At 38.7% G+C, this 140,524-nt stretch overlaps 16 protein-coding genes and 1 long non-coding RNA gene across 30 annotated transcripts; 13 read left to right on the forward strand and 4 right to left on the reverse strand.

The window, feature by feature from the left end:
* Positions 1–265: 265 nt before the first annotated feature.
* Positions 266–3,828, forward strand: pou3f2a (POU class 3 homeobox 2a). The gene has a single exon (XM_044106281.1). It carries the CDS (start codon positions 2,052–2,054, stop codon positions 3,219–3,221), a length of 1,170 nt encoding a protein of 389 aa, XP_043962216.1. The 5' UTR covers positions 266–2,051; the 3' UTR covers positions 3,222–3,828.
* A 5,588-nt stretch (positions 3,829–9,416) lies between these two features.
* faxca (failed axon connections homolog, metaxin like GST domain containing a) lies at positions 9,417–20,182 on the reverse strand. The gene is made up of 6 exons (XM_044106282.1): positions 19,259–20,182; positions 15,315–15,450; positions 14,938–15,134; positions 14,483–14,700; positions 14,008–14,124; positions 9,417–13,016 (listed from the first exon to the last, which is right to left on the reverse strand). The coding sequence occupies exons 1-6, from the start codon at positions 19,498–19,500 to the stop codon at positions 12,676–12,678; spliced, it is 1,251 nt and encodes a 416-aa protein (XP_043962217.1). The 5' UTR covers positions 19,501–20,182; the 3' UTR covers positions 9,417–12,675.
* A 1,060-nt stretch (positions 20,183–21,242) lies between these two features.
* Positions 21,243–27,889, reverse strand: ccnc (cyclin C). Its single transcript, XM_044106284.1, has 12 exons — positions 27,721–27,889; positions 27,327–27,433; positions 27,076–27,160; positions 26,347–26,416; positions 26,106–26,157; positions 25,967–26,022; positions 23,705–23,740; positions 23,122–23,213; positions 22,964–23,031; positions 22,777–22,856; positions 22,438–22,556; positions 21,243–22,311 (listed from the first exon to the last, which is right to left on the reverse strand). Exons 1-12 carry the CDS (start codon positions 27,750–27,752, stop codon positions 22,257–22,259), a joined length of 852 nt encoding a protein of 283 aa, XP_043962219.1. The 5' UTR covers positions 27,753–27,889; the 3' UTR covers positions 21,243–22,256.
* A 709-nt stretch (positions 27,890–28,598) lies between these two features.
* On the forward strand, positions 28,599–32,152 carry ngs (notochord granular surface). The gene is made up of 11 exons (XM_044106287.1): positions 28,599–28,789; positions 29,017–29,182; positions 29,315–29,464; positions 29,592–29,711; positions 29,815–29,910; positions 30,394–30,528; positions 30,641–30,751; positions 31,122–31,232; positions 31,439–31,563; positions 31,669–31,926; positions 32,013–32,152. Exons 1-11 carry the CDS (start codon positions 28,599–28,601, stop codon positions 32,104–32,106), a joined length of 1,557 nt encoding a protein of 518 aa, XP_043962222.1. The 3' UTR covers positions 32,107–32,152.
* Positions 32,153–32,383: 231 nt separating this feature from the next.
* pgm3 (phosphoglucomutase 3) lies at positions 32,384–37,548 on the reverse strand. 2 transcript variants are annotated; one of them, XM_044106285.1, is made up of 13 exons: positions 37,446–37,548; positions 36,723–36,939; positions 36,454–36,638; positions 36,304–36,371; positions 36,086–36,219; positions 35,808–36,003; positions 35,210–35,367; positions 35,034–35,117; positions 34,856–34,954; positions 34,220–34,339; positions 34,011–34,133; positions 32,953–33,126; positions 32,384–32,851 (listed from the first exon to the last, which is right to left on the reverse strand). In XM_044106285.1, exons 2-13 carry the CDS (start codon positions 36,927–36,929, stop codon positions 32,762–32,764), a joined length of 1,638 nt encoding a protein of 545 aa, XP_043962220.1. In that variant the 5' UTR covers positions 36,930–36,939; positions 37,446–37,548; the 3' UTR covers positions 32,384–32,761. The 2 variants fall into 2 exon arrangements, with proteins under 2 accessions (XP_043962220.1, XP_043962221.1); XM_044106286.1 differs by having other exon boundaries at positions 37,450–37,536.
* A 699-nt stretch (positions 37,549–38,247) lies between these two features.
* Positions 38,248–67,272, forward strand: snap91b (synaptosome associated protein 91b). 12 transcript variants are annotated; one of them, XM_044106288.1, is made up of 23 exons: positions 38,249–38,715; positions 38,834–39,118; positions 46,241–46,383; positions 46,992–47,067; positions 48,818–48,920; positions 49,397–49,490; positions 49,564–49,675; positions 49,757–49,863; positions 49,950–49,991; positions 50,490–50,563; positions 50,909–50,914; positions 51,655–51,667; positions 51,767–51,891; positions 52,606–52,679; positions 52,934–52,948; positions 53,491–53,661; positions 55,928–56,026; positions 59,752–59,832; positions 62,024–62,110; positions 64,246–64,307; positions 65,076–65,147; positions 65,225–65,335; positions 65,816–67,272. In XM_044106288.1, exons 2-22 carry the CDS (start codon positions 38,989–38,991, stop codon positions 65,309–65,311), a joined length of 1,773 nt encoding a protein of 590 aa, XP_043962223.1. In that variant the 5' UTR covers positions 38,249–38,715; positions 38,834–38,988; the 3' UTR covers positions 65,312–65,335; positions 65,816–67,272. The 12 variants fall into 12 exon arrangements, 10 of the variants coding, with proteins under 10 accessions (XP_043962224.1, XP_043962223.1, XP_043962225.1 ...); XM_044106290.1 differs by having other exon boundaries at positions 62,039–62,110; XM_044106291.1 differs by having other exon boundaries at positions 38,250–38,715; positions 64,246–64,277.
* On the forward strand, positions 56,043–59,741 carry LOC122825151 (clathrin coat assembly protein AP180). The gene is made up of 3 exons (XM_044106299.1): positions 56,043–57,640; positions 58,807–58,881; positions 59,229–59,741. Exons 1-3 carry the CDS (start codon positions 57,472–57,474, stop codon positions 59,318–59,320), a joined length of 336 nt encoding a protein of 111 aa, XP_043962234.1. The 5' UTR covers positions 56,043–57,471; the 3' UTR covers positions 59,321–59,741.
* A 406-nt stretch (positions 67,273–67,678) lies between the features above and the next one.
* LOC122825156 (C3a anaphylatoxin chemotactic receptor-like) lies at positions 67,679–68,876 on the forward strand. The gene has a single exon (XM_044106307.1). The coding sequence runs from the start codon at positions 67,977–67,979 to the stop codon at positions 68,874–68,876; it is 900 nt and encodes a 299-aa protein (XP_043962242.1). The 5' UTR covers positions 67,679–67,976.
* Positions 68,877–71,167: 2,291 nt separating this feature from the next.
* Positions 71,168–72,538, forward strand: LOC122825154 (C-X-C chemokine receptor type 4-like). Its single transcript, XM_044106305.1, has one exon. The coding sequence runs from the start codon at positions 71,183–71,185 to the stop codon at positions 72,131–72,133; it is 951 nt and encodes a 316-aa protein (XP_043962240.1). The 5' UTR covers positions 71,168–71,182; the 3' UTR covers positions 72,134–72,538.
* A 1,281-nt stretch (positions 72,539–73,819) lies between these two features.
* On the forward strand, positions 73,820–78,849 carry LOC122825157 (leukotriene B4 receptor 1-like). The gene is made up of 2 exons (XM_044106308.1): positions 73,820–74,600; positions 78,745–78,849. Exons 1-2 carry the CDS (start codon positions 73,911–73,913, stop codon positions 78,766–78,768), a joined length of 714 nt encoding a protein of 237 aa, XP_043962243.1. The 5' UTR covers positions 73,820–73,910; the 3' UTR covers positions 78,769–78,849.
* Positions 76,771–77,851, forward strand: LOC122825153 (leukotriene B4 receptor 1-like). Its single transcript, XM_044106304.1, has one exon. The coding sequence runs from the start codon at positions 76,790–76,792 to the stop codon at positions 77,744–77,746; it is 957 nt and encodes a 318-aa protein (XP_043962239.1). The 5' UTR covers positions 76,771–76,789; the 3' UTR covers positions 77,747–77,851.
* LOC122825155 (leukotriene B4 receptor 1-like) lies at positions 78,444–80,150 on the forward strand. Its single transcript, XM_044106306.1, has one exon. It carries the CDS (start codon positions 78,636–78,638, stop codon positions 79,563–79,565), a length of 930 nt encoding a protein of 309 aa, XP_043962241.1. The 5' UTR covers positions 78,444–78,635; the 3' UTR covers positions 79,566–80,150.
* Positions 80,151–81,533: 1,383 nt separating this feature from the next.
* On the forward strand, positions 81,534–88,821 carry LOC122825152 (leukotriene B4 receptor 1-like). 2 transcript variants are annotated; one of them, XM_044106301.1, is made up of 2 exons: positions 81,534–81,620; positions 87,233–88,821. In XM_044106301.1, the coding sequence occupies exon 2, from the start codon at positions 87,286–87,288 to the stop codon at positions 88,144–88,146; it is 861 nt and encodes a 286-aa protein (XP_043962236.1). In that variant the 5' UTR covers positions 81,534–81,620; positions 87,233–87,285; the 3' UTR covers positions 88,147–88,821. The 2 variants fall into 2 exon arrangements, with proteins under 2 accessions (XP_043962236.1, XP_043962235.1); XM_044106300.1 differs by lacking the exon at positions 81,534–81,620 and having other exon boundaries at positions 87,184–88,821.
* Positions 88,822–89,415: 594 nt separating this feature from the next.
* On the reverse strand, positions 89,416–92,716 carry LOC122825158 (serine protease 23-like). Its single transcript, XM_044106309.1, has 2 exons — positions 92,578–92,716; positions 89,416–91,908 (listed from the first exon to the last, which is right to left on the reverse strand). The coding sequence occupies exons 1-2, from the start codon at positions 92,598–92,600 to the stop codon at positions 90,492–90,494; spliced, it is 1,440 nt and encodes a 479-aa protein (XP_043962244.1). The 5' UTR covers positions 92,601–92,716; the 3' UTR covers positions 89,416–90,491.
* Positions 92,717–94,278: 1,562 nt separating this feature from the next.
* Positions 94,279–95,843, forward strand: LOC122825159 (C-C chemokine receptor type 8-like). Its single transcript, XM_044106311.1, has 2 exons — positions 94,279–95,271; positions 95,429–95,843. The coding sequence occupies exon 1, from the start codon at positions 94,303–94,305 to the stop codon at positions 95,260–95,262; it is 960 nt and encodes a 319-aa protein (XP_043962246.1). The 5' UTR covers positions 94,279–94,302; the 3' UTR covers positions 95,263–95,271; positions 95,429–95,843.
* Positions 95,844–114,234: 18,391 nt separating this feature from the next.
* LOC122825160 (terminal nucleotidyltransferase 5A-like) lies at positions 114,235–120,285 on the forward strand. Its single transcript, XM_044106312.1, has 2 exons — positions 114,235–115,303; positions 116,634–120,285. Exons 1-2 carry the CDS (start codon positions 114,878–114,880, stop codon positions 117,447–117,449), a joined length of 1,242 nt encoding a protein of 413 aa, XP_043962247.1. The 5' UTR covers positions 114,235–114,877; the 3' UTR covers positions 117,450–120,285.
* A 9,219-nt stretch (positions 120,286–129,504) lies between these two features.
* LOC122825161 lies at positions 129,505–133,119 on the forward strand. The gene is made up of 5 exons (XR_006369591.1): positions 129,505–129,649; positions 130,438–130,521; positions 130,611–130,659; positions 132,746–132,850; positions 133,095–133,119. It is a non-coding gene; the product is annotated as an uncharacterized LOC122825161 (long non-coding RNA).
* The last annotated feature ends 7,405 nt before the right edge of the window (positions 133,120–140,524 follow it).

Here is a 140,524-nt window from a genome sequence, read left to right on the forward strand (position 1 = left end):
AGACACACCCTGGGGGCTTTGGGTGGATTTCAGGGGGACTCAGCAGAATAAGATTTTTTGTAATTTTTTTTTTTAATATCACTCATCTAACTTACAGATGGGATGTAAGTCGCAAAATATCTTACAGAAACATCTTTAGTTGACTTAATATAGAATGATGTAAGCTCCACATATGTAGAACAGAGAATGTCAACATTTTGAATTCTTCAAAATATACAACATTCTGTACCTATTGATGTTATTAATACTAAACATGGGGGGAAAATCAAATGAAGAAGACATGATTCAAGATTATTTTATTATAGAACGTGTCATTGGCTTTGGCTGTTTATTAGAACATATTATTTATCAAAGCTTTGGGCAAATTATGGCTATTTGCTCTTGACAGACTGGACATATTTCAATCATTTTCAATACTTCTGCTGCAGCTTGGAGCTGTTTTTAAGATAGATCATTTAAAATCTGAAACACACTCATTACACGCGGCTGGTATGACAATGCGTTGCTCTTATTTATGCAATACAAAAGGAAACTCTATGAGTGAGTTTCAAAAACTAGAAGTAAAGTGTCGCAATTCCCCTCATCAACTGGACTGGACATACACTGAGGTAAATCTTGTTGTTCATGTACAAGACTTGCATAGTCATTTGTCAGATTTACTCGCAAAGCTGGCCTTGCTGACCTTGAAGAATTTTGTCCCCAATCTTTATGTTTTTTTTTGTTTTTTTTAAATTATGGTCACTGTGTTTCAAAGAAAAATGTCATTAAACTGACTCTTTGTCTATCAAGAATACATCACATCACCAACATCATTTGATGAGAAGAGGTTAAAAGTATGTCACTCCAACTGTAAGAAAAACATTGCGACAAATAAAGGAAGCAGAAAAGTCAATTTTTGTGTAAAATAAAGTTGTTGTTTTTTCTTCTTTCTAAAATCGACAGTCCAGCACAGAATGCTACTAAACTAAGAACATGCAGAATAAGTCAGTTTCTCGAAACATGCTTCACTAATTTCAAAAAGATCTGGGGTATTTAGTTCATTTGCTCGGTCAATTCAAGCCCCTCCGAATTTTTTGGGAGGAAAAGAAACCTTCCCTCCTCCCCATCCCCCCTCCGCGCCCTCCTCGTGCTACTGTGGGCGCATCCATCTCCAAAGTTTACCCAACAAGCAGGTGGAAGGGGGCACGGCGCACTGAGGGATCCATTCTTGCAGCCTTCTCTCTGTTTGGCCCCTCAGCTGCCCTCTCTGCTCGCCCCCTCCCCTGGATTATTTGTCCCCGACGGGCCGGGCGAAGGGCGCAAAAGAAGCTGCGAATTGCAGCTGTGACGTGGGCGTCGTTGTTCCATTCACCGCGTTCGCCATGGCAACGGGGCAGAAGCTGGAAGCACGCGGTCCCTCTCACACACTTTCTCTCTCCCTCTCTCGCTCTCTCTCGCTCTCCTTGGACGGCGTCCTGAGGGCAGAGAGGCAGCTGGGAGTTCCTCCAAATGATCTCTGCAATATATCTAAGAAGAATTTGGTTTCCACTCCCTTCCTGTTTTGGTTTTGAACAAATATGTGCATAATTGGAAGGTTTACAACTTTTACGCGTCATTTTTGCGCGTGAAACCAATACATGTGACCTACTGACCCAGATCAAGAGACATTAAAAGTAACAAGACGTTTTCTTTTTTTTTTTCTTTTCTTAAGTCTGAACATGTTCTGTATTTTCCGTGTTTGAACTCGGCTGCCACATCTCTCCTTCCACTTTGTTCACCAACATGCTGCAGGACTGCTCGCATTGTTGGCCAGACTGATTGGGGTTTCAGCACAATCTCCCGTGACCAATGAGCGGGGTGCTGTCAGGGGTAACCACATCTGTCAGGCGTTCTCGGCCAATAAAGAGCGGAGCGAGGCGGACCACAGGTGCGCGCCTCTGCGTCCCCTTGGCACAGCGCCCGGGAGATGCTGGAGAGAGACGCCTATAGCTGCCCCGTGGCGCAAAGAGAGTTCCTGTCAGAGGCAGCCTCCCTCTTTAACTCCGGCTACCACTCTGGCTCCGAGAGAGTTTATGGCGACCGCAGCGTCAAACCACTACAGCGTCCTCAGCACCCCCAGCAGCGCGCCGCCGCCGCCGCCGCACTCGGAGTCCGGGAGCATGCAGCAGGCGGCAGCGTACAGGGACGCGCACACCCTGCTCCAGAACGACTACGGCACGCTACCGGGCGGTGGGCATCCGCTCAGCCACGCGCACCAGTGGATAACGGCGCTCTCTCACGGTGACAGCGGGGCGCCGTGGCCGTCCAGTCCCCTCCGAGAACAGGACGTGAAGCCCATACTGCATGACAGTGACCGAGAGGAGCTGCAGAACTCCAGCAGCCTGCAACAGCAGCAGCAGCAGCAGCAACAGCGACACCCTCACCTAGCGCACCAGCAGGCGCATCACGACGCCAGAGCATGGCGAACCAGCACGGCCACGACGCACATCACCGGCATGGCGACATCTGAGGGACAGAGCCTGGTGTACTCCCAATCCGGCTTCGCTCTGATGCCAGGGGGAGAGCAGGGGGGGATGCACCACCACCCTCTGCGGGACGAGGACCACCACAGCCACAGCCCGCACCTCAGTGAGCACGGGGGCGGCCCCGGGGCCCACCACCACCAGCACCAGCAGCACGGGGGCCACCAGGACCAGTCGGACGAGGACACGCCGACCTCGGATGAGCTGGAGCAGTTCGCCAAGCAGTTCAAGCAGCGGCGGATCAAGCTGGGCTTCACGCAGGCGGACGTTGGGCTGGCCCTGGGGACGCTCTACGGGAACGTGTTCTCTCAGACCACCATCTGCAGGTTCGAGGCGCTGCAGCTCAGCTTCAAGAACATGTGCAAACTCAAGCCGCTGCTGAACAAGTGGCTGGAGGAGGCGGACTCCACGTCGGGGAGTCCCACCAGCCTAGATAAGATCGCGGCGCAGGGGAGGAAAAGGAAAAAGCGGACCTCCATCGAGGTGGGCGTCAAGGGCGCTCTGGAGAGCCATTTTCTGAAATGCCCCAAGCCGGGAGCGGCGGAGATCAACTCCCTGGCGGACAGCCTGCAGCTGGAGAAGGAGGTGGTGAGGGTCTGGTTCTGTAACCGGCGGCAGAAGGAGAAGAGGATGACCCCCGCTGGGGGACAGATATCAGGAGGGGAGGACATGTACGGGGACACCCCTCCTCACCACGGAGGACAGACTCCTGTGCAGTGACCCCTGTCCAGTATCTCTTTTTTTATTTTTTTTTTTTTTTTACTATTATTATTATTATTTTCGGGGGAAAAACACGAACCCCTGCAGGAGGAAGCTTCTTATTTGTTGAAATTCTCAATGCTGGAACTGGACCTCAGCCAGTTTTAAGTGTTGGACGGACGCAGGGATGCAGAGTGGCACCCCGGTGCTAAAAAAAAACACTCAGAGCAGAGATGTGTAGAATGGCTTCATGCCAGGCACATTGAGCTGGGGTGTGCTAACCAAAATAGGGAAGAAGAGAGGAAGAAAAAAAAAAGATGGGGGCAGAAAGCAGCGACATTTTCTGCATCAGTCTTAAAGAAAGGCAGGAGGAGGAAAACTATAGGAGCCGGCTGCAGTCGGTGTGGGTAAATAAACGCCATCTTTCCATCATAACAAAAGCGACAGGGATCCTGCAGCTTGTGGTAAAAGACAGGGCTGAAATGGCAGACAAATGCTGTAGCCCACAATACCAGCCAACCGTTTATTATTATTATTATTATTATTATTATTATTATTATTATTATTATTATTATTATTATTATTATTATTATTATTTATGTTCTTAATTACAATGTCTCGTTAAAATAATATGCCAATTTATAAATGTTGAAAATGTGGAAAAAATATTGTTAATAATAATAATAATAATAATAATAATAATAATAATAATAATAATAATAATAATATGTGTATTGGTTGACTCGTGATTTCCTTTCTGTGCGTCCGTTTACACTGTGTTTTTGCTGTTGGTTATTTCTGTACTTTTCCCCAAAACGCTGTGACGAAACAGACCGAGACTGTCCGACTGGAGCCTTCAGAGGGATCCGGTTTATTTTGGCCTTGCTTCCTTTAAGTAAAATGAACGGGGGACATATTTAAAGTGACCCTGATCCCGTTATTATCCGTTCTGGACTCAGTCAGATGAGAAGACTGTGGTTTTTTATTATTATTATTATAAAAAAAAGGACATATGTATGGCTTTACTTTAATGTTAACTGTATTTTTGTTTTGGGTTTGTTTTCCATGTCGAACTGTGCCAAAGCACAAACACAGACACGTGTTCTTGTGCCACCTTAATCCTGTGATTATGATCTGATATGTAAGATGTTTCTGTGGGGAAATCCTCCAGAAGTCGGAGATCAAATCTCTGGCATATTTTGATTCAAATATTGAACATCAGAAACTCAAATACAATGAAGGAACGTTGATGAGCTGCAGAGAAATTATTATTTGGTTATCATAAATAATTGTAATGTCAATTTTTAAGTCATTTATTTTTCTTGTCAGTCAAAGGGAAAAATAGCAATATCTGAAATATTAATCTGCAATACGCACAGATTTTTTTTTCATATATATATTTTGATTATTGTCAAACAAACAATAACAGACTTTTTTTTCTTTAGATAACAGTTATAATCCTTCAGATGAGTTTGAGTTTCTGGTGTAAAAGAGAGGGGGGGAGGAGAAAAAAAATCAATAAAACCAAAATAAAAATTTATCGACCTGAAATCTGTGATCCAGCAAAGAGGGAAATGAAATCAGCAATTGCACAATTTCTATCTGCTTTTTTGTCATTAAATCGTACTGGTTTTCTACAACCCTGCAGTCTTGCTCCATATTTATTGAGCTCCAAGGCAGGAAAAAGAGGGGGAAACACTTCCAAAACGCTGCTTTTTTTTTTCCTTTTTCTTTTTTCTTTTTTTTTTTTTTTTTTATCTATTCTGGCCTTTGCATTTTAATTACGGACTTTATCGCTTCGTCTCGGTTGCTTGGAAGTGTCCTTCAGCTGCTTTGCAGATGTGGGCACTGATACTGCTGTGCGGAGAGATAGCCACACTCAATCACCTGCATCTGAAATATACACCAATGGTCAGAATAATTGGAAAATTATTCGATAGTGACGGCAAGATGATTTTTACAGTTTCTGGGAGTAAAATGTTTTTATTAGTAATTTATAATAATGCTTAGACCGGGAAGTCCAAAAATATCCAATCATTAAGATGGTCACATGTGAGCAGTTGGAGCATAAAAAAGCATGCAAAGTATATTTATTTGTTTATTTAATCTTAACAATTAAATCTCCCTTTATTGGCAGTCTTCCATCCTAAAGTAAGCTGCACGTTTTGTCCTGCTGATGCACGTAAATGGGAGATGAAAACACAAAACAGTTGTAAACTTGTTTTACGATGACGCAATATATTGTTGAAATATCCCGAAAAATGTTTATTATTATTATTATTATTATTATTATTATTATTATTATTATTATTATTATTATTATTATTATTATTATTATTATTATTATTATTATTATTATTACATCTTGGGTTATACTGTGCGTCTTATCTGGCTTCCGCATTTTTGGAGCGTTCAAAACTAAATGAATAATTAGAATAATGAAAATACAGCTGACTGTGATTTACATTTGGGTTTAATTTAGATCTCGTCTTTTATGGTTTTTAGTTCCGTTTTGTCAACCTAACGGAGTGTTTCATAACGTGGCTGGGCAATGACTGACTTTATTGCAGCTCGCTGCTGTCACCTAGTGGTCAAACACAGCTAAGACTCTATCAATCATCATGAACGAGATACAGTCTCTCAGAGTTCAATGCAAGGTTAATGGCTGCTTGGATTTTATTTATTTATTAGTCAAAAGGAGAAAGAAAAGAGAACACATATTAATGTTGGATAAATATTCCAGATAAAGACCCTTGTCTTCCTCACCACAACTCAGTGAGATCAGTGGTGAGGTTTTCAAAACTCCCAAAGATTTCTTACTGGAGAAGTGCAGCAAAGGCAGAAATTTCAGGGTCATCAAGCTTCCATGACAATTTCAAGGTTTACATAAATGAAGCAGCATAGTACACATGCTTCTCCTTAAGGTAATATATAATCAAAGGGTTAATTTATTTTTCTAAGTCAATTAAAGGTTATTTCTTTTTTCTTTATTACGACTCATTGCTGATTTAAATCCAAAACTGCGTTACTCAGAAAACTATATTATGTAAGGCAATTAGAAATACTAAGTAACGCAGAAATGCAGGCACAATATAAAGTAAGCAGGCATGTACTTCATACTTGGTTGCAGCGTCTTTGGAAGAAAAAACTGGATCCCTTGATCAGCCCGTGGTTCTGTTAAGGTGTTCAGGAAGCACTGGTTTCTTATCAGCTTATCTGCACTGCTTGGTCTGGTGTTTCTCATCTGACTCTTCATAATGTCCGATATATTCTCTATGGGGTTTAGATGAGACAAGTGTGATGGCCAATCAAGCACAATGACACCAAGGTCACTGAGGTAGGCGGTGGTACTTTTTCAGAGTGGACGGGTGTCAAGTCCTGCTGGGAAATGAAATCAGCATCTCCATAAAGCTTGTCAGGAGAGGGAAGGATAGAGTGCTCTGAAATTCCCTGCTAGATGACATCAGTGACTTTGGACTTGATAAAACACAGTTGTCCAACAGCAGCCGATAACATGGCTTCTAAAATCATCATCTGCTGAACTTCAAGCTTCTTAGTTTTTATTCCTTTCCTCTCTTCCTCCAGACTCTGAGACCTTCATTTTCAAATGAGATAATACATTTATCTTCTGAAACAAGGACTTTGGCTCACTGAGAAACAGTCCAGTACATTTTCTCTAGCCACAGGTGTGGCTTTATCTGTTTCTCTCTGTTTCACCCAGATTTGTCTGCTTTTGCAGATCCTATGGGATTCCTTCATATTTTTTTCTAAAATTACCTCAGGGATGGTACAAACCAGACCTATACTCAAATTGTTTGGCATTCGTTGATTGGCCCAAGGAATCCGCAACGAGGCTGCGGTAGTTGGGGAGATGGAGATGTTGTCCAAACCTTTGTATCAATTGCGCCCGACCAGTCCGTGTTGCGTTAACCGGAGATTGCAGTCCTTAACCAACAAACATCCAGAGAGATTTTGAAGAAACTGGCTGCCCAAGGGTGCACACGCAGTAAAATCATCTCTGTGTTGTGTCATTAGAATGAGACTTGACTTGAGAAGGAGCTTTTACTGCTCACAGGGATTCCAAAGTTGTGGCTTAACACATGAGAATATACAACAGTTGTATCCAATGTCCTGAGTACATCTGTCTGGAGGGTCTGGCCTCAGCTGCACTCCACACCTCGTGAATCTCTTAGAAAACCAGAATTGGATTTTCTTCACAATCCTTTCAATGCTGTGGTTGTTTCTGCTGCTTGTGCATATTGTTCTATCCCACGTTTCCTTCCACTCAACTTTCCATTAATATGTTGGACGCAGGACATCCACCTTCCGTAGCTCTGATTTGTCAGTGAGAGTCTGCTGGAGGACTGTCAGCAGTCTATCTTATCATTACTACACATTTATGTACTAAAAGTTTTATTTATTGGACTTCTGTAACATTAAATTGTTCTGAGAAACTGAATTTTAGGTTTTCATGCCTGAACTGGTACACTGTCATGCATCCACATAAGTTTATGTTTTAAAATTACATTTGTGTAAAACTGAACCTGTTTTAGTAAATTGTTTACTATAGTACCTAAAGAGAACCCTGAAATACATTGTTAGTTACTTAACAAAGTTGCATATACTGGTTCCATTAAACTAAAGGTTTTTTAATGTAATAACATAGTGCCACCAGTCAGTTATCATAAATTAACTGTATTGCTTCATGTTCTCAGATTATGTTCTGATTTAGTGAAGTTTGCAGTTCAAATAATACTTTGGTCATTTTATTTTACTCAGTTTAAACTAATAAGAAGGTTGAAATCTAAAACTGTGTTCATTTAGCTGCCCTTCTCCAAAAATCCAGTTTTCTCAGCTAGAAAATGAATGCTAAGCCTTTCATTAAAAAGTCTGATCAATACATGGCAAAAGAAAGTACATTTCAGGAAGAAAAAAGGAAAGACGTGAATACTTGTGGGGTTGTGTTTGGTGTTTCTCTGTGTGAGGGTGTGTGTATATTCCGAGGCAGGTCTGAATCCAGCTCTCTGGAGGACCCCGCTGCCTGAATCCTGCCTTATCATCCGACGGCCATCTGCCCTCCTCCCAGCCCTCACGCTCCTACAGGCATCTCCTGCATTATTCATACTGCATACACACACACACACACACACACACAGCTGCCACCTCTCACACTGTGAATTCCGTCTGAACGGAGATTCTTCAGTATTGTTGTCAGTCCTCGTTTGTTTTCTCCTGCCTCTGTAAAGCAGACTTTGCTGGGATTCTTTTTATATATTTTCTTTTTCTTTTTGCACAATACCTGCATGATGGGCCAGAGCCATCAAACATCGCTCATTTGCTTGCTGCCGTTTCTCTCTTGCTCCTCACTGTGCCTCCTCAACTTGCTTTTTTCACATTCTGTGCTCCTTTTTGTCAGTTTCTCTGGAGCTCCTGGACAAAGATAAGGGCAAAGAGTTAATCCGTCAGCAACATTGGACAGGCTCAGCACCGTCACAGGGCAAACACAGTGGGGCGAGATTAACGGACAGAAGTATAAGGTGACATAAAAAAAAAAAGTGTTTGTCCTCTTTTAGGTTTATTCAGTTTTTTGTCACATCTAAATGTTTCAGATCTTCCAAAAAAGTTTATGTTAGAAATTGACAACCAGAGTAAATGTGAAGTTTAATTTATAGAGGATATACAGTATGTATCCACAACAATCTGGCACCGTGTGAAAAATAATCAACCCCTACACCTGATAACTGCTGGTGTCAAATGTCATAAAACATCTGTGAAAACTGGCAATAGAGGAATATTGGCCGACTGCAAGATCACTTGAGTATCTGTTCAGTGTCGCACCACAGCATTTTAATAAGACTGAAGTTTAGCCTTTAACTTTAACTAGGCCACTCTAAAATCTTGCAATTTCTTATTTTTTTTTAGCCATTCAGAGGGGGGAGTTGCTGGTTTGCTTTGGATCATCATCCTGCTGCATAACCAAAACGCATAGGAGACAATTCACAAATACGATATGAAATATTTTCAACACAAAGCAGAAACAAACCCAGAAATTTCTTTCAGGGTGTAAATAGTGTTTTCATTTCACCTCAAAACCTTGGCTGCAGTGATGCACATATTCCTTTTTTTTTTTCTTACTGCAGGTGACGCTTCTCTGGAATATTAATCAACACCAAGTCAGTAAATAACAAGGACACACCAAAGGCGAAAAAAAAAAAAAATCACAGCTATTTTTAATGAAATATTGAAATGAATCAATTTTCATACAGCCGTTTATCTCTAGTTGTGGTACATTCTGAAAATCTTACACAGCATTTCCTCGTAGGCCATGTTGGCGTTTTAATTAGATTTTATTTTATTTTTTTTACTATCTCTTATTTACAGCCAGATGATATTTCACAAGTTTGTTGCACAAACACGGAGAGACAAAGTGAGGCAGCGCCTAGAGTCTACAAGCCGAAAATGTCCAGGGATGGCGGGGGGAGCGACTATACGCGAGAGTTAAGCCGGTGTTTCTGCAGTTTGGTCGTGTGGCGAGGGAAACCTCCCGTCATCCTGAAAGGAAGGAGGAGAAAGTTTGAACTTCATGCAGCACTTACGGAGAATCACCCGAAAACTGGGTCGATCATGCAAAAAGCGGGAAGCATGAAAATGTTTGCCCAGTTTTTTTTTATGTCTGCAGATCAAAGGAGAATGTACATTATTGCACAGATACACAGCTCAACATATTGTTCTGAGAGCAACATGTAAACATAAGAAACACTGTCAAAATATGAGCACATAAAGACAAGAACAAAACAATTACATTAAATCAACCAGCATTGGTAAAATAATCTAAATATAGTCAACATATATAAAAAGAACTAATACGAAAAATATTTAAAGCATATACTGGCACTCTTGTAAACAATAGAGCAAACCTGAACTTTGTAGAGCCAAAAGGCAATATCATGCAGGAGAAAAATATTAAGATGAAACATTAAAAAAAAAAAAGGTTTGCATTTTTCAGTACTTAATCACATCACTAAACTTCTACTTCAAGGTCTCTCCCATACAGTAACTTGTGAAGGAATTCTTCTTCCTTGATATTAGTCCAGAAATTCTGTAGTTTTTTTCTTGTCTTGCAAAATGCAGCAAGAGCTTTTTCCCATTTTATCATGTTTGTCTCCAGCAGTGCATGCTGTTGGGATTTAAGTGACGAAACAACAAAAAGTAGTGCATATTTTCCTAAACTTTAACAAGTCATTATCTGCAATGTGTGGTGTGGATACCCATGAAAAAAAAAAACCCAAAAAAAACCCAGTGCATCTAACAGCAGAAGTCTTTGCGTGTCATTTAACCAAATCCAGCTGTTCTACAAAGGCCTCAGAGGTTTTTGTCAGAGAGCATTAGTGAACAAACGGCACGATGAAGACCAAGGAACACAGCAAGGCAAGTCATGGAGGAAGTCGCGGAGTCGTCTAAAGCGGGGTAAGGTTAGAAAACAGTATCCCGAGCTCCCAACATCTCACAGAATGAAAACATCATCAAATCCACCAAGACAAGTAGCCAAGAGAGATAACTCTGGAGGAGGTTCAGATTTTCAAAGCTCGGGTGGGAGAATATGTAGATACAATTACCCATGCAATAAGACCTTGAGCTATTTTGCAAAGAACAATGGTCAGAAATCTCTAATCTTCAGATGTGAAAGACTGGCAGCTTTGATGGCAGAAAAAAACTGTTTCTGCAAAGTTTTTTTCTTTTTTTTTTTGCCACAGGGACAATGAATAAAGTTCAGATCTGCTGAAGCTGAAGCAACGTATCACTATTCAAACGCACACGGCAACAAAAACAAAGTGAACCCAAGATTGGATAGAAAGGTGAATATTTTCCATCTCAAGCAGCTTTCCAGACGCCCCGGCTGGTGCACTGTGAGCATTTGTTGACTGACAAACACACATAAGCCCTACACCTTCATGCTGCAGATCCAAAACAACACCACGAACCAGCTGGGGCTTTATCTCTTCTGTAGCTAAAAAATAAGAAATTAACACAACATCAGACTTAACCAGGCAACCTATGATTAAATGAACAGAAGCCTAAAGGCATAGTTTTGTGGGCACGTACCAGCCATGCGCTTTAATTCAACATGTGAGAATTTAGTCTTTTTTTTTTTTTTTACACGCTCTTAATGCTTGAATGCATCTTAAATGTTTCTTTTAGCCAAAGCTGTAGCCAAAGTAAAAACATGATGTGTAAAAGTATAAAACCATTCATCACTTTGCTAATGATTTGTCAGCAATAAAGAGCCAGACTTTTTTCAGTCATCTTTAAACGTGGTCTTTTAAAAATTGCTCTAGACTTATGCAGCTTTTCTCTGATTTTCAAAGATTTGGGTGAGAAAATCGGAACAAACTGTATGTTGTTTTTGTTGTTGTTGTTTTCAGGATTTTCTTTGGCACTAGAGGCCTTTATTGACAGTCAGCAGACAACAAGTGGGCAGAGAGAGAAAGGCAAAGACATGCAGCAAAAGTCCTAAAATAAGTAAAAATAAGTTTAATAAATTTTTAGCCTGTGTGTAAATCCTGAACATTGTTTGTTTTATGCCATAATGAAGCATAGCACAAAGTTAAGTGGCTTAGCAAACTTTGAAAGGAAACTGATTTGTCAGCCATTGATCGAAACCACTTTGAAAAATAATAAGTCAGTCTGGCTCTTTGGAAACAAGGTGTACAGAAGTGATAGATGGCATGTGCACAAATTTTAAATTCCTATGTGGGATACATTCTACTCTTCTAGATGTGACTGCAGGTATTACTTCGATCCGTGTAGCGAAAGCAGATGGGACACAGGACAGAAGTTTTCAGGGGTCTTCTTGCTGATCGAGGACCACCATAAACTGGACTTTAAAGGAGAAACACTAACAATATTTACATTATATAACAAAGGAAATAAGTTTCAGTTTTCAGATTATCTACACACTTTATATGCATAATATAATTCCGTATCCTATCCATTAATTTACTTTGATTCCTAGAAATATTTACACTGAACGGCTTGGATTCAGTCTGGCGTAGCTGCAGGTGTTGACGTAACTTCACCGCGAGGCGTTCAAGGACCAGTCAATGGAAAACACGCACGCGGCTGAATGGTGGCGCACGTTGCTACGAGGAAACACTGCGGGCGCGCGCACAAGTAGCTGCCATCATCACCAAGATGCCAAGTGTGTAAAAGTGTTTTGCCTGCCGACGACGTGGAGAACCAGGAGGAATCTATCAGCAGCAGCCGCCTCATTTTCTCCTTTTAACTTTGCAACCTGTTGCTTTTTTTGTTGGCTGCTTTCTTCCTCCACTGGAGATTTGCAGAGACACCTCTTCCTGCTCTGTAGATCTGTACCAACACAAGGAATCTCCAGCTATTAAATGTTCAAAGAGGTAGGTGAGCTCTAGCTCCCCCCCCGCTGGGTGTGTGTACCTATGAGTGTGTGCGCCGTGTTTTGTCAACACTTGAGCTGTTCTATTTCAGAGCACTCGGTGTCCATGTCGGAGTCATAGAGCGAGTGGCCCGTGGGGTCACTGACGGGCGACGGGGGCTCCTGTGGGGTGGGAGTGTGCGAAAGGTGAGAGAGGTGGGAGAGATGGGAAAGCGGAGAAGTGTGCGAGTAAATCGTCTCCTGGGAGGTGTCTGTGCGAGAGTAGAGGCCCAGGTCTGGGAGCTTGGATGGAATGTCGCTGAGCTCGGTGGCCAGGTCGTAGCGGAAGTCCTCCAGGTCCACGAACCACTCGGGCCAGAAGCGCCGGCGGATGCGCTCACAGTACATGGCCAGGTTGATGAGCTCGCCTGTGAGGGACAAAGAGCTCAGTGAGACGGGAAAAATCACCCATTGATTCACAGCTTTTCCTCTGGAACAGCTTGAAGGAAAACTGTGTTTGTTTGACAAGCCTTACAAGCGTTATGAGGCTTTCAAGAGCATAACGCAGAGAAATTATTTTAAGACATTTTTATCTTTTTAAGGCAAATCATAGTGAAACAAATCCATCACACAGCTACCACAGTGTTTCACTCTGCTCAAGTTTGATTTAATCAGACCGTAACAGATTCTACTACCAAGTTTGAAGAGATTTTAGATTTTACCCTGCATGCTCTCTTCAGAGGAAAAAACTTCAGTTTCGCAATCTAAGCGCTCTGTCTGTTGAGTGCAGAATTTAAAAGGCTGCTGTGACGTGTAGAAGACAAACAGCAGTTTGACATAAGTACCTGCTGCACCTCCGGCTTTGCTGTCAACAGTTTCTGTCTTGTCTTTTCATTTCAGAGGAAATTACTCCAGTAACTAGATTATTTCGCCACTTCTATTTACATTTTTGCCCTGCATTACATTGGATTTTGCTGTTGGCGATACACGCAGATGCAGCAGCTGGTAACTCTGATACGATGTTTGTTGAGGACGCGCTGTTTGCTCTCTCGATGGTGCAGTTAGAGGACAAGAACCAGAACAAACACACTCATAACCACACTCATAACATTCTTCTTCTTCTATTGGCCATCAAACCACTGAACAGTAACGCAAATGCACAAGCAACTTCTTACTGAAGCACTTTATGCCACTTTATTACCACTTATTGCGCTCTTTAAGGAGCATTTATTTATTATCACTGCTTATACGGTTTTAAGATCTGAAATGTGCCGTTTCTCTATTCAATGTTGTGACTTGCACTTCTAGTTTTCTTGTGCAAATGTGTTTAGTCACATTTATTCATTAGTTTACTCAAGAGAAGATTTTTTTTTTGTATTTAGTAAGAAACATACACATTTCTTCTTCTTGCAACCTCACCTTTGATGAGCTGCTCCGGTCGGGATCCTGGTAGAGTCCACATGGCCGGAGCCAGGTGGCCAAACACTGTAGCATCTATTGCTGAAAGCTGGGAGCCCATGATGTACTTCTTATCGCCTAAGTGGGGCAAAGAGAAGGAAATATGTCACCACCAAGTTAACAATAAAATGCAGAGAGGCTTTAGATCATTGCCATTTCGGTTTATGTATGAAGCAGCAGCTGTGGTGACGCTCAGCAGATGTTATATCTGACAGGGACTCCGGATGACATCCAAAAAAACACACTGATTGAACATCAGACCACAAACAAAACAAACAAACAAAAAAAGAAAATACCACCAGAGGTCAGTGTTGAGCTGTTTGAGTTACCGTCTCAATTACTTTGTTGCACAACGAACCGAATGCTTTTAAAGTAAGTTAGATCTGAAATGTAAAGTCTGTTAACAATAGAAACCATCTGATAATCAAAATGTTACCTAGCAAGGTGGCCAAGGTTCGCATGTCCTTCTCCATGAGGCTGTAGACCTCCTCCTTAGAGAACCGTCCAATCCCGTGGCCGTACATTTCCCTCTTAACGATCCCGCCCGTCAGGTGACTCAGGATCCACTTGAGCAGGTCGCTCAATGGTCCGCTCACCGACAGCATCTTCTGAGTCTCCTCCAGGTTGTCCACCCACTGGCAGTAAGCCATAGTCCTGGGACACAAACAGGCGCCTTCGTTCAGCAACGAGAAAACATTTAAGGTCATTCTGTCTTTGGGGCAAAGACTAAAGGAGCATCTAGTTCTTTGGACATTTTACCACTTTGTGACCAGAAATGTCGTTGCGTTTCTTTAAGACTTCATGTGCCAAGCAAATGTAAAACACGCCCCTTGGAGTATTTTGCAAGGCGACAAAATATAAACACTTCTAATGGAATGACTACATTCTCACCAGTAAAAGTGTTCTTCCACCATTTTGGTGATGGCGCGAGACAAGGCCCTCTCCTGCGGCGTCAGGCTCTTGTTCAGGCTCACGCCCAGCCTCTCCTCCAGAAACTCGACGATGAACTCGGTGCCGTAGACCTGCTCCTGGTTGTACTCGATCCACGGCATCTTTCCCTGCGGCGACAGCCTCCCGTCAAAGTAGTTCTGGGGGAGATCCGACACGATTCAGGGAGATCAGAAAGTCGACAGAGCAGACAAGGGTGGAGGGTAGTGGAGGGTAACAGTCAAAGCAGAAATAGTTAGCTCTAGTTCAAGAAGGAGAGCTCTGATTTTTTTTTTTTAACATCGTTCGTGTTTTATGATTATTATTTTTACTGATCACACCTGGTAGGGCAGGTCGGCCATACGGAGGTAGGTCTCCAGTTTAAGGCAGGAGGGGGAGAGGGAAGGGGCCCCAGATTTGGGCCGGGAGAACTGGTGGAGGATGATGGCATCTTTAGAGTCCAGCTCCTCTTCTTTTCTATGTGGAGCAAACAGGGACAGAGCTGAATGTCACAGTGTGAGCTGAGGGGATAAATTGCATCCTCTCAATATGCATCAGCAAACTCTAAAGTTTAATCTCAGGATTTGTAAGGCTGGACTTTAAACGAGTAAAGTTAAACCTAAGGACTAGGTAGCTAACTAGTAGGAAATGTCCAGTACTTTGCGAAGGTGTTTAACCACCATGAGAAGAAAGTGTGCATAGGGACCAAAGTATCTAAAGATCAAAAAGTCAGGTTTTCTGTTACGTGTCAGTAGAAATCAGGGCTATCTGTTTACAAACTAAATAAAACCAAATATTTCTGAAATAAGTCCAGTATTGTTGGAAATAATTAAACAAGTCTCTAAAGGATAAAAAGTTAAAAGCACAGTGAAAATGACAAAAATAGCTACTTTATGTACAAAATATAAAAGTAGAATTTCTTCTTATTTCACAACACTAATATATTGTAGAACTAGGAATGGGTCAGTTACTGTATTGTTTGTTGTCAAGTAACAAAACAAAAAAAACAACAACATTTTAATAAGTATAATGATTTATTCTGATAGGAATAAATTGCTGATAGTTGCACCTCAAAGTTAAATCGATTGACATTTATACATGCTCTAATAAAAAGGACTGTGACATTGTTTTCTTGTTTTGTTTTTTTCCAGTGTCATTTTTATGAGCGCAATAGTAAATATCGATGTATTTGAAACTAATTAATTCCAATTCCAGTGAGTCATTCAGCAGTACAATGTTACTGCTTCTATTGAAGTAGCTTATTTGATAATGGAGTCATATTTGTGTTTGTGGGGGCCGTAGTATATGCTGTGACACACAGTCAAATACAAACAGTCCATTTCCATATTCAGCAATTTTTAAATATTTTAGTTTACACCTTTAACTACATGGTACTGGCACAGAATCAACCCCCACTTATTAAGGAGCCTTCAGGTTTCAGCTCTGCTGCATTTAATCAGGAGTTGAAGGAAAGATTGTTGTAACTGATTTGATTTCTGCTCTCTCTGCAACTGAGAGATCTTTGTTAGTTTATGTTAGAAATGTGCGATGCCTTCCACTGTATTAATACTCGCTGAACTTTTTTACATGTTGTCATGTTGAAAACAAACATCACAGCTCTTTATTGAGCAGGTTTGCATTATAGTGAACAGCGAAAACCGACACGCAACAGTTGTCAAGTTCTGCCACAGATTGTTGGTTTGATTAGGACCATACTTTGACTATGCTTTGATCTGAACCATTTGGTTACTGTATGTTTAGTCTCACTCTGTCCTGCAGGCAGGGGAAAGTTTGCTCCAGTCTCAAGTTTCTTTGCGGTCTCTAACAGCTTTTCTTCTAGGATCGCTCTCTAATTATCTCCTTCCATCTTCCTTTATACTCTGACCAGGATTCCCTTTCAAGCATCCCCACGGCAGAATGATGCCATCACCATGTTATATCACAGGGATGGGCTTTCCTTAGCTACGCTTTCCTTCCACTTCCTGGTTTACGAATAACCTAAATAAAAACACTCAAGTTTGCAATTATATGAAGATAAATATACTTTTGAAACACTTTTGGGATAAACTGTTGATTGTATGTGGACAAGACATAATTTGTACTTTTTTTTTTTTTTTTTTTTACTTATTTTAATTTGCATTTCCTGACAGGCTTATATATTCAGATCAAATATTAATCCATTAGAAATGTTGAAATATACAACAAACACAAGAGTAATGATGATGCAATCCAATCCAGCCCACAGCAATCTATGAACGCTCTGTGAAGATAATTAGATAATGAGCACTATTACTACATCTATTTGGCGTTAATAAACAGTAACTAAACAGAGCTGAATTGAATAAACTGTGCTAAGATTTAATTGTAGAAGGAGACGGGAAGGCAAGAAAATTTGGTCAATCTCTAATGAAGACAAAAGATTAAGACTAAATAATAATTTATTTTTAGTTTCTGCACCAACTGAACACTGTCTACACAAAACACTCTAAAATGGACAGTAAATTGGCACATTATGCCTCAGTTAAATGTCTTTCACAAAAGTGCAAATTCAAAGACAGGATATCCAACGTCTTTATCGGTTCACTCGAGCACTGAACATTTGAACCAGTACACTAAAAACTGACCATCACAGAAAATAGAGCCGGAAAGTCCAACAGTAAGTCAACGCAGCCCTCTGGGCAAAAGATGTTGCATGTCAGTGAAGCATGATGCTGTGAAGTCACTGTTGCACAAAGCCAAAAAAAAAAAGTGTAAATGTGAGTCACGTGGGGGGACGGAGGTCATCGTGGTGCAGCTGAATAAACAGACAGCTGAGTGGCTGCCAGCCTACAACCACTGAGTCAGAATAACAAAGTATTTTCCACTGTCAGAGATAATCTATGGGTCATCCTGTTGATATGAAGCCACTTATAGGACAGAAACACGCCTACAAATGGTCATGCTGCAGGGAGCTGTCCACTAAGTTCAGGTGCTGAAATGTTTTAAGACACCAAGCAGTATCTGAGGAGCTGTCTGATTCCGTGTGGGGCTGAAAAGGTTCTCCCACCCAAACAAACCAGATTCTTTTTTTCTAACAAAATCAAAGACATTAGCTTTTGTTATCGGATACAAATATCTGTGAGCTGGTAATACGATACAGAGCACACGGAGGTATTTACTGTAACAGGCGAACGAACAGCTTGATCTTATCCTGCTAACCAACCCCTCAACCTGACCGTCTTGGGTTACAAATACGCAATAAATCTTTTAATCTAAATAGTAAAATTCTTGATTCTCCACTGACTTTAAGATAAATAGTAATTATTTTGTACGGTAAGCCAGTGGAGAAGGGGGGTTTACTTGTAAAATGGAGTGGAAATAAAGTACCCAGGTTTTAATTTTAGAACCAGAAATCTGAAAAAAATGTGGCTGGCATAAATGCATTCATCCCTGTTTAGTCAATACTTTGTAGCATCACCTTCCACTGCAAATATAGATGGACTAAACAATAACTTGTTTTTGTGTGAACCATTCCCCCACAGCCCTCGCTGTATTCTTGTAGCTGTAGCTTTAAACAGGATGTTCTTTTTGCCAATTTTCTACAAATGGTTGCACTATATTTTATTCAGTGGTTTCAGTGTGGAAAGGGCTGAATACAAATCGAGGTTAGTGCATTTCAGATTTGAAAAAATATGTACATTTTTGCTTCTGCTTCTCAGCTTTGGTGTGTGTTGGTATCTCGTGTAAAATACCAATAAAACACATTACAATGGATGCAAAAAAAATAGCAGAATGTGAAAAAGCAAAAGTGGGTTGGATACTTTTAGATCACACTAGATTAAATAAATCGCAAATGTCTGAAATTGGCTGTCATTTCGAATGTTGTGTAAAAGTGGGAGGAAGCTGAAATTTATTTAACTTTATTACATCATAAGTGAGGCGTTTTGTCATTGAGATGCGGACAAGTCCTACTGCTGCTCTTCTTTAAGTGAATTGATGCCATAGTGGAGCCAGTCGACTATATGCATTGGTGTGTTTGTGTTTGTGAGGATGGAGCTGGAGGAGGTGGGGGTTCCGTTACGTCATAACCCACTCCTCACGATTCCTTATTTTCTGCCCGTCTGCGTCCTCACCTCGCCCAATCAGACCAGATTAAGTAACATCAAACCCTAAAGGGAGGATGCAGCAGAAATCAGATATCTAAGACGATCACAATTCACACAGTGCTTGCTTTTATCCAGCCGAGGCCTGCGGAGGGTTCAGGAGGAGCGCTTCTCCTCTGACTGTCTCCGTGTTGTTTTTCTACCTGATGGTCAGCAGTTCGTGCAGCAGATAGGCAGCGGCAGCCAGCAGAGCGCCTCCGGTCACATACAGAGTCTTCCTCCACCACGAGTCCGAGCCCAGCGCCGACATCATCCCGCCGTGGTCCTGCAGAGGGTGGGCGACGATGTACCCGTAAAGCGACAGCTGCTCATCGAAGCTCCGGTTCCGGCCGAGAGCAACCACACACGACCCCGTCCAGGCGAAGCCGACGACGCGCCAGTACATGCTCGGTGTCCCCCGCAGCTTTCCGCCTCGCTTTGGCAGGTCGGGTCTGCATCGGCGGAGGCTTCATGCGTCCCGACCGAGGCGGGGGCAGAACAGCGGGAAGAGCCGGGGGGACACAAGCATCCCGTCCGGGGTTTATCCTCCAGCTACCGGGGAGGACATACTCTGAAACCCGTCCTGAGCTTTCGGATTTGACCCCCCCCACCCCCCGTCTTCTTCTTTACATTCTGTCAAGGATGACCAGCTGACAGGCAATTTCCGGTTATATTTTTCAAAGTAAAAGTAGTTTTTTGTTTGTTTTTTTATCTCATGAGAGTTCTATATAACCTTGCAATTTTCCTGACGCATGTTTTCACCTTTTCCAAAGTCATACTCATAAAGAAGTGCCAGCATCATGCTGTGACTCCCCTTTATTTAGCAGGGATGGGGTAACTGTTAAACAGAAGACAAATGGGCCTGATAGTGAAGTAAACCTGAAATGTTGTAAAACATTTTCAGAGAAGACTGCCTTTTTGCCCCACATGCAAAATTACCTAGTGTGGAAAAGGACTTGCACCATATATTACCATACACACATCTTCCCTGCAATAAAATATAGTGGCAAAAGAACTATGCAAAAGTTGGAATGACTTGATGGGAAGATAGAAGAAAGAACAAACTTAGTAATCCTGGAAGAAAACTCTAGAGGCTGCAAAAGGTTTGAGACTGAGATTAAGACTGGTCTTCCAGCAGAAGAACAACTCTGAGCATACAAGCTGAGCAGCAATAGAAAAATAAAATGTTCTATTATTATGATTTAATTCATAGTAATTGTAATAGAGGAGGACCAAATTTTCCATAATGACACTGCGGCAAATAAAATAAAATAAAACCTAATGCGGCAGCTAAAACAGCAGTGAACTACTTTCACCAGTAAAAACGGAGACAAAACATCTGCTCATGAAAATGTGGATTCTGTTACAACAAAACAAATACTGAATTTAAAAAAGCACAAAAGAAAAGGAGAACAAGTAAAAAACTGAACAGTGACGCTCTCTCTTCTGTGAAAACTATTCACTTTATTTTTACATCTTCCTCTGATTTGTTTCAATTCGCTCAATTTATTTTTTCAAGAACACACTTGTATAAGATCCAAACAACCTTTGGAGTCTTTGTGTCAAGTATTGCAAAATCCTAAGAACGAGTTTTAACTCTAATTTTGAAGGACACATGATATACTTTGTGCTACTACTTCCGCTATCTTCTGCAGGCTTTGGGCTCCAAGTTATGTCACTAGAATCGACTGTATCAAAAGGTCAAGTAATACATGACAATAAGAACCACGTTTATACGGAAATAATTACACTTTTAACTTCAAACTTAACGCAAGACGGTAATAACTTTGCTCGCATTTTTAAAAAAATTTGTGTTACGCATCCCCCAGTTTCACCACGAGGGGTTGACATTGAAGTTAAATAAACGGACTCCTTGTACCACTTTCATTGACGAGGTTCTGGAAAATTCTTTCATTTTATTATCTTGTGGAGAACGTAAAAAGTTATAAAAAGTATATTTTTAATCCTTTGAGGAAAAAAAGTTCGGGTACCTCAGATTTAATCTATTGAGGGGCACAAGTATTATTAAAAAAATATAAATATTTAATTTCACTGTTTAAAATAGCAGTGGGCATTGTCTCCAATAAAATAACATTTATACCATCAGAATTACATTTTCCAATATTGCCAGAGAAAGCAAAACAAAGATGAAAGCCAGTAATTTATTAATACTATAGACATATTTCACATGTTACCTGAATGTGTGTGCTTTTAATAATGCCCAATCAAACACACTTTTCACTGAATCACATTGACAGACATCTGCAGGTAATTGCACAGACATGTCAGAGCAGTTTGGTGTTTCATAGGCCGGCAGAGGGCAGATAGAAAGTAAATGACTGATAGAGCTAGTTTAGGTTAGCATTTACTCCAGACTGTTATCAAGAAATTATTTTAAAGTTTCTGAACAGAAGCCAAACACCAATGAAAATTCCAAAAGATATATCCTATAAAACAGCTGAATTTTAGCACAAGAATGAAGCTAAGAAAAGTCAGAACGACCTTTAAGAAAGCAAAAAAAATCTAAATTATAAAGCTATTCACAAAAGAGAAGGGATCGGGACACAGTAAAACAGTAACTTGCTTTCACAGAACTAATTTCCACTTTAAAGGTGAGCCTTTCACTTTCAGTACAGTTTGATCAGGCTGAAGACTTTTCATAAATTAAGAGTCTCACGTCTCCAGAGCGGAATACCTCAATATAAATGCATTCAGAGAGCAGAGGTCCCTGAGGAATGAAACCCCACCCATCCTGCTATCCACACAGATAAACCACGGCACTTGTGATCAAGATTTACTGCAATCCCACGAAGCTCCGAGTGGAATGACTCCTCAGGGTGGTTCAAGGATGTCAGGATCATCACAGTGACGAGTTTTTACCGAGCGATCACATCTGTTCCCCTGGTCAGCTTCCTGCGCCACTGTTCAGCCTTATTCATATCGGAGGGGTTGGCCTAATGGAGAAGGTTGGCTGCTCACTGGAGATTTCTTAATCACTGCCTGTTCAGTCCATGAATCCATAATAATCAGAGAAGGAGAGGCTGAGACACACCTCCATTTATGATGATCAGTCTCTATATGATTGTGCAGTGTTTGTTTGGAAACGTTCAACCCCTCCCAAAGTTTAACATCACGGATTCACATGGAAACGCAGACAGGACGCTAAGACTGGCTGTAAGAGTTGCTTTGGTTCCCATTGGAGCTCTGATCACTCTCACTGCACAAAGGAGACAGTAAGAAACAGCCAATTAAAATATTGTTTACATGGTATTTATTTATTTAATCTAAAAATCATAGAAAAACGATGCATTTTATCCGACAATCAAAACAAATCCAGTCATACCTGTTTGGAGGTGGTTTGGGTTTGGGCATCTTGTTTAGAACGGCAGCTATCTCTTTCCGATCATCAAAATTTTTCCACTGTTCATAGAGCTTCAGGATGACACGGATGATCTCCAGAATCTTTAAAAAACAAAAACAAAAACACAAATTAACTTAATTTAAAAAAAATAATAATAAAAAAGTGGCACTATTTTACCAATCATTCCATATCCTCGATTGAAAGATCGTTTCAATCGAGTTTAGATTTCTTGCTAAATCTAAACTAAATCTGTATTTCATTTGAGGCACACATTACAACATTTACAACATAACTGCCCACTCCCACTAATATCAGTCTTACTTTGTCCATGTCCACTGAGAGCTCAGCAAACCACTGCCTGGCATCTTTTTGCTGCACAACGCAGGCAACATGAAGACAGGCTGCAGGGGGAAAAAACTGATTAAGTCAGATCCCATAAAACTTATTTCAAGTCTGTAACCAGATTATGGAGGTGGAGTAAGAAAAGGCGAAAGGGAACGATTGTTACCCAGGGCGATCATGAAGGGAGGGTAGAGCAGGCACAGATCTGTCCTGTAAGTATCATTCACTATTCGCCTGGGAAAGACACGACAGAGAAGACATGGAGTGACGACGCCCAAAGCAACTTGATTTAAGAGGTGTAGGAGAAACGGCACAGAATCATACCAGGCCAGAGGCAGCAGCATGTCCTCCTGTCCCATGTCCTGCACGTACTGCAGCAAAGGTCTGTAGGGGTGGTACACAATCAGGCAGCAGTCCTGAAACACAGCAACATTCAGATGATCATTTAAAGTGCCCTGCAAAACCATTCATACCCCCTAAACCTTTACATTTTTGTCACGCTACAATCACTAATTTAATAGTACTATGCACTTTTTTGTAACATTTTGGTTGCATTTAGCAACCCAATGTCAATTAACACACCGCATGTCATGTAGGGAACAATAAGGAAAATATGGAAGCAGCTGATTTACTCAAAAAAGTAAATTTTCTGAACTGCGGTCTCTGAACGTGCAAAGCTGGTTGAGACGTGTTATTTTGATGGTAGTAATGTGATACTACAGTCACAGTAGTATCACACATTACGGTATCATATGTGTACCGTATGGTACCGTATTCTAAGTGATAGAAAGTGACACTTTCTATCACTTTCTATCTTGTGATAGAAAGTGTTACTTTCTTGTGATAGAAAGTGTTTAAGGACTCATTGTAATCTCATCAAGAAGAGACAGATAAATAATTTACTAACCATCAACTCCAAAAGGTAGAACTCACACTCCAATATCTGGAAAGACACAAACCAGGTTTAAATGGTTTAAAGGGATCACATTCAACATGTCCAGGGCTACAAATAACAAATCTTACCGACTATAAATTGTCCCTGTAACAATTATGATAGATGTTAATATTGTTGTTTTGAGACCATTTTCAAACGGTCTATTGGTAATGGCATAATAAATTGAGTTCGCCCTGTGAAAGACATTTTACATTTTACATTTTAATTTTGTAACGAGCTCTTAGAATTGAAATTGGAAGATTTTTCAAATGTCCAAAACAAAACATAACCAGAAACAATGAATAAAACTGAAATAAAAGAACACACACATCTTATACCATAAATGAAATGGATTCTGATGTCTCTCTAAACAATATTGTCCTTCAAAAAATATCAGAATGGAAATTTGCTTATTTTAATTTATTATGCAATTAATCTATAAATTGGTTATTACCAAAGGCTAACATATGTCTGAAAAATTCGGACCAAAATTAGCTACAAACCTTTCAGATATACACCGTGTTCCAAATTATTAGGCAGATTTTCTTAAATGACCAATGCAAATGATGGTCAGTATAATTTTCAAGTCGTGAACTATTACAGTATAAATCAAATTTTATACTGAACAAAGCTCCCCATTAGAGCAGTATTTTTTTCACAAATAAACTCAAAATGCACTGTTACAAATTATTATGCACAGCAGATTTTCTAAACATTTTATAGATTATAAAGAACTGCAAACGGTCATTGTTTGAATGTGCAGCATTAAGTGGTCACATGTACTAAAATCAAAAGCTGTTTTAATCAAAAACATATTAAGAGACTGAGTTACATGTTAACATAGGAACCTTCTTTGATATCACAGCACAATTCTTGCATCCATTGAACTTGTGAGTTTGTGGAAAGTTTCTGCTTGAATTTCTCTGCAGGATGTCAGAATACCTTCACAGAGCTGCTATTTTGATATGAACTGCTTTCCACCCTCAGATCTTCTGCTTAAGGAAACTCCAAAGGTTCTCAATAGGGTTGACGTCAGAGGAGGATGGTGACCACACCATGAGTTTCTCCCCTTTCATGCCCACAGCAGCCAATGACAAACCCATCTTTGTTCTGAATCAGCCACAAATCTCTTCACAGTACAATAACGCTTAGTTTTTGTTAAATATCTAATGTTTTCATACCTTGCGATACGGAACTACACTCTGATGATTTTTGACAGCAGAGATCATTTCTCTTTCCCATATTGCTTGAAACCTGTGGCCTGCTTAATAATGTGGAACATCCTGCTAAAGTAGATTTCCTTTAATTGACCTCACCAGACAAACTAAACAACCCAGCTCTCTGAAATTAATTAGAGATTCACAGAGGCCTGACACACAATACCATCTATAAATTTAATAGCACAACAAAAATTGTAATCTTTATGACACTTAAATCCAATTCGCATAATAATTTGGAACACGTGTATCTGTAGCTTTGTTTGGACTCTGTATATGTTGCATTAAAGTTCAGTACTTTGATGTGCTTTTACAGATTTTAGTATTCTCATCTTCTTTAAGAATTTCATTACATTATTTCCAGGGACGGTGACATTGTAGACACAAGGACTGTTGGTCATAACTTCCAAACAAGCCCTAGACACCATCAATCTCTTTTACTATGTCTGCAACGTAGACAAGAAAAAATGTTTACAAGTCATAGGTCTTTGTTAACTCATTTTGCGTTGTGTGAACCACTCCCTCTTTTTGTTGCTTCACCGTGACCTGCTGTAATTTATAGCTGAGGCAGCAGTTTGTCAAAACGGTGCCGATGACGTTCTGGTAGCTTAATGCTGGCTAAAGAGAGGCGAGTGGACCTATGCACGAGCAGTAAACCTAATGAGTTTTTATCACAAGAGTGCCAACATTAGTTTTGGAATCTCACATACTGACGGACAATACTGTAGCGACAGCGTGATACAGTGTAAGGGATTCCTGGTAAGCTGAAAAGGCAGAACATAAATAACTGCACAGGAAGCAGGAATATGAATAGTTTGGGTCATCGCCTGGTAAGTTACGGGGTTAATTTTGGAGATTTTGGTTATGACTATGTTACCAGAAGAAAACGTTGTTTATGTCTACTTTCAATCTTTAGGTAGAAATGCAATTATGAGCTTAAAAACACTTATCAGCTACCATTTACTCTCAATACCTCAAAGTTGTAATATCAAATTAAAAAAGTAAAAAATTTACTTACATGATTCATTCTGTAGGGAAACTCCTTTGGAAAGGCGTAGGAAAATCTCGTTTTCACTGTTTAAGGAAAAGTGAATATTAACATAAAGGAGAACACTGTGAAACTGTTCTCTCAATTTTCATTGAACGTGTTCACGTACACACAGACGTCGCAGCAGAAATCAGCCTGGTGTTGGACACAACTCCAAATTCCTGGAGGAAGGTAAATCTGAATGTTAGGTTCAGGAAAATACACGACATAACATAAATTGCAACAAGAAAGAAGAAGAAGGCAAACAAAACAATGCATAAAACAAACAAAAAACAAAATCAGAAGTTTTATCCAACAACCTGAGGTGGTAAAATTAGGGTGCAAACACTTTTGCCTTGAAATGTTCTTACTTCAACTTTAGAGGCCAGGAAAACACAGGTGGGAGCCATGAGCACAGGATCTATACTTTTAAGAGAATACCTGGAAAAACAACAGCAGCAGGTAAAACATGTTTCTGACACATAGCAAAGAGATAGAGAACACATGAAGCAAAGACGGAGCTTAGACTAGAGCTGAAATATAAAATACAATAGAGAGCATAAAAGTTTTGCAAAATTAAGTACAGTTTTCATCCTTATATGGTGCACTTGCAATTGATTACATCATGTTGTTTTATCTAAATAAATATGTTATTTTACTTAAGGCTACAGTGATCGTCATCTAGCCCATGGGTGCCCAAAGTCGGTCCTCGAGGGCCGGCATCCTGCATGTTTTAGTTCTCTCCCTGGAGGTAGTAGCAACCATTTCAGCATGTCAATCTTCTTCTTTGGATTCTAATGAGCCGTCATTTGATCCAGCTGTGTTAAACCAGGGAGAGAACTAAAACACACAAGATGCTGCACAGATCACGAGGGCAAAACATACGACAGCAGCAAAACATCTTAATTTATGATGCGCAAAATAAAAATAATGAATTAGGGGAAAAGAAGTCAAGTCTCGTTGTCCCATCACAACATTTTCAAATGAACTTAAAGAGTCTTTCTTGAATGTCTTCTAAACTAACTTTCTTTCCCAAGATCAGAAGTTAGCAGAAATAAAATCTTACCGGACTCTACAGCAGTAAACTATAAGCAGCTTACCTGGCATAGAAACGTTTAAAGTACACTGTGGCAGTAGCAATGACCTGCTGTCTTAGCTTCAGGTGCTCACCCAGAGCCTGGATCACTGAAACACGCAGGGTACAAAATGTACTTCAAACAGAAACAAACAAGCCTCGTCTACAGCTAAACATGATTATCTGAACTGTTAAAACCTGGAAAAAATATCAACCATAGCATTTGGTGCTACTATTGCCACATGTAAGGCTACAATTTAATTTAGTTCAAAATACCGTTTGCGAAAAAGATCTGCAGCTTCCAATACTCCTCTTCGGAGAGGAACTTCAGGTCCTTCTGGCGCTCTTTCATCAGGTCCTGTTTATCCAGAACCCACTGCAGACTTTTGATGGGAGAAAAAAAATAATATTTTAATAAACGCACACAAACCAAGCTCACACACTGCACAATAAAAGTGCAAACTTCAATAATAAAAAAGAGATTTCCGTTTCATTTGAAGCTTGAATTTCTTCTCTTTGTGTTTTTACTTAAAGAAGATATTTTTCAGTGAGTATAATCAGTTTTAAGAAACTAGCCCCTAGATTAGCCGCGAAGACAGCTAGGCCTCACAACAAAGCCACACAAAAACAAAATAAAGAAGTAACATGTCGAAAATTTCTGAAAACTTACTAATGAGAACTCTGCCAGAAGTTTCCCGCCATGTCCAAGACGTTTATGTAAAGGGAAATATTTTTTTATCGATAATATTCCCCCACAAAGGAACGCATACAGCAATGAAAGTAGTTCTGCTAGCTACAACGGGAGTAACATCAAATACCTTCCGGGTACCGCTTAATATTATCTGGTTCCGTCTCTTTCAAAGTAACTTTAAACTTCTTAACCTCAAGTGTGTTTCATTGTTTAAATTGATTAAATATGAGGAATAAAACTCACATTGACAAATAAATATGCATACATTTGCAATAAATTAAGTTTGTGTGTGTATGTGTGTTATACAGTCATGATAAAAATAAAGAAAATAAACTCCTTTTTTAATTATTGGGTTATTTAAAAGCAAGTAAGATATGTTGTGAAACTATTTAAAAGTAACCTCATTGTGTAGAAACACACAACATGTGTCTTAGTCTCCCTGTGAATTCTTGAAGTCAAATTCAAATAAGCTATGCCTGTCTTTAACAAGTCATATATAAAAGCTTATATAAAAGCTAAAATTTGATGTTTTATCCTTTACCTTAAATTTAATACAGAAGACATCTTCTTTATTCAAATTTCAGCATAAAATACTTTAACTTTTACAGGGCGGTCAGCAGGATAATGCATCCTCCTGACAGTTCTTTTCTGTCAACAGGCTATAGGCTGTATGAATTATTTGACGTGAACTTGATAGATATTTGTAAGAAGATTCAATAGTGTGTTGGGAGGGGTTCAACATTCTTCTATAGCGGTGAAGTAAGAACCATGAAGAGTATAAAAAGCCCTTCACTTCAGGCTCAGAGGAGGAGTGTGTGACCATTTTTCAGTCTTCAGTTAAAGTTCCATCCATCACCATGAGCCACAGCCCAGAGAGGATGTCCTCGTACCGTCGTTGCTTTGAGAGCACATCTGAAAGCCAAATTCGGGTGTCCACCCCGTCTCCCACCCGAAAGGAGACCCGCCACAGGTCAGCCAGCTTCAACAGGAATGTAGGGTGGAAGGGACCAGGCTGCAGAGTCCTCACCAACAAGCCTCGTCTGACCAGGTGGGTCATCCCTTATAATTTGTTGCCACTTTTAAGGCATGCATACCCCATATACAAAGAAAATATTAACATCAGATTCGGTTAAAGTAGGCAGACAGATGAAGAGAAACTCTCCCGACGAATGGTCACATGAGAAACACATACAGTGAAGCAGTTTGTTAGACATATACATAGTAAATCAAGTTCCTGGGCAGGAACTCTAACCCATTTAGCCTTTCCACTTGCAGTAGTGCTAGCATGGGCACTCTGAGCTTGGATGTGACTAGTGGCCATGGAGCGAATTTGGATCTGGATGCGACTGCAGCACAGAACCAGGCATTCAAGCTGACTCGCACCAATGAGAGGCAGGAGATGGTGGTGCTCAATGACCGCCTGGCATCTTACATTGAAAAGGCAAGAGGAATCCATCCATACTGAGAAAAATTGCATTCACATGTTCTCTTGCTTTGTATCACATGTCTTAGTTATGCATTTTGATTTAACTGAGAAAAATATTTCTAAGTAGGTGTTTATCTTCTGTTTTAGGTCAGAACACTGGAGTCCAAGAACAAACTGCTGGAAGCTGAAATTGAAGCCTTGAAAAGTGCCTTTGAGAGAACAGCTGGTCTCAGGCAGCTATATGCATCACAGCTAAAGGAACTGAACAGAGAAGCTGAACAATTGAAGGAGAAGAGGGTAAGAAAAAGGCTGCATCTAAACTTCTTACGATATTTTTACATCCCAGCTTTGTTTTCATTGCTTTAATTCATCTGCTTGTCGCAAATTTAGCTTAAACAATAATTTCACAAACAAACCTTTCCAGGATTTGTCTTTGACATCGAAAGAGGCAATGTCCTGCCAGCTGGAAGTGCTGAAGTTTAAATATGATGAGGCTCTGGAAGCCAGGAAGCACACAGAGAGTCACATCGAGACTCTGCGTCCGGTAATAAACAAAGAAAAGATTATTAACAGTTTAATTATGTTCTTAGAAAAGAAATATGCTTAGTTTCACCCAACCTTCCAAACTTCATGTCTGTTCATCCCAGAATGTGGACAAAGCTACTTCAGCTAGAATTAAACTGGAAAAGCAGCTGGAGAACCTGGAGGCTGAGCTGACCTTCCTGCAGAGAGTTCAGAAGGAGGTAACAAACACTGCATGTAGGAGTGAGAAGCGTTTAGCATACCATTTATATTGTTATCCATGGTGTAATGGGTCGCTGAAGATGATGGGTATACATAAATTAAGACTTTTTTGATTGATAAAGTGAGTATGGCTATAAACACAGCCATTAACTTTGATTATAATTAAGTTTGATACATATTCTGCAATGGTACATAACATTTTAACAAGTTTTTTTTTGTCAACTTGTTGGCAAAAAAAAAATCTTCACCAAATTAATTTTTCCTTACAAGTATTATATTCATTCTATGTGGAAATTTTATGCACATTTTGCATGTAAACACTTATGAAAAGCTGCTGAAGACACAATTTTGTTGTTATTTCTACATTTTGCATCATTGTTCAAGTCTTCAGTTTTTAGGAGAAGACCCGTTAACTAAACCATTGTTATGAAAAGAATCTGGATTAAACTGTGATTTATTTTGTGTTTCTGATCGATTGAAAGGAAGCCGATGAGCTGATGCAGCAGATCTATTCAGCGGCCTCAAAGATGGACTTAAACTTCGACCTCCCAGATCTTTCCTCTGCTCTCACACAAATTCAGTCTGAATATGACAGCATTGCTGCTAAAAATCTGCAGGTAGTATGAAACAGCAAAATCCTTTTTGTGTGCCTTACAGTTGTTAATATACATGTGTATGGACAAAAACAACAATGCAAGTTTAATCTAAGCACTGGTTGTTTTCAACCAGGAAATGGATGCTTGGTATAGATCAATGTTTCAGGACATGAGTGACGCGTCATCCAAGCACGCTCAAAGCGTTCGGAGTCTGAGAGAGGAAATTGCTGCTTACAGGAGAGATGTGAGTATGATTACTTTGTTTATCTTACATTGCTCATAAACACCTCGAATTTGATCTTTCACAAACAAGAACAGCTTTTTCTCCAAGTTCGTATGCACGGCTCTTTCCAGAACGTCAGATTTGTCAAATTGACCTCTTATTCCGACAGGTGGCATCAGGAAATCTCAAAAACACGGGGAATGTGCAAGCTATTTGTTATTGTTGTACCCTCTGTTTATATCAAAGGTGCTGAAAAATTATCATGACTTGTAACTTTAAAAATAATCCTTGACAGTGTCAGGCCTTGAATTCTTGTAATGATTTTGAAGTGACTGATTTGTAAACATTGGGTGAACTTAAATGCTGCATGCTCTTCTCTGTGCATGTTAAGATTCTGAGCAAGGAGCGAGACTTGGGGTCACTAAGGGCAAGGAATGAGTATTTGGAGACGCATATCAGTGACACCAAGGAGAACAAGAAGAAGCTAGAGCAAGAGTTGGAGGTAAAGGACTAATGAAGTGTTGGAACTCAAATGCAACCGCACAACTGATTAGAAATTAAACCATTTCTGACTTTTAATTAAATTATTACTGCACAAAATATATTATTAAATAACAAAAACTTGTCAGACATTGAAGATGAGATGTTTGGGGTAAAATATCACGTTCATATGGAGGCACCAGTCCAGCTCTCTCTCTATGTCAACAGGAGCGCATTGAGGCAGTTAAGCAGGGTCTGAAGCTCTCCAAGCAGAAGACTGCGCTGCTGATGAGGGACTATCAGGACCTTCTAAATGCCAAAATGACAATGGAGATTGAGATCGCCACCTACAGGTGAACAAAGATTTAACAAACAGCTCAGTCTCAGAAGGGAACACTGCATAAACTGGACAGTAGTGCATCCCTATTCCTAACAGGATTGCACTGTTTGTTTAACAGAAAGCTGATTGAGGGAGAAGACAACCGTCTGAGCACCATTACTGGGATGCTGCCTCTGACTGATCACCTGCATCTCACAAACAGCAGCACCTCTGACCGTTTATCATCACTCACCCCCGCTATGGGGTCTTTGAAACTTGAAGGCCCCAAATGCACAGTTAACACAGAAACACCTCCAGCTGCTGTTGCTATAGACAACCTGGGTGATGGGAACCCGCAGGCAACTGAGAAGTCTGAGAGGAAAACTCTCCTCATCAGGTAGACTGTGACTTTGGCCCTCAGTGAGTATAGACTAATTAATAGAAAAAAAAAAAGTCTCACTCACATTTCTACTTTTTACCCAGAACAGTTAAAACAGACGAGGACGCCTATGTGAGCGACACACAGCAGTGCACCATCTCTATTTCTGGAGCTGCCCAGGACACAGATGAAGAATAAACATCTTGATGTGTGATGTGTCCTGATCACAAGCTGCAAAATTATGTTCCCCACGCTTTTATTACACTTTGAAAATCCTGGAAATCTCTGCTCTCCTTCACAAGAGGGAGGAAACCATACTTTTGTATGAAATCGAACCTTTTTAATAACATACTGACTCCAGCTGCTTTAATGTCTGCTTAGAACTATGCCTCACTTCTATGCTTATTTAGTCTTCTAATGATTTGTCAACCTGTCTTTGAAGATAACAAAATAAACAGCAAACAAAGGCATTTTCTTATTATTTCTAATTTATTATGGAAAATTGTGTAATTTCAAGTGAAATGTAAACTTTCTATTTGTTTTGACACCTGATTCAAACGTGTTTAAGCCTTAGAAATAAGTTGAAACAATAGATTGGTTTACCATGCTTTTCATATTTACAATGTAGTGCAACCTTGATATCACACAGAAATCTACCTCAGTACATGATACTTTCCATTTTCTGTGCATATTTTTTTTTAACAGTTATGAAGAAAGAATAGAAAGTGCAGTTAAACATTTTGACATAATAGCACCACCCTGGGAAAGAGATATATTTATCTGATTTAGAAAATGATAATCAACGGGGATTTCCTTCAAAATATTGATTTGGCGACAGTGTGTGAGTTTGCATCTAATGCAAAGGTTTGGGTTCATCGCCGACTCCCCCTGCCAGGCCATACACTGCAAGGCTGACTTCATGAGCCAGAGCATCTGCGCTCTCCTAAAGCAGAAGAACATCACCAGATTATTCAGAATGCTCCAGTTCTCCACAATGTCCCAGAGAGAAAAAAAAAAAAACATACATAAGAGGACGTTTCTAACCTGGGTGTCTGCCTCTGCATAGACTCTCACCACATCCTCGGTGCCAGAGGGCCTCACAAAGGAGCGGGCCTTTTGATACTTCTTCACCAAGTCGTCGATGGCCTCCTGCAGCCCTGCTGGGGTCACGGCCCGCCTCTCTGCATCGGTGGTGTCTATCACTCTGCGGTCGGAGACCTTACAGAAAAAAAAAAGGAAAAAAAAAAAAAAAGAATAAAACACAAGACGACTGAAAGTGCGGAAAGTTATAAGTGAGAGAAAGTGATCAACAATGCTCAATGGAGTATTTGCTATTCAGAGCATGACTTAAACAGATCACAGATCAGAGCAGTTTACCTGCAGAACTTTGCTTAAGAAAAGAAGAGCAAGACACCAAGACTCTGATTTTGTTGAAAAAGTATTTGCCTTTTTCCATGTTTCTTTATTTTTCTTTGTCACAAATGCTTCAAACGTATATCTTAATGTCAGATAAAGGTAACCTGAGGATGGACTGCCTTTTCAAGCTTGGAATCAGAACCGAATTTAAGTCTGGACTTTAAAGAGGCGAATCCGAAAAAATACATTTAGTTTTCTTATCAGAGCTGTGAGCATAAGTGGAAGGTCGAAATCTTATTAACAAACATTTTGCTTCAGTACTTTCTGGCAGAGAGCAGAACTCATGGTTCCATCCAGGTTCACACCATCACACTCTTCTGCGACCTTCTGGAGTAAAGCTTTTGTAGGTCTGTTCCATGTTTTCTCCATTTGTGGATAACGACTCTTGCTGTGATTTATTGTAGTCCAAAATCAATAGAAATAACTTCGCAGCCATTTTCAGACAGATGAGTCAGCCTACTTCATGATGAAAAATTACTTTTTTTGTTTTTACGCAAGTTATATTTAATGATTAAACTTTTTTTAAGATGTATGAAAGATTCATGTGGTACTTTACGCTGATCTACCATAATAGACCCACATGAAATACATTGCAGGCTGCCATACTTGCGAGTCAAACTGAAAATGTTTGAGGAGCATAATTAAGGCACTCTGTAATAACAGTATATGATGCTCTGTTTATGTACCTGAACTTTAAGCTGCCTGTTCGGCAGGTCACTGTAGATGGCGTCCCACTGCTGAACAGTCATCCCTTTAATGGCCAGTATGGCTTCGATCAGCAGCATGTCAGAAATGGCATCTCCAACAGTCTAAAGAAAACACTCGCATTACAAATGACGTCCTCTGTCTTTGCTATACTTTTTGATCACAGTTGAGTATAGTGGTGTATGTGTACCTGGTTGATGATGTCGATGGTATTCTGCAGCAGGAAAGCAGCTTTCTTCCTCTCATCATTGATGTTGGGGTCATTGGCGAGTTGCTGGATTTTCTCTTCAGCTCCAACACTGAATAACACCTGATGGCAATAGAAACACATTTCAGGTCCAAACACAAAAGAAAATATGTTTTAAAGTTATGCGAGAAAAGATGTCAAATGTCAATGTCAAATGTATTTATATAGCACTTTTAAAAACAGGTTTTAAACTGCTGCAAAGTGCTGCACAAAAACAATAATACAATAAGTTGATGAAAAGAAAAAGAGAAAAAATAAATCTGTATATATATTGTTAAAATAATATGAGTAATAATAAGAGTATTAATAGGTTTTAAAAAAAAGTAAATGATATTTTCATTCAAAAGTGTCAGGGTGTATTTAAAAATACATTTAAAAAAAGCATCCATCCAAAACCAACACGATAGCAGCTGCCTTGCCAATCTTAACCAGGACATTTGTTTAATACACAAGATACCAACTACTTAAAAAAATTAAATCCTAACAACATAAAATGAATTCATAAATGACAAATTCTTTCTAACTAGATTGTGACTGCAGAGTCATAAGAAAAAAACAATTTAACCTTCGACTACTTACTGTCCCATGACCGTTTGCCTCAAAGTAGACACCAATATCAAATTCTTGAGCAGCGTGATGTAGATGCTTCACTCCAGTCTTAGTACACTTTACGATTACCTAAATGATATTAAAAAAATCTAATAACATTTTCTGGGTGAATTCTTTGAATACTTTGTGAATAATGTCATTTTGTCACCTTCATTGTGTTCTCCAGGTAGTGAGTTGAGCTGCCATTTGCATAAGCAGTTTGCACCACTGCTATCTTCAGACCAAGACCAGCCTGTGTGTGCGAAGAGGTATTTAGAAAGAGTTTGACTTTCATGTTTTGTTGTTTTTTAATTTTTTTCCACACAAACAATTTTGAGAACAAACCTCATTAAGGAGCTCTTTCAGAAAGGTGCTGATGAGAGTAGCTATCTTGTCTCCATCAAGGAGGTGGAAGTCACCCTGACAGTCGGTGTAATAATAAACTATACGGTCAGCATCGCCATCGAAGGAACAGCAGCGATCTCCAGGGTTGATCTTGATGCCTAAAAAACAAAACAACAAGTAGTTGTTTTGTCCAATAGTGCCCAACTATTGGTTACCCTATTTATAGAAACTAATCTACACTGTGCTTACTAACTTCTGAAGTCAAACAATGGATCTTACATGCTTTTTTTTTACATTGATTAATCTGTTGGCTACAAACAGATTGATCTTTGGGGATAATGAAGTTCATCACAATTTGAGCTGGTTGCATACAATTTTATTTAGTGGCATCAAAGTAATGAGGGATGGCTACACTTTTATCTTAAAAAGTTTTGAGAATCCTTAATGGTTTACATTTCACTACACAATTATGTGTTCATCTTTGTAGGTCTATAATCTAGAAAAAAATTCATTGAAGTTAATGGTTGCTGATGATAAAATGTACAAATGTTCAGGCAAGAGGTTTAATATGCGTGCAGAGAGCAACCCGAGGCTGTACCTGTTGGAAGTTTCTGCTGCACTTTGACAAAGTCGGCTCCGCATTGGTGGTTCAGCTTTCCTCTGCTGCCGTCATTAAAGACGGAAAGCTGCATGTGTTTTTTCAAGTGACTCTCCATCTCCCGTACCTTTATGGCTCCAATGCCATTAGCCCCATCAACACTAAGGTGCTTCTGGTCATCCGTACGATTAGACGCCTGGCAGAAAATGAAAATAAAAATGTTTTACAAACAACATTGGAGGTAGGAAACACACCCAGAACAAGCCTAAAGTCCTTACGTTCTTGGCGAGTTGAGAGAAAGCTTGGCTGAGTTTGCGGTAGTATCCCTCCACTGTTGCCTCTCCGTATTTCCCCTGCGTGTTCTGACAGCAAACCATATAATGCAGCTGCGGGGTGGTCACCAAACCGTAATCTGACAGGACAGACATACAGCGCGAGAAGGCAAATAAACAGAAAGTAGATGTGAAAAGAGCAGAAACAGATATCTGACCGATACCTTTGCTGTGACCACCAAGGGCTTTGACTCCATCCAGCACAGCCTGTGAAAGGCTAACACTGCTGCTCCTACAGTCAGAGAAACATTCACATAGACATGAATGTGCTGGATTGATTACATTTTTTTCATCTATAGCCTTTTTGATCATACCTGGTATCTTTTCCTACAAATACGTTGGCCTCCTGGCTCATATCGACGGCCTCCTTCTCTACGATATCCTTCAGAGTCGTGAGTAACTCGTCCTGCTCTGTGTTGGCCAGCTGGGTGGCATAGTCTTCCCATGACGACGTCAACATCTCTCCCATCGGGTCAATAAGCTTCACACCATTGTCCTCCTACAAACACAATGCAACTGTAAAGGTAGTGTAAAGAAGAACATTAGGAGCTCTTGTATCAGCATTTCTGATTCAATGGCGGACCTCTGGGTTGTGCGACGCCGTCACCATGACTCCAATGGTGGCTTGGGTCTTCTTGGAGCGGAGTGTGGCCAGCAAACCCATCCTGAACATGATGTGGTCCAACTTATTGGCACTGGTTCTAAAGCCAGCTGTGCCATACTGCAAAACCAACCCTGCTGGTTTAGGGTGCAGATCAGACTGCTTGCTGACTTCTTCAAAATGGGCCATTTCTTAAAAGCTGTAAACAAACAGATTAAAGAAGTTAGTTTAGTAACTTACAGAGAAAACAATTTAATTTGGATGCGTCTAATGAAACTACAACCAATTTATCTTACCACTTACAGGTTGGAAATTATTTTTAAAGTGAATAATGAATAAAATATTAATTCACAATAAAAAAACAAACAAAAAAAACCCACTCGTGTTTTCTGCTGGGTTTAATTCAATCAAATGTATTTGAGATGAAAATGGAATCTAACAAATTAAATACTGTAAGTAAAGATTTGAAGTGGGAATGTAGCATACTGAGAGGGAAAAAAATGACTTAAAACAGCCCCTGAAAGCAGCAGAGTAACTTCTCCCCTCAAGCTATATGGCAGGGCAAAGTATATACACACCCAGATACTGCACTAGGAGCTTCTCGCTAGTAATGTTTTTAGATAAACTCTTAACGTAAGTTTAAAAAAAATACAGTTCCCAGACGGGATAAAAATTTCCGCAGTAAGTTGTTATTTGTTCACTTACTCACTGCCTGTGGTCTTCAGAGCTGCATTAGAACCGTGTAGTAGTCAATGGAAAACTTCCTGGTTCCTCTGGTTCCGCCTTCTCAGCGTGACAACGTGGCCGCAGTTCACGGTTCATCTCCGGAAATCCCGCCTTCAGCGCGTCCGCTCTGAAGGCTGCCATATTGGTCAGGTCAAGTGGAATGATAGAGAGACGAACAGATGGACAGATAGACAGACCGTTAGTTTGTAAACAGTTTTTTTACAAACAGTTTTTACTACCAATTTCCAATGAATTAACTGTTTTTGTTTAATTCCAATTAGTTTACTTCTGTTTACTTCTAACAAAGATAAAGACATAGAACAAACAAACGTTACTATTTATGTTTTTCTACATTAATTCTAATTTTGTTCTCAATAAAATAAAATAAAGAAAAGAAAAAAAATCTTGCCAAAAGAAATGGACAAACCTAACACGTGTAACTATAATAGATAAAACATATTCACACTATGCTATGACTAATAAAATAGAAGCTTCACTAAAATGTCACCATTTTTAAAGAGGCTTTACAAAACTTTAACTGGGATATTCATTCATTAGAATTTTTGTAGCGAGATTTGTACTTCAGTTATGTGAAGAACTTGTGTGATGCAAAACGTATCACGGTTTTAAAGCAGAACTGATGTGTAAACCCCTTTAAAATATCTACGTGAGATGCGACGTGTGCCGCAAAACCGCATCAAGGATCTCGCTGAGGGAGGAGCAACTTGATGGAGAGGTAGACTGGCCGATTAAATAAACAAACGAGACAAGGGAGGGAGGGGAAAAGAGGAAATTCCTCTTCGCCCTTATCCTGTTCGTGGCATCTTTCTCTGTGCAGCGTTAGCGACACCACCGGGAGCTGTGCGCATATTTTCTATCCGTGTAAGGAGCACCGGAGGCTGAGGTTTCTGAACAGATCGACAGGCAGAGCGGGCTTCTCCGTCTAATATGAAAGCGTTTTTATCCTGATGCACCGATGCGGGAGGAACTGCGACTCATGGGGTGCTGATTTGCGTTTTGCATTTTTACTAACTCAGATGCGTTTTTGCACGATCCGAGAGGCCTCGCTTACACGATATCTTTCTGCAGCTCTATTTTTTTTTTTTAAATAACTGCTGCAGGCTGAGAAACGAGCTTTCAGTTCCCGCTGAGTGTTACATAACCGAGTGGCTTTAGCTGTCCAAGGTGCTGAACTGAGCGGTCGAGCCTCAAAACGGGGGGACGAGCTGTGGGGAATACACAACCTTGTGTGAGTCTAATGTCATAGCGCACGTTTTTATCGACGCGACCTTCTGATTTTTAGCGCAAAGATATAGTTCATCTGCTGTTTTATTTGTGTGTGTGTGCTTTTTTTTCCGCCCACACAGAAGGTCAAAGGCCTGGAAAGCACTGGATCCCACCTCGGAGAACACAAGTGGAAAACTGGTGAAGATTGGTTATATTGCTCACATTTTTTTTTACTCCACGCCATCCCTCGGGGAGAAATTAGTTTCTGCGGTGGTTGATTGAGCGGAGAGGGAAAATGTCGGGGCAGACGCTCACGGATCGCATTGCCGCTGCGCAGTACCAGCTAACGGGATCGGATATGGCCCGGGCTGTCTGCAAAGCCACCACTCACGAAGTGATGGCGCCCAAGAAGAAGCACCTGGAATGTAAGTGCAGTCCTTTTTTTTTTCTCTCAAGCCCCCTTTTCTATTTCTCACATTTCCTTTCAGCCAATAGGCTCCACGCCGCCTTTCACACAGTCCCAGAACACATGCCATCACCGCCATTATGAACAGTTATTTTCTGGTTCCTTCATCTTAATTGGGTGTGGTGCCATAAGAAAATTATGTAGTCATGGTAATGACACCCCTTTGGTAGCCCCTGTGCATGTCTGAAGAATGATGGACATCCAAGATCTAATGTGGTGGGAGCAGGTTCTATTCTAAGATAGTCTGAGAAGATCAATGAAATTGACTGTTTTTTGGGGTGCAATAATTCAAAGCACTTCACACTTTAAAAACAGACTTATAGAACGCAGTTTCATAATACTTAGAGAAGAAATCAGGATTTCCTCTTTCTTGTTCCATGAATTAACAGGTTTTTTTTTTTAGTTTTTTTTTTTTTTTTTTTTAAACAAAAAGAAAAAGTAACAATTATCCATAGGCCTATTGCTAAAATAAGAGAAAGAGAAGAGGAACAAATTTCAAGAGTCCCAGTATAAACTGAATCAGACGACAGTGAAGCAGGAACAAGTGTTGGTAGACGCTCATGCTGTGCTCCATTTACCTCTGAAGTTAGAACTTGGATCTGGGAATGACACTCGACCCAGTTTAACCATGTCCCAGATCTGAGATAAAAACACAGAGGGTTTTTGTTATCGATAGTGACCTAAGGTTTGTTGGCAATACCAGCAAATATCAATGCTTTTCTACATGTTGTGTTCTTTCAAACACTATTGCAATATGTTCTTTAAATACATCTTTCTGTGTGAGTGAATGATCTCATGAACTAAAAGCAATCTGAAGAGCAGATACACTATTTTCTTTTTTCTACTGTGGCTAGCATACTAAGTGAGGCATATTGTGTTTTGAGGATGGGTGTTGGAGGAAAACCTCCATCTTCCCCATCTTTAACGTTTTTTTAACTACAACTTTTAAAATTTTAGCTTATGGAAACAGAACCTATCAAGAAACAGCAACTTTCAATAAAGCTTTCCTAATGAATTTTTTTTTTTTTTTTTCTTTTATACTATGATGATCGAGGTATATCAGCTGGCCAAACCTTCAGTGGGTTGAGCAACTGACATACTGCTTCTAGCTTGTCAACTTTAGTTCATCTCAATCAAAGTTATTGGTGGTGCGCCTTTTGCTTCTACATTATGGCTTTCTCAACCTTTTTCCAAATAGCCAAATGTATATTTGTCTGGGTAAAGTGTACTAGCAGCATCATTTAGTCAGCTGACTAGGGCAGGGGAATGCTGTATGATCGATGTGACACACAACAGAGGAAACTTGGATTTTAGCTGTTTAGAAACCAACAGTTAAAAGCCTGATCTGCCATAATACCAGCAATCAGTCACTGCTGGTTAGAGGCTGTCCAAACAATTCACCTGTTAGCTTCTCAGTTAGTTTGGTCAAAATAGAAATATAGTTGATAATACATTTTTAAAAATCACAGTCACGGTTTTATTGACACATATAGGTTTGAGAACAAGGACCATCTTAGGACAAGTCATCATTAGTCACCATCGTGACTCGAACTAAAGCCGTGGTGTGGCACTAAGAACAGATGACTTATGATCTTCTTATCTTCGTGTCTCTCTAAGTTTTTCTCAGTACCTTGTGAACGCCAGACATCCCCTGGTTTTTCGCCTCATTCTGGGGCCTTACATCTTCTGATCCGCTCTCCTGCTGAATAATTTAATAATGAGCCAATGACTGCTCTGCATTATTTACAGAGCCAAAGGTGGCGAGGCCAAAGCCAGAAGGCACCAGAGACCAGCGCTTCCTCCTTCCTTGTTCTGTCACTGTGTGTGCTTTTACATTTTCTTTTCCCTCCATAGCTCTTCTCCAGTGCAGACTTTTGTCATTTCAGCAGTTTACTGATCTGTCTGTGTTACACATCTGTTTTACTCTCCATCTCTTGCATATGATGTCTGATTTAACTCCATCCCAAGCACAAATGTTATGTTTTTTGTTGTATTTTCAAGCATTTGGTTGATTTTAAATTTATTTTAGTGCATCTGAGCGATCTTGAATGTAGGTCACTGTTCTCTTCATTGCAATTTTTGGCCAGGGTAACACAGAACAGAATAAAAAAGGGTCCCATGGGAACAACAGGGCGCTTCAAAGAAGCAGAAAACTGCACTGACATAACTCAGACAGACTCAAACCACTTTAGCTGACCCTCATTCATTGTACTCTATTTCCAGTGCAGAATGAAGTCAAATGACGTTATTGCTTTCTGATATGCTCTTCAGCCCTTGGAGTGGACATGCTAGAGACTGTGGTTACCATGGCAACTGATTGAGAGTTTCAGGGTGTGTCATGATGATGACAAAAGCAGAACTCTCTCACAGATGGTATTGGGCTTTGATCCAAACACACACACACACACGCACACACACACACACACATACAAATCTGCTTTAATGCAAGTATTACTGAATATTCAGATTTGTAGCACAGAAAACAAGTGATTTAAACATCACAAAAATATAATAATCAAAGTAGTAATGTAGAGTAATTAAGGAGTTTCACATTGGACAGGTACATTCAGATTTGTGGTTTAAAGATATCAAAGGAGCAGAAGAGCTATAAGGTTTTGTAGAAAGAAAATCAAATCTCTTTGCCATGTTTTAAACAATGACTTCATTACAAAGCTATAATAAAATGTGAGACACTGCACTTAATTACACAAATCATCTATTTTGTCACACCAAGGTATTGGGGATTTGCAAAGGGAAGGTTTATATTTCTTAGAAATTACAGAAACGATGTCTCCACAAACAAGACTAAAAACATAAAACTCATCATTCAGCACTAATGTCAACAAATCTGACTTCTTCCAAAGTCGTGGTGCACACTTAATAGTCTAAATTGACCAGTATGACACAATGCATTAAATTTCAGCCCACTTGCTTTGTTGACAGTTTAAATGCTAAATGGAAATCAATGTAAAGGAATAACGTAACATGACAGTTAGCTTGTTGAAAGTTTGTCCAGAGGCGAGTGTTTTCCTGCGATTAGCTGTGGCCCAAAGACAAAATAAATTCTTGTGAAAACATTTATTTCAAACCCCCAGCTGTCATGTTAGACTCAGTTGACTTTTTATTTACAATTTTATATGTTTGCTAAACTTGCCTTTAAATCTGTTGAAGAAACCAAAAAAATGACTTGTTTTCATTCGGCAACAATAATTATGTAATTATTGAAATTTTAACATGCTGAACATGTGACACATTAGTGAGATTTAACTTATTTTTTCTTAAATACCAGAATGGTTACAATATCAGATTTTTATGTAGAAACGTACATCTTACGTGTATTTCCTACATAGATTCACAAGCTAGTTATAACTGATGAAATCTTTTTTAATTCATAATCTCATTTGAAGAGATTGTTTATATTTGTGAAGCTACTAATGTAACTCAAAAGTTAATGTTTTTTAATGTATTTTTTTTTTCAGTAAGGCTGTAAGCAGTTAGAATCTTACCAGAATCTTACCTGCAATGGCTCGTTCTCCTGGCATTTTCATTTGGAATGAAAATAAATTAGCTTGTCCTGTAGGCTAAACTTAACAGCTCTTGTCCAACAGATGACAAAACTTTCACTGAATGTGTGGAAGATTCTGTTACCACGACTCAACTAATCGTAGTATTAGCTACACCATTATTTGCATTAACCAACTGTACAAGCAAATGTTGATTTGATCAAATTTGCTTCATAAAATGTACAAGTTAATAGTACATTTGGTTATAAATGTCAAACTGCTTATATATTCTTTAGTGAGTCCTTGCAAGAATACTGTTGAAGACTTACAGAGCTAATAGGTTTATGATGACTGGGTTTAAGGTGAAATTGTTGAACACATTTTCAATTTGAATTGATTTCTATTTGTCTCTTTCAAAATATTACCTAGATAATTTCATTTTCAGATAGTGTTTAGTTGTTAGCCCTCTTGTCCACAGTTTAGTGTGGAACTTAGGTGGACAATTTTGAATATCAAGGATGAAAAGTTTTGTTTTGCGTAGCTACAAAATTAACCTGATACCTTATTATCACACCTAAAGAATTTACATTTGTAAACAATTTTTTCACAGTCCTGGTGCTCTTGCCTCCGCCTGATGGTTTGAGGAAGCTAAGCAGCTGCAGTTTGCTTATGCTTTGGACCAGCTCAGCATCAACATTAGGCGTTATTTACTTTCTGGAACTTTCTGGCTACAACTGGAATGATTTGTTGTGTAACATACTGCACAATTATCACAGCTAGTCTCAGACACAGACACACACTTTCCCAGCATGAGGCCTCACAGTTCATTCTTAGAACCCTTCTGTGGGCTGTGGATTACCGTAAGAGCCTTTATATAGCCCTGCCAATCCTCATTATGCATGTGTACACACACACACACACCAGTTTTGTGCCAGTGTGTGTTTGCTGCAGGTGATGACACCACAACAGCAAGCATGGATTAGTGTGTGTGATATTGCCCATCAGGCAACACGTTTCTCACCTGTTAGCGGATATGAAAGCAGATTCATCGTTACAGTGAGGAGGAGTTGCATATCACATAAAATGGCTGTGTGATGCTGGATCCACAGTGCTTGTAGAGATACCAGACTTTAAGTGACAATGTAATGTTACATAACATTTCACCAATGTAGACCATGTCTGAGAGTCTATATTAGAAAAAAAGCTACAAAACTGGTAAGTGGAAAAAATGGGAATTACTAAAGAATGCAACAGTGTTGGTAGAGAAACCTTGCAAAAAAATAAAAAAAAAGATCTAACATTGCTGCTGTCTGCATCGCAACATGAAACATCATGCTTGATTAGGAGTATTGCCATCTGGTCAAAATGTTCAGAGGTATTGGAGTCTAATTAGTTCCCCAAAGATCAGAAGAAGATCAGTGAGCATCAAAATAAAGCCAGATCAAATATTCACATTCCTTTTGATTTTGATCGTTTCTTCTTGTATTGTTTGGTCCATTTCATGCTGAAATGATTGTCATGCTGAACATGTGCTGGTGCAGATTATGGTTTTAGTTTTCACCCTTACCCATCAAAGTTAGTGGAGGGGGCTAACACTATAGCTAACATAGGCTAATATCTGTATAGCTGATCTGAAGTGGTCTTAAGAGTAAGATTTCACAGTTTTATTATTTCATGATGCCCAGAAACCATGAAATTTTAAATGAATACCTAAATGAATGTATATGATTTAAAAATAAAATGACTTCAAATTTAACATGGATGATAGATGACTCCAACCTGTGCTGTCAAAGTAGGCCTGCTGCAACATGCACTTTGACTGCTCCATTCTCTTTGTAAATTCTGAACCACAGTAAGAAGTTTGTGCCTAAATGTTGGAAAGCGATGAAGCAAACAGCGATTACAAAGTCCCAAAACATCCCCGGTGGCAGTCCTTTATGCATTGTTTGAAGCTGTGCTTTGTTATTACAGTATGCATGAGTCTCTGGTGGAAAAAATAACATGTTCTCTGTAGTTTGACAATTCAGTTAGAGCGGTTTTTGCCATTAAGATCCCCAAGAACAATGAGGAAAGAGTTTAGGGGTGGTTTCTCACGTCTGTTATCACCTGAATAAGCTATTTTTCAGGTTCTGATGTGCAGACTTGTAGTGGGATATAAACACAGATCAGAAAAAGCAAGGACATTAATAGATTTGCAGTCCACAAATAATTACCTCAGGTAATGTCATCTGTGACATCTGTACACAAGTTGCATTTAAAAGCAAGTTTTTCCACCTCTATTTTTCAAGACAGCTGAAAGTCCCGCATCTGATTCTGTAGTATGCAGCCTGAGGTGCAGACACTGCACCAAGTTTTGAAAGTCCAAGTTCTTAGAGTTAAGAAAGAAGCAGAACTCATTCTACTTGTCAGGCAGGGAGCAGCCAGGTATATTGAAGGAAAGGGTGTTTGGGAGAACCCTTTTGCTGAAGCTTTACAATGAGGCCATCTGTTTACCTCGTCTGCATCTCCGGTAAATCCCCCTTGAGAGCCACTGAGCTGCTGACCAAGACCTCAGTGAAGCTGAAGTAGATGATGAATGGAGAAATAATGAAGAGAGACGACTGTCTGATGTTTGGCAGTATCTCTATGGTAAAAGCGACCACAGAATGGTGGCAGAGAACAGCATGAACACTCATAAATAATCTAAGGCAGGTGATGTTAATAATACTTTATTTTTGTTTTGCCAAATGTTATGGCGAGGTTTCAGATTATATATAGTAGACAGTTTCATTCAGAGAAAAAAAAATCAGACAAATGAAAGCAGAAGCTTCTCTGAAATAATACATTTTAGATAAGCAAGATATTGTTAATGTACTTCTTCTTGTATTGATCTCTAAAAAGGCAAGTTAACACTACACATACTCAGACAGAGAGCAAATCTGCAGATATTGACAGACGTCACCACTAATGGAAGGAGAGGAAGGTTGTTTCACTTATTAGGTCTGAAATACTTGAACACTCTGCACTCAAAGGTATGCCAGAATAAGAATACTCCAAGTTATAAGTGAAGGACAACAGGACTAATATGGCAGAGAAAAGAAAAAAATAGCTAGGCAACAAATGTGAGAAATGGTCTAAGAGAAGTTACATATCTACACTTTATGTTGCTCCTCGACATTTTGTATGTGATCAAGTATTCATTCAGTGATCCAGTCCCTTCACTTTGGCTACTTCTCCATTTGATCTAGAGTCTGATGTGACAACCAGAGGCAAAGCACATGACACAGCATTTATTTTTTTTCCTCTTCAGTGTCATTGTGTTTGCTTCTGTATGAATGTGAGAATCTGGCCACATGCTACCTCTTTGCTCATCAGGTCTTCCTCCAGGCTTAAAACTCTCTTGAATGTCCAGAGAGAAGAACACTAATTAAAGTTTAAATAAACCACTTTAACCACAGAATAAGTTGTGTAGACATTTGTTCTACACAACGTAGCTGAGGCTAAAAGGCCGAAAATGGGAATTTTGTATTTGTCTTTTTTATTATGTTTTTTAAGAAAAAGAAACACCTCATCTTTTTATCCTTGCGGTTGTGTTGCAGACCTAGTGTCGGCCACCAACACCACCAATGTAAACATCCCTCAGATGGCCGACACGCTGTTTGAGCGATCCACCAACGCCAGCTGGGTGGTCGTCTTCAAGGCTCTAGCCACCACTCATCACATATGCGTCCATGGCAACGAGGTTAGTGGGTGACATTTCGAGCACATCTGGAGCTGTGGATGTGGGCTACTTATATCTCATAAGAAGGTGTAACATTACAGTCAGATAATGAGATGAGATGATACAGAACATAAACAGCAGAAGGTGTTAGCGATATTTTGAGAAAACAATGGATTTAAAAAAATTCAAATTGTAGTTTGACTATCAGATAATGAATAGCAGGCCAGACTGTTTTAGCACCAATAGGAAGCTTTGAAGCAGATGCTAACTTTAGCAACAGTAGAGGTCAATAACTCACCAGTTGGCATTATCTTCAAAATGCTTACAAATCTGTATCCCACTCACCATTTCTCTTAGCTTGCAAAACTACTTCCCGATAAAGAAATTAACTGTTTCCTTTTTAACTTCAAAATAAGAGTCTCCAATGTAGATACAACATGGTGTTGAGCTTAAAGCTTCCAGGCCTACACTACTTTCACATTTGATACTTAGAACAACAGGAGAAATCAAACTGTGACAATAATAAAATGGACCTTTATGATACAAATTTCACAAGAAATATTGTGACATTTTATGGATGCTCGATTGTAATGTGACATGTATTTTGCTGCTGTCTATGTCTTTTTCAGAGGTTCATTCAGTATTTGGCTTCCAGGACCTCCTTGTTCAACCTCAGTAATTTCATTGACAAAACTGGTTCTCATGGTAAGACCAATTAGCTTCAAAACCACAAAGCATACATAAACCGTATTCTAAAAAATGCTGAGTACTTTTTCAGTTTTCCCTTATGAAGATTTTTGTTCAGATTAGCGGAAAGGGGGCATCTGAAATAAGGCTGAAACATTTAAATAGAAGCGTGCAACTGAGATTGTTATTCATTTGGGATGTCCAAGACATTTTCTCGACAATGCCAATTTGGGTCATTTAAGACGAAACGCTTGCTGATATCAAGGCTCAGGGCCAAAATCCTTCAAAGGTTTGTCCTAATTGGAGTTTCTGCCAAAACAGTCCACAATATTGTTCTACAAGAAGAGGTTAAGCAGGTTTAAAAAGTTACTTTAATTTTTTGATAAGGCATCAAAATCCATATAGCTGTTTTTTGTTTTTGTATTTTCTTTAAGAAGATCTGTCTCCACATATGCAGCTACTATCTTCAGGAATTCTGCAAACATCTTTCCCTGTTGACAATGTTTTCATAAGAATCATTTTATTGGAGGGCACGTCCCATTTGCTTTCCATGTAATTTAATTTCTAAATACATTTAATAATAACTTAGCATTTGCTCTAAGTGTTGTAAAATACTGTAATTAGTATTTCAACTCCCACCCACACAGATAGCTTCGTGAGCACAGTTCACATGACACAGAAGAAGGGAGGCAGCCAAAACATTCTTTTTTCCATTGTGAAATCACAGAAATGGTTGGAAATCATGCAGATTGAGAGAACAACCTCAGATTTGTTATAATAACAAAATAATAAAATAGGCCCTTTGTCATAATTTGTGGTAGTGGTGGTGTGGAACTAAAGGCAAAGAGGTGAGGCAGCAACTGAGTTTGATGATTTAATGAATATCTCAAGTGAGTACAAATGTCCAGGCAGCACAGGTGAGCAAAAGGCTAGGAGCTCAAACACTGATAGCAACCGGAAAACCTTACAAGACAAAATCACGACATATGACAGCTAAGATAAAGATCCGACGGGAACAGAGGCACAGGTGACTATAAACACAAGCGTTAATCAGGGGCCCACTCCTTACCTGTTGGTGGCGGTAATGCTCACCTAACCTTTCTAGCCAATCGCCAATAAATTTCAAGAAGAAGAAAAGCAATAAGGGGAACGAGACACAGCTGGGAATAATGAAAAGCAAGACACACAGAAATCCACATCTTCACAGCTTATTTGTTTTGCAAACCATTGACACAAAAATATGCATGGCATGCATCTCCAGAAAAATTACATCTTTCAGTTGTATAAGGATGGTAAGATATCTCAACCGGTAGTTAAACCTGAACTTCATTCAGTGCTAACAGGAAGCTCAAGATATGAAAAAACACAGGGATGCTATATTAAGTATCACATTGATAAGAGAGCTAGTTGTTTCTGTTGTTTTTCAGACTGACAGATTTTTTTTACGATGTATGCAAATCATCAATCTGATCACTTAAAAAAAAAGTCAAATTGAAAACACATTTGTGTCATTATAAAATATTACCTCCTTTTAATCAAAATGGTAAAATTTTTTCAAGATTATTTTCTAAGCCTTATGATTTTTATGTTTAGATTTTTTAAAACTTAGAAATAGCTAGATCCTATTTAAGATGGATTCTTTTGGGATGAGGCATGTGTATTTGTTTAGGAGAAAAGTTAATGACGGGGAATTTTTTTTTTTTTTTTTTTTTTTTACAAAGAATCGAAAAACACTTTTCTGTTCTTTCTCATTTGGATATCTGTGTAGGTTATGACATGTCTACATTCATCAGGCGGTATGCACGATACCTGAATGAGAAAGCCTTCGCCTACCGCCAAATGGCTTTTGACTTCACCAGGGTGAAGAAAGGGTATGTTGTAGCAAAACCTCCAACTGGGGGATGTCATCTCCACAACAGATGACATCCCCCAGTTCTGTAATCATTTCAGTTAAAACAAAACTGGTACAGCTTAGCATCTAGTACTGAGGTTCTACTTTATTGTCTAGGCTGTTGCTCAACATAGAGCAGCCATATTGGATTTTGAGGTAGGTGCTAGGGATAGACCTCTCTCACTTGGAATTCTGACTTTGGGGTACTTGCTGTGTATTTGCTCAGCTTGGAACTTGGGAATTGAGATTCTAAGTGAGAGTTAAGTAATAAAAACATGTTTTTTTCTGTTATATGCCTTTACAAAGAAATAGAAAGTTGCACTTATTACTTGTTTGGCACTTCTTTGAGTACAGTGGTACTCAGAAAGTTTTTTATTTACTGCAGTGGTGCTTATTATTAAAAGATTCCAGCACAACTCTGCTTTATGTGAAATAATGTTTGCTGTATCTTCTCAGTGCCGAGGGAGTGATGAGAACCATGACGACCGAGAAGCTGCTGAAAGGCATGCCTGTTCTGCAGACTCAGATCGACACACTCTTGGAGTTTGACGTGTGTATTTATATTTTGATAGTCAAACCTGCTGTGACTTTCATTTTATTGATCTGGACTTGCCTCGTTTCAGGTTCATCCGAAGGAGCTGAACAATGGGATCATCAATGCTGCCTTCATGCTTCTCTTCAAAGATCTGGTGAAGCTGTTTGCGTCCTATAACGATGGAATCATCAACCTGTTAGGTCAGTATTGAATGAATAATGAAGACATTGTTTAGCAAGAACATTTCTAAATGAATTTGTGACACTCGCCTTTGGTTCCAGAAAAGTTCTTCAAGATGAAAAAAAGTGATTGTAAGGAGGCCTTGGAGATTTATAAGAGGTTCCTGACCAGGGTGACGAAAATTGGGGAGTTCATGAAGTTGGCTGAGGTGAGTTCAAACTATTCTCTACATCGTCACTTTCATACTGACATTAATTTGGGCTTTTGGATCTTATTATGTCTTTGCTTTCACAGACAGTCGGAGTGGACAAAAATGACATTCCTGACATCAACTATGTGAGTTATTGTTTATAAAAAGTCATGCTTTTTGGGTAATTTATTGCTTTACTGCTTGGAAGGATGATGATCAAGAACCTTATGCACATGAACGCCCTCATTCCTGATTTACACCCTCACACAAACACAACCAGACGCCTGTGCCTCACCCCAATATCTCCCCACTCAGTGTCTCCACCCAGGGGTGGTGGTGGATCTAGCTGATTCAGATGACGAAGACTGCCCCTTTACACCCCTTGAGGACCCGGTAACCACAGAAACAAAAGGGTGCCCTGGCTGAGTGCCTGTTTAACTACAGGATGAAGTGTCAGCATGTCGATCCTAATTTGATTTGACTTCACAAATGTTTAACACGTTCATATAAATGCATGTATTGCCGTGAGACTCTGCGGGAACGCTGCCGCTTTCTTTGTGTTTCATACACTAGTGGATACTCTTCAGTATTTAGGTTATAAAGGGGCGCCCATCAGTAACTCCAGTTTTGATTTCTTTTGTCAGGCTCCCAGCAGTATCCTGGAGTCTCTGGAAACACACATGAACGGTCTGGAGGACGTCAAAGGTGGAAAGAAAGGGTAAGGCATTGCTAAACAAACACCTTGATCGCAAGAACTTATCGAGCGCAAAATCCAAAGATATTGGGGTTCATGTCTTTGAAACTTCCCCCTACTTTTTGTTTCTTAGCCATAACTGGACTCCCTTTTTTTCAAATACTGACTAAAGCAGATAAACATTGAAAACCCAGAAGGAACAGTGAGATTTGGATATAATTTAGCAGTAAGACCAGTGATTGGGAATGTTAGTTGATTGAAGATGGAAGAAGCTTGAATTTACACCAGTGTAATAAAAGGACCATTTATTTTGCTTCTTTTAACTTCTGTTCTTTTTTGTTCTCTTTTGTGTTGATTTGGGAACATCAGTGAAGGGTGAGCACATGTTGTTTTGTCTGAAGCTTAACAGTACATGTATTTACTGTTTTCAACCCACCAAAGAGGTATATGTTCACATGTGAATTATGTTGCTGTACAATGTCTTATTAGTCTATGCTGCACCTTAAGCTTTTTTTTAACTTCTTTAACCAGGAAACCCCAAGTGTTAACAAAGACAAAAATCAGTAATATACAGAAAAAGCATAAGCTGTGTTCTATCAAGTCTTTTTTGTTTGTTTTTAGTGTTTGAAAAGCTTTTTAGAAAATTCTCTGACATTAGATAGATTGTTTTGTTTTACTTTTAAGTTTTTAATTTTAACAGGTAAATTCCCACAACTTACTTCACATGTGGAAATGTGTGTCCTGGTGCTGTGACTATATGTGCGATCTTTGAGGAAAGATCACATATTTTTAAATAAGACATGTGTCTTGAGGAAGACACATGTTTAAATAAGTTGTATAATTTGTAATCCACCTGTACTTCCATATGAAATGTGACTCAATGTGTGAAGAGCATGTTTTTCCAAAGTGAATTTGGCTAAAAGGGAAACATAAATAACACTTTGACCATGTTTGTTAACGTTGCATTCAAGACGCAGCTCTTCACTTTGGAAATAAACTCTTCATAGGATCACATTTTGGGTATTATTATTGATGTCCCTCTCTCTGTCTGTTTTAAGTAGAACTTTTTTGTTTGAACAAACTTCTCACAATTGCTCTTTCTGTCTCACTTCCAGGTCTCCAACAAAGGTGAGAAATTCATTTAAATCCATCCTTCATATTTTTTGTTTTGCTCTTTCAATCAGATGCACCAACTTGAAGGTTTTTTTCCCCGTACATATTATTCAGGGGTCTCCAACAAACAACGTGTCTCCAACATCGACTCCAGCCAAATCTTCAAATGCAGTTCCCACGCTGCAGCCGCCTCCTGGGGACGGAGCCGCCGCCGCCGCTGCTCCTGAGCCAGCTGAAGAGTAAGTTCACGGCTATTCTCATTTGCTCTCCTGTAGTTAAATTTTATTTGACATCAGCTGATGTTATTCCTAATTATGATTAGGACAGACAACCTAGACGGCTTACTGCAGTTATTAAAAAGGTAATGAACAAAATGGCATGCCTCATAGTTGAATGATTTTATGGATGCTCCAGGAGAAGGGCAGCTGACATCATTGTCAATCTGATTTTTAGAAGGACAGAATGGTTGTTCTAGGAGATGTGGTGCCTGAAATCATGTTGTCCTTTGTCAGCCATGGTTACCATCATCACTGTGCATTAAAAAGGCTTCACGGGAGGAATATTGCCGATACCAAGGCCAAACTCAAATCAGTCATTTACCAAATGATCGAGAACTCATTCAGTCGCTGAGAAGACAGCTAGAGAGCACTTAGGAAGTTCATCTAATGCCAGGACGTTCACTTGAAGGGAATTCAAGGAAAGAATGTGGGTGACTGAAAATGCAGAGCTTACTCAGAGACGGCAGCAGGCAGGTCTGATTGTTGACATGTGAACAGCGAAACGAAACATTTCATGATGTTATCTTCTTACAGGTTTTCCTAAAAACCCTCTCATTACTGTGCGTGGCATTTTTATTCCAGGTTTAAATGAAGGTCACATAATGTTGTCTTAATAAAGAATACAAATAAGATCAAATATAAACCAATGATCCTGATGTTTGTGCTGTTCTTTAGTTCTTTGTTGGACTTGGATCCTCTGTCCTCCACTGGTCCCTCAGCACCATCAGCTGCACCGACATCTTGGGGAGGTAAGAAGCTCCATTTGGTCAAATCGCCCCGTACAACTGGGATGAATGTGCTACTACTTGGACACATCACACATATATTGAAACAAGTAATCTGTGTGTTTCGGTAAAACTTTAAAATGGTCAGCTTCTCAGCAGTCGCCGATAAAGAAATGTATGAAAGCTTCAAGAAATAATCTTGGAATCTAAATTAGGAACCTTTCACAATAAATTTAGTCTAATAAAATGTATGTTTTTTCCTATGATGCGCTCCATAGACCTGCTTGGATCAGGTGAGTGTCATGTCTCTCTGTGTTTACCTCCAATATCTTATCCAGGATAGTGTAGTAGTAGACTATCTTGATGTTACCAACTTTTATTCCTTGCAAGCACTAATATAGAGTCAAAGTGACATTGACTCAATAATAGTGATTGAGTTTAAAATTAATGTTAAACTAGACTTTAGTTGAGTGCTAATGTCACATGGTTAGCTCCCTGTTTGTCTCCTGTTCTCTTTAGTCTGAGTACTCTCTTTGTTTCTCTTTGCCTCTTCTCTCTTCTCCCTCCACATACTCCATTGTCTGTTTTTGGTTTAAAATGGGGGCTACTTTTATTATTTGGCTTTTTTTTTTTTTTTTTACTTATGTATTGAATCTAAATTATATAAAATGTTTTAATTTAATTGGAACTTTGCTTTAACTGTTTTTTTTTTCTTTCTTTCTTTCTTCTGTCACTCTGGTGACTCCTCTGGTCATTTTGGTTGCTCCCTCTGGGTTTTTTTTACTGCCGTTTTTTGGGGGTGGGGGGATTTGAAACACACCTACCCCACTGGCAGAAATGGGCGATTCCTTGCTATCTGAATCCCCACTCGCCGCAGAGGCCGCCCCCTCCCCTGCAGCAGCAGCGCCCACTCCTGCAGCGGCAGAACCTGGCGTCTCTCTAGCTCCTCCCACTAGCACAGCAGCCGCCACTTCCCCTGGTGCCGCCAATATGGATCTGTTGGGAGGTCAGTGGGCTTCCAGAACATTCTCTGCAAAGGAATACCTCTGGGAAGCTCAACCCTGAAACCCATCTCACAGCACAAAAACACACAAACACAGATGCATTCTCAATCACATTAAGCATGCACAGTGAAAGTATTTGTCCTCTTTCAGATTTCTTAAGTTTGTTTTTCTTTTACTTTTTTTTTTTGTTCAGCTTAAATGTTTACAAAACTCAAATTAATTTTAATATTAAACAAAAAAAATTATCTGATGAAACTTTGATTGTAGTTCTAAAATTATGATTTCATTTATTAGGGGAAAAAGCGATCTAGTTATTCTGGCTTTGTGCTAAACTGGTTGTCATCAAGCAGCAGGTGGAAGCTGTCAGTCAGTATGATGAGGTTTTCTTTCTTTCTTTTTTTAAATGTTGTCTTAGTTTTAAGACATTCGGCTTAAATGAATGTCCTGAAAAATCCTGAGCTGTGATCCTAGTTGTAGTGCATTAGATGTTGCTCTGGGTTCCTGTGTGACCTCCTGAATATCTTGGAGTCATTTTGATAAGTCTGGCCTCCCTGAAAATGATCACTTCTGATCAATGCTCTCTGCCTTTTGTGACAGTGGCTGTAGTTCACTGGAGTCCCAAAGACTTTGAAATATCTTTGCAACATCTTGCAGACTGATCACACCCTGATCTTCAACTTGTTTTGATCAGGGTGTGATGCGCTGCTTTATTAAATATTTCATCTTACTTCTTGTTTTCAGACAGGGTCTATTTAACAAATTCTTAATGTTATAAGTGTAGCAATATTCAATCTTGGGTGTAGCCAGTGGCATTTAATGCAAAAAAATTGGATTTCTCATAGAATATATGATTTAACATTTTCCTTTATAAATTCTCATATTTTGAAACCTTCATCTAGTGATTGTTGTTGTTATTATTATTATTGATCTGAACCATTTAAATGTAACAAAAAAAATCTTTAAGGGGATAAATACTTTTTTCACAGCACTGTAGATTGAGAAAAAATATTTGCACAATATAAACAAACCATCCAAAGCACTGAAACACGTTCCTTCACTATAAGTACCATTTGAGTGGTTTTCTTATGTTTCACCTTATTTATTTTAGCTGCTTCTGAAAATGGTAATAAAAAAAGAAAGACAACAGAAAGAGAGAGTTAAGAAAAGAGACACAATTAAAGACAGAGAAATCAAGGAAGGAAAAAAGAAACTTTACTGAATCAAGAAGAGATGAGATGGATCTGCATCGTTATAGTTGAGAAATGATGCGGCTCGCCTGGTCACACAGAAACATGAAACTGGCATTTTGAATTGTATCCAATCTGGCACTCGGTTTCAGAAATGATCAGTTCTTATCTCCCAATCCGTGTGGATGCTCGGCATAAATGACAAAAAATCTTTTATGGATAGGCTTATACTTAAAATTGTCGGAGGCATGTGAAAATCGAAGATCAATGAAAGTGTGATACCTGGTTTTTAATGTATTTAAAATCAGTGCAGAATTAAAGCAACAATGTAAAATTTTGATTCAGAAGCCTGTAAGCCTAAAGCAGGTTAAATGTATCCTTAAGTAATCTGTCTTAGTTAAATTTAGCGTAGAATAAATCCAGTATCAAAAGGTCATTCATTAATTTCTTCTATAATTCAGAGGCTCTACATTTAGATATTTTTTATTAAATATTAATTTGTTGCCCAAATGTAAGTGGAAAAAGTTGAACAAAATAATACAGTTTTGTTTCTTTTTATTATTACCTTGCACCAATCTGCCTTCAGAAACACTTTACACACCTACAGCTGGCTTTCTTCTGAACATCCCTCCAAATTCATTGTCACATGCATCTTGTTTGATGAGCTGGCATGCTTTTCTTTTATTTCATTGGAAAGCAATGCCGTCAAACCCTCCGATGTGGATGGACACAGCTATAAATGGCACCCGCAGCATTGCGTAGATGGCTTATTCTGCTCTTTGTGCAGTAGATTAATCTCTGTGTACTGCCTCCTGTCTGTGTATCCATTTATCCATTCACTTGTCGGTCACTGATGTTTTGTGCTTCTGCTTTTAGAAAAACAATTTTTTTTTACTGTTTTTGCCCAATTTTTACAGTGAAAAACCAGGATGTAATTTACCTTCTCATGCAAATGCTCTGTGTTATCTTTGTTTTCTAAATACTTTCTTTACCTCTTAGGATCTATTGACTTTTCCCCTTTTCTTCTTTCATCTCTACCTCCGTCATCTTGCCACCTGTTGGCGTTTCTGCCCTTCGTCAGACGACTTTGCTACAGGTGCTCCTTCCTCTGAGGCCCCTGCTGCAGCAGCAGAGGGTGGGGCTGCTGCTTCGTCCACCCCAGCCACTAACTCTGGAGCTGGTGGGTGACTGTAAATCTGAGCGTGTCTGGTCTGCACGTGTTGTGAATGAGTTGAAGTTGGTGTAAATACAGATAATCCAAACGCTGTTTCTGAATCATAAGTTATATTTCATTTTTTTATTTTATTTTTTTATAATACTGACATTTTTTATTATCTCCCTGTAGACGAAGACTTAATGCTTTATGGTTCTTGCCTAAAAGCTTCTTGCCATGTCATATCTGAATAATTTTGAACCTGTCCATAGCAATGTTTCTGAATGCAGTTGGATGAAATGAGTGATGTTGCAGCTGACATCAGCGCACGAAAGGTGGTAGTGGGATATGTTTGTCGCAAAACCTTTATTCTAAAGCTACTGTGCATAACTTAGCTAAAGCCTGCCCAGTAGTGCCATCCTTCAGCCAGTATTGCTATTGGCTTTACTAGAGACTGAACATAGGCAGCTTGGAGAGAGATTGCAGAATGTCCCACTGTTTGGGTGTCAAGAGATATGTGGTTTTTGGTCTCCTGCATCTGGAGGACAACATTACTTTATCTATATTATCTGGACAACAATAGATAGCATTTAATTTTCTGCATAAGTTGTATGTATCGGAGCTGTCATACAGAAACCTAACATCTTTCAAGGAAGCAAGAACATCTTGCTTCTAAGTATGTTCACGCAGTTTGGTAAACTTTGCCTTTTTTTTTTCTACCTCTCATCGTAAATGTGTAAACCTCCAGACAGATGTGAAAGGTAATCAGCAAAGTTTATTTTCACAAAATGACAGAAAAGAAAAATGGAGAGACAAGGTTTTGGCTTGACGGCAACAATGTTTGACAGGGTTATGTATTTCTTAATCAAAGACACTTGATTATGACAAGGCGGATTGACAAGATAAAGCACGTCAGTTGTCTTTTCATAGAAGGTGTGCGGCACTATTTGTGTGATGCACAAAATCACACTTACCTGGTTTTACATTTTTGCTGTCGTTTGTCTTATAAGAGGTTTATGTGCTGCGAAAGCAGTTACTGCCTGCTCCAGTTGTTTGCATTTTTTTCCATCAGAGAATCTATTTTTAGCTGTTAATATTCCCACTGACATCTGGAGTGTGTTTTTATATCTACATGTTTTGTTTTCTTTTCATTCCTCACATACTTCCTTCTATCCTATGCATTGTTGGAAACTGTACTATTTTATTCCCATTATATGAGACATGCAGATCAGTGCAAAGAATGTGACAGTTCTACAAAATAAAAGCACAACTGGTTATATATTAAGAAAAATCATGAATTACCCTAAAGTTTTAATCAGTGTCATCATCCTTATTTGATCTGCTTTGTATTAAATCCATTGTCTAACATTCCCTCTCCCTCTCCATATGTTAAATTCCTTAACCCCAAAGACCCTTTTGCGCCGTCGGATGGCAAAACCAACACTGCATCTTCAGGTCTAGATCTTTTTGGGATGATGACAGTGGAGAACAATAGCTCACTGGACGTCTGTTTTAGCTCTATGGAGACTCAGCCCTCCCCTTCCCCATCCCCCTCACCGCTCTTCACCTCCACATCCATCACCACCACTGCAACCATTTCAGGCTCCGACATCAACAGCACAGCGACGGACCTTTTTGGTGGTAAACATGAGGCATACAAGTGAATTTGTGTTTTACATGTTCCTGCTCTGACTGGTCTGATGCTGCTCGGTTAACTCTGCCCTATACTGTCTCGTTTTCCCTTATGTTTTAGGGGTTTTTTCTGCATTCAGAACCTATGAAAAGTTTACAAATACTCAATAGGAGCATGAGTAAATATAAATGTTTTTTGATATTCAAGACAGCCTTTAAACTGTTGTTTTAGGGTGGAAGGTTCATACAACTCCAATTGAATTCAACACGTGGGATTTAAACTGTGTTGACTTTATCTAATTCACAAATGATCAAAGTCACACATGGCAACACAAATCTTTGCATAAACCTTCTATAGTTTATGTTCAATGGCAAGTTGCAAAGTAACAACATACTTTCTGTTGCCGATTACAAATTTCTGGCATAATTCTAGCTGAATGGGTTAGGAGTTAGGGTTAACAATAAGTACAGTTTTCTCAGTTTTTAAAGGCTTGCATGGACTGCTCCTTGTATTCTTCAGTCATTGTGGCCAAATAGTTCAATCTTTTTCACATAAGACTTTTCCTCAGACATGGCAAAGCTGATACAAATTTTGGTCAAGCTGTTGTTCCTCATTCCTGGACCATGATGATGTTAGAGTTGCTTCGCTGTGGACAGTGAAATGTTATTCAAGCAGTTTCCAGTCATGGCAGGTTTGAGCCTTGGTGTTTGCTAGCTTGGCCTTGAACATCTTAATCAAATTTTTTTTTCTCCTATATAGAGGCTTAATCTAACCCAAACTATAAGGAAAGCTTGTTTACGGCTTGTCTACAATATTACCAAGAAGAGTAGTTAAATAGGTAGCCAGAATTAGAGAAGAATCGTAATGGTGACAAAAAAATGTGAAGTCAAGGTGCAATAAAGAAAACATTCTGTGTGGATCAGTGAAAACTACCATAACTTCAAACTTGAGCACCCAATTCTTGTTGTTGAAACATATTAATCTGTGTTGTTTGATCATTCCACTATGAAAAAAAACGATAGAAATTGATGACCATCAAGCCCATTACGAGTGTCTTTGAACTGTTCAGTGCTTCTGTATGTCTCTCCTCTGTTTGAGCGTCTCATCAGCAGGTTAAGGAATTATTTTTAAATTGTCTTTTCTCTGTTTTGTTTTGGTGCGCATGCCTTCATAGATATGTTTGACTCCATGCCAGACTCGAGCTTCTCCAAAACGGACCCATTACCCAGCACTGACTTGTTTTCAGCAGGTATCCTTCTGCAACCCGGTTTGCAACTTTGCGTGCACCTTCCTATTCTCCAGAAATCTCGTGCTCTCTTTGCTTCCAGTTTGTCCTTGGCTTTAACGGGCAATAGAAGAAAAAAATAAAAATAAAAAACGCATGATATTGCTCTCTTACAGGTTAGCTACAGGCTACTCAGCTGTTTGAAGCATTTACTTTTGTTTCTTACCTTTTTTTCCCCCCAATTCCAGCATGTACTGCGCGCACTGCAACTTCAACTGATAGTGCATTATAATAAATGAGTGATTGCTCAAAGTGCATTTGTGCGACTGCGTGTTGGGGTCTAAATATCATCTCCACCTTGCCTTCTCCAGCCGATTTGTTCAGCTCCTCTGCACCCATCCTCTCTGCACCACCACCCAAAATTGACACAGGAGGCATCATGAGCTTGTTTGGTGGTGGGTAACATGAATGACTGTCTGCCCTCAATCTGTCTCCACGGCTCTTGAAAACACCATCAAAGAAGAGAAGGGTGTAATCTGGAAGTTTCCCTTCTGTGGTTATAGCTGCAGAATTTCCATCTGTGGCCTATGTTTATCTGCCTCACATTTCTACCTCTTCCAGCGTCACATGCTCAACTTAGTTGAAAGAGGTTACAGAACATTTTGGTTCTATTTAAATGAAACAGACGTTGAGATGTTTTAAATTGGGTGAGTGTGTGTTTTGACTTGCACTGCGGCACCATTTTTAACTTTAACTGTTTTGTCTGAAACTAGCGGCGTTGACGCAGAAGGCTGACTATTACCCTTGTTTGCCCTCATGCTGCGCTGGAAATGGCTGGACGTGTTTCGGCCTGGCTTGGCATGATGTGGTCATGTTTGGGATGACCCGTGACAGAGCCTACAGGAGGGGATGCCCCAGCTGCTGCTGCTCCTGCTGCAACTGCTGCTGCGGCTCCAGGTTCTGAGCTCATGTCAGGTAAATCGTCATGTGTTATTCACCAACCTGAATAACACATGTTGCAAAGATATTACACACATTTTTATCCACACAGTAAAATACATTTCTAATTCAATGTGCGATTTTACCAATGGCCTTGTCTTTACCATAGAGTTAAAGGATTTTTTAAAAATGTGTCTCAGAGCTGTTTGGGGTTGTTTGTGTGTGTGTTATTTCCCTTTTTACCTGCAAGCATTTGTCTCATCTTTGCATGATGCTTTGTCATTTTGAATCTAATATCCTCACATCACCCCAGAGCATTGTTCTGATGCCATCCTTTCTGGAAGCTATGCCGTGGCGTTTAACCTGTCAAATCTGATGCTTCACAGTATTTTTTCACTGTTTCTATTAATTTTGGTAACTGTTAAAGAAATAGTCCACCGTAATACAATTTATCCCTTTGTGTTTTTGGTGAAGATTCCATTTAGTTTTTAAAGTGTGTTTGTATTTAATGATGATTTTCATACACATATGGTGCCTTGTAAAAGCCATGATTGGACTTTTTTCACATTTTGTCATGTCGCAAGCATAAACTGTAGAGTACACTGACGGGATTGTGGGGTGAAAATTCACATACCAGCAGTGAAATGATGATAAATTTACAGCCAGACATACAGTGGAATGATTTAGATCAAAACTTATTCAAGTGCTGTAATGACCTAGTCAAAGTCCAGACAAAGTTTCCAAATTCTGTGGCAAGATATTCACGGACACATCAGATATTTTCTATAAACATTAGAGTTGGCTTTGTTGTTTTACACCAAACAACCTGGTCTAAAAAATGGTCTAAGCTTCAACTAAACATAAAACAATTGTAAGGTTCTTCAAAATATCTGCAAACTAAAACTGTTAGAAACATACATCGGCACTCAAAGACTTGATTTCAATTGGTATTATATACAAATGTGTCATTCTTTCTGTTATATAGTGGTAATAATATCCTTGTGTGGATAATATGCTACACTTTTTTAAAAAAAGAAAAGAGTAATGATAAATATCAAGATGTTTACATTCTCACACTGTATTGGAAATATCCCTTTTGAATCAAAATTGTCAATCAATCTGTACAAGTTGTACAGAGACAACTTCCTTGATATCATCAGAGATTAAACAAGAATCATAACATCCAGATAGAACAGCTTTGTGAGAAAGTTGTCCTCAGCTCACAGAAGACACAGCAGACAGAATGTCACAGATGCTATGGAATAAACTTTTGAAGGAATATCAATAAATGATTAAATGTTGGTGACTGTGTGTTACTTTTGCAAGGCACCATATTTGTACACTACTGATTTTGTTGTTTCTGTCTAAAAGTGGTAAGTTCCTTTAATGTAATCACTCAAAACCTCCTCGAACCCTGATCCATGCTCATCTTACTCTGTGCCATTTACCTAATGTCTGCTGTACTGCTGCTTTATGGCTTAACTCTTTCTCTTTTCCTCTTTCTATACAAAAATCTCTACTGAACTCTTTATCACGCACTATTTATAAAGCTCAATATTTCTTTCTCACTTTGGCATCTCTGCTTGTTTTTTGCTATCCTCTCTTTTTCCCCTTGCGCCTCCCCTGCTCTTTTTCTCCATCTGGCTCATTTCTTGCTTCCTGCAATTTGATTGGGTGAGTTGGCTTGCTCTTTAACACGCTAAATTCCCACAGTGCACTGCATTGCAGTGGCGCAGCTCCACTGCACTGTCCCCTCCACCACCAGATTCTGGATGCTGACAAAGACTGTCTGCGTAAAATGAAAGCAATATGTATAGTGTTAAAATGTAACCTGACTTAATTCAAGCTACAATGCTAGAATAAAGTCAGCTGAAACCCATTTGCTTGCATGTATCTCTGTCTACAGTTTTTATTTTTTACTTTTAAAGAAAACTTAAAAATAGGTTTCTATGTATTCATGTGTCTTGCTGGGTTTTATTTTTTTTCACGCACACTATTTGGAAATTCTTTGTCATCATCTGAATTCACTATGATCTCTGTGTTTATCGATCATCCCAACTGCTCTGTTGTCATAGAGACTCCTTTTCGTTGTCATAGTAATCACCAGTTATAAGGAGATGTGCTACAGAGTTGTGGTAGAGTGTGAGGATAGCTCACACAGGATGCTAATGTCTGCCTTCATCTCCCATCCTGCCCCTTCCTTTCTTCTGCCCCCTCCCTGCTGTAGTATTTGATGGGCTAGGCGACATAATGAAGCCCACTGTGACCCCTCAAGCGGGTGATGTTGACACCTCCATGGCTAACATGGCAAATAGTAAGTAGTCATTTAGGATAAGTTCAGACTCAAAGATGATGCAAAGTAATGAAAAAATGTGTATATTTAGAGAATGCAGCTGCTATTCCCCTGTGGGGTTAAACATGTGCAGCACAATAAAAAATGAAATTACAGATTATTATGCACAGTGCTTTACAGGCTTTATACTTGCACTTTTTCAGGACTGTTAGACAAGCATTGCTTGAAGAGAAACTAGTTTTGCGCCGGGCATCTGTTATATTTCAGCCTCAACAATTGAGGCTGAAAGTAAAATAACCACAGTCTCTTGCATTTTATTTGATGATGAAAAAATGAGGGAAATACGTCATTTAAAGAACAGAAATTGGACAATGGATCAAAATAAATTGACTTCACATTCTTAGTGAGAAGTCACTATCTATCTATGTCTCACTAAGCTCAGCATAAAGCTGACCCCATAGCAAGATTGAAGATATTGTCGTAGTTTTTGCAGCAGTTATGAATCCCAATGTCTATTCCAAACTAATCACAATCCAGTTGGATAAATTTGAGCCTTAATCAATTTAAACCCCCATTTGTAATCAACATATTGCCATTTTGTTGTTGATGATTTCCGTTTCATAAGCAAGCCATTTCATTTCCATGTTCTTAAACCATTGTGTATTAGTTTATTTCTGTAGCTACCATTTTTATTTGATGAATTATAAACGGTCATAAAATCGATCAAATGTGTAGCTAAACTTGATTTAATTGTATATTATTTACTGAAGATTTTGCATTACACCTTATTTCTAGTGAATGTGGTTGTCACCCCAATTTGGAACAACTCTTTTGAATAATAGTAATGCGAGTTACGTCCTGTGGGTAGATAGTAATTAGAGTGGTAAGGTCACATTTTGTAATGGCAAATATTTAGGAGATGATCAAATGATTATCATTATTTCAGATGATGAAATGTAACATTAGATATGAAACATCTGCTACGGTAAGAAGCCTCTAGCCTCTTTTTGAACAGTCAAAGTTTGGCTAACGACTGGAACTGTGAAAGCATGAAATAGTGAGGTGAAAATGAGCAGCTCCCTCCTGTTTTAAAGAAAAGGATGTTCAAAAAAAGAACAGCAAACATTCATTTAAGTTTCTTCCTATTTTGATCAAAGAGCCAGATTTTATTGCTATCTTGTTAACCCAATCTCAGTCAATGTTTACTCAAGCATTTGTGTGACCTTTCAAAGTTGTTCAGTATTGCTTAGCCATATTTAAGTCTATGTCCCTAGCGACTTCTTTACAAATTTCTTGGACGTTTTTTGCACTTGTCTATGAGACTGTGGCTTTTGCACCAACAAAATGCAAAGGGAATATATCTCTATAAGAGATAAATATAAGCTAAATTTTGATTCTTTCAGAAAAAAACAATACCCAGAACATTGCTAATATATTGTCATTTAATTCATATGTAACTGTAACTAAAGTTTTTTAGCTATGGGTTGTAGCTGGGAACCATCTTGTTGGTAGTATACTACTATTTTGTATGTCTTTGAACTGCAGTATCTTTGCTGCTTTTATAGATTCTGCTAATAAAATACTTCTAGTGCTTTAGTAACACTTCCTTTCCTTTCTTATTTCTTGAAATATGTTTCACGTTTCAACCAAAAGGCTTTTTCAGTTCTGGAACAACGGCCTGTTGATGACATTAGGAGCCTTAGTAGTAAAAGTAAACTTAACTTTCCTAGTGACCTTAACAGTCCTATCAGTGTGATTGTCTGGAATACAATCCATACTCATAGCCCATGTTTAGAACTAAAAAGGCCTATTAGATGATACAAGAGGTATTTAAGAAATAAGAAAACAAGTCTAATTGCTTTCTGTTGAAACCCTTTTGATTATGATGACCTGTTTGAGACAGAAGTGGCACCAAAGCCAATAAAATAGCTGTCTTTGTTATACATAAAACACACCAACATTAAGAAACTCTATGTGCTTGAATTAAATAGTTAAAAAAAAAAGTCCTCTCAGCCTTAAAGGACAATAGAAAAGTCTGATAAATTGGCAACAAGACCAGAAGACATTCACTCTAGGTTGTTTGATTTCTCCAGAAGTGCAAATGAAAGCAGTGATTTTGCAGAACCTTTCTCTTTCTGTCTCTCTCCTTCTCTAAGACCTCACATTGGGAACTGCAGCGGCTCCTCAGGTAGCTCCCCCTTGTTGGGGTGCACCCATGGTAAATGTTGTCTGCGTCTAATAGCATGGAGTGGACCCGCATGGCAGACACCTGTAGCAGCAATCTCAGAGAATTGCCTTCATTTTGTTCTCCAGTATCCAGGCGTTGCTCAGAGGGCGGGTAACGCCTGGGGGATGCTGGAGAGTAATGAAGAGACAAATGATATGACAAAATTAGGAAGCTGTTTCTTGGAAACAACGTCTCATGTTCTAAAATGAAAACTTCTACTTAAAGCTTGATTGAGTCACTAAATTCACTTTGTGTAGCTCAACTCTTTATTGACACACTTGCTTTTTTGGCAAACAGATTCCCTCCATGACACACGTGTCAGTAAAGAGTCGCAGTAAGGGTTTTGTGTTGCGGGCTTGTCTTCGTTTCTTGTTTGCTGTGCTGTTTTGTCTGTCTTAAGCCTCACTTTTGTGTGCCTCCGGGAAGCATCAAAACATTCTGTAGCCATTTTTGTTATGTGGTGGTTTTGCGGCGTCTCTCATTTATGTTATATGGAGTATAGTAACATCCAAACCCTCCATCTCCGTCCTATTCCCTCCACACCTTTAGACCATTCCCAGGGGTCCTGCTCCTTATTTGGGGACTTACCCCAGCTTCACCATGGTAAGATAGCCCTTCCAGTCCAGTCCAGTAATGCTCCATCTGGACATTACTGGCTACTGATGGACAATCAGCCACATAGGTGTCCCTCCCTCCGCCATCAGATGGCAAACATTCTGTCTAATTGTTTGTTTATCCCTCCATTTTTCCATATCTAAGGCACCAGTTGGCGGAGCACCAATGATGCCCAGGCCAGGCTTCCCTGCCACAGGAGTAACCCCGGGGGCACCGGTAATATGGTCCTAATAGAGTTACTAATTATAAACCTCCAAAGCAAGAGTGAATGCTAAAATCAGATGTGTTTACAGATGTCTCCTGGAATGGCCCAAAGCCCCAGAAAGCCCCCACCACCTAGGAACGCTCTGGATGACCTGAATATCAAGGACTTCATGTAGACTGCCTGATCCATTATCCCCAAGGTAGGTGTGCTCAGCATTTGTATATCAGCTCTTCATAAATGTGTGTGCATCTTTGCGTGTGTAAATAATATTATCTGCAATGCACTAGTGTAACACTCTCCGTTATTTACCACATAATAGATCATGTTTCATGCAGCAGATGAGGCCAGCACTCAGGGTAATTTGGGGTTAGTGGAATAGTTTTGTATGAAATCATGACAACCTAAATCAGCTACTTTGGAGTGAGTTTACTAACCCGACTTACTAATATATATATTTTTAGAAAATATCTATCTGTTTAGAGATAGATGAGATGGAAGTTAAAGTTCTAAATATAAAGGTATAAAATTTTAATTCTAGATCAGTTCCAAGGCCAAAGCAATTAAAGATGAGTAATCAGGAGTCATCAGGATAAGTCTTGAATTTACCATACAGAAACTTGAGTAAATCCAGTTCTCTTATGTTACAGTCCTAATCTCCCTTTTTCTACCCCCACTGTAGGTTTGTCATTGTGTCTGGAGATCTGTGGATATGGATGTCTGCAACCCCCTCACCCCTCCAGTCCCTTCTTCAGCCAGCCAGCCATCATCTCTTTGGTCTTTTCCTTCTAACCCCCCCACCAGCCTTGACTCTTGTAACAAACTCTCCCTTCCTATCTAATGTTGTAGCACAACTGTGAATATGAACCCTAGATACAGCAAACCAGAGTTATGTTTCAATGTGTGTGAGTGTGTGTGTATTTCAGTGTTAACCTTTACTTAATATACAATGGAAAAATAAATGACCAAAAAAAAAAAATCAAAAAAAATAAATAAATGTGTATTTAGAATCATTCAGCATATCAGCTGACTTGGAATGGTGGAAATATGTTGGTTTCTTTTTGCATCAACCAGACAAGGACTGTGTTTAAAGTTAAATGTGGACTGTGTTCAGTGTAGCTTCACTCGCCAACCCCTAAGTCACTCTCCTCTGCCCCTGATGTCCAAACCAGTACTGAGCGATGTTTTATGTCATTATTAACTTGCTTGTACCCATATTAGCTTGGGATTCATCCTCCCACCTGTCAACCTCACAACACAAAAGCACCATAACTGAACTTGCACTGTTCATCCGGACTTATAATTGAGCACATTTACGTTCTGTTTTACATTCAGTTTCCTTCATTTTGACATTGTGTGAAACATGCAAAAACAAAACAAACAAAAAAAAAAACTATTGTGAACTGTTCTAATTGACATATGCATTTTAGACTACTTTAAAAGACAGATTTTACATATTTTCAGTAATCTTTATTGTTAAAAAAGTATAAATATATTTATTTTTAGTTACTTTAAATTAAAGAAAAACGGCAAGTTCGCATAAATTTCCGGATTTTCTTTGTTCTTACTTCTCTGTCAAAAAGAGATGGTATTGAATGGAATGTGTTCTGTGGCGCCCCTTGCTGGTGTGAAGTGATACTGCATTAAAGCATGCAACAGGCCGATCTGGGATGCATTTTGATAATCTCAGTGAGCTAATTTTTTATTTTTTTGTCTTGGTCTTGACACAAGTAGAAGGTACGGTGAAGGACACAGTTTGTGTGATTGCAATGGGGTTTTAGCTTTCATTGGGTCATTTCTGATGCAGCAGCAGTCGGTACATTTGCTCATGTTGCAGCTTCTGGGTCCTACAGGTTTACTGTAAAACACACAAGTGTTCACTGGATGTTTCTCTGTGTTACTTATTTTAAAAGGTGACTGTATTTTAATCCATTGTGGCATTAAGTGGTATTAACTGTTGAAAGAAAAATAAAAGACAAGTATGACCGTAAAAAGATTGTGGATAAGTAATGTTTGTTTGGTATATGAAGGCTGTTTGCTCATTCTTTTTGGTTTTTGTTATAATGAATGGTATCGTCCACTCTCCCCGCCTGCATGTGAGTCCGAATTAGATGCAATAAAAGACAAATAACACATCCATATACGCTTTGTTGTAAGTCACTTCTTGCTTGTTTTTTTTTTTTTTTTTACCAAATGGTGTCATTTTCCAAAAAGAAATATATATACTAATCAATGCGCAAATAGTCCAAAAGTTCAGAAAGACATGATACAAAAATCCCCAGAAGAAAACAATCATATTTTTTTTTGCTAAAAGAAGCAAAAAAAACTTCTTTTTTTTTACTGTAGATTGGACTAATGCTGTTTTATATAGAATTAATTAGTTAAATCAGTCTCACATATTTCACTGTTGCATTAAGACAAGACACTTACCCTAAATCTAACTATTACCAGTACATACCAAACCCCAAGGCTAACTCAATTCATGCCATAGTCCTAAACCTGAGCCCTTGTCCTAAAAAAACACTTGTTCTTATGAGGCTTTTGGCCTGGTAGCAATTAGTCCCCATGTAGTATTTGATAGGAAAATGTTTGTATCAAATACAAGGCCAAACACACACACACACACACACTGAATCTAACACCGGTAAATGACTTCATTGCAATAGCTTCAGATATGTGCATGCAGAAAGTTTCGGTTCATGAAGCAATAATGTAGCTTGTTTGTGTTTGCTTCCATATATGGTTTGTTTCTAACTTCCAGATTGACCACCCACTTTGTTTCATTAACAGCATATTTTTAAACCATCAATTGCTGAGAGCACAGCTTACCAGCAAGAGACACCATGGAGCAACTCAATGCCACTGTGGTTAGCACTAACTTTTCTTCTAGAGAACTTCCAACATTCCCCTCCTGGAAAGCAGGTAGTCTGGTTTCTGTGGTCATATGCATCTTCTGCTTTTTACTGGGAGTTCCTGGAAACATCGCAGTGATTCTTCTCAAGCCTAACTGGAAAAATCTGTCCAGTCTGAGCCGGACTTTGATGCTAAATCTGTCTGTGTCTGACCTGCTGTGTCTGGTGACTCTTCCAATTTGGGCATACAGTATTCTCTATGGATGGATATTCCAGCTAGCAGCCTGTAAGCTTCTAGCTTATCTTGTGTACTGCAGCATTCATGGCAGCCTGCTGACTGTAACTGCGTTAAGCGTCCACCGATACCTGACTGTGGTCCGCCAGCAGAGGTGCAGTCAAGTGCAGAAAAGAGTGCTGCTGGTTCTTCTCTGGCTGGTTGCTCTCATCCTTTCCATTCCTGCTTTGGTGGTCCGACAGCTGAAAACATATCAGCAGTCAGCACATTGCCAATCTCAATTCACCTCTGAGACACAGTGGGTGGTCTTGTTGCTACTGGAGAGCCTGTTTGGATTTGTTTGTTTTTCTTTAATGTGCTGTACATATATTCGCTTGCAAAGGAAGGTTAACCAGACAGCTCTTTTCAACCACCCACAGACAACCCGACTGGTGATCAGCATCATCGTGAGCTTCTTTGTCCTGTGGCTTCCCTATCATATAATAAACCTGCTGGGTGTAGCAGCTGTAAGTCTAAAACATGTGGACTTGTTAAAATTTTGCATGGACCAACAGGAACTTGTTATTTCGCTTTCATTTCTGCACAGTTGCCTGAATCCACTCCTGTATGCCTTTCATTCTCCTAAAATAGTGTGCAAGCAAACTGCACCAAACTAAGGAATTTGTCAAGACACGGCAACAACAGCAGAACCTCGATGATAACAGCTAACAATGTCCTGCAGATAGGGGTGGTACTTTAATAGATTTCATATTTTGATTGCAAATCTGCTTCTGATACAATTTGTCTTACAAGTGACAATTATTTGCTTTATGGTATTTTTGGTTTCGTCCTCATAACCACAAATTCCCACTGTAATTGTTTTGATTTTTTTTCGTGACTGAAACTGATACTGATCTTTAATCTTTAGTCAAATTCAATGAAATTAAGTAGGCATTTGGATGCAAGTCATTTGTGAGATTAAAATAACCTTTTGTAAATTACCAACTTTAAGAAAGTACTAAACATATTTGTGATTAAGCTGACATGTTTGTACTAATGTTTCTGAAAAAACATTTTTAAAAAACTCAACTGATGTAAAAATCAAAGTTTAATTGTTGTGTTTCAGTTGCTGCATGAGGAAAATCATAATTAACAGAAGAGAGTAGTTGATATGTGCTTGACTTTGTAATTCAATTACTAAAATGAATGAGTCCTTCAACAATGTTCACATTTATTAATTAGATTATATTTTGTGTGCAAGTTTAAAAAATATGACATTTTTAAACTAATTATGCAGCATTTGCCTTAACATAAACAAATGGCTATCATATATTTTCCTTCTTCAAGCTTTTCGCTCAACTGAGCCATTCACCACATGAACTGTATTTACGGGGCCTTGTGTAAAGGGGGCCTTTACACAAGGCCCCCTTTACATCCAGAGCACACCATCCTGAGGTGCTCTGGATGGTGTGCTGTCTCAGGATTGAAGTCTGCATCTGAAGTGGTTAAATGTCTTGGATCCAAACATGTTTAGAAATTTTTATGGTTAATCTTGCATTTATTCACCTGGGTTTTTATTACCTTTTTCTGTCTCAAGTGGCTTCAAAGAAGCTTTCTTTCCCTTTTCCTGGTGCTGCAGTTTGTTATCCATGCTGTGTGGCATTTCCATGTTTAAAGTGGTGTTTTAATCCGTTAATCCGTTCCTGAAAGGAACGGATTTTGGATGGGAGTGAAAACTCAATCAGAAATGTTTGGCCAGTTTTTATTTTTGCAGGTGGCTTATTGTCATTTACAATAGAAGGCCACAATGGCCACTTCCTGCCCATCAGATCACATCTCCATGTTTTATACCCATTTCACAAACCCAGAGACATAACTTGCATTGACGTCTGATATCTTTAAGTTTTGACAAATGTCTAAACCGTCTAAAGGAAAGTCGTGAGGAAATGAGAAAAAAAAGTTCAACTCAACGGTGCTTTCGATCCTCTACTGAAATTCAGCACAACTTTTTAAGATGCCAAATAACAAAGAATTAGAAAGAACACCCTGGACCAATGGCTCTGCTTCAGTAACTTAAATTTAAAAAATTTTAATTTAAAGTAATAAAAAAAACAAAAAACAATGCACACAGCTGCAAACATAAAAAATTTACACTGCTTCAAACTGGAGCGAAGTCAAGATGTTGCACAAACCCGCAGAACGATGCACGAACAACTGGACTACTAATTTTATAAAGTGCAGGTTTTGGCTCATCTGAGATCTGATAGTAGAATAAAACCTTTTTGAAAAATAATGCAAAAAAGATGGCTGTTTTCCAATGAAGGGCTGAGCTTTTTTTTTGCAACTTTTATGTAAATTAAATTTCATGGAAACTTCTAGAGAAGGAACAGGTTAGTTTATTTGCACATCAAAACTTATTCAATAAAAAAGTAGAGGGTTTTAGAGAAAAGTAATCCAATAAAAAATATATTAAAAGTTAAGCTTTTAATGTGTAAGCAAGGCTTTAAAACAGCAATGCTTTAAAGAATTACATCAAAACCAATCATACAAAGAGAAAGAAGTGAAATGCAAATTTAAAAGTTATAATTAGCCAAAACAGATAAACATAGCTTGCAAGCTTCTAAGACAAGTTTTGAAAGGAAAACTTAAGTGAACATTATTTTCCAATTTGTTTCTCATAATTATTTTATCTTTTTTTTTTTTTGCAATTTGGACAAAGTTTGCAAGTTAAAACATTGCATCCAATCTCAAAAAGCCACCATTTGTCAGTTCATTTCATAGTTTGACAAATCATTTCCATAGGATGGAAATGATTTGTCAAATATGTGCATGCAAAATGATGCAGCCAAAACTACAAAAGCTATGTTAAGAAATGTTGTCACTTAATTTGCATTGGCATAGAAGTTCCTCTTTGAGTTCTCTCTTTGTTACTGTGACTTTAGGACAGTGAGAGAAGAAGCTGTGGCTCACAGCACAACTCAAGATGGATGATTCCAACTTCACTGGCATCAGTTCTAACATCTCTTCCCCTGGATTACCTCAGCCCTCTTGGAATCAACGCGGTCTGATCCCTGCAGTGGTGTTATCTTTCTGCTTTCTACTTGGAGTTCCTGGGAACATTGCTGTGATTATACTCAAGCCTAACTGGGAGCATCTGTCCAGTCTGAGCCAGAGTTTGATGCTGAATCTGACCATTTCTGATCTGATCTGTCTGCTTACCCTTCCACTGTGGATTTACAACTTAGTCCTTGGGTGGACATTCGGCCTTGTAGCCTGCAAAGCTCTAACATACTTTGTGTACTGTACAATTTATAGCAGCCAGTTGACTGTGACTGCGTTGAGCATTCAGCGCTACCTTGTTGTTGTGCGTGGATGGCAGTGCCATGTACAAAAAGGTACGCTGTTGGTTCTGCTTTGGCTGGCAGCTGTTACTTTGTGCATCCATGCTGTGGTGACTCAACAACTAAAGAAAGATGGCCAGTGGATCCGTTGCCAACCTCATTATTCTTCTGAGACAGAGTGGGTGGCTGTGCTGGTAATAGAGAACCTGTATGGACTTGTTACATTTTCACTTGTCGCATTTTCATATGTATGCCTCCACAAGAAGGTTAACCGGGCAGCCTTTTTCAACAATCCACAGACAACCAGGCTGGTTGTTAGTATCATTGCAAGCAATTTTATTCTGTTTGCTCCAGTTCATGTGGTCAATGTACTGGGCGTGTTGGCGATAAGTCTTAAAAACAAGAAGCTACTGAAGTTTTGTGCAGACAGCTGGAGTGTAGCCAAGTCCTTTACATTTTTAAATAGTTCCCTAAATCCACTCTTGTACGCTTTTGTTTCTACTAAATTCTGTCGTCTTTGCCCAAAGGACTTGCCCCGTCCAGATGAGGGAACTCCCCAAACACCTGACATTGCTGCGATTGCAGAACTTTGACTATAGTGATACATGTCACTCCCCCCCCCAAAAAAAATACAGAAATAAGTTTGTTTCTTTTCATTTAAACTGATACCATATCATCTACTATTTCTGTCTATTTTATTTTTCTCCGATTGCTTGAACCAAGGAAGTTGATTTCGTCCCTTTGACCTTGGTTTATGTAAAATTGATCAAATTACATTTTTTATCACTGTATCACTGTATTTTGTTTACCAACAACATTTTTACTCACTGACCTTTGCAAACAGTATTTTAATTTATTTGCTTATATGCTACTTGTTTGCCACATAACATATTCATAAACTGCTTTCATATTTGTTTTCTTCTTACTCTCAATCACAATAAATTTGTATTGAACTCTGTCTAGAAAATATGGTGAAAATGTGAAATAAATCTTGTGCTGACATATTTCTTCCTTTCAGAGAAAGAATTAATTAACAGATTTGTATTGATTTGGTTTATTTATTGCCCCAACTCAAATCAAATGCTTGTTATAAAACAGTACAAGTTCTACTTTAGGATACCAAAGGTTTGCTACATATACCCAACCAAAAGCATCAGATCCAGAACTTTGCAGCAATATCTCATGCCTAGTGTGGAAATGAAAACTCCTTTTTGACAAGAAGACACCTTCAACTGTGTCAGTGTACAACTAGATGTACACTGACACTAAATTAGGCTCTGCAAAGACAGAGTAAGCAAGCAAAAACCATAGAGGTCAAATATATTTTAAACTTCATAGGTGTGATTTCCTTCTACCATTTTGGTGTCACAACACTACTTCATTTCCTGGCACAACTGAGAAAGGAAAAGCAAGATGTTTCTCAATAAAGCACCCAAAATTTCAACCAGTTATATTGCCTTATTTTTCTGTAGTTTGAGAAGTACCTACACAGACATAGGTATAACCACAGGTTATAACCGTGGTAACAGGCTACATAGGCTATATAGACAACCAGGCTGGTTATTAGTATCATTGCAAGCAATTTTATTCTGTTGGTAACAGGCTATATAGCTTGTTACCATGGTTATAGCATCAGCTTTAAGTAAATGTGCTGATAAGTAAAAAGCACGATCACATTCAATAAATTAAAATTTCTGCTGTGATGTTTCTCGTTTGTTAGATCAAAAGTACCTTATGAAATTAACAACCTTTAAGCAGGTATTTAAAACATCCTTTTCTTTTAACCCATATAATGATTGTTTTTAAATCAGTCTCATATAATCTATTTTTAAATGAATTTTGATCACATGTAAGTACAAAATCCCAAATAACAGAATTCAAGACTTGAAAACTGTCTGTGTAAATAATCTGTGTGTAATTCATGTTAGAGTGTGACTCACTTGGTGAATTAAGTTGATAAAATAAATGCCTTTTGACAACAATATGACTGTAGTATCCATCCATCCTATTCTGTCTATGTAATCAAGAAACATTTTTGTTTCTTTTACTTTTTTAACAGCATTGAAAATCGACTCAAAATTCTGTTTGCCAATGATAGCATATAAAAGCTACACCCATTGATCAAATATGTGGTTTTAGTATCTTGCTTGGCCTATCTCCAAAGTACTTATTTCTGACTCTGACAAAAAATAGGCATGGTTTCTTCATAATCTACAATGACATTATTCACACTCATGCAGCTATTAATACGACAGCTAACATATCAGCATCACATTTGCACAAGTCCTCTTTGACTACCCACTTTACTTGGACTAGACATTTGCAAGCATCTGCTGTTAAGAGCGTAGGATTGGACGGAGACAAAAAAAAATGGATCAACTTAATTTTACGGTGGCCACTTTTAACTCGTCTTTTCCAGGACATCTACCACATTCCTTCTGGTACTACAATGGTCTCATCCCTGCGGTGGTGCTCTCCTTCTGCTTTGTCCTGGGAGTACCTGGAAACCTTGGCGTGATTCTTCTCAAGTCTAAGTGGAAGAAGATCTCTAGTCTGAGCCAGAGTTTAATGCTGAATCTGGCCATTTCTGATCTGCTCGGTTTGCTGATCCTACCACCAAAGATATACGCTTCGTTATTTGACTGGAAATTTGGCTTGGTGGCCTGTAAGATTCTGAATTATCTTCTGTACACCAGCATTTATGGCAGCCAGTTGACTGTGACTGTGTTAGGCATTCAGCGTTACCTACAAGTGGTCCATCAGGAGAAGTGGCATGAGGGACAACAGCGAGTGCGGCTGGTTCTGCTCTGGATGGTTGCCTTCATCCTGTCCATCCCTGTTCTGGTGGTTCGCGAGGTGATAACAAACCAGCAGTGGACTGTCTGCCAACCACAGTACTCTTCTGAGGCACAATGGGTGGTTGTCTTGCTAACAGAGACGCTGTTTGGATTGTTTTCTGTGTTGCTTGTGGTGATTTCATACATTCGTCTGAACAGGAAAATTAAACATGCCGTGTTTTTCAACAATCCAAAAACAACTCGGCTGATTACCAGCATCATTGTGAGTAATTTTGTTCTCTGGGCTCCATTTATTATCATAAATGTACTCGGTGTGGTAGCTATTTGTGCCAAACACGAAGGCTTGTTAAACTTTTGCTCAAACACATGGGTCCTTGTCAAAGCACTTACAGTTATAATTAGGTGCTTAAATCCTCTCTTGTATGCCTATAACTCGAGAAAAATTATGACAGCATCTTAGAGTGCCCCAAACAATGTGTTCTTTTGTTTGTGTTTTAATAGAAAAGGACCATACTATGTGACCTGTCTGTTAATTATTTCAAATCTGGAATGCATTAAATAATTCACATTTGACGCAAGTGGGAATATATTTGTTTTCTTACATAATCCTGCCTAACAATATATAGTAACCAATATAGATCTATATCTATATTTATGTGTGTACTTTAATTCCAATGTTCACTCGTGGAATGTAAATTGATGCAACAAAATGTTTACAAATTCTATCTGTAGTATATATATTCCTAAAAATGACCTTTTTCTTTAAAAATACAGAATAAAAATACTTAATTTCTCTCTTTATTATTAGAATTTTCGGCTACTGCTAATGTTAAGATTAGGATACTATGTCACACCAATAAAAAGATTTTTTTTCATCCCCTCCAGGGGGTCTTTTTGTGGGCTCTAGTGTCCCTTATATGACAGTAGGCTGACAGGAAAGAGGGCAAGACATGCGGCAAATGTCAGCCCGGGAATCGAACCCGCGACGGCTGCGTTGAGGACTCAAGGCCTCCAAATGTTGGGTCGCACTATCCCCTACGCCACCACAGCACGCCCAATACAGAGATTTTTCCTTGATGTAAAGGATGTTGAATATCTGTTTAAAGATTGATATTTTCAAGAGCCACAACAAAAGGCGAATTTTTCTGAAATAGCATGAATATCAACCTGACTAAGAGAAGGCAGCATTTTCATTTGGCTATTTTCTGAGTTAAGTTGTCTCTTTTAGAAAAGTAATTGGCACAAAAAAAAAAGAAGAAAAAAAAACAACTTCATCATTGGCTACCACTGCTCTCCACACAATTCGCATACAAATATGGATGTCCAAAAATTTCTATCTCTGGATTTACAATGGTGGTAAAGTCAACCTAACCTAGTAGGTTAGTGCTATTGCACTATAAGGCAGTTCTACTAAGCACTGATTGGAACTGGAAACAAATCTTCACTATTTGACTGACAGCAGACATTTCTCATTTTAGAGGCCGGATCTGCTGACATAAGAATAAAGATTCTTCTGTATGTCATATTTAACAGGTGACATATTAAATATGAATGTTTTTCCCCTGAAACTGTCGTTTTTATTTCTGGTGGTAGTCATCTTTATTTGGTGAGCAATACTTTCCTCACCAAATATGTGTGACAAACCTTGTTCGTGTGACAAAACCTCGTGGTTTGTTACTCAAACCACGAGGTTTGTGTGACAGAAACTAGTCCAAACCAAGGTTTTAAGAAAGATGTAGCAAAAACAGAATATGAAAATATGTTAATTTGTAAGTACTCGTGTACTCCACAGCCAGAAGATTTGTGCTTCTTTTTCTTTCCGCTGGTTTCAAACAAGTTACAAAAGTAAAAACATATGTAGAACAGGACAAAAAATATATATATTCTCCCATGTTTGTTTCTCAGCTCAGACTTTGGGGGAAGTATTTAGTTTCTCTTTTACAAAATTGTTTACCAGAGATCCCTCTGTTTAATAGCATCCACCATGTAGCAAAATAGCAGATATTTTGTTAATATGTCTAATACTAATACAATAAATTCACCCCTGTGTGCCCACCTGCCCACTGCATTCCGTTCACCGCACATTCATGTTGAGAGAGATAGAAAAAGGATTGTGCAGATATTATTCCTTCAGTAAAAATGAAAAAGTCCAGCAATTTCAGAACTTTTCAAAAGATTGGAAAAGCTTGGAAAAGATGTTTGACATTCAATCTACCAAGTCAAAGAACAATCGGTTTCAAAAACACTGCAGAATGTTTTTAAGTCACCTGCTCATGCAGCTGGGTGGCAACAAAGCACCTCACCTGCTTTTTAGAGAAATACAATTTGTTCATAATCACACGTTTCCCTTTTTTGCCTCCAAGTTCTACATTGACTGGCCATTTTACACTTGCGGCTTCATGTTAACCCCCATCACTTGTTCAAAGAGCAACTTTGTTAACAAGGTCTGGTATGGAGCAACTCACCTCCACTGTGGTCAATTCTAACTTCTCTACTGCAGGACCTTTGCCGCAGCACCCTTGGAATACCAGTAATCTCGTCACTGCGGTGGTGTTGTCCATCTGTTTTTTCCTGGGAGTTTCTGGAAACATCGCGGTGTTAATACTCAAGCCCAACTGGCAGAATATGTCCAGTCTGAGCCAGAGTTTACTGCTGAATTTGGCCATTTCTGACCTGCTCAGTCTGCTGACCCTTCCACTTTGGATTTACGCACTTCTGTTTGGCTGGATATTTGACCTGGTGCCATGTAAACTTTTAGCATATGTTGTGTACTGCAGCATTTATGCCAGCTTGCTGACTGTGTCTGGACTAAGCATCCAGCGCTACCTTGTTGTGGTGCGCCAAAGAAGGTGCCATCAGGTAAAAAGGAGAGCGCTGTTGTTCATGCTCTGGTTGGTTGCCAGTATCCTGGCCATCCCTGCTTTGGTGGTTCAGACTCTGCAAACCAATCAGCAATGGATTATTTGCGAAGGACAGTATTCTTCTGATGCCCAGTGGGTGGCTGTTCTGCTGACAGAGACTGTGTTTGGATTCATTTGCTTTATTCTTGTAACATTTTCATATGTCTGTCTTCAAAGAAGGGTCAACCAGTCAGTCTTTTTCAACAACCCACAGACAACCCGACTATTAACCAGTATCATCATCAGTTTTTTTGTTCTGTGGGCTCCATATCATACAACAAATGTGCTGGGAGTGGCAGCAATATGTTTGAAGAACGACAATTTGCTCAACTTTTGCCATGAAACCTGGAATGTTTTTGGAGGAATTACATTCATAAACAGTTGTCTAAATCCACTCCTATATGCATTCACTTCTCGTAAGATGTGCAGTGTTTGCAGAAAAACAGAAGAGTTGCAGCAGAGGCTCAGAAATTTCCCCACAGAGATCAGTACAGTTACAGAAACTTGATAGCAACAATAATATGTTTTGACACCTTTTAAGCAAAACAGAAATGTTTCTTTCACATGTTATCTTTTATGTGCAATGTCAAATTACTTTTTTCAGAGCAAGTTAATGAGCACTTTTTTTAATCACTTGTGAAATTAAATCATAGCGCAAAAGATCTTTATGAAAATGTTAGTTGGTCTGAGGGATTTTTGTCTTATCTTGTTTTTTTAAAATAATTTTGTGTATAGCTTCCTTCCTGTGTCGATGGACCTGAATCTGATTTGGACCAAGATAGAAAGACTAAAACGTTTAGTGGAAGTGCTTGAGGAATTAGGCTGGTTGAAAGAAGATAATGTATTTGGTTATGTTAATCTGCTGCAGCTAACTTCTACTTTGGCGATCTGTGACATTTAGGATTTTGTGAATTAAAATGCCAACAAGGAAGCACATTGGTAATTATTTTAGAGAAGTGATTCTTATTTGTATGTATATTTTTGGCTACGTCTCTGGCCATTGTTGTCACAAAAAATAACCTTTTCAGCATATATACATATAACCTTTATATATATATATATATATATATATATATATATATATATATATATATATATATATATATATATATATATGTGTGTCAGCAAGCACTGACAGAAAGCAGTGACGATTCAATTGCTTATTCAGATAAAGGACAGCAACAGCAACAAATGATTAGAGTTGGTTGATCAAGTTTTCAGCTTTTATCGGACAAGTGCAATTTAACCAAGCATTTTTTGACTGCATGAGAAAATATAAAAACCTAACCAATGAAATCCAGCCCCTTTTTTAGTGGTTTTCTTTTTTCAGTTCCTCTTAATCTGACCACTTTACTTCCGTGACAGAACATTTAGCACTGTTAACTCATTGATGCATCATGATTAATAACTCCAACATGAACGTCTCTGATTTCTCTCTACCTCCTCGCACCTGGGTGCCTAACGGACTGATCCCTGCAATACTGCTGTCCTTCTGCTTTCTCCTAGGAGTTCCTGGAAACATCGCAGTGATTCTTTTAAAGCCCAACTGGCAGAACATGTCCCGCCTGAGCCAGAGTTTGATGCTCAACTTGGCCATTTTTGACCTGCTCTCTCTGCTCACTCTGCCACTGTGGACTTACGCTCTGCTCAGTAACTGGATATTCGGTCTTGAAACCTGTAAGCTTTTAGGTTTTCTCGTGTACTGCAGCCTATACGGCAGCATGCTGACAGTGACAGCGTTGGGTGTCCAGCGGTACATTGTGGTGGTGAACCAACGGAGATGCGTTCAGGCACAAAAAAGACGCCTGCTGGTTCCATTCTGGTTTGGAGCTATAATCCTGTCTATCCCTGCTTTGGTGACAGAACAGGTGGAAACTAAAGAGAAGTGGACATACTGCTACCCTCAGTTTTCATCTCGGGCTCAGGGATTGGCAGTGCTGCTGTCAGAGACCACATCTGGGTTTGTCTCCTTTTTTGTCGTGGCCTATTCCTACGTTCGCCTCCACAAGAGGATTAGACAGGCAACGTTCTTCAACAATCCACCGACGACCAGGCTGCTGACCAGCATCATTGTAAGCAATTTTGTTCTGTGGTCTCCCCTTCATACCGTAAATGTGTTGGCCCTGGGAGCTATCGGCTTCAAAAATGACAGTTTGTTGAAGTCTTGTGTGAACATATGGGACATTGTCAAAGCAATTGCGTTTCTAAATAATTGCATTAACCCACTGCTGTATGCCTTTAACTTCCATAAAATGTTCAGACTCTGCAGGAGCCAAGAAGAATTAACACCGCCGTCTCAAACACTGGACATAAGTACAGTTGCATAAACTATGATTATCAACTGAAAAGGTCATTTTTGTCCACAGAAAAGAGCAAATATTTGAATCAAAACTTTTGTCCTCTGCTATTAAAAACTCTAAAAAATGGGGTTTAAATTTGAAATTTAAATTTTAGGCAACATTACAGGTAGAGTTGAAACGTGTCATTGTAAATAGTCTTCACTGAGAGTTTTGTGCTGGAATAGTTTTGTTAAACTTTCTCGTGTTTATATTTTAACAATTTTGAATTTGGGTTTTCCATTTTGTTTTGTTTTTTACAACAAGTTGGACTAAATATGTGTTGTAATGTATAATTAACCTTGTGCAAATGTGACAATCATGGGCTTCTAAAGACTAATATTTATCAAAGTAGGTAAAGTGCTGAGTTTATTTCTACATCGTAATCTCTACATTGTTCAAAACTGTTGTTGTCCATTCTGACGTCTAAACTTGACAGAGCCTTTTCTGTGGCAAGTCTTTTGTATTTCTATCGGTAATGTAAATTCCATTTTCCAAACTGGTGTGATGCTTGCCTAAAAAACAGAAGAGCAACTATGTTTTGGTGCTTTTGGCTGAGTGCACATTAAAAATTATGTAACGTGTTGAAATGTGGTGAAAAACTAAAACTAAAATTTGAATTGATTCGTCGTGTCTTTCTTCATTTTGTTCGCCCAACGACCCCTGTTTACACAAGGATGCTGGGTCACATAGAAAGTGCAAAGCACTGTTTTGTCCCGACATTTAAATGCTAGGCTGGTACTCATCTCCAGTGGTTTGAAACAGCCATCAAATTTAATAACCTGTCAGAAAGTTTCAGAGGGATTTGTGATAAATTTCAAACCAATAAAAATAAATAAATAAATGAAAGCATCGTATTACCAATAAGACTAAAAGAATGATAAAGTCATATGAAAGTGACATCATGTGTCGTCTTTTAGGAACTCTGAGATTAGGGCTGTTGAAGAAGCTAAATGTAATACTTTAAAAGAATATAAAATGCACAACATATATTTTAAATTGTATTTAACTCTTTTCTTGTTTTTCTTTTTATCTAAACAGGAAAAGATAAAAAAAAACATTTTAAAAGTCATACTAGGATGATCAGGTGGTTGTAATCTGTCTACTATTGTTTAGGCTGTAACAAAATTCAGCTTCTGAGCCTCAACAATACAAGATACAAGGTTTTCACTGAGTACAGTTTTCAGAAATTACAAACCGTACACGAAGTAATCAATAATCCTTGCTGAATATTCCAGCCCTGATTAAACCAGTCCATTTATTTGGGATCTTATGCTTAGAAAGAATATCAAATTCCACTTTTATTTTTCAGAAGTGGAATAACAGTACCATGAATCTCAATCTCGATTGAGCGTAAAAAATATTGTGTTGAGGTTTGCTTTGTCTAAAATCTATTGGATAAGATGTCTCCAAAGTTTTATTTAAAATGCTTACAGAAATTAGCGTTGTCAGTCAACTTAACAAGAAAACTTATTAGCCTAGTCTGTCTACCCAAATCTGCCATTTAAAATGTCAAATTAATATTTATTTCAGTTTTTCAGTGTAGAACTTTTTCACTATAGGACTAATTGAAGTTAAAGATCGCAGATGTTTACACACAGCCTTTCTTGGTAAAATAATTTTATTTTATTTTTTTAAACCAGTGGGTTTAGATATTTGAACAGATCAGCTGGAGCCTGTTATGCCTCACTTCATGTCTTCCTCTCACTGACTGTGTGGTGCACCTAAAACAATCCCACCACAGTATTTAGTTTGTTTTTTATAATTAATTTTGAAATAGTTTCAGGTACAATTTATTCTATTTTGTAAAAGGAAAAAAAAATTACATTTTGCTTGCAGTTAGGCATGTTCATCTGCTTACATTTATAATGCTTTCCTGAGGTGGGGACGAGAGAGGTAATGGTGAAGGGGAACCTTTGTTTTGGGGCGGGGGCGTTGCTTCCAGGTTGGGTTTGGGATGGACTTCCGGTTTGCCCCAAACACAATCTGGATGCTAAAGGCAGCGCTACTTTCGTCATTGCTGACTCCTGTCTATTTGTCCTCTAGGTCAGTATACAGTAAAAAAAAAAAAAAAAAACCCACCAAAACAACTCTGTAAGATGCTTGCATATTGATTGACCGGGATATATCATTGAGTCACGGTTTCTGTGCACCGTCTTGCCAGTTTTGTCGGGCGGGGTAGCGATGGTAATGTGTCGGCACGCTCTGATGACCGTTATGTTTTAACGTCTCCCTGTAGGGCCGTTACATCTTAACGTGTCTATGTAGGGCCGTTATATTTTAACATCTCCATGTTTCAGAAGTTTTATTTTATTTTATTTAAAAAAAAATGATATTCAGTAAAATTGCAGTGAATCCTTGTGGCAGTTAAATTATCTTGTCTGGTGTACGTGCCGCGGTTGTCTTCAACGGTGTGAGGTTCATTGTTGCCTGTCATGGAAGTAGACCAGTGGCAATGTAAAAAACATTAATATAGTGTAATATAAAAGTTTTGTGTGTTAACAAATAAAAAAACACAATCTGGATGCTAAAGGCAGCGCTACTATTGTCATTGCTGACTCCTGTCTATTTGTCCTGTAGATTGTATCATCACTGTTACAGCAGTTCTGACACTCGGAACCTGTAACAGATGTCCTGTATTAAACCACACATGTATACTTGCATAATGCCTATAAAAACACACGTATCCTGACATACAGCTCTGTTCTGGAGACACAAACACTCTGAGGCTTTTTTTAAATCCTAACTTTTTAAGATTATATAAAACACAATGGAGTGCCATAGTTTTGTGAGCTATCGATCTAGAAATGAAGCAGTGGATTGAGCTATGGTTTACCCAAGATGCAATGCAAACTGTGGTTAAAAGGGTAGTTTTTGTTAGAGCATAAATTATTTGCTTTTTCTGATGTGACCTATATTTTCTCAGTGCATGTTTTCAAGAGTTGGCATGGCTTTCTGTGACTTTGTGTGGTTGTGGAGGACGGCACGCTTCATCACTGCAGCATGCTAAAAACTGGATTTCTGTAAATGTGAATTTAAGATCTGTTCCAAGAAATATAGTTTCATTTTTGTCACTACATTCAAAATACATGCAACGTTTCCACCTCAGCTCTGCTTGTTGGTTCTGTTTTACAGTCAAATGTAAATGTGAACACCGCTAGCAACCGTTGCAGCCAGATTACCAGTGTGTGACTGTGACATCACTGTGGTCGTTGTGGTGGTTAGAACACAGCTCATGTGTGATGATGGTAAACTGACTGGATATATTCACTTTGAACTGAGGACTGAATATTTACATTTGAATTGAGGCCAACATTTACGTTTGTTCTACTGAGAAGAACAAATATCTGAACAGCGTATTAATGCTGCAAAGTGAAGCAGTTTTTAGCATTGTCTTTTTGCCACATCAGGGTTGTGGAGACCCAGTTAGGATTTTCATTTCCACAGGCAGTGACTCTGTTCCTGTTGGTGGAGTTTTTGTTACTGAGAACTGTGCCTTATGAACAGTCACATTGAAAAAACACTTTTGAAAATGAAAGTAGAATAAAAGGTTGAAACAAAGGTGGAGGGCCAATTAAGGACAACAAACATATGTTTGTTGTGATAAATAAACAAACATATGTTTATTTATATATAAATAAATGAATGATTTATTTATTTATGGATAAATACATAAATGAATGATTCATTCATTCATTAATTCATCCATCCATTCATTCATTCATAAGAATTGTTTTTGCCATCCCAAAAAAATATAATTTCTTTGAAATTGATCTTTTGAGAAGATCAATTTTGATTCTTACATTTAGATTTTTTTTTTCAATGGGTGATCTTTATAACTGAACTTGAGACACATATACTGTTCTGGGTCAAATTGACCCGCTGATTAAAATCAAGATAAATGAGTCATGCAGAGAGTATTTATGTTTCCCCCCACTTCTGCTGAGTGTCCCACTCAGTGTGGGTGGAGTTTATCCACGGCAACAGAAAAAGTTCCAGTCAAAAATTGCATGAACACCTGCTTTCTCGCAGTTTCCTAGTGAATAGTGAGAAAGCGGGTTCATGTGCGTGCACATGCGCATGTACGTGTGTGTGATGATATATGGTTCATAGCTACTAGGAAACATAGAATTGGACATTTTTGGACATCTTTTTTAGCTTTCAACTTGACTGCTGGGTCAAATTGACCCGAATAGTATCTATGTGAAAAGTAGACGTGGGGGCAGGATGGGGGTTGCAAATGTGTGAAATGAATACATTTTCAATTTATACAGTACAGACCTTTGTACTCAGTACAGAAGTCTGGTCTGAGTACAGACTTTTGGTCTGTACTGTATGTGGAGTGCACCTATTAAGACAAATAGAAAAAGTTTCGTGCAAAAAAAAAACCTTCCAAGTATATATATACTTGGAAGTATTTTTTTTTGCACGAAACTTATATATATACATATAAAATCTGACCTTAAAATGGGTCAATTTGACTCGCAACATAACAGGAGGGTTATGTTGCTTTGGCACTTGGGTTCTCTCCACGCAAACTCCACGGAGTTTGTGGAGTTTGCGTGGAAACTCCATGCAAAAATATCCAGTGGTGGACTAAATAGTCATTCACATCCAAACACTTTTATGTAAGGATTAAAAGGATCTGACATGTTGCTTTTTTGAGAGTGGGAGAAGCCAAAGCACTTGGAGAGAACCCACATCTGCACAGAAATTTCACAGAAACTCTATGCAGAAATATCCAGTGGTAGAAGAATTAGTCAGACGCATCTGCACACTCTTCTTCAGTAAAAATGTAGAAAGCCCAATTAATAGATTTTGCTTTTTGTGACAGTGGGAGAAGCCAAAGCACTTGGAGGGAACCCACATCTGCATAGAAATATTGTGGAAACTGCATGCAGAAACATCGAGTGGTGGAACAGTCATGCATGCTCACACTCTTTTTCAAAGGAAATGAAGAGAGCTCAATTAAAAGAAACTAATGTGTTGCTTTTTTGATCGTGGGAGAAGTCATATCACTTGATAGAGAACCCACATCTGCACAATGGAAACTCAATGCTGATTTTCTGTGATACTCTCCATGGAGTATCACGGTTCCACTTTGGTGGAACAAAGTTTTGTTCTACCACTGCTTTCCAGTGGTGGAATAAATAGTCATACACATCCATACACTTTTCTTCAAGGGAAATGTAGGAAATGTAAAATAAAATAAAATGTTGCTTTTTTTTTTACCAGTTTTGGTTCATTTCTGAGATTTTGGTTAATCTCAGTTGAGAACCAATGTTTAATCCACCTTGCTTGTCAATCTTTGCCGAAGAAACAGAAGGAGGGCCTACTCTGACTTTTACCCTCAGGAGTAGCTTTTGAATTTTTGGATTTTTGTTTGTGTGAAGACTCACTTTGCTCACTTCTGTTGTCTGACAGATTCCTTTCTGTCTTGTCTTGTTCTGGAAGTTTTTGATGGACTTTCTCGACGTCCTTTAGCAAACATTTGTTTTGCTGGGTCAGAGTTTTCTTCTTGCCTTTTAAACTCCTGTAGTTTTCTTTCAGTTCAATCGATTCCTTCAACTTCAAGTTCAAGGCCGCAACAACTTCTTGAAGCTCCTCGTTGCTTTCCTCCAGTTCCAGAAGTTCTTTCTGTTTTATGTCGCATTTTTCCTCCAAGCCTTTTTGAAATTCCAGTTTTGTTCTCAGATCATTAACTTGCTCTTTTAACTTCTGGTTTTTCAAGCGATCAATTTTGATCTGTTTTTCCAGGTACTTATAATCATCTTCAAGACCTTTTGTGCTTTCTATTCTCATGGCAATTTTTTTGACTTCCTTAGTCAAAATTTCATTCTCTTCCCGGATAGTACTGGCTGTTTTGAGAAGTTTGCACACTTTGTCCAAAAGTTTGCAAACTTTCTTAGTGAACCTTTCCTTAAGATTCATGTGAACGAAAGCGAATCCAGAAAACTTTCCAAGGTCAAACATTTTCTTCTCAGTATGATGAGCAACTACTTTAGGCTAAAAGGTTTGCAGCTATTTCTGTAAGCAGACACGATGCGATCTCCTTCAAAACTAAGCCAAGGGAACCTTACAATACAGTTAAAAGGATTCTGTCTCTGTGACATCCAAGGAGTCTGTGACATCATTGTTGACATCATTCTTTAATCCTTTAGCCATGGCAACACGATGACCTGACAGCATTCTGACAAGCCGAGCCACCACAGATGTGTAATAAACTGTTGATAAACTAAAACACCATGTTGTCTTAATATCATTTCAGTGACAACTATTTTTTGCCCTGTAATAAGATTAGCCATTCGAAACTAAAGGGAGCCATGGCAACGTACATATTAAATAGCAGAGAATGAAATAGGTTTTTCTCGAAATAGATCTTCATGAAGATTATTGACAAGTAGACAGGGTTCATATTGAGTGTCACATCTTACAAATAACATGAACACCATATGTCTGTTTTGAATGTGTTCTTTTTTGAATTCCACAATTTTTATATACATTTTAAAACAATAGCGAAATGAATACTGATAGTCACCAGAAAAAAAATGACGCATATTAAACTAAGATAAAGAGTATAACTTTAAATTTGATCATTTTTGTCTGTTATAACACTTAAAGGCCATAAAATGTGAGTAAAAATTGGTCTGTTTTGTTTTTAAATAGATATAAATGAATCTTTTTAAAACAGTATTTTTTTTTTATATAATGATCTAATTTATTATTACATATTATTAGTTGTAGTAATTATTAGAGTTTTATTAAATATTAATTAATAGATATACTGAACTGAAAAAAAAAAAATCCAAAGTGGTCAGAGGACATAAGAGCAACAAGACTGTAGACAAGTGAAGTGTAGCTTTTGGTGAGATTTCATAATCCACTCTTCTTTTCTTTGCCTTAGTGCAGATAAGACACTATGAACACATATTTTTGCTCTGACTCTTGCTCTTGTGGTTGGGTTATAACATGTAATGTCTATATTTGTTTGAGACTGGAGGCGGTTTCTGAAAACAGAAAAAGGTCAATTCTTCACACAACCGATAATAGCCTTTCAGAGCAAACAAACAACAAACTGGTATTTAATGAATGCCGATACTTAATTTAAAGTCCAATAACTGTAATTGATAAAGTATGTTCTGACTGGACGGTCACATATATGGATCAAGTGCAATGTCATTTTACAAAGAGAATTAGAATGCTATAATGCAGCGTCAAAATGAGATTCACTGAGTGTGAACAGATGTGAAGTTCTCACTCCTTGTTCTTTTCAGAACTCCAGCACATAAATGGAGGCATTATTAACTGAGTACATGCAGGTAATCCAGAACAATAAGCTAAAGTGGATCCCTGAGATTTGCAGGAGTTAGGGACCAGAACAGTCAACAAATATATGAAATCTCTAAATACTTGACACTCCCTGTAGAATTTTTTTTTTTAAAGAGCCATATAAATGTATCTTAAATAAATGGTTTTAACAATTTTGTTGTGATTGGTTCATCAGAAGAAACACGTCAGTGATATAGATGTCAGTGTCATTATTTCTTAGTTCCTCTTTGGTTCAGCAGCCTCAGTAAGTCAGAGTACGACCTTACCAGCAACACTCAGCATGGAGCCGTTCAACTCCACCATGGTCACCTACAACTTGTCTTCTTCAGGATTTCTGCAACCTCCCTCCTGGCTGTCCAAAGGTGTTGTCCCTGGGGTGGTGATGTCCTTCTGCTGCACTTTGGGAGTTTCTGGAAACATCGCAGTGATTCTTCTCAAGCCTAACTGGCACCATCTATCCAGTCTGAGCCAGAGTCTAATGCTGAATCTGGCCATTTCTGACCTGCTGTGCCTGCTGACCCTTCTGCCATGGATTTATCCGATGCTGCATGGCTGGAGCTTTGGCCTGGTGGCCTGTAAGATCCTAACCTACTTTGTGTACTGCAGCATTTATGGCAGCAAACTCACTGTTATTGTGTTAAGCATCCAGCGCTACCTCACAGTGGTGCATCAGAGAAGATTTTTACAGGTGAAGAAGAGAGCAATGCTGGCTCTACTCTGGATGGCTGCTGTCATCTTGTCCATCCCTGCTCTGGTGGTTCGACAGCTGTCAACAAATCAGCAGTGGATGGTGTGTCAACCTCAGTATTTGTCAACTACTCAGGGTGTGGTTGTACTGTTGGCCGAGACTTTGTTTGATTTCTGTTCCTTTGCTCTCGTGGTTTTTTCATACGTTCAACTTCACAGGATGGTGAACCAGGCAGCCTTTTTCAACAATCCACAGACGACTCGGCTGATAACAAGCATCATTGTAAGCTATTTTGTCCTCTGGACTCCATATCATATCATAAATGTCCTGAGTGTGGCTGGCATGTGTTTGAAGAATGAAAGACTTTTGAAGTTTTGCAATGACATGTCGGACATTGTTAAGGCGCTTACTTTTGTAAACAGCTGCCTGAATCCTCTTCTGTATGCCTTCACATCTAACAAAATGTGTGGAGTTTGCCAAAAAAGGGAAGAGGTGCAAAGTCAGAGCCTCCAAATCACCCAGCCACCAGACGTAGGTAGAGTTTTAAAACTTTAAGACATTTAGAAACATTGTCATCATGTATCATCATCAGGTATCGCTGCAAAGTCAAAGAAAACATCGTAAGTGATTTTCTATTGTCTCTACTTGCTCTATCAAGAGGAGTAAAAACTGCAAGATGATAACTTAATGCAATGAACTGTACATGGCGCTAATATCTCGTATCTAGGATCAACTGGGATGTGTAAATGACTGGACTTAATTGACTTTATTTGTAAGCAAAAACAGGATCTGGTTTACAGATGAAGACATACTGTACTTTTCTGTAGCTCCAAATGGTATTTAAACTAATCTAACAATCTAATCATTTGTTTTGTATAGAATACTGAGGTGTTTCCAAAAAGTTAAGCTCTTGCATTGTGTTTTTGTTTAATAAGTTATTTTCTGTGTGGGCTTTTGTACTAAGGATATTAAATATACACTCGATATATCTTGTGAAAATGCTGTCATATTCTAATAAAAAGAGTATAGGTTCCAATGAGGCTGCTTCTTGAGATCAAAAGTACCTTTTCAAAACACTTTGAAGCAGAATATTTAACATGCTTTATTATTAAGCAAACATCAGTATGAAAATGTTTGTATTTTGTTATGATATGATGTAATATTCTAATCTTAAATGTTAGATCTAAGCCAAAATATACATTGATTAAGATAAAAAAACACTTGAAAACATCCGTCTGTGTGTAATTAATGTATACAATGTGTTTCCGTTTGTGAGTCTACTTACTGAAAAAAAATAACTTTCCAGTTATAGTGGAGCCTTTTTATCATAATCCAGCTGGTTTGGTCCTTATAAGTAAAAGAAAATCAATTGTGTATGTAGCCTGTGGATTGTCTCTGCAGGGTTTAGGATCTCGGAGGATATTTTGTAAGCAGTACTGATGATGGTGTAAACATGTTCATGTAGATTTACTGAACAAAATCTAAAAGAAAAAAGATGGTAGACAGGTGAAATCTTTTTTTATTCAGACTTTAATTCCAATCTTTGTTCTATGCTTTGTTCTTTTAAGTGAGGTTGAGTCACTCTTATTTTCTTTACCTTGGAGACAAGACATTATAAATACAAAATTTTCCTCACCATGCTCTTGTTCTTGAGTCTAGGTTATAACTTGTTGAGTCTATATTTGTCTTAGACATGTGATGGTTTTTAAAAACAGGAAAAGGAATTAAAACTCTGAAAGGTCAGTCCTAATAGAGCAAATTGTCCTTTAAGTGCAAACAAAGAAACAAGATACAAGTGTTTAAGGAATGCTGATATTTGCTTTAATTCAGAGTTCAATGACATCAACAACAATTTTACATGTAAAAATTATTTGAGATGGACAGGAGAAAGAACAGAAGAGTCCTTTTTCAAAGACCAAAAGACAATGCAATTATGATGCAATGTCAAAACGAGAACAGATTCACTGAGTTTGAACAGATGTGAAATGTTTACTACTTGTGAGAGATTCACCACAAATCACACCTGCAAATAATCCAGCACTAAACTACAGTGGATTGCTGGTATTTGAAGGTTTACAGGAACAACCACCCACAAATAGCTGAAATCTATGAATATTTGAGACCTCCCTAAAAACGCTTATAATTCCCAATTTAATAGTTCAAATACCAAATGTACCTTAAAATGCATGAATATGCACAGTGGCACCACCACACAAGGTAACATCCTCAATCTTCCTTATCTCTCTGCTTGAGATTGCAGCCAATCAGCGCCAAGAACAATGAATGGCTTTCCTTAATTGGCTACATTGTAAAAATATGTCAAAAAGTATTGGGCCTAGGGATTTCAGCTTCCCAAGATGCATTTTCTTTGAAGCATTTTAGATATAAAATCTGTGAATAGGCACATTTTCTGCAAATAATTTAGAGTTCCATTCCACAGAAAATTATGCGAATAGGTAAATCAATAAATACTGAACCGCAAACAGGCGGGGGTCCACTGTGTTGAAAATATACACTAGAAAAAACAATTTTATCTTTGTTATTGAATACAAACATTTTGAAAACAAATACATGCTATGTAAGGCTAACTGTATAAAAATTCATATTGCTTCCTTCTGGCATTGAGACTGAAGAAACATTAGTGTAGTAACTGTAGCAAAAAAAAAATCTGAAAATACAATGAGTAAACAGTGCACTTTAAAAAAATACTGTGTCAATGACTGATGTGAGGATGGTCATTGTTGTCCTTTTAAATACAATATCACAGTTATTCTCTGTTTAACACTGCACAAATCTTTCAATTGCTCTATATTTTGTTGAATTAAAACTTGATACATTATCCCTGACCTTCGCTTTTCTGAAACAGTAAAGCCATCTCTATCTCATGTCGATCAGTGAGCTCAAACCTCATTACAGAAACCTGAATCTCCATAGATCCAGTGGCATATCTGAGCATATTTGTGAGGTGTGATCCTTACTGCAACATTGAAGTCCCTCTGCTCGTCCTGATCCCCTTCCACCCACCGATGGCCTGAAAACACCCCGATCACCCTCCTCTGCCACTTCCATCTCCCGCCCTTGCGTCTGGGTTTCTTCCTCAAACGGATGTAAACGCCTGCGCCAGCTGCGCCGTGTTGAGCATCGCAGTGCTGATACATCAAATCATCTGACTCTTTTATCACTGAGCAGAAGCGATAAACGACCTTCTCATCTCCACTTCCCTCCAGCAGGCTTTTGTCGGAGTCGTACCCTGAGAAGTGAATCCGTGCCAGAGGTAGTAAAGGTGGCGCCACCCCAAGCTCCATGTGCTTTTGCTTGACAGGCTGCTTCAGCTCCAAGAGGGCGTAATCATAGTCAAGAGACTCAGAGTTGGTGGAGGCACTGGTGTGGATCCATCCTTGAGGGATTTGGGTTTGTTTAACGTGGGACCAGCGAAACACAGCCTGCTTTCCTGGTGCTACATGACGCCGGTTACGACTGAGATGCCGTTCCTTTCTACCTTTTCTCTCATATTCCTTATTCCCAACAGTAGCTTCTCCGTCATCGCCTCTTTTCCCTAACTTTCGACTTCTCCTTTCCCCTCCCCTTCGCTTTCTCAGTCCTCCAACACTGTTTTTATTTTCGCTCTCTGCTTCTCCTCTCATCAAGTCTACCTTATCTTGTTTCCTACCACCTCTTTGTCTCCTTCCCCACTTTCTTCTTAGTCTTCCATCATGCTTGAGTTGTAACAACCCAACTTCAAGCTTCCCAGCATTCTCCAGGTAGCGTCTGCCGTCATGGATACAATGTGCTGCTGTTAACACGTGTTTTGGAGACACTAGGACTCCAGAGCAACCAGTGGAAAGGCGGACCGCTGTGGAGAATGGGTAGTTAGTGATAAAGTTTGAATCTGAGATGACAAAGCGTCCATCTGCTCCAAAAACTTGCCGTTTCCTGCGGAGATGAACCTGCTTTACACTATCTCCTCCCGAGGTCTTGTTCATCCACTCCAAGCTGACATCTGTATGTGTTTGCGTGCCATTTTCATACAGGGTCTGGTATCCCAGAATCCTTTCTTGCTCAGTTTGGCTGAATGATGGTGAACTGTTCTGACACTCTGTTCCACAGAGCGTGTTAGTTGTTGATTTAACTTTGTCCTCCATCTGTCCACTAAGCAAACTTGGGTTCATAATGGATTTGTGTGTAACCAGCAGCCTCGGCAGCCTCTGCCGGGTCCATATGTGTGAACTGCTCTCTTCGCTGCTGCCATAAACCTCAGAAACTGCGAAGGCGGCTGCAAAGAGCAGCATACACATGATGAGTTTAAAGCTCATCCCACTGAAGAAAAAAACAGATAAAGACTCATTATTCCCTCCAACCTGGAGAGCAACATAAGCTTCTTAAATATACAACATCAGGTTTGACAAAATAGTGATAAACAGCAGGATTCTTAGTAATATATTATTTAATTGTGACGCAAGTGTAGAAAACCCGAACATGTTGGGGTGGGCAAAATGTTTGACACAAATCCTAATTGACCAGCAGATGGTGCCAAATTGCCATTGATAGCCACCACTTTACAGCAAGAGCAAAGTTGATAATGAGATGATGATATTTTTTAAAATTCCAATTGACCAGCAGATGGCGCCAAATTGTCGTTCATAACCAGGACTATACATCAAGAGTAAAGTTTATATTGGTCGCGGTTACGTTCAAAACAGTTTTGTCGTATTACTGCACAACCGTTATTTTTTTTTTTATTATTATTTTTTTTTTTAGTTTGCTGAACAGTAATTGTTTTGGGGGTAGAAGGTTAAGAGGGGAGATTGTAGGGTTTCTACATTTAAACTCTATAAAAGACATTTAAAAATTAACGTCAACATAAACATAGCAACAAAAGGGAAACTACAAATTATAATAAAAGCTTTAGAGTTTTCTCCCTCTCAGTACTTAGCAAAAGCGACGCTATCGACAAACCGCGATAAATAAAAAGTTCAGTGTTCCTACCTGCAAACAGCCGCAAGTCCCATCCGGCCAATGCTCTGCTTCGTAATATTGAAGTTGTGTCTTTGTATTTAGGCGACTATAAACAGACCAGTGCAATCAGTTTCTGAGCTGTAAATTAAAACAGCAACATGAATTAACGGGTTTGTAGCAAGGACTCTCTCAGGGATCTTTGTCCTACTCTCATGTTGGGAAATGTTTTGCTCAGAAGGAGTGTCAGCCCAGGAGGATGAATGAAGTCAAGGATCATGTGACGCAAAGAGGAGAGAAGGATTCAGTGGTGGGGAGTTTTAGGATTTGCTATAGTTCCCTAGACATAACATCCCCACGTCACCTCCTAGAAAACAAAAAATATTTTTTTTAATGTGATGAAATATTCTGTAAAATCTAATTGTGGTTGAATTTAATCTAAATGCAAAATCCCTAATAAACAGTCCTTTATGAAGGGTCAGAAATAAACATCAACAAAGGAAAGAGAATGGGGAAAGGTGATGAGCTTATTCCACATCCTGTAAACAAATGACTGGTAGAGCTCAATCATTTGGTGTTTACACAGGTGGAAAGATCCGTTCTGCAAAAACATCCATCATGTTTGTTAGAGGCTCAACAGAGAGGAAAAGGTTTCAGGAAAAGTCAACAAAGCATTTTGCTTATGTTGCATTGCTGTACATATGGTACCTAGGTCCTAGGATATTCCATCAGATTAGCAGCATGCAACACAAATTAGAGCATGATGCAGCATCACAACTCTGTACTTCACATTTTAATAAGCTGGTGTGTGTGTGTCTTTGACATTTCCGGTTTATCGGTGAGGCGTGAACAGAGTTTCTCTTGTCACGTTCAGTGGCGGATTTCTGGGAAATCTTACAAGTAGAGAAGAACAGAAGAACTTCAGTACAACTAAATCAAAGTCACTACAATTGATGTAAGATCATTTTTTACTGCTTCTGTGAATTGCTCCATTGCACGCTGATTGCTATGGGTTGCATCCGATAGATGCAAAGATTGGCCCCTGAGTTTTCCACCTAAGAAACACTGTTTCTCATGACTGAAATGTTCTTCTCTATGATGGTTTTCAAAAACATGAGGAGTATTTTTATTCACTTGCTGAACAGTTGTTCCCCTTTCACTTGTGCGTCTCAACACAAGTTTCTGGCAACCCTAAACAAGGTAGAGTGGCGGGTTTTCTGCAAAGCATGGTGAGTGTTCTTGGAAACCATGCACGCGTGAAAACCTCAATACCAATGGGCTGGTCAAAAAGAAGTGCTCACACCTGAACCTTGACTTTAAAGCAATACTACTTTAATGTGTTGACTTGCATAATATACCATATCAATTGCAGATGTGAACTTTGATTATCTTCTTACAACCTAAGCACGTTCATGAAAAGAAATGCATTTTATTTACTTCCCTTTCAAATTTGCATGTCAAAGTGTATAAATGCAGACAATAATGTAATTATTTAATTTCAACTTGCTTTTCTTTGATTTAACTGCAAAATACTTTAGACAGCCCGAGTCATCTTTTTATTGTGTTACAGAGGGAAATGTAAACACCACATCAGCTGATGCAAATTTATACCTACTGCAAGCAGAGTGATGCAGACAAGTGTCAAAAGTTTTTTGTTTTTTTTTAAGCTCCTCTTTGTCAACCCACTTCCTTTTCTGCTTTTTACTCCATTTACCAGCATCGGCTACTCAGAGCACAACTTCCACAACCAGACACAGGATGGATCGGCTAAATTTCACAGCTGCTCCTTCCAACTTCTCCTCACTGGAACATCTTCCTTCTCACTTATGGATCTCCAGAGGTCTCATCCCCGCAGTGGTCTTGTCTATCTGTTTGATGCTGGGCGTCCCTGGAAACTTTGCTGTGATTCTTCTCAAGCCTAACTGGAAGAATATGTCCAGTATGAGCCGGAGCTTGATGCTGAATTTGGCCTTTTCTGACCTCATCTGCTTGTTGACCCTTCCACCTTGGATTTATTATTTACTCCACAGTTGGATATTCGGTGTGGCGAGCTGTAAGATTCTGTCAGGCCTTGTGTACTGCAGTGTTTATGGCAGCCAGCTCACTGTGACTGCGGTTAGCGTCCAGCGCTACCTTGTGGTGGTCCACCGGATAGACTGCAAACGGGTGCGAAAAAGAGTGCTGCTGGGTCTGGTCTGGCTGGTTGCTCTCCTCCTATCCATCCCTACTTTTGTGGTTCGACAGGTAAAGACAGATCAGAAACTGAAACGTTGCAAACCAGTTTATTCTTCCGATGCCCAGTGGGTAGCACTTCTGCTGACAGAGGCCACGGTGGGGTTTGCTTCCTTATCTCTGGTGGCATTTACATACATTAGTCTCTACAGGAAAGTTAGTCATGGAGCCTTTTTCAACAATCGACAAACAACCCGACTGGTTACCTGTATCATTGTCTGCTTTTTTGTCCTGTGGGTTCCATATCAGGTCATAAATCTGCTGGGCGTAGCAGCCATTTGTCTCCAGAATGACATCCTGTTGAAATTTTGTAGAACTGCATGGAACGTTACTGGAGCGCTGTCATTTGTAAATAGTTGCATCAATCCACTCCTCTATGCCTTTACCTCTGAAAAGGTTTGCACTGTTTGCCTAAAAAAGGATCCAGAGCAGCAGGATTCCAGAGATCTCCGAAAAACAGATATGAGCACAACTTCTGAGCCTTGAACAGAAAAGGTATTTTTGTTTCTCTGTCGATTTAAAACATAATTGTGAAACTTTCAAATAAGCTGAGCAGTGATCAAAAACTAAATATAAGAAAGTGTAGTCTCTGAAAGGTTTTATGCTAATGTGCTTGTATTGGTTGTAATACATTTATTTTCTATTTCATCAGGCAAAAGGATGAGTTGATGAGGAATACATTTGTGCTGGACTTGATCATCCAGAGCTTGTATCAGTTTCAGAAGATTTTCAGAGTCATATATCTCTCTCTCTCTCACTCTCTCTCTGTCTCTCTGTCTTTCTCTATCTCTGTCATTGTTGTTTTTATTCCAACATATTTCTATTAAGAGTATTTTGTTGACATTTTTGTGCTTTTTCTGCTCTTAAATATACCTTGAACTGAAGAGCATAAATGTGTATTTAACTCATGTGAATCTAAAAAATAATAAGCACCTATCTAACTATCTGAAATGCAAAAAGAATGTAGCTTTTTGTTATGTAGCTTTGTAAACATCTGGGTTGAATTTAAACTTTTTTGCATTATGCAATCTGTGTAGATAACTATTAATAAAGCAAGTCCATCCAAAGTGGCAGTATGTCCGTCATTTAAATATCTGGTTGGTGTTTATTACTCAGTTTCTATTAATTGTTCTCAGGAAGCAATAAGTTGTCCTTGTTTTCTATCAAGATACCAGAAAAGTGTATCTTAGTTAGCCAATTTAAGTCATTCCTTTCAGGCCATCATTAGGAAATTAAAACAAAATTATAAGTGGTTTCATTTGTACCGACAGCTACTATTAAAAACTCTCTGACAGTTTTTACATCAACATATTATGCAGATATTATGCACCAGATAGTTTTAGCTGTTACTTTTACTGGTTGTTATTTAGCAGCATCAGAGTAGAGAGAACTTATGTTGACTAACAGAACTGTAAATTTGGGAGACGTATCTCGTTAAAATTAGAAATTTTATTAAACTTGTCATGTTGTAATAAAAATCTTTTTCATTGCAACATGATAAAGCGTCTGTAGCGGCTGAACGCATGTATGTTTTTACACTTTTCAGATCTTTATTTGTATAACAATTTGAAAGCTGTGTATCATTGTTCCTCCAATTGACCATTAGGTTTTTCTTTTGGTTTATCAATTAAAATCTCATTAACATACATAAAAGTTTGTGGCAGTAACTTCACCAAATAGGAAAAATACAATTTAAAAAGCCCGTGTAATGTGTTGAATTTATCAGGCTTAAGGAGCTTGTTTTACCTAAACTCCTAAAACTCACTAAAAAAATGACTTTTTGTCAATTTACTGATTGACAATAAGTTTAAACAAGCCAAATACCATCATAAGTAATTGGTTTGAGTCTAGCATTAATCTTTTGAGAGTTCTGTTTTCATCTTTTTATAGTTTTAATAGGAAGGCGATGTCAGAGTTTACAAACTCTATCATCTGTTCCAGAGCCAAATCAAAGAACTTTCTGGTTAATAAATGCAATAATTAATCTTTACCAGTCAGCTTGACTCACCATGCATCACAGGCTCTACTAGAGTGTCTGCTGATGTTCTGCAGGCTTTATTAATTCGCTCTGCCACATTTAATCTCAAAGACGGATTATTTTAGTTCTCTAATCAACACCACCTCTCCATCAGTGGTGTAAAAACCTCTCTAGAAGAAGATATAATGGTCATAGAAGTTGTTAATTATTCAGACTGTGTTAAATTGCACACTTTAAAGATTTACTGCTGTAGTGCTGTTGTATGGTGGATTCAGCGTTGACTCAAATCAGAACTAATTACATTTTGTTCCCTTTGCTTCATTATAAAAGTGATTATACTTCTGTTGGTGTAGCCAAAAGCAGCTTCATATGAAACTGAAACAGTTCCTGCTATGCTGGCATTAAAGCAGAACTAAAACAGACTACATGTTGCCATGTTTCAATGAAATATGTCTTATATATTTATCATCTTTAAGGTGATAAAGATTTTACAGTATAAATTATTAGGAGACCTCACTAAGACAAATCGAAGCCCTCCAAGACCTGAGCTGAGGTTTTATTTAGTCTCAGCCACATTTTTATGTCTGTTCATTCCAATGTTCTCCTTTATCTCTTTCTCTTTCTACACTAAACAAACAAACAAACAAACAAAAACATAGACTTCTATCCTGACAAGAAACCAGATGCAGCTGGGAACAATCACACAGAAGCCTGGAGACACGAACGATGTGAAAGAGGAGGAAGTTTGCCTGGGCTCAATGCACACCTATGTGCTTTGCAGCTTTTCCAGTTCTCATCCAATCTAGATAATCAGGAGTAGATTTTCTTATCTTGGAGGCCAACCAAATCTAGGTTGGAATATTTTTAGTTTGACTCTCAGCTCTCCAGTAACAAATGAACGAAACGCAATATAAAAATGATGAGGTTACAAATACGCTAAAAGCTTATTTGATGAGAAACCTGTAGGGTATGAGTAGAGTGAGCTGTTATCTATTATGGTTTGAATTATTTTTCATGCGAATGCATGCTGCTGGGTGGCTTTGGACTGACAGAACTATCCGAAAACAAAATGTTAGCCTGCTTGAGTTTTGTTATGAAAGCTCTAAAACAGCGCGTTGTCATGTCTTGTAAATAATCCAGGAGGAGATGATGGAAAAAGTGTGGGATCTTTGTTCCTTTCAGGACATAAGAGCCGGGCGCTGACACAGTTGCAATGTAAGCATTTCAGGCGGGACTGGTTGCTGAAAATTCAAGCAATGCTTTTCATGAATCATATCTTTTATCTTGGCAATAATAAGCCTGTCCTTCCACAAAAAATATTTCATGACATTAGTTTTTTGGGGTTGTACCACGAAACCTTCCTGCCTAAACTGAAGTCTTTATATAAAAAAAAATCTTATTCTTTCTTCTCTTCTACTAAATGCGGCCTTCATAATTATTTAACCTCTAAGAGGATATTTGGTATCTATGATGGTTAGGGAAGTGATGACTGAAAGGCAACAATAATTGAAATTATTGCTTTGCTGGTGTTGTAGATGGAAAAGTCTTGCATAAATCCTCAAGAAAATCTTGCTGTAGAGTAAAGATGTGGTTAAAAATTACAGCTAAATGTATTTTGGTGTTGCAACCCAATTGCAATAATCTTGTGCCAAAATCTTCTTTGAAAAAAATGATTTGTCTAAAAGTAGAAAACACTTGTATTAGTAAATCTGGTTTGTGTTTCCGCTGAAAAGAAGCTGTGCATCTGCAAAAATAGCAGATATTTGCGTTGAGTTTTGTGATACGTTTGATCCCCCGATTCATTCATGCAACGCAGCATACTAAAACATCATTTTTGCAGCTCGTTATTTATCTGTTTACTGGCAACCCACTTTCTGTATGGTCACGTGTTACAACCCGACTTGCGGTTGCCACTTGCACCATCACCATCAACACAATCGATGTGCGCTTCATAAGAATCCTGCTGGTTTTTGAAGCCCCGACTGAAAAGGACACATCACTACTTTCTAGTGAAAGGAGGAGAAGTGTAGCATAATATGACAAAATGTTGAAAGGTTCAAGAGTCTTATTTTTAAAACTGAACAACAAATATAAAACTTTCTCAATGACTTCCCAACCAATCGTATGTAAATACATAAGTTGAAAACAATTCTATCCTAAATTTGTGCCCATAACCTCTGGAGTTCCATGTTGCTATTCTTCAAACTGCTTTCTAAATACCTGTGACAATACGAGGCTACATTAAGCTTCGAAAACCTCAGAGAAGTCGTATAATTCTGCAAAAGGCAGCAACAATTCTATAAACAAGCTGACGTGTCTCTTTACTGCCTCATGTTATTCCTCTAATGGAAGGAGGAGCATCTTTTTGCTATTCCAAATTAAAACAGATGTGTCTGGAGTTGGATATTTGTGTGACTTCAACAGCAATGCATGTTTTTTATTCTGTAATCGCGCTTTTTGTTCTTGTTTTGCTTTCAGTTCAAAACTGAGAGGACGCATTTTTATACCATAAGGACAAGACTGATTTCATTGCATTCATAAAAGTGCAAGATGATATTTGTCTATGACCGTCAAAGCAAATGATTAAGAGAAGTAGTTACTTACGTTTTACTAAAGGCCTAGACGTGGGTGTTTGTGTTGTACCACAGTCCAGTACCACTGCGGTTCTTGTATGGGTGTTCTCGGACTCTGTGATGGTACGGGCCATTTGTTTGCCCTGTTGTTGAGTTTATTCCCATCATTTGGCTTTGCGCATTTGAAATGTGAGAACCATATGTTTATCTGCTGGACAGATCTGAGGACCTGCAGGCCGCTGATGAACATTTAGGGAGGAAAAGGATGACAGCTGGTATTTTTCCATCAGTTATAAGGTTTGTCTGCTTTCAGTTTTCATGTCTGTTCATTAAAAGATGCAAATTAATTGTACAATGTATTTTGACATAATATGTATTCATAATTTGATTAACTATTCAATATTGTTGAAAAGACCTTTAATGTTTCGGATCATCGAGCAAAATTGTATTGTCAGACAAATGTAATCTGTACAAATACAAAAGGTATAAATGTTTTTGCAATTAGATAATTCAAACAACGCAATGTTTTACAATGAAGATTTCATTTAAAGCAGGAGACAAAAGCTACTCAAACTGGCCTGACTGAAAACAGAATTGTCTCACTTCCTAATTCATGAATTAACTTATTAACCACAAAACCGATGCCTGATTTTGTAGGCCAAACCCTACATTTATAAATCAACCTAAACATAACCTGTCTTGCAAGATGGCTCAGGCTAAAAGATCTCAAAAAGCAGCACACAATGTAAAGAAGTGGCCACAAAAGGAGAAAACATGGAATCCTCGCAGGAATGGCTGGCCTACCAAAATTACTCTAAGAGCACATCCGTGTCTCACCCAGCAAAAGAACAACTAGAACACCGCTGGCTCTCACTTTCATCAGCTAATGGTCAGAGTTCACACAGCACAAGCAGTTATTAGACTAACACTTTGTTATTTTTCACATCGGGACAGGTTATTTTGGATACCTTTTTGTCAATTAGTGAAATAATCATTTAAAAATGATTTCCATTTCCATTTTTTTGATAATCTAAAACATCCAAGTGTGACAAAGAAAAACTGAAAGAAACTTGTAAATGGGCAAGGAGTATCATCAAGGCACTGAATGTCAATAAAGCACAAGTGAACATGATGAGAACAAGCCAAGCCAGACTTTAGAAAAACTAGTAAAAAAATGTATCATGGTGATATTAAACGGACCAGGAGGGTCCAGTACTGACCTACTTACAGCCAGCTGTAGTGGCTACATGAAACTACAGTCTGTGTGTGAGCTGAATCAGTCTTGTCACCATTTCATTGCAGAGTGTCCTGTTAAAAAAAAGAAATGTCTAAAGACATTGGCAGACTGTATGGAGAGTCAAGGCTTCATTGAGGAATACATAATCATACATGAATAAATCATCCGCCTCTCAGCTGTATGATTTTCTGCTCTTTGGTTCCATCTGAATGATGAGCAGCTGGATGGACGCTTGGGAGAGATAATGTTAGGTATCACTCGGTTTAGTTTAGCCGTTTCTCTTCCTCATACAGAGCCAGGTCGCATCGTGAAGCCATCACAGGTTTTAAAGCTGGATTTGCTCAGGTCTCCTCTATTGTTCTCTGTGACTTGATTTTACCTGTGCGCGACTTCTTCATTTATTCATTCATTCATCCACTCATTTTATCCCATTCGCTGTGGTGGAACAAACTGGAAGAGTTTTGAATGTGCATGGTCACGATTCAAACCAAAGCACCACCAATAAACTTATGTGTCTCCTTCTTGCTTATTAAACCATTTTCTGGACATAAAGATAGCAAAACAAAAGGTTTAAATGTGTTATTTATCATTGATTGTACCATCACATTCAACCTTTTAGGCCAGAGGAAACAAAATAAAAAAAACTTTTTTGTAAAACTGCATTCCACACTGACACTTATTTGTTTGCTATCTCTCACACTCCATTTTATTTTTCTGTCACACAGTTAAATTATGATTAATATTTCCATTTCTTGCGTGATCAAATCCACCGACTTAATATAAAAAAAAGAAACAGTAATAATCAATCCATAAGAATAACCATGAGATAAAATATTATGGTATTGATTTTAATCTACTTTTTTATGAAGACTCTCATGGACATTCCCAGACTGGTTCCTAAACATCAGCCTAAAGTGAAGTAAACTAAAACTAAACTAAACATTGAATTTCTTATTTCAGGAAAACAGACCAATTCTGCCCTCTGGCCACAACGAATCTCGTAGCGGCTCTTGATTGCTGCTGCAAACAGGAAGACCTCCCACCGGGCACACACTGGGAATATTTATGAGGCGATAGCAAAGAATGTGGACTAATAAATAGTTTTCATGAAATCCTCTTCAAGTGGTGAAGCTGAATGTGATAAAAACGGTTAAGAAAAGCTGATGGTGAGAAAGGTTGCAAAAGTCAGTTATCTGCCGGCTCAAATGGAAACTCTTAGTTTCTTCATGTTTTTTTTTGTTTGTTCATTTCCCCTTCCGCATTCCAAAGAACTTGTCAAAATATGATTTCTTTCCTTATCAGTTTATCTGTTCTACTTTCATTATTACTTTGGTAGATGTTGTTTCCTGTTGCGTCTCTTTTTTTCCACACTTAAGTCGGTTTCTTTGACATACCCTCATTTCAGAGCAGCAGAGTGCAGTGATCCTTTTTGTTTCAAATAGAAGCAGGTTGTTGGTTTTTCCTCTAAAACATACAAACCTATCATTTTAACATCTGTATATCGCATTTACAAATTACATATTTATCTCATTAAAATTTGTTTTATGATCTATAAGAAATCTGTAAAATAAAATCTCATAGCACTGTATCATTTCCTTCAATTCATAATTATTATTGATTACTTCTTTAATACAAAGTATTAAAGAAAATCCTAATGAAACATTTTAAGGTTGGTGTCTGTATATTTCAAAATGCACAAGAGGTTCAAAAGGTCTGAATATTTTTAAAAGCTTTTGTAGTTTCTTATTCTATCTTTTATTGTTTTACTTTTAAAGCATTTTAATTTAAACAAATTTCAACGGTACGATTTATTTTAATCTCTTTTTATTGCCGGACGTATTGATAATGAATAAACCCTAAATGTGATAGGGTCATAAAATATGTTCTGTTGTGCACAAATTTTCTTTAAAACAAAAAGCACAAAGATACAACTTTTCTTACTGAATTTCGTCTCAGAAGCATAAGTTTCACACACATGCTCTACATGTGCGCCACTAAATAAACCCGCGGACGTCCAGCGCTTGCATTTGTTTCCGTAACTAGTTCTTGAAAAACAGTTTGACGTGTCTGTATCTTAAAAAAAGCTCATAACATGCATGCATTCTTTTTTTTTTTTTTTTGCAAATCTCAATGTGTTGCTTCCTCCAACACATTGAGGCCTTGTGTGAGATGTAGTTCATCAAACTTGAATCCAGTCCTTCAGGTGGTTTTGCTGTTCATTTTATTGCACATTTTATTGAATTAATAAATACCTTTCTGCCGGATGGAGACGTGCACAAATTGGCGTGGGTGAGTGCTGCGAAATGAGAAAAGTATGAAGTTGAGAGCACAGAAGAGTTGACTTCAACAGAGAGAGCTGTGGTTTGTAAAAATCAGTCTTGGATGAAACAATCTAACTAGATGATGCACGTGAACCACTAAAGTAGATCCTGATTCAGCAATTTTACCTCAAGCTCATCATTATCTGTCCTCCTCTGCTCCTAATTTTTTGTTTATGCTTCTCCCTCCTCCTGTTTTCCCACCCTTCCTTTTTATCCAAATCAGGCTTTCCCAGACATATTCACATCTCATGACTTTTTTCTTTATTGCCAGTTGAGAGCTGCAAATCATTTTTTTTTACTGGGATTAGAATTATTTTATATTGCTTATAAATAAAGATTGAGAAAGTGTCACATATATTTGTACATCCAACAATATCCATGACACTGTTGGCTTGTAAAGACTGTAGGTGACCACTCCTGGTTTAGATCAAAGCATATTAAGTGTTATGATGACCTAGTCAAAGTCCAGACCAAAGCTCATTGACGATTTGTGTAAGGAGTTGAAATGTGAGTTTTGTCTGAGCTGTGTATAATTAACTAAGAAGAAGGAATAATTTTATCTGCACAGCAGATAGAGACATGTTCCAAAAGGCACGCAGATGACAAGCAAATCCCAGAAAAAAACCCCAAAACAAAACAAAACATAATTTTGCTGAATTTATTTACTCTTCCAATCATCAAAAAACCTCTTGGATCCACCAGAAGTTTTTTCTTCCTCTTTTCATCTGTCCATTATAATTCCTCTACTGCCCACCACTGTCTGACTGGAAGGGAAGGGTTCTGCTCCTCGCCCCAAATAACTGCTCATTATAAAGACATGAGACAGAAGAGCAGAGGAGTTGGACTCCACCCTGAACCTTTCATGATAGAGGCAAGTGCCAAATGACTGACCACGGCCCCCAAAATTACTGCCACATCACCTGCAGCTGTTTCTCTCGTTGGGCTTCCCTAAACCACGGTGGGTGGATTTCCTTCAAGATCTCACCACTAAGCCCCTCTTTGTTCCTGTCGAGCATCCAGGATGCAGAGCGAGTCTCCAGTGAGCAGCACGACGTCCCGGTGAACAGCTCAAAGCAGATTCGATGCAGCATGTTTAGTCGTTTCTGGAATCTCAAGGTGGCTGAAGTCAGGGGGTAAAGGTTTTCACCTGATACTATAGATAACAGGTAACGGATGTGTCACAGGGAGCACAAAAGCAAATGAAAGCTTACACTTTGCCTATAGAACAAATTGTAGGAAATTTGGACAAGAGAAATAAATATTTACACCCAAACGCACAGATGTTGGAACTTCGGGCTCTCGGTCTGTAAGGCATTTGCTTCTACTTGTGCACCGTCATAAATCTTTGTGCGGAGTCGGAATATGGCTGAGCTTAAGCATCCACTTTTGCACTCATTGCTGCCAATCAACTGAGTCATCTGCCACGCAGGGAGAAAATGTTTGAGCTCTTGCAGCATAATGTTGCTGACACAGGTCTCCAGAGTAAACAGGCTGCAGGAAAGAAGCCATCTCTCACACATGACACGTTAAACTTTCCCATAGTTAATATAGTCTGATATCAGCATAACTTTAAACAGAGCAAGTGCTCAGTCCCACACTAAATCACCCGACATTATCCGACACATCACATCATCTCTGCGCGTTTAATTATCGCTCCGTCTTCACTCAGCTTCCTACAGAATCATAGCGAGATGAAATGACCTGACTTGGCCCCTGAAGAAAACACGATTACTGTGCATAATGACGTGTGGGGAACTGAGTTGAAAGGAAACGTTCACTGAAATTGAGTCGGTGGGAGAAGAGCGCCACCTGTAGCTTCTGGGTAGTTTTTCAGTCTGGTTTTTCGAAGATTGTTCTGGATTTAATGGTCCAGCAGGTGGCACTATAGGGCCTTCATACTAACAGAGTGTGTCGAAACTTACAAGGGGCTTCCCTGGAAACGGGAACACATAGTTGAATGTGGAAGTCCATTTGGGGTAGAGGTATTATCTCTTTGCTATTCAGACGACTTTTTTTTTTTTCCTTTGGATTTTAATCAGAGACTAAAATTCTTTACCTGTAAAGGCTACCATTTGGCTTAAGTTTAATTTTATGTCCAAAATTGTTATTAAAAGAAAGAGAACTGCAAACTTTTCAGTTCTCAACTACCAACACTGTGACACTTCACACTTCTCGCCCACCTTCTCGCTGACTCACCAAACTATGTCAGGTGTTGCTGTCCAGTGAATTTCACTGATATCCTTTTTGTATGGTGATTTTTGTCGTCTGATTTAACCCAAGGTCAAAGGTTAAAAACTCCCTTCCCATTAATCAGCGGTCAGATTAATGGGAATTAATCTGACTGTGACAATAATGTCACAGCCTGTAACATTATTGCTCCACTTGTGACGTCAACATTTAGGTCTATTTCTGTTTACTCCTTGCAAACCAAGACATACCCATCAATCAGCCTCAGAATATGATTCTTGGATTTCTGGGTGAAAAAGAAAAACGCTGTTGGACTGAAGCCTTAATCTATTTAACTGATGTGGAACAAAACTTTCCTTAGAAAAGACTTACTTAGGCATCCTTGGGCCATGATTTAGTTTATTATTACTTCAACCTGCACCTGATGGTATTGCGACCCTACACCAGATTCTGTGGGAGTTCCAATAACAGAGCAAAAGAGGAACTCTGTACTATGACCAGGCAATGTCAAAGTGTGTGCAGCATGGTGAGTATATGTAGATAACAAAGACCACAGTAAGCTGCAAAGACTTCTGGGTAAACATTTTTTTAAAAGAAAAGGCATGTCTGTTTTATCTCCCTCATTTTCAAATTTGGAATCCATGTACTCTTCCAACTTTTCCATATTTTGCTTTTTTACAACCATGTGACAGCGTCGTCTGTTATCTTGAAGTGGCGCTGCCACCCTGTTTATAATTACTAATGACTAGTGACTTCTTGCTCAGGTAATTGGTTGTGATGTATTTTTAGGGGGGTCTAAATAAGACGGGTTGAATTGCACCACATTTTTTATGTGCAAAACCTCATGTTGGTGCTGAACTTTGCATTGGTTTTCAATAAATACAATCCCCAACAAAATGCATTGGAATTTGTGTTTGTACAATGAAAAATGTGAAAAACGTCAAATGGTGGGAAGTAGATTTGAAAAAGTAGGAAATACATTTGCCTACAAAATGTGGGTTTGTAGGCATTCTTTATCTGTAAAGCTTACCATTTGGCTTATCCAACTGTCTATTCAAATATCTAACATATCCAAGTTCAACCAATGCCCATACTCACTCACTCTTTGGTTTCCCTTTCCAAAGCTGGCTCATGCGCTGTAACCATAATCACCTGATCATCTTTGTCCAGATAAAAACTGCACAACTATTGATTTTAAAAACTTCCTGTATTGGATTTAGAAACTAAAATGGATGTAAAGTGTGTATTTTTATATGACACCCATTAATTTTAAAGGAATGCTGGAACAACCTCTTAAAAGCCTCATTTTGTTTGAGGCTGACAGTGCCCTGATAATAAAATAGTTGCTAGTCTTATGCTGTTGTTGACCCATGCTCATTACTTAGATCTTTGAAGACAGATCTGAAAGCTTTTGAATCTATTTTATTAGCTCACACCAGGAGGGCCAGGAGTGTATTGTTTGTGTTGTCAGTGCAGATCTACATTTAGCTTGTGTGTGCACTTTGTTGACCCGGGAAACAGACAACCATCACTGTGGTTTTGACATTAACCAACCACAGTATCAAACAGGAAGCTGAACCACTGATAGAGAGAAGAACTTCTCGCTTATGTTCACTTTAGTTTGTCATCTTCACTCATGACAAGACAGGAAAGCAAAAGAGTTTATGAACAATAGGGGAAAATACTGAGTTGGAAAGCTCAGGGGCTACAATTTAACTACTATTGCATTTACAGACACTGCCTCCAGATGAACTGTGACAATAAACTATCCATAAACATGTTTCATATTCATTTTAAAAAGTTAAGATCTCTGCTTGAGCAAGACGTGTTCAGGCCCTTATCTTATGCTGAATAATTAACAAATTAGAGACAGCATCTTGCATAAGTTCAGCTTTGTCATTCTGACAGTTTGATAAGTAAATTTTAACTTCTGTGGTACGTGCTGTTTTCCGAAAAATAATTCTTTACATCTACAACATCGCATCTTTAGCGTGCTATACATTTTCCAGGAGCTCTAAAGCAAGGCTTACAAGGCTGTGCATCTTGGTGAATCCCATTAGCAGCTATGGAAGGAGTTTAATTGGGGGCTTACCTTACTGAGCGCGCTCTTCAAGGTTGGCTGAGGTCAAAAAAGGTTACTCGCTGAGGCCGGGTTAAAACTGATTGGAAATACTGCTGAGGTCTGTCTCTACCTGGATATTTGTCTGCAGACCGTGTCTGCACTTGCTACATTTACAAATATGACAAACCAACTAAAAGATGCTTCGTTGAAATGGTGGACGGTGAAAAAAACTCCATCAAGTTACCTGACTTGTAGCTTCCAACTGTGAAATTGGTGCAAAAATTATATACTTTTGTAGATTGTACAAAAGAAATTTGTCGTTTAAGGTAAAACACCAGCAGCTGTGGTTGCCAGAATTTTACTGCATATAAATGGTGAGATTCTGGCAACCACAGCTGCTGGTATTTTACCATAAATAAGAGATGTCTTTTTTTATTCTACAGTGTATAATATATTTGGATTTAGATGAAAGATCAACACAAAAGAGTGAATGAATGTGTAGTTATACAAAAATGATGCATTGAAAAAAGAAATGGATGAAAAACTATGCATTTTATGAAAAGCTTGACTGTATAGCACAACAAGAAATATCTATATGCACAACATGCACAACAAGAAATATATATATGCACCAAATTCGGCAGCTTTGGAAAGGAGAGCAATAATCATGGAAGCAGCCAAGAGGCCCATGATACTTCATGAAAAGTTGTGGAGACCTTCAGACGAGGCAGGAGAATCGGCTAACAGGACAAATATGAGTTGTTAACTTTTAAAATATCCAGTCTTTATGCAAGACTGATAAGAAGAAAGATGGTCATGGGAGGAAGAAAGTCACGTCTGTGTAGGAAACATGGCTAGCAAATGGAAGGTGGTGCACTGATCAAGTGAGATTTAAATTATTTTCTAAATATTATGCGTGATTGACAACTAATACCACACATCAGCTAGATTGCACCAGCTCCACCATTAAGCATGGTAGTTGGCAGCAACTTATTGTGCCAATGTTGTCTGTAGCAGGGAAAAGAAGACTAGTCTAAGTTGATGGGAAGATGTATGAAGCTGTGTAATCTTGGAAGAAAGCCTGTTAGAGATTAAAACAATTTAAAACTGCAGAAGAAGTTCAAATTTCAGCAGGACAGCAACCCAAACATACAGATAAAACTGCAGTGAAATTACTTATGTTAATTCATTTTTACGAGAGAGCATGGCCCAGACAATATTCAGACTAAATAATAAAAAAAAGATGCCAAAACCTTAAAATATTCACCTTCATCCATCAACAAATTTGGCTGTACTAGAGGTTTTTTGTTCCAATCTGACATGATTCCAGTTTTTTATTTTCCAAAGCTGATAGAGACATACTTAAAATACCCCTAAATTACATTCTGTACAAGTCCCTGAAATATGTGGGTGTAACATGACAAATTTGAACATATTTCCATGCATGTGACTTATTTCAAAGGCACCCCACAACCACTTGATCTCGCAGATAAATTTTCTTCATCAAAATGTGTCAAAAAGCAATAAACTAACACTGATGGCATTTAAAAAATGCTTAAGACTGTTCTTATAAAATGCCTTATGAGAGAGATTTCCTCCAGTGTGGTGAATAAACTAACATAAACCATCTGAAATCCAGCTTTCATTATGCCTCTTAGCAGGCTTTCTGTGGCTCATCAGAGACTGACAAAAATAGCAAACAAGAAAATATAGACAGGAAACAATTAGGAATTTTGCAAATTATGTTGTGGATAATAGAACAAGTGGAAAACATAGGTATGACCTTGTTATTTTGGGATAAATGACAAGAGGTAAATCTTGCTTGGAGTTGCTTCTGAGTGAGTGTGTAAATCTAGCTGCTGCCTGCACACAGCAGCTAGAAAACCCAGCCCTGCACTCAGACTAACCTGAAAACCATCTGTCCCATCACCGAGCCAAAGCAAACACACCCAATAATCTAGCTAACCAAATAGACACTCATGGTGTTGGGTAGCAACAAGACAGCATTTCCCAGTGGTTTGAACCTTTCTCAGTTCAAATAAAACTGCCTCTCTCTTTCTCTCTCTCTCTTCGCTGGTCCTTCTTATGAGATCTAACTTACACTAAACGTGTGTGCAGCTGTGCATTTAACACCACTACTGATAAATTGTGCAATGTCATGTACTGAAATTTGCTGTGTTGTACCCCAGGAACCAAAACGTCTACCATGAAATCAACGTATCTGCCAGCCAAGTGTTTCTTATTCTAACAACTAAGTCAGTCTGTCTGGTTTCCAGTTAAAGTATCAAACACCCTAACCCTACAGCTCACTGATAAATGGCCGTGGGACCAGTATATTATGTGCAATGTCAGCTAGAAACTTTAATGTGTCAATAAAATCTTGCTTCACAGCACCATGTGTTGCAACATGTAGCCTGTTGGGTTAAAGAGTAGCAAGTTACACCGTTTATTTATACTCATATAGGTGTCAACTGATAATAGCCACTATGCTGAATTTTTATAAAATTTTTATTTTAAACTGGCAAGCTTGTGTTGCCCATCATTACGGTTTTATATAAAACAAAAATGAAAATTAGTTAGTATGCTATTATGTCTTTTACCACATGTGATACTACCTGCTTTGACAAAACGGTTCAGTTACTGAGATGCCTCCAAATATTTTTAAGTCATGAGTCATCTGATCAGAAATATAGAACAAATCATGCATGCACACGCACCCACACCTAACGGAGAATTTAGGGAGATCATTCATGACTAACTGTCAAACTCCATGCAAAGGCCCCAGACTGGGATTCTTGCTGCAAGGCAATAATGCTACCAGTTTGCCACTGTGCAGCCCTAACAAATTCATCAGGGTTGATTAAAAGCACGATGCTGAAATTCAATGACCAAGCAACTCAAATTTCAATGAGTAGAAAATGTCAATAGTGTTTGGTCTGTTTCTAGCATCACTGCTGATCAACAAACTACCTGTAAAGTTTAAGAGAGCTGATCTCTCTTGGTGCATTTCACAGTGGTAGTAGGTCGCCTTGAAATACTTGCAAAAACAGCTTTTTATAAGTCAGTTATTGTAGGGGAGAGATTGCTTCACTTCTCTACTCAGAGATGCAACAGTTGGTGTTGACTTCAACACTCTCATTGCCACCTCAGTCCTTCCAGAAAGCACACAGAGACGGCCAGAAGGCATAAAACCTGACTTGGAGGGCTTCGTGAAAAAGCTACAACCAAGCCCCTGAATGTGAACAGTGTGGAGCTGTGAGAGTTAAACAAATTTGTTTTCTGTTCTGATGTGTGATCGCTTCTAGACTAGAAATACAAGCAGTAAAAAAAAACAAAAAAAACTTTTCTCACATATTTGAATACATATTTGGCTCCTGATAGGCCCATCGGACACTGCAGCTCTGAATGTTATCTTGCTACGCTGAGATGCCGATGGTTCTTATCAGCATTTCTACTCTACAGAATTTCACAATATTGATTTTTAGATCTTTTGCATGCTTGTAGCACCATGGACATTCTGAGAGGACGTGGAGAAAAAGTGCTGTCAGAAGTTTGCAACTTTGTTCAGCTGGACATTAAGATTTCTTCACTAGATTAAGATCACGGTTAAATGTTGGCACGTATGCACAGCACAGTAATTTAAATCCAGACAAAAGTAGAAGGTGTTAAGGAAGTGAGATGAGTGAGGGTGGGAGGAAACAGTTGAAGCATGTTTGTCTAATGAGTTCACTATAATCTTATAATGAACTCCCACGTGTAATGATAGTACAAACAGGGATGGACAGACAATAAAAAAGCATCCTGTCAGAAAAGGATGGTGGGAGGAAACTGGGCTTTTTGGCAAAATTAGGAAAAGCTAAGATTGAGAAAGCTAAGAGCTCAACCTAACAAGTCCTAGTCTGCCTTTCTGCACACTCAAAGACATTTACATATCGTCACTTTGTGTCTCTGTACTTGTTTTGGCACCCTGACAAGGGGTCTGCCTGAAAATCCCCCTTCAATCCTCTGATGTCGTCAGACATCAAGAACCAAGCTGGTGTCATCCACTTGGAGAGTCAAAGGTCAGGAAGGAATCTGCTTCATGGTAAGTACCCAGGCACTAAGCCTGACACTGAGCCAGTAGGTGAATGGAGAGCATGTCACTTGTGACTGGCCTGCTGTTCTTTGCTGACCAAGAGATGCACTGTGTGTGCTTTCTGGAAATAGTGAAGCAGAGCATGCATAGAACTTAATGTTCACAGTTTGCAAGGTGCAGAAGTGTATCATTTTGATGCGGCTTCTGCTTATTGGAACTCACTGACCAGACTGACAGGTACAACAAAGAAGTGAAAACGGCTGCCATACACCTCAGCAAATAAACATATACAACTGAAACAGAAAATAGCTGCATTGAGCCTGACCTACATGCCTCAAGACCCATGGATTATACATCTTAGTCATGGCATTATGGCTTCTATGCTGAGTGAGTGAACTTTTGTCAGATCTCGCATTCAGCTAATAATTTAACAAACATGCATGTCTGGATAAATTGACACTTTTCGGTTAAGATTTTTGAACAAGGTTGTGGCACAAACAGCAGCCCATTAAATGTTAAACGTGAGCGTGCATGCGCCTCTGTGCATATCTGTTTCTGCATGAACTTTGTGTCACTGCACAGAGGGTAATCCACAATAAGCTGGTTAATGGGCTCGTCTGCAGTGACGCAAATATACTCACCAAGCTTTGCACTGATGGATTCTGCATGACAACTAACCTGCATAGACTTTGGCCCACACGCCTATATATCAATGAGCTGCTTGGAGCTGCAGCATCAGAGAAGTTCATTGCAAGCGTACGGTTTTATTCATGTATTATTTAGATTTATTTATTACATCAGGAGAATGTTAGTTTGAAGTGTGTCCACGGCAGCTTTTCTGCAAATTTTTGTTTTTTAAAGAAAAGTTTTTGGTAAACTGGTTACCAAAAACCCTAATTTAACTCTAAAGCACTCTAGTGGCAAGTGGGCAGATTTAAATGGCACTGTTGGAAGGTAGACGCAAATGAATCAGCTGATTGGAAAAAGCAGCAAACTGAGTGTGTCATCTTTGCTTTATCTCAAAAAGAAGTACACTTTAATTTTTATTCATTTATTTTTTTTTTATTTCTGGTATAAGACAAAGCAGACAGGTGTGAATCTGGAACACATGCTAGTAGCTAGTTATTTTGTGTTTCATGTTGAACTTTAAACAATGGAACACCATCTATTAAAACTTAATTGTGAATGCTTTTTTAGATGTATAAACTATTGAACTATGCTAACTCGGTGATCAAGCTAATTACAATCATTAATGCAAAGCAATAATAAGGTGGCGGTTTTTTGTGTGTATTAGCTGAAGCAACGTGTTCACAAACAGAAGTTGTGGTAATATAAACATCCATCCATTTTCTATACACCCTTTGTCCCTAATGGGGTCAGGAGGGTTGTTGGTGTCTATCTCCAGCTAACGTTCCGGGCGAGAGGTGGTCGCCAGTCTGTCGCAGGGCAACACAGAGATATACAAGACAAACAACCATGCACACACACACTTACACCTAGGGAGAATTTAGAGAGCCCAATTAACCTGACAGTCATGTTTTTGGAACGTGGGAGGAAGCTGGAGAACCCGGAGAGAACCCACGCATGCACAGGGAGAACATGCAAACTCCATGCAGAAAGACCCCGGACTGGGAATCGAACCCAGGACCTTCTTGCTGGAAGGCAACAGCTCTACCAACTGCGCCACTGTGCAGCCCGTAATATAAACATGAATGATTAAATAAAATCACATTCTAAAAGGAATACTTAGTCCATAAAATACGTGATCAAACATATACCGCACTGCACAGAGATTCATAAAAACAGTCAATAAAATTCTTACTCTGTGAAAGCACAAACAATTAAGAAATATTAGAGCAGGGATCCCCAAGTCCAGTCTTCAAAGGCTACCGTCCTGCAACTTTTAGATGCATCTCTGCTCCAAAATGTCTGAATTCCCCCACCAGCATCCAATCAGCTCTGCAATAGGCTGGTAATGAGCATTTTATTTGATCCAGGTGTGTTTCAATAGAGATGCATCTAAAAGTTGCAGGACGTTAGCCCTTGAGGACTGGACATGGGGACCCCTGTATTAGAGATTGTGCCAAAAGAAGCAATCTCCCAGAATGCCTTTCAGCAAGGAACCGCCACAGAGAAGAAGTTTATTAGTTTGTCTTCTTTGCCTTTGTTGTGTGTCTTTTTGTTTATTTACTGTGACTATCAATAAATTCTACATGCAAGGTGGCCATTTTGTTTTTTGAGTTCAAGGCCAGGCAAGTAAGAAATCTCTTAAGTGTTTATCAGAGGAGCTTTTTTCAGCTTAAACCTTGAAAGTGTCAGCTTTGAGTAAAAATGTCCTACTTATCTAAAGCAAATTCGGCAGTGCCGACAGATAGGAAACACTTCTGTGTTTATGCCTTATCGGAGCTTTTTTAAAAGTCCGAGTCCTGTTGTTCTACTGGTTTAGCCGCCATGGAGATACTTGAAAAGTACAACACTGAGTGAGGTGATTGAGGACCCCTGCATAGATGACCACTAGAGCGACTCGGCCACTCAACGATTAATTTAAATAAATGTGTAAAAGATAATTGCTCTTTATGGGGCTTGCAACTCATCCGCCTCGAATATGATAAAAAAAAAAAAAAAAAAAAAAGATGTCAACTGGAGCAATTGGACTCATAAAATGAGACCCATTGTGGTCCTCATACATTATAAACACAAGTGAGAAATAAAACTATAATTTCCCTAATTATGACGCACAATGTAGAACAAGTGGGTGAGAGTTGTCATTAGTTCATTTTTGTTAAGTGATGGACAAAAATGACAAAAGTGGCACAAAATTTAAAGTTTAAAAGTTAGATTCTTTTTTTTTGTTATAATATATATTTTTTATTATTAAAACTTTTATTTTATTTTACTTGTTTATTTTTTACTGAGGCCTGCTGTTCTGTGTCACTACATCTCGGTGCCTTGTTCTCAGACACGCCTCGATCCTCGGACACACATCCGAGCTGCGGAAGGCTATTAGTAGGTGTGAGCTGTCAATCAGCGCGGCCCGCCCAGGTTCTCCGCAGACGGGAAGCGCTTATGGGTTTCACAGCCTCCCCCAGCAGCTGGGCAGTGGGACCGCTGTGGCTTCGCGCAGGACCACCAAACGACAAAAAGGGCCAAAAATGTAAAGGATTAAGCAGCTTTGCCCCGCTTGTTGAAAGTATGTGTGCTTTGGAAGCCTTTAAAAAATGAAGAAAGAAAGGAAGGAAACAATGCGTAAAGTTGCAGCTGCGCACCACCGACGTTCATTAATCTGTGCGTAAAAGTGAGAGACACTGAGGGGAGAAGTAAAACTTCGGCGGGGGATTTTTATTTCTTCCAGCGAAATGGATGCGAAAGGCTGAGAAGGAAGGAAGGAATTATTATTATTATTATTATTATTATTGTTGTTGTTGTTGTTATTATTTACTCTGATGTGGAGCGTTAAAGCTGCTAAAAGGGACACGCTCTGTGAATCTGTCCGGTATGCAGACTTGAGGTAAAAAGTAGGACATCGCCGCTCTACAACTTTTTCCTGCCATGCATCTGTTATGATCGACCTCAGCTCTTAGGCTCTCTGATGCCACAGCTCCAGCGGAGTCTGGAGTCACCTTTTACCGCTTACACCCAGCAGTCTGCCTCTCACCATCACTATCGGCATGGACGAAAGCGTTGAGAACTTAGCTGGCAACAGCTGCGCGGACGCGGAGAGCGTCGGCCTCAGCGTGCTCAACTGGGAGCAAGTGCAGCGGCTGGACGCAATCCTCACGGGCTCAATACCCATCCACGGCCGGTGGAGCTTCCCCACTCTGGAGGTGAAGCCGCGGGACATCGTTAATGTTGTCCGTAGCCGCATGGAGGAGAAGCGGATACATGTCCGGGAGGTGCGCCTGAACGGATCCGCGGCCAGCTACGTCTTGCATGAGGATAGCGGTCTGGGATGGAAAGATTTGGACTTAATATTCTGCGCGGACCTGAAGGGAGAGTTGGAGTTTCAGTTAGTAAAAGAGTTGGTCTTGGACTCACTTCTGGACTTCCTGCCTGAAGGGGTAAATAAAGAGAAGATCACACCTCTGACCTTAAAGGTAATTACACATCAGCTCTTGCACAGCAGAACTTGGAGAAAACCAGAACTTTTCAGCTTTTCAAAAAAGATCCTGGAAAATCTAAACTTTTGAACGTAATGCCCCTAAATTGTATTTGAGTATGCCTCACCAAAGTATAGGGTTGAGTTTGGCCTAAACTAGAAGCCTGCACATTTAAAAAGGGGGTTAGTTTCCAGTTCAGACAGGATTCTGTCTAATCCAATTGGAGCCAGCGCTACATTAATCATTCGGCCCTCAGTTACCTGGATACCAAGGACTACCCTGGCTACTAATGGCCCACCAACAGATGTGATGTCAGAACATCATGACTAAGATTTTTACCTGCACAAACAGAATAAATGTGGAGTTGCAGAAGCTGCCAACAGCCAAAAGTTTGTCAATTTCTTCTCCTACAAAACATCTGATTGATAAAACCATAAACATAAATATGAACCTATGAGTCAGATTGGGTGTAATAGGTGCTGGGGAGAAACGTTTGGACTACTGCAATGGCTGAAACTACATTGCAGCTGAGAAGGGGAGTACAAGACAGGGAGACGGGTTAGTGGGCCTCCGGGATGGATTAAAGGAAGGTGGATGGTTTTCAAATATTTTAAGAAATTTTGTAATGTGTACCAGGAGAATTGATTTTATTGAAACCAAAATAAAAACAAAAGCTACACTTGGTTGGAATACTTCAAAAAAGTAGCATTATTTATTACAGTTTTCCTTTTATTTTAATGTAATACATAAATTTAAGCGAACACGATCATAAAACATGCTATACATTTAATAGTAGTTTCAAATAATCGTGCAGAACATTAAATCTCTTTGCCTATCCAGGGCCAAATGTCAGACAATCCATTTATACTTCCTGTAGCTTCACGATTATATCTTTTAAAATTTTTCTACTTTAAAGAGGGATTTTTACAACCCAAAGTAGTTCTAAGCAGCTCGATTTGTCTTATTTTTAAGTGTCAGATAAGTGTAGTACTAGTAGTAGTAGTTGCCTTTTTTCAGTCACCTGACCAGCAGTGCCCAGCAAGGAGAAGGGGCAATGTTGGATAGGGTCATAAAATGACTTTGAATAATAACTGTGTTGAAACCTTAACTCCTAACCTTAAAATATTGGTAAGCAGCCTAATATTAAGTTTCCAACATAAGATGATTTTATTAATATACACTTTCATTGTTATTTAAGTAAGATTATAGACACTATTGAATTGCCTTCTTTTTTTTCCACTGTGACCTCAATGACCCATAAAAGTGCCCATATCAAAATTTTCCATCTGTGTCAACGGCTGATTAGTCTCTATCTCTCTGTTTCTAGGAAGCTTATGTTCAGAAGATGGTGAAGGTTTGCAATGACTCAGACCGCTGGAGTCTTATCTCGCTCTCCAACAACCACGGCAAAAACGTGGAGCTGAAGTTCGTGGACTCTCTCCGCCGGCAGTTTGAGTTCAGCGTGGACTCCTTCCAGATCCGCCTGGACTCCCTCCTCCTCTTCTACGAGTGCTCCGAACACGCCATGGCCGCCACCTTCCATCCGACGATCATCGGCGAGAGCGTCTACGGAGATTTCCCCACTGCACTCGATCACCTGCGGAAGCGGCTCATCTGCACCCGGAGCCCCGAGGAGATCCGGGGAGGCGGCCTCCTCAAGTACTGCCACCTGCTGGTGCGGGGTTTCCGCGCGGCGTCCGACGCGGAGATGAAACTGCTGCAGCGGTACATGTGCTCCCGCTTCTTCATAGATTTCCCCGACGTGGGTGAGCAGCGGAGGAAGCTGGAGTCCTACTTGCAGAACCACTTTGTGGACCTGGAGGAGAGGAAGTATGACTATTTGGCCACGCTGTATGACGTGGTCAGGGAGAGCACGGTGTGCTTGATGGGACACGAGAGGCGTCAGACGCTCAGCCTCATCTCGTCGCTGGCACTCCGAGTCCTGGCTGAGCAGAACGCCATTCTCAACGCTGCCAATGTAACCTGCTTCTACCAGCCGGCTCCTTATGTGTCAGACGGCAACTTCAGCAACTACTATGTAGCGCAGGTTCAGCCGATCTACTCTTGTCCACTTTCACCTTCCCAGCAGTACTTTACTCCTTTGCAGCATTCCTGGTACGCCACCTGGATGCCCTGTAACTAAACTTTCCGGTTGCCCATGTAGTTTTGTGGAACTCATGTCTGTATGACAAGAATGCATCTTCTTGTCTTTAGTATGAAACGAAGCTGTTCCCTGGGTCAGGGTGCACAGAGAGAGAGAGGACTTCAAACTGATTGGTTTGTGGGTTTGGTAGATCAAATGTCTGTAGAGCCACGAAACCCTTCAAGGTATGATAACTTTGTTAAGTTTCCACAGCTTACAGGAAGTTACATGCACATCTGAGCACTAAAAACCCCAGAATATTCACCTTATTGAAACTAAGGGCATCAGAATAGCCTGGTGAAAATATGGATTCATTCACACTGTTTCTTCTGCTCTGTGCATGCGTTGGTGTGTTTGCATGCGAGTGTGTCTGTTAGTGTGTGTAAGTCTTTACGCAGGCAATGCAAAAAAGAGGAACTGGGTACTGTTTACAAATCCAAAGATCTGCTTTAATGCTCAAGTTTTCTAAAATTTACGCAGTAAAAAAAAAAAATAATAATAATCAACAAAGCAATGCATGTTTTATTTCTGTGCAGGAATTGTTTTAAAGTGCCTATACCAAGCCAAAAAAAAAAAAAAAAAAAAAACATTTTTAGGATTCATCAATATAGAAAAGTATCTTGAACTTAACTTGATACTGAATGTATTTGTGGAATTGAAAAACATTCTCAAGGCTGAGTCAGGTCTCTTACACTGAGGGAGCTTTGGGAGCAACCCCCTTTTTTTAAACAAGGAGTTTCTGAAGACTCTGCTCATCAGCACTTCTGCAGTGCAATTGTGTTGTGATTACCAAAGAGGAAGTAACATCATAATCTCATTTTCTACAGAAGTCGCTTGACGGGGGGATGAGGGCAGGTTGGATCAAAATCTTAAATAGATTTCTATAAATGATAGCCGAAAGGAAGAGGCTTTAATGCGAAACAGCAAATATGAGACAACATAATAAGTATCTAAATTAAAAGGAAAGTGGATTAATGCATGTAAACAAAAGGGATATGATTTAATTGCTTTGTAAGAGACATAAAATGGTACAATAAGAAACACATGCCCATTTAGTATAACTTTCATCAGTGCACTTCTCTTATTTTTGCTCTGTAATGAGAATGCATTTAAATAAGTCAACATGGTGGTATTTTTACAATGCAAAAAGTAAATGACAGTGAATGTTTACATGTATGTAAAGGTACAGCTGGATAACCAAAATGTTTTAAAATAGCAGTCAAGCAAAAGATCTGAAACTAACTAATACGATACACTTTCCAAGCATGATTTAACAGGAGACAAAGCAAATGAGGCAGAGCCATATAAAATTACACTGGAAAGTTGTGAAAACATTGTGAGTTTCTACAATCACATTTAAAATATTTTCTCCCAATATTTAGCAGTAAATGACTACAAGTATTGAACAATTTAGTACCATGGGACATTTGTTGCACTTGATCATCTCAGTACATCTGGCTCTCAGGAACAATCTGCAGACAGAAAATACAAAAAAAACAAACAAAAAAAAAAACTATTTTTTATATCAATCAGTGGAACAAGTTCAGAGGCAAAAATGCTTCTCACCAGACAGCAAAGTTTAAGGAACTGCATTTATTCTGCCATATAGAAAGTATTCATTTAAGTCATTTTTTACCTGAATTGTGTTTTGTAACTGGCACTATCTCACTGAGACAGTTTCTCAAAGGCCAACTACAAATTCATATTTGAAAAATCAGTTGCAAATTTCATAATGCATCTCTCTCTCTTTTTGGCAGTACAGCTACCACTGAATACAGGCAGTCTCATAAGCACAAATGCTTCTCTTAATAAAACCTGCCCATTACTAAAAAGGTAAATTCAGTGCAGTAGTTACACAAAGGTACTGCAGTTGTACTGCTGCTAACACACAATAGTTACTGAAACATATTATTAAATATCAAAGAACCAATGTAGAAAAAAACTGTCCAGAAAGCAACAGTAATATTCTTTTTGATTCTGCCTGGTTATAGGGTTTGGCAACATAATCACAGACAGACAGATAGACAGGCAGCCAGACAGAGATCATAGGTGATCTTGCAAAGATCGAGAGCAGGATTTGAAGAAATGGTCTGCGTATGTAAACTAGCAACTTCATAAGCTTCACTGCTAAGTAGAGAGGTAAAAATAAATTCCTGATTAAAGGAACAATCCTGTTTCCTTTTAAGTGTATGTTTACGTTTTCTCCTGGAGACAATTTTTGCCTCCTGGCTTGTTTTTCCACCGACTTAACCTTATGAACTGAGGTAAAACAAAGATTAAAATGGCCCCATGACATATGAATGCACTGAAAAAGACAAAGAAGAGTCAGGATTTGAGGGCTTTAGCTGAAGAAGAGGATGTTTGATGAGTGAAAAAAGCGCGTAGCACGCTCAGTGACGCGGATATTTCAACGGAAACAACTGGCTTTGGTCCTGTGCTGGATTTGTCTGACTCTCATGAGAAAAACACATATGCAGACATTCAAAATTTTAAAAAGCACTCTGCAAATTATCCAATACATGTCAGATCTCCTATTTTTATATGTTGCGATCTCTATTTTTGTACAGAACGTGTCGGGGCTGGTGTAGCAGGCCGTGTGATGTATGTTTTTTTTGTGTAAGTTTTACTTCAGCTGATGAAGAGCAGCACAGCTGATTGGAGGTTTTATTGAATTAAAGTACATGTTTTGTTGTATTCAGGTGTGTGTGTGTGTGTGTGTGTGTGCGCGCGCTCTGAGGTCTTGTGGATTTGTGCTGTTCAGACAAAACTGATGATCTGACAGCTGTTCAGGTGTCAAGTTGATTGACTTGATAAATAAAATCAGAAACATCAAAAATGACTTGTTTCATCTAAAGTTTTCTGTTTTTTTTCCTTACCCCTTTTGAATTGCTCTTATTTGTTGACTTGGTTGCTCATAGAAAGGAGGAGAGGCCACATTAAGTCAATGCTCTCAGGTGCCCAGAAAATCCCCACTTTCACTGCCAGCTACTGACAGCTGAAGGATTTCCCCTCCAGAAGACGTCACTGACGAGCGTCAGCCGGTGTCATAATGCCATTTGCCAACTTCCTTGGCTTTGACTGAATCTCAAACAGCAGGTGGAGGGCACGTTTATGCTAAGACCTTACTACCAGGAGAGCCTTGGCCTCCAAGAACACATGTTGGCCTGCTGAGTGGATCGGATCCAGGTCTGCATCATCTAATGCCCTCAAGCCTTGACCTCCAGCTGTCACTTTCCCTGCTGACGTTGAGACAAATGTGTCTTTTAGCCTCATTCATCATCAGGATCTATTTTTTTGTCTTTATCACTAAATAATAATAATTCATCCACTTAGTGTTTTACATCTACACCATAACTCTATTTTTTCTTTTTCTGAGCTCACCTAAAAAAAAAAAGTGTTTTAAATATTTTCTGGATTTGCTTCGGTTTCATCTTTCCTTGCAGAGGTTTCTTGATTTTAAGCAGAGAAGATGGGAGGCGAACAGAACCAGTGTTATCCCTGTTAAGAGGGAGTGAGTCTCTAAATATAGCCCCACCCATCTCAGCTAATATAAGGATATTAGCCCATCTACAAAAAGCTGATTAGCTTCCCCGTACAAGTATGTACTCACAGCTCTAGCTATAACACATACCTGTCCCACCTTCTGCCGTCTTCCAGGCTACGGTCAGCAGAAAGATCCAAAAATAGAAACTTTGTCAACTTCCTTTTCAAACGCTTTAGGAGGAACTGACAGAGAGGGACCGAGGCCTTCAGAGAGTTGCACAATGAGAAACGTTGACCCTTTAACACAGTTTAACCTAGAATGCAGAACTTTTAACACTTTTCGAGTCTTGACATGTGGGCTTTGGTGAGGAAGTGCTCTGCGCAGGTCTTGGAAAAACAAAAAGTTTTCACATTTTGTAATTTTGCAATCTCAAGCCTAATGTATTTTATTGGGATCTTATTAGACCAACACAAGCTAGAACATAATTATGAAATGTAATAAATACCATCCATGCTATCGAAAATTTGCACAAGTGAAAATCAGAAAAGTGTGCATATACTATGAAACCACTAACACAAAATACGATCAAAACCAAACCAGATCTTTCAGCATCTGTATTGCTGTTCGAAATATTTTCATTGATACAAATGTAACTTCAGTTATAATAAAACCCTGTAAATGTCTTTCTGGATGTTTTTACAGGTAAAAGTCAAATCAAGTCAGGCTGCCAATTTACTTATTCGGATTTCAGAAAAAATAAACACAGGAAACAAGTACCACCAAAAGGGACAAGCAAGACATTCAAAAACAAGGGGAATTTTGGATGTTTTTAGAGAAACTATTAGGACACTGGAAACAAATGACTCTATGTGTCGAGACATGCAGACACACATGTACACACTGGGGGTCCGGCAGGGTTACACTGGAGATGAACCAGTTGGAGCAGCAGCCGGGGCCAAGAGTCCGTCCAACTCAGCCAAGCTGGGGTCAGAAGCCATGGAGTAAGTCAAACAACTGCAAGATGAGACTGTGAGAAACTGCAATTTGTGTGTCTTGCGCATGAACTGAGCGCAAGAGATAAAGAGCGGCATGCATATCTGCAACTGCGTGTTTGTGTTACTTAAGTCTAGCTGTTGGCCTAAGACATCTGTAGATGACGTTGCTTTAAGAAAACATGAATCTGAGCCGTATGCTAAACTTGATCCTCTTGATTATTAGGCAAGACAATAATAATAATAATAATAATTCACGCTTGGAGAGCTAACCCACCTCCAAGAGATTTTCCATGACAACAAGTGCCAAACAACCGAGTGGCTGGAACAGTAAATCAGATTCATCCATTATGTTAAGTGTTTGTGTCTGGTTGTATAAACTGTTTGGCCAGTTGGACCCCGGCCGGCACTGGAATACAGAGTCGTTTGTTCCAATGCAAAAAAAAAAAAAAAAAAAATCAGCCGCTAACAAGAGAAAAACACTGCAACCTGACGAACATCCAAAGCAATTATTATAACTTGTTGTTTCCTTGTTTGTCTTAGGTGAAAACATCAGGTATAAATCTACTAATTGGTCAGAATGAGAACAACAGTGTTTCAGCTTAGTCTGTTTGTGTAGATGAAGTTCAGGTTCACTCAGTCAGTAACCATAAAAACATGCTAACAGCCACATGAGAATAATAGATAACAGAGCAGCCTGTTGTACGTCAGAATTACACAATGCAAAATGAACAGCAACTTTTTGACAGGTATACTTGTGCGCTCATACTTGTGTGTGGTAAATATATCTGCATGTAGATACACTCCTTTTTTGACATTTTCTTTTGTTTTCTCTACCTTAGCTTTAAATGTCAGGATAAAAGTGTGTGTTGGAATGCCTTCTTGTCTAAATATTTTTTTAAACCAGTTTCAGTCTTACTAGGTGTTTTCTGTCTGTCTATTAATTTCTTAATAAAGGAATTTAGTGTCTTAGAATAGATTGCTGTATTTGCTGACTAGGATTTGTATTATGTAAATTAAGCACATTTTATTCATGCCTCTTGCTTTGAGTGTGATCTTCTCGAAATGTAAGACTCAAGACACTATATCAATGTATATATATTTTTGATATTGTTTACACTTGTTGGCCTATTTTGTTTTTACCAAAGGTTAAGTGGAAAAGCATAACATGTTCAAAAAATGCAGAAAATCCGACTCTGTCTCATCATTTCTAAGACTCTCAGCAAATCCATGCCACAAATTTAGTTTAATTTGACTTTTTTCTACATTTAACCAGACAATTTTTTTGGCACCTAAATAAAGCAAAGTGGTAGTTAAATAAAACAGTTTTACAAGCAATTCAAGCTGCATTGGAAAGGTGGAATAAGCAAAATGAAAAGCAACCATTAGACCCGAATGTCAATTGCAGATCTCGAGGGAAAAGATTTCATTACAACTCCACCCAAATCCCTTATTCAAAAATAAAAAACATGTTCTCTTTTGTTTCAGCGTAAATGCATCACAAACAACTTAAAGTGATGTTCGCCAGCATAAACTATATCATGACTAATAAAAGCACAGAAATGTCAGTCTGGGCGAGAAAGTGTTTTGGACTGGCTGAAAACAAACTAAACCTAAAAGCATGGTAAAAGTCACTCCAGATGTACTCCTGTTTTAATGCAAAGTGACTGAAAACACATAAAAAATGTAGGCTGCTAAAACGAAAACAGTAAAAAAAAGGACAAATATCTATGTAGTTCGTGAACAAATCATTTCAGTCTTCATCATTACCAAATGTGTGGTAGGAAAAACATTTTATTGCTTATCGCTGGTACAGTTTCTGCTTATCATGCGGCCTCATTTGTGTTAGCCACTGCAACATAGCAGCTTAAATCAACAGGTTTGAGCAAATACTTACCCCCATATGAGCCTTTAAGTGCACTTAAAAATTTCAACATTTAGAATAAACATGCTTTTGAGTTGTAACACTTCTGCAAAAAAGAAAAAAGATTGTGGGTGATGGGTCAAATGATCATGCAAGAAGATTAGAAACATCCCGAGCAAGCATTACAAGAATCAGGTTTGTTTTTGTGTGCACGTGCGGACACATCAGCTGTTTCTGATTACAGCACCCGAGGAGATGTTGTAATCTGAAATGGATTCCTCCCAGATGGTAAAGAAGCAAGAAATAAGAAAACAAATAAACGGGATCAGGACAGAACATGTCATTTGGTTACCAGGGTCACCCTGGCTATCTGAAAATGGAGCGAGATGTCTCACTGTGCAAAGCGCCCACTGGCTTAGTCAATCATGGAAGTGCATGTGATCCATTCTATCGGTGGCAAACTGGTTATGTGGATGGCAGAGGGCAACACCCCTCTTTAAAACCCTTGACATTCTCACACATATTTTTTTTTCCAAGTGACAAATAAAGCAGTGCTTGAGCATAATTTGCCCATTTTTCAACTGCCAAGAGAAGTGCATCTGTAACAGGTCTCCTTAACCTTTGGTACAAAAGAGGCATTTAGGGCATATTATTGCTCTTCTGTGGCCTTGAGAAAACTGTAAATATGATTCATACACAGACAAAGCATGAAATTGTATTGATTTATTTCTTTTTCCTGAGCCCAGAGCCAGCGGCAGGATAGTTTTCATGGAGAATTCTCCATCAATTAAAACAATGGGTTGAGTGGCAGTCCAGTGAGGCCCTCTAACACCACAGGTAAATCCTATGAAGGGAAAAGGGGCTTTACTGCTCGCTGCATCCAGCAAGTCTTTCATAAACCTCTTTATCAGAGAATGTTGTCCAATTTATGGTTAACAAAAGGGTATATGGCATGCTAAAATTACAGTTAAACCTATTTAACAGGTGAAAATGCCAGGATTCGAGGTACCTTTACCCAAAAGGGTATCCTGTTTCCTGGAGCAGCTCTGCTTAGGAAGCTGGAAGGAGGGTCACAAGGTTCAGATTCTTTACAGATTGAGTAACAGACCTGTAAGCGTTTTGGTAATTGGAGGCTGTGAAGTGCTGCATTTTACTCACAAACTATTGCTCCTGCCACATCGAGAATGAAGCGGCACTTCTGCTGGAGGTCACAGGAATTTTGGAAGTGCAACCACCTAGTGGTTAGAAAGCCCCATCACTGCCCACACGTCTTCACTGCTTTCTCTTTCCAAGCTGGGGTAATCTAGTAATCTCACTCTGGCTTGTCCTAAAAATCCTTAAATTCCTTCAGAAAGGACAGGATGGAAGGAATGAACCACTTTATGAGAGGGTAGGATTTTACCATGATAAAAGTCTCTCTCCTCACCTTTGTCATCCAGCAATTTTTGCCACACAAAGACAAGCCTGGTCACAGCTCACTTGTACACCTCTGCTGTGTTTGAATTGAAGTCTGCCTGTGATTGTAGTTTGGCATTCAGTCAGTGTTGGCCATGCTCCCAAATACTGAGCAGCTAAAGTCAGAGTTTCTCTCTTTTCAGTGGAGCCTGGTTGTTAATGGCGTACACAATTTTTGGTAAGCTTCAAAGCGTAGATTCCTTCACGACCAAACTGGCACCTTTCAAACATCACGGCTAAATATTAACAATTGGGTAAAATCAGATGCAATCATTTAGTGCTTCAACAGAGTCCAGACCTCCAGCAAGCAATTGTTTCTCAAAAAATTGAGGGTATGGAAGCGGGGGAAATTATACCCATAAATCAAATAGAACAAAAAAAATATTTAAAAAATATCTCTCATTAGAATTTAACAAATAGAAAGAATTTAAGGAATCCCAATCGACACAGAAAACACCTCAGGTTACTAGGATACATGTTGCGGGTTTCTATTTGTGTATCTCTCTGTTTTTCACCTTGTGTGTTCATATGTGTGAATGCTGGTGTGTCTGTGACTCCACAACTGTTCAGGGGGCAGAAAACCCAGTTGCACACATCCTGGTTAAAGGATTATGATGTTCTTTCAGTCTCCGCCCAGGCCTTCTGCATGCCTGTTCACCTGAGCTATAATCATAGTCATTATCACTTTGCAGCAGCAAACACACCTGTCAGCTCCGAACTTCTGCCAAAACCACACCTGCATGTGGCTAAGTATGGCTTTGTCTCTATCTGAGGAAACAGAAAGTTAAATTTGGCCTCTTGAAATGACATGTGGCCATGTTCACGTCTCATTTTACTTCACCATATATCATCAGCTGTATGACAATAGTTTATGTTTTCTCGCTTCCTGAAGCATCTTTGATACTTCTGATGGTATTTGTTTGATATTTATGTTTTTGTCTTCTACTAGCTATCCCAGACAAAGCTCCCCAAGAGTTTAATTGCTATTTCAGGATCTTAACAAAATAACCTTAAGATGTTGAAAGCAAAATATAAATCAGCCTTCACCTATGCTAAAAAAAAAATTATATGAACCCTTTATATAAAATAATCTTTCATTAAAGTAGGAATAAAAGATTTATTTAGATTTATTTATTTGAGACAAAAATCCTCTACTGGTACCAGAATTTGGACCTCAAAAATGTCCTACAAAGTAAATGGATCTTAAATATTTTTGCATCTAATTCTGAACGACTTCTTTTCTTTTTGCTTTGCATGCTCCATAAATACGTAAATGGATAAGATCAATAGATATCTGAAAAAGTTAGATAATAATTGTTTGTATATTTGTGGTAACTCCTCAAAGGAAACAAAAGAGTAACCTGGGAAACACACACTGTTGGATCAGATGTTCTTTTTAGTTTGCCACCTATAATTTCTCTGAATTAAAAACCAATTCAAGTTGAACATTTGCAACACAATACATGTATCAGTTATTGGCTTCCAACCCTAAATTTTAACATCTGCATGTGGTATAGCTGGCACAGAAACAAGGATGATGCCATTTTTTAAATTTTTATATATATATATATATTTATATATCTCCCATGATTATCGGAAAATATGTATGTGTTACAATCTTGCAGCCATATGGTGATGGTTTGGCTTGGCAAGTCATTCGTCCTGTGCTTTTTTGTGGGGGAAGTTTCCACCCACATGGTTTAAGTTTGGCAAATATCTCCTCATGGTAAAACTGGGGAAACAACTGTGGTTCCTTGCAACATGGTTAAAAACTTTGAAAACTCCTAGTTATATTGAAGCGAATGTCTCTTGTTCAAAACAAAAAAGTAACAATCAAACAAGATAAAGAGAAACTTCTTGGCAATGTTCAGGACAGACCACCCAGCCTGTGAAGCCTCAACTAAAGCGCCCTTTAAGTGCCAGCTGAAAGAGCATCAAAGCTAAGTATAATTTGTAATTCCAAGCCAAACACCCCCCCCCCCCCCAAAAAAAATGAAATAATAATAATAATAATTGTACTAATTTTCCTGAAGTCACACAACAAATGACAGTACACGACCCAGAGCCATCACTGCATCCCACATTGCTGGGATGCAGTGATGGTTGGGAACATTGGTTGGGAATGTTTGATTGAGCATTCCCAATCAAATTTATACATTAGAGCAGGTGAGTGATACTGAGAGTTAACAGGATAAAATTATTTTTTGAAGAAATGTTTTGGGTGTGTGGGTGTGTGTGTGTGTGTATGTGTGTTAAGCTTGCTATTTTTCCCATCAAAGGTTAATTAAGTTATAATTTCCTGTTCTTTGGCACACAATGGCACACGTGCAGAGTGGCAGCATGCGTGACCTTTAGTTTTATATCTGAACAAGCTCCGGCTCCATAACCACGATGTTTGCATAACAAACAAGTTATGTGAAACTTCATTTGAGTTCAGTTCAGTCCAAACCAAGATTACTTTATTACTTCCATGTGTAAATTAGATTTCATACTTACTTTCATCATCCAAGCAATTATAAATACAGTGCTTTGCAAAATCATTTCACCTTTTAAAGGTTAAAGGGAAAAGCACAAAAACAAGCATAAATGGACTTCCCATTTAATTTTTATTTTTTTAATTTGATTGACCAACATGGTAAAATGAAAGTAATTGAAAATGATACATATCCTGTCTCTGCCAGCTTTGTGTCTTTATTTGCTTGTTTCATTGCAACTTCAGCGGAGAACAAGAGTGAACGTAAACATTTCAGTCTCGTCTGGCTTGGATTGTCAATTCGACTTAGGTCGGGGCACAGTAACCATGGTGATCATTTTCCATCAAGCATGAAGCTTTTAATATAGGCAAAAAAGTTGAACTCCAGTCCTGTACGTTCAGAACAGATCACCTTCTTTCATATGTGTATCCAACGGCATCCTCCACAAAGTTTGTGGTGAAATTAACGCTGGACTTCCTGTGGTTTTACCTCAACAATGGCTTTCTGCTTGCCACTCTTCCGTAAAGGTTAGATTGGTGATTGGTTAGATTAGCAAATTCTTTCACCAGAGCTCTGAATCTCACAGCTTCTCCAACAGGTCCATTGGCTGCTTCTCTAATTTAAGCTCCCCTTGAATATGTGTTTGTTAAGGTGGAAGAGAAAAATCTTGCTAGATTGGCAGTTTTGTCTCCTTTTCAGACGATTTTTGGGATTTAGGAAGTCATGGCAATAGACGGTTCAAAGTGCTGGAACATTCTCTTCAGTCGGGCTTTAGTTGCAAGCGTGCTGAAGAATGTTACATGAGATCCTGACCATCAGCCAAGACAAGAAGCTTGAAGCTAGAATTGTTTGACACCCAAGTCAACATTCACAGTCTGATCTGTCATACAACCCAGTGGTCCTAGTCCAGTCATTTCTAAATGTATAACATTGACATTTTTCTCCCCAGTTGTTGTATCAGATGTTTACATACTGGTTCTTGTCTGTTTTCTTAAACAGAGTGCCTTTGGTTGTTTTTGAGAGCTTGTAGCAAAAAAGCCAGAGCTCCCAAACAGAAACCAGATTTAACATGTAACTTTAATTGGAAACAGATTTTTGTAAACCATATCAACAGTGTAACTGCACTGTTACTGCAATCTCCCTTCAACCATGGCATCCTCACCAAGTTAACAAATTTATTACATTCAAATAATTGATAGGAAAACTTAGTTGTACAGGAAAACTTTCCTTTTATCCCTCATAGGTTCCACAACACACTCTCTTATTGTTTTGTTTTTCTTCTTTGTCTTGTTTTCTCCTCCGTCCCTTAACGGGGGACTGTGGCAAATCAGTTGTGGTTAAAGAATCTAGTGAGGATGGTTTTGCCTACTTTTGTTTAGTTGTTGGACACATATGGCTTGTCAATGTACCAAAAACAAAAACAAAACAAAAAAAAAACTACATAGGTTTTGCTCTTTTAATTTTTATTTGTTGAGTAAGTATTTTGCAATATTTATTATCCCACTCATTCTCATTCAAGAGTGCATTTAGGAAATTCTTATCACTGACATGTATTCAGATATCTACATGCTTTCGCCTTGTTACCAAGAGGTCACATCGGAACCTTTAAACAAATGTTGTGGTCACTGACCTCTAGGGGCTCTGTTCAGGAGAGCTCTCTCTCTCTTCATGTTTCAGCTCTACCTGACTGCCACAGGTGAAATGTGTTGAAGCTCATCAGTCACCCCGTAAAGAGCTCCTTTGTCCCTGCGTCTTCGTCTGTGTGCTGACTGTTGTCTGTGGGGACTTAAGTGATCTTTTTGTGAGCAATATTGTGGGGAATTAAGTGAATGACTAATTAAGTGATTTACAGAGGGAGCTGGTAGGGGTTTTATGTCATTATTGTTCTAAACAGTTTTCCTCCTGTTTTGTGGATAGACAGAGAGTTCAGGGTTTGTACCTTTTAATTTCACTTCTAAGAAGTGTTTGGTTTGTTATTTTGCTCTTGGAGCTTAAAGCTTTCCTGTGTTTGTTTGTTTGTTTGTTTGTTTTTTTTTGTTCTATTGTGTTTGATATTTTACCTAAATTGTAAGATGAACCATCTGTTGCTACTAACATCAACTCATTTAGCTGGACCACCATGTCTTTGTAGCTTTGCAGTTACGTGGTTCTCTTCCATTTTCAGATGGAGCATTAGATGAACAGTTCTGTGAAATTTAAAGCTCTGGCCGCTGTTTTATAAGCAGCCTTGATTTAAACTTCTCCAGACTGGTGTCACTGATCCAGCTGATGTCCTTTATCTTAATGATTCTGTTTGCTCACTAATGTTTTCTAGCAAGCCTTCACAGAACAGCTGCATTGATTCACAGATAAAATTAGGTAATTAAATACACAATTAAGTCTTTTTCTGGTAACTTTTAGGTAACTCTTGAAGCCAATTGTTTGCCCTGTGTTTCAGAAAAAAGAATATGTTGGAATGCTTTTTGATTTTAAATATTCATCACTTCCTTTGTAAAATTCCCACCTACTCTCATTTCTCACACACCATATCTCAGAGGTTTGGCAGAGCTGGAGATTTTAGGCTGGACTTGGTAATGTCTTTGATTTAAAACTGTAAAAATTACAGAAACATTATTTCTAAAATCAGCTTATTCATTTACCTTGGCTCTATTCAACTTGATGGTGAACACAAGGCAAAAGTTTAAAGAAAACAAGAAAATCTGTTTCTGTGAATTTACAGCTAGACTCCATCAAAGATGAACTCAGCATTTTAAATCATCCTCTGATCGAGTAGCTTCGGTCTGGTTCCCACCATCAGACGAAGGTGAAGTTTCAAAACTTAAAAAGCATCAAGTCTGTGGCCTGAAAGTCTGTCTTCTGAACTTAATGTGATTCTTGTGTTCCTTACAGCAGATTTGTGGTCTTCTATCAGCCCAGCACCTTCTGAGGTCAAAGAGTAAAGGTGAGACCAGAATGTAGAGGAGATGTGAATGAGAGAGACACATAGGGTGATATTGACCAAGCTTACAATTTAATTTACTAACTGATTACATATAGTTCATTAAAAAAATATGGAGAATTAAGAAAACTCTCTGGGATAATTGCATTGTGAAAACTCTTCCTTTTCATTAAACAAACTTCAAGCAGACTTGAAAGTTTTAGAAGTACTCTGTCATGTCACAGGGCAGCTATGTTTGCACAGGAGGCCTTCTATCTTTCACATCTTCCGAACTCAGTTCAGTCTGTCTGTCCCATGACCCCACTGGTGGCTTCCTTTCACTGCGTTTAACCCTTACCCCTCTCCCAAATCCATCTTTCAAACACACACGCCCACACACACACACATGCCCACGGATGCAAACACACACCTCCTATGTAGGTTGAAAACTGAATGACCCCAGAAGTTGCATGACTGCCCACAGGTCAATCAGGGGACAAACTGAGCTGAAAAGCTGCACACAGCTATACTTTCTGCTCTCCATGGTAACAACCCAGATGGGACGCACAGATCTGTATAATACTAAATGCGAGATCTATCACAGCTGTAATTTTTCAAAACATGTCTAGCAAATGCAGTAAAATTTTGGATTTAGTTAAAGAATAATTTCAGACTTGTCATAGTTGTTGCTCTTCAAGGTATGTTTTTTTTTTTTAACAAAAGTACGGAAGTTGTTAAACAAATAAACTGAAGTATCAGTTGCATGATGCAGAACTAGCACAATGGAAGAGTCTTTTCTTTATTTTATTTTTGCTATTAAACTGTTCAGGCGTGTAGCTACACGGCTACATCTTGTAATTTCTGTTCCTGTTTTAATTGTCAGAATTGTTTCAAATGTGTTTACAGAATAAATCTCTTATCTCAAGTGTTTCATTAGAAACTAGCTTATTTTAAATAATGAGTCCTGCATGGGTTTTGCAAAACTGAGAGGCAGTGAATAGAAGCAGCTGAAAGTCTCACTTTTCTACATTTGATCAGTTTGTGTTCCATCAGTGATAGTGCATTTGAATCACACTAATGTTTCTTTTAAAGCGTTACCCTGAAGACACCCTGTCACGTCAGTCAAATTATACACGTTTACCAACTGACATTAATTGACATTTTAAGCTTCTGGTCTTAAGTCTTTTAAATCTATTGCTATATATTAGCTTCTGAGAACTGTTGTATTTATGCAATGATTCATTGATCCAATATCAAGGAAAGTGAAAATACTGATATGTAGTCTGTAAAACATTTGGCTCAGACTCTGAGAAAGAAAAGTCATGCTCACATATGCTACATCAACCTTGCGGTGTTTTTCCTTTAGAGAAGGCAAGCTGCCAAAGACTCTTTGTGTAGCAGTTTGTAAAATTGTGTTTTAAAATTATCTATCTGTTTACAAGAAGCTCTAGAAATGCCTGCTATAACTACTGTAATTTGCATTTTGTATTTTAAAAATACTTGCATGTTCGTTCTCTAAAAGATAAGCTTTTCTCTTCAAGTCAAAATGAATTGTGTGTTTCTAACACTAACCTGGCAGGATCAGTACCTGCATTTCTTTTCTTTTTACACTGAAAACATGCTTTTATGATGTCAGGGCCAATCACTTCTGAGTACGGTACTGTAAAGTACTCTTAAACTGTCGGATCTCATTAGAACTACAATAGGCAGAGTACTGCACTGTATTTCCTTTGCTAACACCCTGGCCTCTCAGAATGAATTTCTTAAGGCTTTAATATACAGCTAATTATTCCTGGATGGAAATAATTATAAATAGATAATTTTTAAAGCTATTGGATTAGGAAAGAAGTACAAGAAAAACATTCTAAACTAGTTAAGAAACCAAATTGCAGGATTTTTTCTGACCAGAATCTATGGGTTTCTGCAGTCAAGTTATGAGTGAGGGCCATCTGTTTCTTATTGACATGGTCAGTAAAAAAAAAAAATTCAAACTTTAGGACAAAAGTCCCAAGTCCCCTGTGGGAGGAGGTCACTCCGCAAGACTCTGAATCCATGTGGGTGTTTGTGAGCGTGGACGCCTTATAAAAACCATCCCATCTGCTCCTCCCAGCCATCTGAACACAGCTGGAGACCAGATATCTGGAGAGGCAGTGGGCGAAAAAGTGAGCCTGTGAGGGAATTGGACCAAGATGGAGGCTGATTTACAGGAACAAAGGTAATTTGGGGTAAGACCGACTGACCTTATGTGGAGAAACATATAAGGTCACTTCACTAGAAATTCACTAGTAATTTCTAGTGAAGCCCTCACATCTGGAAATGGAGAAACCTGCGTTTTTGAAGTTTGGTTCCAGTGGTTGAGCTTAATATGTTTTCCTTACTGTAATTATTATTTATTTAGCCTTTTTTTTTTCACCAGGAAAATCCCACAAAGATAAAAAAAAAAATCTCTTTTGCAAAAGAATCCAGGCCAAGACTGGATGCAGCAGATGGGGATTACAGAACATTCACAACAAAAACAGAATAAGTTAACACCGTCGCAAATAAATTAATGAAAAAAATTTTTCAGTTGAAACATTTACATTTAGATTTACAGTCATACACCTTATTAATTCATATTCTATCAGCTAAAGAATGGAATTCTGTTCACTTCTTACTATTTAGACGTTAATGTGTTCCGGATGGTATCACTTCCCACTTGTTTTTACTGTGCTTTTCATTTCCTCACTGCACAAACACTCTGATGTTGTAATTTATGCCCATGCTATACATGAAAAAAAAATCATAGAAATACAGTACAGACCAAACGTTTGGACACACCTTCCAATTAAACTCAATTAGAAGGCGTGTCCAAACTTTTGGTCTGTACTGTATGGGCAGTACAAATCCCCATCTGTAATTCTCAGACGATGACAAGACAATCGATGAAAGAAAATGATCTGTTTGAGGATTTGTGGTTGCAACATTCACTGCTGCCATAAAAAGACCTTGCATTAAAAACAATGGGGGGAAGAAAAACCAAAGAGATGAACTCGTGTCTCTGGGTTTAGCTGATTAATGTCCCACTGCAGCAGGGAAAGGGGAGTCAAGTCTACCTCATCTCCCTGAAATGACAACAATGTTTGTCGCAACAAAAATCGTCACTTCAAAAGAGGTTCTGTGAAAACAAACACATGCTGTGAGCCACAGGCTCGAACATCGATGCTTACACACTTTCTGCTATTAAAACATCAGCAAGGAAAAGTAACATGGTGAAACTTTCTGGCCAAAGTGCAAAGACAGTAAAGCTCCCTTTATGGATTTCAACTGAGCTTAAGCAGATGTTCCAGCTTTTGGTTTTGCCAAAGGGCTTTTGCTCTGTTGCTATTCTTGCCATTAAATGACTCTAAGCATCCGGTATCGTAAATATTTTTTGACATACAAATATGACAGTATGGACACTTTCTCACCAGTCAAGAAAAAGAAGGACTCTAACAGATGCTTGAAAACAATTCAGCATTTACAGATGATAATGAATTGTCTTGCAAAATACTATTATCTGTTAAATTCTGAACATTTCATAACAGCAAAAACACAACACTTCAGTGTATTTTATTGGAACTTTCATGTGAGACCAACTCAAAGTAGTGGAAAACTACCCCCACATCATGATGCTGCCATCACTACGTCGGATGAGAATGAGGTGTAATGTTGGTGCTAATTTGTGCTTTTTTGTTACTGTTTTTGTGACAGTATCTATTTTGTGTATGTTGTCTAAAAAGTAGAATTTGCTCAAGATATGATTTGTCATCTGCATTGATGGTGGTGAGTTATATGCAGGAATTTTTGCGCCATTCTATTTGCACCGCATTTTCTTTAGGGGTACATGAAATAAAGTTTTCAGATATCTGATATCTTATTTGCATTAAATAAAAGGCATATGTCCTTTCCTTCCACTTCCAGTTGCGAACAACCTTGGTGGGTCATATAAAATCTTAATAAAATATGTTGAAGTTTGTGGTTGTAGTGTGACAGAATAGATCAAGGGGTCAGAGTACTTTTGCAAAGCACTGCATATCATGTGTTTGAAATCTGTCAGCTTTCCATCCAGCCTCTTCCTGATGGTGGAATACAGCAGCTCATCCCATTCCAGCTTCCATAGTTCATTTCTACATCCTTTTCAAACTACCTCAACCCCTCCAGCTGATGACTCACTCCTGAAAGTAATAAATTGCGCTGATGTGACGAGTCATGAAAGTAACTGTCTCCTCTCTCCAAATTGAAGCCTTTTCCTCCTTTTTTTTTGCACATGGTAGCAATCTGCTCTATCGTCTGTCACTATAATTGACTTTATTTACAGCTGAGGAGAGGTTTACTCCTTTATGGGGCGCCATCATTGGTATGATGGAAAACAAGACAGGTGTCTCTGCACTAGGCTACCTGAACACACAAACACACACACACACACAAAAAAAACATAAGAAATGACAAAGTTTAGCGCCAGCTCAAGAGAAATCGGGGAAATGTACATTTTAGACTTTGTGTGGAATATAGCAGCTGAGAAATTTAGCAAAAGTCTTTAAAAGCCGGATACATTTGGTATCACCAAAGCTCTGCTGTTGCACAACATCAGATATGAGACATCATCTAGACGAGGATGCCTTTAGTGCTTTAAAACAGACACTCTTTTTCCAGCTGTGGTCACCATTTTATTGAACCACCAACCAATGGAAATATCTTAGCATGAAAGAAATCAGATGAGTAGAGTCCTATGTGGTTGTGGGGGCAGAATCCAGGCAAACAAGGAAGCTCTGGTCGTCGATGGCCTCATCAGACCTCACATGAATCATTCCAACAGAGGCTCCAGGGGGCGTCTGGATGGTCTGCATGTGTGTCTGTGGGTGTGGGAGTAAAGATCTGTAAGGCTTGTTTAGATGTAGAAAGAGTTGTGATCTGAAGGAAAATCTATTGGGAACTCTTTTTTTTTTTTTTTCTTTTTCTTTTGTGGCTTACTCTGAAAATCGATCAAATTTTTGTTAGCATTGCTTTTACAACACAAACTCTAAAGAACAAAAGTCATAACTTTCAAGAAGCAAATGCAAACCAGCTGTCTATGTCAGAGATCCGTTGTTTCTCACTGACATCATTTGTGGTAACATCGTCTAAATAGAGGGACGTTCCTATAAATAGATTATTGTAATACACAATTTTACAGTACACTTCCACAGTATTTGTTTTATTTTTCTTGCAGTTTTGTCAGTGTAAATGTACTTAAGCATATCAGTTTTCAAAGTGTATTTTCAATTCACGTTTACAAAATTTCCAGAAAATGTAGAATACACTGACATAACTGTAAGTATAATCCTTATTTTTCTCAATTCCCTAGATAAATAAAACAAACTAAACAAGTAGGATAAAATTTATAGTTGCTGGATTACACATTTGAATCTCTTTGCATTCCTTATCCTGCCATGTTGATATCATTCTCAAATGCTGATCATGTATTATAAGATTAGCTACAGCTGCTCTTTAGGGTTTTCAGTGAACTGGTCAGACTGAATAGGCATGTCTGGATTAAATAAAATGCGGCTACATTTTCTGGTAGTTGGTCTCTCATTAAACGGAAAAGATCTCTTCTTTTGTTACATCAAGGTTTTACTGGTTAAACGGTTGTGACAGGCCTTGAAACTATACAAAACACATATGAACAAAAGGTCACAGACACTCATTGTCTCCATCTGACTGTCTCAGATGGGTCTTTACTCATGAGACAACTTGGTTATTTCTTGTTGGCATATTTATTACCACAAGTTAGTTGACAACATTATATGATGACTCATGAAATAAACAAACTTCATGTGTTTGTGGGGAAAAAACTAAAAGGTTTTCTTTTTGAAGTAAATAAAAGTCATCTTCATCAAGCTGCAGACTCAGTGATGTCTGCTTAAGGTTTTCAAATTACATTAAAGACCACAGACAACAAGATTTATATTCCTTAAATATAACATATGCCTAGGAGGCAATGCCAGCTATGATCAGGAGAGAGAGACAGCTTTTCTGTTTTCTGTTCTGTTTTCTATTTTCAGTTTATTCTTTTCATGTATTGAAAAGAATAAACAAAAAACACATTCCGATAGTGCCGCATAGTTTCTGGTGAAAGTTAATGGGTTGACGGTGGATTTCAGACAAGCACACATCTGAAGGTCAGACATGTTTTGGGGTTTTTCTGTATCCATCTCTTTATTATTATTATAAAATAATACAGTTTGATTTACTATTTGGAATATAAAAATATATTAACGCAAACTTCAATTCTCCAATATTGTTGTATTTCATGAGGAGAAATTTTTAAAAAGCTTTCAAAGTAAAGATAAAAAAAAAACACCTCAATTTTAGTCTGTAATCAGTTGATGAACCATTTTGAGAAAATTTTGACCTCACAGCAGTTTCAGTCAGCAGCTTTTTTGACTGCATCAGTCAGTAGTAGTTTCTGACATGGGCGACCTGGGCGACCACTCGCACTGAACTGAAGCATCTGAATGTCAATAATGCAAAAGCCCCCATTACTCACCCCCACATTAGAATCTGTGAAATCAGTTCTACTCTCTTAGCTGAAACAAATTGGTGAGATCACTGTTTTTTTTCTGGACAAACAGCTTTTTTTTAAAAAAGTTCTGTTTTGAGGTGTAAACAAATTAAAGGACCCACAGCAAATAGGAAAACCTGGTAGACATTCCTCCAGCAGCGTTAACACTTTTGTTAGTTTTCACACAGAATCTTTCAGATAAGTGAGCAAAGATTCCAAACATTGTAATGATTAGCTTACAGTTTCATCTGAACCCACCTGTGAACTTCCTGGACTTCCTTAGAAAGATTTTTTATGCTTACTAATACCAATGAAATCTTTGCGGTGTCTTCTTGACTCTACCATGTGACAGGCGATTAAAACCCTGGCTTAATGATGGCAGCGCGCTGTCAAAGGTTCCTCGTGCCTCCGTGAGTGACGTCAGGCTCTGACCTCAGCAGCGTTACAGGCACTGGGTCAGGGCCTTAGGAGTCCATCCAACTCAGATTGACGTTAACGGATCGTGACAGCGCCGAGAGACTTTGAGCTCAGTGGAGCAGAGGATTAACATGAGACTGCTATGTTCGCAAAGCCTCCAGCACCTTGAGCTAATGCCGTCCCAATTACATACTACAAATTAATAGAAGGAGGTTTTAAGTATGGAATCTGTTCAGCTTAGAAACATTATTAAAAGCATCCCAAAGATTTGTTAGGTAGAAATTGTCTCGGAAGTGAGATTTCAGGCTAACTCCAAAAGTTCTTCAAATGTAATCTGAGGTAAACAATCTGCTCTGTAAATGTTTATAGTTTAAAGTTTTATTGAGTCTTTAAAACCTAGAGAGTAGATGATCAATGTTTTTGAATCTATAGGCCATTTTGAACTTCAGGGAATTTTTTGTGTTGATTAGACCTATCAGAGGAGGTTTTTGTTTCAGTTTTTATTTGTACAAACTCGACACCACAGGAACTGTGGCTAGTTATTGTACAGAGATGCGTGGTTTTTTAATCCGTTAGATTTTCAGGAACCTGTATTGTATCTAGATTACAAAATGCCCTCGATGATGTTAGAAGCCTGCCTTGAACCCTTTCTTTAAAACATCATAAAAATAGACACTAAATGTACAAAGTCATGCACATAATTCAGTATAAATTCATGTATTCTTTGCAGCTTTCAGTGGTTTGTTAGAAAAATTTTTGCAGCTATTTCAAAATTAATATGCTAAACAACTTTCATATCCCACAAACATAACTATTTAATAATAATAATAATAATAATAATAATAATAATAATAATAATAATAATAATAATAATAATAATAATAATAATAATAATAATAATAATAATAATAATAAAACAGATAGTGGATAAAGCCATTTTTAAATCATATTAAACCACAATATGATGCACACTTTAGGATTAAAAAGAAACTCAAATTCATGAGTATATTCAAAGAGAAAGTAACATGAACGTCACATGATAAGAATTATGTTCCTATTAAAAAAAAACAATAGTTATATCACGCTGTAATGAGGAACTAACCCATATTACCATCAGAACTTTCATCGCCATAATACATTTTGTTAGTAACTGTGCCTCTGTTGTCAGTTTACACTCATAGCTGGTCCAGATTTATAATAATTGTGTAATTTTGAAGCAGACTTTCTTTGAAGTTTCTGTTGCACCCAATTTTCCCTAACAATCTGATGAAGACGCACACCAAATGTACAGGCTGTGTCCTTTAGTGTTTGTTTTTCAGTGTTAAGGTCACACCATCCACTGTGCGGTTGCTCAGTGCAGTCAAAACATGGTTGCTCTTGGTGCCAGTAGGGGAAAAAAAAATTGATTTCCTACTGCATGGCATTGGAATAAAATGTAATTGCATCCAGTTGTCCTTAAGCACTGGATGAAAGAAAAAAATATTGTGACCAAATGACTGTTCACAATGGTATTTACACAGCAGAAGCATTTTGTGAAGTGTCGCTTTGTAAGAGTACATAAAGTGGGATGAGGAAGCTTTTTCTATGATTTTGCTGTTGCATAAGGATGCCCTTGTTTTGCAAGTACTTTTATCTGCAGTCGATATTTGCGAGTTAGTTCATGACACATTTTGGCGCCACTTTGCTGATAAGATTGTGGATGATATATTTGTTGATAACCTAAAAAGAATGTGCTATCTGCCTCCAATGCCTTTCTAAAATCACACTTTAACCTGTTGAACAGTAAAGTTAGCATAATAAGGTCTGCAGTCTATTAACATTATTTTTCCAGGTGTAGCCTGTGGAGTTTGCGAAAGCTAACGTGGTAGAGTAACAATGTAATGGAAAAGTAATACAGACTAAACCCCACCAAAACTTAGGCTAGCATACCAAGCAGTACTTCATCAATTGACCTCTTTTATTATGAATGAATCCTGTGGCTTCTCACTCAACGGCAACTGAAAATACAGGGAGTGAAAATGTCACAGCAGATCATGCACCCTGTTTTTTTCCAGCCTTTGTCCTGCATGTTAAAGATAACTTTGGTTGCTAAACGTTGGTTTGGTTTAAGTGACTGTTAAACTGTGCTGTGTTTACAACTCACTCACAGACATGTTGTTATCTTACCTGTCAAAATACCAATAATATGATAAGAGCTGAGTGAATTGTGCACATTCTCTACATAGTTTATAGTTTGTTTTAGGCTGGCTGTGTTTGGTTTTTCTCGCCTGGTGTGGCAGGAGAGTTATTTCCAAAGGGATAGTAACATTCACAGCTTTAAGCATAAACATAACGTCATCCCCCAGTGAAATTTCTAAGAATAATATGAGTGCTGGAGCTTCTCTCAGTGAAAGAGAGCAGTTCTACCTTTACACTTAAGGTAGACCTGTTAACTCTCGGATTCAGTGCTGCAGTTAATTACTAGACTGGCTACAGTAAATGATATGGCTGGCTTTGCTTTTCTGAATGACTCATTTGATAATTTATAGGTGTTTTTACTACTACTTTAAAGGTGTTTCATCTTAGATAATATACTGGCTTCTTCAGGAATGCACAAAAGGTAACAAATTCCAAAGAGAGAGAGAGAGAAACAGTCTGGAAGTAAAACAAAATTTTGTTCCAGTTTTAAGCCCAAGCAGGAAGAGGGATTCTTCATAAAATATAAAACATTTCAGACAACCCTGAACATCCACTTCATGAAGCTATCATACATCAACATAGTGTCTTAAGTCAGAGGTTTCTTCAGACCGGCTGTAATATAGACTGAATATACAATAACTCTTTGAAGAACCTTGGATAATATCAGTCTGAACAGCATTATTTATTTCCTGTTGGGATTAATAAAGTGTAATTGAATTGAAATGGAAAAAG

Source organism: Gambusia affinis, linkage group LG22, assembly GCF_019740435.1.
Source record: "Gambusia affinis linkage group LG22, SWU_Gaff_1.0, whole genome shotgun sequence".
In the NCBI taxonomy this organism is placed as follows: domain Eukaryota; kingdom Metazoa; phylum Chordata; class Actinopteri; order Cyprinodontiformes; family Poeciliidae; genus Gambusia; species Gambusia affinis.

Bases quoted from the DNA above. Each gene is read 5' to 3' on its own strand.
- pou3f2a (XM_044106281.1), top strand. From the start codon at position 2,052: ATGGCGACCGCAGCGTCAAACCACTACAGCGTCCTCAGCACCCCCAGC.
- faxca (XM_044106282.1), bottom strand. From the start codon at position 19,500: ATGTACTGGCGCGTCGTCGGCTTCGCCTGGACGGGGTCGTGTGTGGTT. The intron at 14,125-14,482 runs GTAACATTTTGA...TGCCCCACTTAG, and splicing joins AACCTTGGCCACCTTGCTAG to GCGATAAGAAGTACATCATG. The intron at 13,017-14,007 runs GTGAGGTTGCAA...TGTCCCTCACAG, and splicing joins ACCGGAGCAGCTCATCAAAG to GCGAGCTCATCAACCTGGCC.
- ccnc (XM_044106284.1), bottom strand. From the start codon at position 27,752: ATGGCGGGAAACTTCTGGCAGAGTTCTCATTA. The intron at 26,417-27,075 runs GTAAGCTGCTTA...TTGTTTTTCCAG, and splicing joins TTTAAACGTTTCTATGCCAG to GTATTCTCTTAAAAGTATAG. The intron at 23,741-25,966 runs GTAAGTAAATTT...GTGTCTTTCCAG, and splicing joins TTCCCTACAGAATGAATCAT to ATATTGGAGTGTGAGTTCTA.
- ngs (XM_044106287.1), top strand. From the start codon at position 28,599: ATGAGCCACAGCCCAGAGAGGATGTCCTCGTACCGTCGTTGCTTTGAG. The intron at 29,465-29,591 runs GTAAGAAAAAGG...AAACCTTTCCAG, and splicing joins AACAATTGAAGGAGAAGAGG to GATTTGTCTTTGACATCGAA. The intron at 31,927-32,012 runs GTAGACTGTGAC...CTTTTTACCCAG, and splicing joins AGGAAAACTCTCCTCATCAG to AACAGTTAAAACAGACGAGG.
- pgm3 (XM_044106285.1), bottom strand. From the start codon at position 36,929: ATGGCCCATTTTGAAGAAGTCAGCAAGCAGTCTGATCTGCACCCTAAA. The intron at 34,955-35,033 runs GTGACAAAATGA...AATATCATTTAG, and splicing joins ACCTGGAGAACACAATGAAG to GTAATCGTAAAGTGTACTAA. The intron at 34,134-34,219 runs GTACACATACAC...TGTTTTCTTTAG, and splicing joins CCATCGACATCATCAACCAG to ACTGTTGGAGATGCCATTTC.
- snap91b (XM_044106288.1), top strand. From the start codon at position 38,989: ATGTCGGGGCAGACGCTCACGGATCGCATTGCCGCTGCGCAGTACCAG. The intron at 49,992-50,489 runs GTGAGTTATTGT...TTCTTTTGTCAG, and splicing joins ACATTCCTGACATCAACTAT to GCTCCCAGCAGTATCCTGGA. The intron at 59,833-62,023 runs GTAAATCGTCAT...TCCCTGCTGTAG, and splicing joins AGGTTCTGAGCTCATGTCAG to TATTTGATGGGCTAGGCGAC.
- LOC122825151 (XM_044106299.1), top strand. From the start codon at position 57,472: ATGATGACAGTGGAGAACAATAGCTCACTGGACGTCTGTTTTAGCTCT. The intron at 57,641-58,806 runs GTAAACATGAGG...ATGCCTTCATAG, and splicing joins AGCGACGGACCTTTTTGGTG to ATATGTTTGACTCCATGCCA. The intron at 58,882-59,228 runs GTATCCTTCTGC...TGCCTTCTCCAG, and splicing joins CACTGACTTGTTTTCAGCAG to CCGATTTGTTCAGCTCCTCT.
- LOC122825156 (XM_044106307.1), top strand. From the start codon at position 67,977: ATGGAGCAACTCAATGCCACTGTGGTTAGCACTAACTTTTCTTCTAGA.
- LOC122825154 (XM_044106305.1), top strand. From the start codon at position 71,183: ATGGATGATTCCAACTTCACTGGCATCAGTTCTAACATCTCTTCCCCT.
- LOC122825157 (XM_044106308.1), top strand. From the start codon at position 73,911: ATGGATCAACTTAATTTTACGGTGGCCACTTTTAACTCGTCTTTTCCA. The intron at 74,601-78,744 runs GTGAGTAATTTT...GCTTTCTCCTAG, and splicing joins GGCTGATTACCAGCATCATT to GAGTTCCTGGAAACATCGCA.
- LOC122825153 (XM_044106304.1), top strand. From the start codon at position 76,790: ATGGAGCAACTCACCTCCACTGTGGTCAATTCTAACTTCTCTACTGCA.
- LOC122825155 (XM_044106306.1), top strand. From the start codon at position 78,636: ATGATTAATAACTCCAACATGAACGTCTCTGATTTCTCTCTACCTCCT.
- LOC122825152 (XM_044106300.1), top strand. From the start codon at position 87,184: ATGGAGCCGTTCAACTCCACCATGGTCACCTACAACTTGTCTTCTTCA.
- LOC122825158 (XM_044106309.1), bottom strand. From the start codon at position 92,600: ATGGGACTTGCGGCTGTTTGCAG. The intron at 91,909-92,577 runs GTAGGAACACTG...TTTTTTCTTCAG, and splicing joins GGACTTGCGGCTGTTTGCAG to TGGGATGAGCTTTAAACTCA.
- LOC122825159 (XM_044106311.1), top strand. From the start codon at position 94,303: ATGGATCGGCTAAATTTCACAGCTGCTCCTTCCAACTTCTCCTCACTG.
- LOC122825160 (XM_044106312.1), top strand. From the start codon at position 114,878: ATGGACGAAAGCGTTGAGAACTTAGCTGGCAACAGCTGCGCGGACGCG. The intron at 115,304-116,633 runs GTAATTACACAT...CTCTGTTTCTAG, and splicing joins TCACACCTCTGACCTTAAAG to GAAGCTTATGTTCAGAAGAT.